The sequence below is a fragment of the Enhydra lutris genome, unplaced genomic scaffold (genome assembly GCF_002288905.1).
Source record: "Enhydra lutris kenyoni isolate GAN:26980312 unplaced genomic scaffold, ASM228890v2 scaffoldscaffold12, whole genome shotgun sequence".
NCBI classification, from domain to species: Eukaryota; Metazoa; Chordata; class Mammalia; order Carnivora; family Mustelidae; genus Enhydra; species Enhydra lutris.
In genome coordinates, this window is record NW_019154096.1 from 52,416,877 (window position 1) to 52,561,055 (window position 144,179).

Below are 144,179 nucleotides of genomic sequence, written 5' to 3' on the forward strand. Positions count from 1 at the left end.
TATTGTCACTTGCTTAGTATTCTACTTTATTGAAATAAGGCAATTTTTAAAAAAGATTTTATTTACTTATTTGACAGAGAGAGAGATCACAAGTAGGCAGGGAGGCAGGCAGAGAGAGAGAGGAGGAAGCAGGCTCTTCGCAGAGCAGAGAGACCCGATGTGGGGCTCGATCCCAGGACCCTGGGATCATGTCCTGAGCCGAAGGCAGAGGCTTTAACCCACTGAGCCACCCAGGCACCCAAAATAAGGGAATTTTAAAAACTCTTTTAAAATGAACACTCAAGAGATCTTCCCGTCTTTAAATATCACAAATATTGCTATGATGAATACTCTTATTTTGGGGGAGGTTCATGAAGGATAAATTCCCAGTAATGAAATGCTTTTTAAATTTTGTTTTGAATTTTGATGAATACTGCCACATTGCCTTCCACAGAGGCATTTTACAGTTTACAGATTAACATTCTCTGTATATATACTTGAGCTACCAAGAATAAATTTTCATGTAAGATGTGAGCTAGGGATATATACTATTTCCAACTCCCCCTGAATTTTCTGAACTCTATTGAATAATCCCTATTTTCCCTCTAGGTTACAAGGAAAAATGCTCCTTTATCATGTACTAAGCTTCCATATGGAATTGTTTATTTTTTATACTTTAATTGACCTGTTAAAGCTATAGTACTCAGCTTCAATAACTGTGATTTTAAGATTTTATTTGAGAGACAGAGTGAGCAGGGGGAGGAGCAGAGGGAGAGGAACAAGCAGACTCTGCACTGAGTGTGAAGATGGATGTGGGGCTTGGTCCCACAACTCTGAGATCACGACCTGAGAAGCAATCAGGAGTCGGACACTTAACCAACTGAGCCATCCAGGTGCCCCAGTAACTGTGACTTCATATTTTAACATTAGGTAGGTCTATTGTGACTATTCTTTTAAAACTTTCCCTATCAAGTTTGGGATGTTAGCTTAGTTCCAAAAACTACCTGGTTGATATTTTTACTGAAATTTCATAAATATGGAGATTGACTTTGGGATAACTGCTCTCTCTTCCTTCCCACAGAATAAGTCAATTTATTAAAAATTTTACATCCTCTCTTTAACAGTTTGAAGTTTTTTCTATAGATCTTGAAATTTCTTGCTTATTCCCAAGTATTTTATCCTGGCTTTTAATTAATAAAAACTGGACTTCATTATATTTTTTAAGTTTTATTTTATATAGGGTAGCAATTGTTTTAAAATAATAAATTTGTGGGGCACCTGGGTGGCTCAGTTGTTTAAGTGTCTGACTCTTGATTTCGGCTCAGGTCATGATCTCAGGGTCGTGAGATCGAGCCCCGTGGTGGTTGGGCTCCTTGCTCATCTTGGGGTCTACTTGAGATTCTCTCCTTCTCCTTCAGCCCCTCGCACTCATCCTGTCTCTAAAATAAATAAATAACATCTTAAATAAATTTGTACGTAACTACTGAATTCTATTTTTGCAATCATGTTTAGAAAATTTTCTTGTACTTTACAGGTACAATTGTATCATCTACAAATATGCCTCCTTTAAGATTTTATTTCATTCCCTTTTTCTAATTCTAGTAATGGTAGATAGACTTGTTTTATTCCTGATACTATGGTGATCCTTTTAGTCTTTCATCAATTAGCCTGATTTGAGAAATGTTTTCTCTGGCTAGGGAGGTATTCATCCATTCCCATTTTATTAAGGGTTTAAAAAATTAAAAAATGGATGTTAATTATCAAAGCCATTTTCTTTTTTTTTTTTTTTTTTAAAGATTTTATTTATTTATTTGACAGGGACAGATCACAAGTAGGCAGAGAGGCAGGCAGAGAGAGAGAGAGAGAGAGAGGGAAGCAGGCTCCCTGCTGAGCAGAGAGCCCGATGCGGGACTCGATCCCAGGACCCTGAGATCATGACCTGAGCCGAAGGCAGCGGCTTAACCCACTGAGCCACCCAGGTGCCCCAAAGCCATTTTCTATACAAACAAGACATCATGTGATTGCTCCTAAATTCTATTAACATGATGCTTTTTTATTTGTATTTTTTAGAGAGAGAGGGAGAGAGCTCGAGCACGTGTGAGCAAGGGCAAGGAGTGGCAGCGGGAGAGGGAGAACAAGAATCTTAAGCAGGCTCCATGCCCAGTGCAGAGCCCAAGAGTGGGCTCTTACAACCCTGAGATCATGACCGGAACCGAAATGAAGACTCAAACACTTAACTGACTGAGCCACACAGGCGCCCCTACATGGTTAATTTTACTAGATTTCCTAGTGTTAGACCATTCCTGTGTTACTGATTATCTTCATTTGGTGGTAGTATAGTATTTTTAATGTGATACTAGACTGTTAGTAGACTTTCGCACTGATATTTTTAAGACTGGTAGCTATTTCTCTTTTGTAGTATTTTGGTCAGGCTTGGCACCTTTTCCTCCCCTTCTATTCTTTAGAACTGTTTAAATGTAACACCCAACCCCTTAATCACTACAAAAAATTGACTACATCTTCAGTGCGCATGTAGATGTTTTGGTAAATGCAAAGTGCTCTAAGAATATTAACTGTTAGAAGCTCCAATATCCCAAATGTTGTGCTATGTGATGTCCTCGAAGAGAATTTGGGTTAAAGAAGGTTGATGCTTGGACTGATTACCTTAGAGCTACAATCACATTTTCTATCTCTTCTTCCTTTTTAAAATCCATCATGATAAAGATATCACGAGATCCTCATTACTGGAAATCATTGCCCCCTTTATACATCCTCTATGAGAGTGGGACGGGGCCTTGGAACCCTAGATCAGCCTCCCCCAGTTTAGGAAGACAAAAATGCACCCCAACAATCACCATGCAGAAATCATTATGCAAACTGCATAAAAATATGTTGCTGAACCCACTGAAGAGCCCCGTGAAGATGTAAACAAGTTCAGAGATGTTAGGTAACTTCCCATGGTTACAAATTAAGTCCTCACACAGATACTCTACCCTAATTTCTAGGTCTTTCTTTTTTCCCCACTATTCACTTTCCTGCATTTCACATTCATCCTTTTTTTCTTTTGTGCAACAAAACTGACACTGACCAACTCATATGGGCCAGGCATGAGCAACAGATACCAGCCCAAGAAAGAGCAGAATCACAGTCCCTGCCCCTAGAGAGCTGAACATTTGTGAAGAAAGACATCAAACAGGTAAAGTGACGTGTGTGAAATGTTCTAAGGCAGAAATGTGAAGTGCTGACCTCAGCCAACAGTTTAGTGTGACCTGTCTGAAGAAGTGAAGACTTATCAGGAGTTAGCAAAGGAAAGTTGGAGTTACAAGGGGAAAAAAATTAGCCAGGTTGACAGAGCACTATATTTAAAGGGACACAGAAAAGGAACATTCAAGGACTCAGGCTAGAGAGGTCTGTGGGGGCCAGATCACAAACAGCCTTCTATTGCACACATCTGGGACTTATCACCAAGCAACCAGAGATCACAACTTCTAATTCACAAAATTCCTCTTCCACGGCAATAGGCAGAAATCACTTAGCTCTAAATCACTTCATTTTAATACCCACCCAGACCTACTGGATAATTGGTTTGAATGAGTTAAATTTCCCTGGTCTGCAGCAGCAAACATAGAATACTATGGGGTTGGAGCCCACAGGAACCCAAGTAAAGGGCTCCTGTCCTCGAAACTCCCAATTACCAAGCCCCACTGCCCAACATCATTGTGGAATTATTTCCCAGAAAGGAAAGGTTGAGAGGTGTGTAGACGAGGTCCAGCCCTGGCTCTTGGACTAACATTTGAATTGGTGACAGTAGTTACATCATACCACTGCCAGTTATAATTTGTACCATTTGTCCTTCCTCTGCCTTAGTATAACTGCCCCACCTCCTCCCTTCTTAGACAGCCTCCGAAGGGCACGATGCTCCAGCCTCCCTCTTTCCTCTTCTGCTGCTGACCACATCCTGCCAAGAATCAGAACATTCCTAGTTAAATTCTGTGTCAGGAAGAGTGGAAACCCTGCTTTCAAAATTCTTATAGCTGGGAAGCAGTATTCTGAGAAGAGTATAAGAAACACCTCTACAGTTGAGTTAAACTAGTGAATAAACTGGCTACCTAGCCAAAATGGGCAAGAGAGCCTTAGGAATATGTTTGAGACAACAGAAAATAATGGGAGACATAAGGAAAAAATACAAATCACTGATAGTAAAATAATTTTATTTGGTTTCTTTTTTTTTGTTTGTTTAAAAAGGTAGCAATTCACATATAAATTTAGACTTCAAGATTACAGTGTATATTTGCCAAAAGGAACATCCCTGCAGGAGGGATAGACTTAGAGCCTGAGCGAGCACTGGGAAACACACTCCATGGAGAGTTTAAGTGGAAGTAGTTTCTTTACAACTTTGTAACACTAGTTCCCTGTTCCTCAACTCTGCCACCAGGGGGCTTGTAAGAAAACCCCCATCTATCACTTTGGGGCAACAGCTTTCAGCTCATGGGAATAGGAAACATCTCTAGGAATGAAAGCACAAAGGTCAATGACCCAAATTTCCCACAACAATCATTATCTATCTGCAGCAACAATACATGACAGGTGAAGAGTTTATTCTTATAGTTCAAAGGTTCTTTAAAGGAGGGCTAGAGAACACAAGATCCATTCATAAAGAGAGTGCATATAATAAGCAAAAATAAAAAAGGATTCTCTCCATTATTACAAATGCCTCTCTAGTATAAGGCCCAGGGAAAAGACCCACTCAAATTTGGGATTCCTTCCCCATAGAAAGTGTTTGGCACAACCCGCAAGCTGTCATGAGACTGACAGGACTGACAGCGGAAAGATTTCTGGAAAGTGGTCCCAAGACTTCTGTCTGGCTTAACCATAGTATACATGAAAGGTGTCTTAATAAGCTGCACAAATTCAGGCCTAACTATGGGGCACACTGTTTCAGGAAAGCTAATCCGAGGGGAAAAAAGGCCCAGATGAGATAGGTCTCCCATAGCCACAGGCTTACTCACAACTCAGTCTGTCACCCTCTCGTGGGAGATTAAATCCCCTGGCTGCCCAGTAAGTCAGTGGAATCCTGACTTCCTAGGAAGGGTGAAAGCTGGAGAACTTTGATTTCAGCATCTCGGGGCGGGGGGGGGAACAAAACAAAGATGACCAAAGATGCTAAGTTACTCTGTTCCATACTATGTAGGCTCCAGAAGAACAATATTGAGGAGAATCAGTGTGCTAGTAACCATGACAGCCCTAGGACATGGCCTTCAGGCAGAGGTACTGGGGCAAATAAATGTACCCCAAATCCAGTTTTAAAAATGAAAACTTCCTGCAGTTATGACACAATACTGTGCAGTGAACAGCTGGGAATTATATGCTGCCCTTAGTTCTGGTTAAAGCCCTGCCCTGCTCTTGGCCAGCCAGAGCGGAGAGGTGACATATAAGGAGTTGTCTGTGGCTAAAAACCAGGCACCTTAGTTATGAATGGCCTGGGGCAGTAATGCAGTCATCATCCAATGGAGGGGAATGCAGGGCCCCAGAGCTTTGGTTCAAAGCAAAGGTTTCATCTCACCCAGAACTTCAAGCCAAGCTCTCTCTATCTCCGAGGCTACTAATGCAATAACTGGTTATTAGGAATCCCTGGTTGGGTGGCAAGGTACATATATCCCAGCAGGCTAACTCAACTATAGGAAAATAAAAAGGTGCAAATAGTATCAAGTAAATTGTTGCTCAAGTGGAAGATCATTTCCTGGAGAACTTCAGCGGACTAGATGCTAATCACATGGATGAACGCTGGGACTGAACCCCACAGAGAGAGCCTGGGCCCCAGGTGTGATCGGTCTTCTTCACACTTACCGCATCCGGGCCATCTTCTCAGGCCTCCTATGTCTTGAATGGCTGAGCGCACGTTTCCCCGGGGACCAATGTAAACATTATTCAATAGATCTCAGCTTAGAAAAACACAGCTTGTTATATACTTAATGTCTAACATTCCAGTGCAGGCAGTATCTTAGCATCAGACTTTCCCTCATTCATGAGTATCAGTTCAGAAAGGAACACACACAGGATACTTGATAAAATTGTGGCTGAAAAGACATCCAGGTGCCAGACAACTGGCTCTATCCTGCAATCGGCTGATAAACCAGGGCTACCACAGGAGAGGCAGAACAGACGGAGCACAGGTTCTCTGTGAATCTGAAGTGTTGTATAACCATTGTTCCCACTTAACCCCTTGGGCCACATTCTGATATGGGAGTACATTTCCACCCCTTGCATCAACCTGTGCTCTCCTTGTTTTGGATGGGGCTCTCTCCAGGGGGTTCAAGAGCCTCCTTAGAGAGGAGAGAACTTTTTCTTCCAGTCCTAACATCTGAATATTTCGAAGCACAAGAGGAGTCCATGAACATGCTAGGGATGTTGCTGCCAAAGTAGATCTTACTGTTAGAAGCAATGGCCTGGTACCTTTTGAGCTCCAGATACTCCGGGGTCAATTTGTGCTGTGTGGGGGCAAACAAGAGCAAAGGAATCAGGACACTTTGGTCCAATAGTTGTTTCTCTCTTTCCTTACACGCATTTTCCCCACTGCTCTCCTGCATCACTACTCAACTCTGACTCATCGCCCGTGACCTTCTCTCAACTTTAACGTGTGGCTCTCACATTCACAGCTGTATTTTAGACTTAAAGTTCCTTAAACAAGCTCCTGTCCTAATACAGGAAGAAGCTGTTCATTTTTAATAAAAAAAAAAAAAGGATGGAGGAGGTGGGTTTTGGGAACAATGATAACTACTAATATTTCTATAGTGACTTAAAGCCTATAAAATGTTTTTGTATCTACTTTCTAATTTCATCTAGCTGAGTTCAACCTGGAATCAGCCTGGAATCTCTGCAGGTTCTCTTAAGTGGTAAACAGGTCAACAGATGAGAGTGGCAGAGCTTCAAAGGGGCTGGGCTCAGAACCTTATAATCAACCATCCATGATTCTGCTTTTCTTGACCACAATCTAAAAGTGGAAAAAGACCTCAAGAAATTACCTGGTCTGGCCTCATGCCCCTACTTAGAAGCTGGTTGTTAAAACTGACTGTGATGAACATGTTTGTCAATCAAACAGATCTTTCTCCCTATCACAGTTTTTAGTTTTTTAAATTTAAATCATGGTGCCATGATACATCCAACCAAAATCTCTCTGGGCTTAATCTAAACTTATTCCTAATATTCCCTGGAATATACTTTCCCCAAAGCCTATGGGAACCTTTCCTAGTAATCCTTTCCACATCTCAAATCCCCTGCCTATCCTCTAGACCCTTCATAGAACCCCCAACACCTTCCACTCCCTGGGTCTACACTCTCTCTGCTGAAATACTCATCAAATCCGGTCACAGCATAACCAAAGTACTTTCTAATGCCTTACTACTACAGGTCATTATCTGATAGCATTTTTCAAAATGGCATAAAACTGCTGTCCCTTTCAGCATAAGGCTAATCTCAGTGACAAAGTCTCGATACTTGTGTGCTTAGCCAGCTTCTCCTATGACAGATCTGAATTGCTAGTTTTATATACAAGTTTCTCACCTTGTCTCCATCTTGACCAAATTCCATTGTTTTGATAAAGTTGTTTCTCCTCCGATATGTTAAATTTACTTCTAAATTTATACCAGATTTCAAAGTATTGACAACTTCCATTCTATAAATCTATCATGTCTTATCATTTCATCTGAAACCACAGTATGTTATTCCTTTCTAAACTGAAAGAATTTAAGACCTGTCTATGCTTTCAATCTTGACTCTAATCCTTTAAACCACACCAAACACAATGGACCTCCTCCTCAACTCTTTCAATATTCTGATCTATTCTGCAATTAAAAACTTTATAAACTTTGGTCATATTCTTCCCTTCTCAGAATACCACAGGGCTTCTAGCTGCCTCTTCCTAATTCCTGCTAAGTAGGTCTACGTTCTCTAAACCTAGATTAACCCAAGTCCTTTTACAAAAACTGTTCACCTGTATCACACTCCTTTCTCAAATTATCACACATCAAGTTCCTCACAACTAGATTATTTTTAAGTCCAGTAAACAAGCAGTACTCAGGGGCATTTGAAAACGTATGTTGCAGGGAGTACTACTGATGCTTAGCAGGCAAGGGTCAGGGATGCAAAATAGCCCGTAATACCTAAGACAGTCTTCAACAATGAAAAAGTATCGCATCTCAAAATGCCAGGGAAGCTGCTGATGAGAAACACCACACTCAATAAGCTTAGCATTTATACAAAAAAGCTACCTTACCTGAAAAGCAACTCTAAATGGACTTTACTCTTCTCCTGTTACTCCTGTCATTCCATGAGAGGACCCTCACCTTTCATGGTTACTGAGCCCTGATACGGCAGTATGGATGGATGATTTATGGTATTTGACCTGTGTTTACATATCTGCCTGTCTTTGTCCTAGCTCCCCACTTTTACAAGGAACTATACAAAGTTCTCTCCCCAATGAGTGTGCAATATGTCTTGATAAATGATTGGCTGTTTTTAGAGAGTGTGATGGTAACTACCCTTCCTTGACACTGGACAGATCACCTCTATCACAATATAGTCTTCCCTCTCCCAAACCCCAGCCCCAAGGAAAAGCAAAATCCCAAATACTCTATTATTAGGAGAGGCAGAGAGCCAGTCACCTTATTTGAGGTGGCATATTTGTGTGCAGCATAATACTCAGCATCTGCCTTCGCCTTCTCTCGGGCCAGGAATGCAGCATCTAGCAAGCAAAATAGAATCAGGGTGTTTAAAACAAAGGAAAGTTGTAATCCATTTCCTCAGCTGGGTTGGAGTTCAGATTTTATGTTAAGTAGGGGTCTCTTTCTCTACTGCCTAATATTTTGATCACTTTATTTTTTTAAAGATTTTATTAAGTAATTTCTACACCCAGTATGGGGCTCGAACTTACAACCCCAAAATCAAGTCACATGCTCCACTGACTAGCCAGCCAGGTACTCCTTGATCACGTAAAGGCATTTATCAACAGCAACAGTTTTCAAATCCCACTCCCCTGACACGCTCTTCTCAAAGCGGAATACTCTTGTCAACGTCAAAGAACTCTCAGCTCATCAGAGCCTACTTCATTTTGTTCCTTCTTTCCTCTACCCTCATCACTCAAAAAGCCTCACATCCTACCCAGGCTCTAGGCTTCAAGTAAAATAATGAAGTCCAGATACGAAAGCTCTGCTCTATTTATTGCACCGTCCCCACCCCCTCCAAATTTGATCCAGAATCAGTTAATGCAGAATGACAGGAAGTAGTAGTATATAAGAAAAGAGGTTGAATGTCTGGTCTTCAAGACTGAGCTCAGAACATCAACATCTCACTATAGGAAATCAAGGAGTTTGAGAGCCTCTGTGAAAACTGGGGCTTATTTTTTCCTTAATTTTTTTGTTATTTTTGTTGTTGTTGTTGTTGCTAGGTAGAAAAGAAACTGGTAGTGGTGGGGTTTCTTATCTTATATGTTCTTTACAACTGGTTATAAGTAATTCTCATACTTTGCCTGAGAACAAAGTGGTAGCTAATAAGCCACAACTTAAGGACAAAAAATGAAAGGATGAGTTACCTAGAGTCACAAACCAAACCAAGAGCTGAACATGTATTAGTAATTTTTTATAAAAATTTGTCTAGGGTATAAGGGCAGCCACATCCTCCAGACCAGATTATTCTCTCTGGCCCTCCCGCCTACCACAATCAAGAGCCCAATCTCTGAGGCAGAGAAGTAGTTTGGGATAGTCAGAGCCTCTTTTTTCCCTGATGTACCTTCAATTTCAGAAATGCGCTTTTCAGTTTCTTTTTCCATCACCTTCTGCTGAAACCGAATTTTTGCCACCTGTGCAATCTTCTCTGCTTCTAAAATTATATACAAAAGAAGACACATTCAAAAATATTTCTCTAGTTCCAGAAATACTTAGAATAAGCAGCACATTGTCTTAACATTTATACAATTTTTATGGGCTGTTTCATTAAGTTTTATCCCCCCAGACTACAAACTACTAAACAGAAGAAAGGGAATTTATTTCCTATTTCACTGTTCTGTTGACAGAGCTAGTTTTGTGGGAAAGGGGAGTACAAAAGGTTTCATTCCTTCATGGTATACACAGCAACAGTCCACAAGCTAATGGGAAAAATGATACTTCATCAAAGTACTCAGAACAAAAAAAGAGCAACATAAATGCAATGCAACACAGAACAATCTTATAAAATGGCAGGAGAAAGAAAGAACAAGGAAAATAAGTTAAACCAAGAAAGGCCTTCTGGAAGAATTCCTAAAGAAAATAATGGACATGACCTAGGAGGTCATGGCAGAAGGCATGAAGAAAAGAAGAAAGTCACAATGAAAAGGTGATTATGGAGGCAGCTGACAAGGGAAGACAACAAATAATTAGAATAGAAAGAAGGCTAGATGACTCCCATCTTCAGCAATGGGCTAAAGAATTTTAATATACTCAGGATCAACTTGATTGATGGTTAAGTTACCATCAGGGAAATGACAAAATGAAAATAATATCAGAGAAGTATAATTCTGACTGCTGCTGAACATGAAAGAGAAAGCAGTCTAATTCATCTGACACTGTGAAAATAAGTGTTGGGGATGAACAAGTTAGCTGCAGCAGGAAAAAACCAAACATCCTCAAGTAAACTAGAGGCCTAACCAAAGGATCCAGGACCAGGGAGGAAAGATTCTAAATACACTTTCAATTCAATCACTGCAATTCTTAAAGAATAATTCTCAATTCTCCTTTTCAGCCAGAGGGTTAGTATTTTAACACATCTTATCTCTGGCCCTTGGGGGAAGTGCATAGCAGGAAAAAAATTTCCAAGTGGCTTCCTATTTCCAGAAGATCCAGTATCCTTTAGCCACAACTCCAGCACATACTTCCCTATTTCCTCATTAGCTTAAAATCAACCTGTATCACACCACCCTCCAAACAGACTACAATGTTCAACTGGACTAGAAACATACTTATAAGCAGAAACTCAAGATAAAACTTGAATTAACAAGTAAGGCATCTGGAGCCTACAGCTAGGACCCAGAGAATGGTGTAGCTAGGACCCAGAGAATGGTGTCTCAACACAGAGAAACTGTTGCAGTTATCCCATCTAACACTGCTCTCTCACATGCAGAGATAAATCAGTAAAGAGCATGAGCAGACTTAACAGTTCTAGAAAAATGGTGGAGTAGGCTTAGAAAACCCTTTAGGTAACAACACTTTTAAGTCCTAGACAAAATATAACAATCTTTTTTTTTAAATGCATGGTTAAGATCACAAGAAAGGAGGAGAGATCCTTAAGAAACATAAACAAAGGGAGAGCTGAGAGCCAGTAGAGTGGTGGCCTTGGTGGTGGTTATTAGACAAGTGAGGGAGAGGGACTATTGGACTATTGCTCATGCAGGGTCAGGAGATGAGGCCTTGAGATGTTAGAAATGGGGCTCCTTTATAAAATCGAGACCACTAGAGGGCTTCAACTCCAGAGAGGCTAAAACTCTACCCACCAGCCCAGTGATAAGTACACTTTCTCTACCTAGACACATCACAGTGAAATTGAAACACCCAAAGGCATAGAGAAAAATGGTAAAAGTAAAAAGAAGAGGAACCCAAACAAAAATGAAATACTACTGCCACAGTGACAAAGAAAAGTAAGTTTCATTAGGCTTAGAACTACAGGCTAGATTACCATTTAAGAATGAAACAAAACCATTTCAGACCAAAGAAGAATGATTAAGTAACTACTCTTTAGCCTTCACTGAAAAAAACAAATAACAACAACAAACTAGCAGAAAAAAAAATGAATTGCCAAAAACAATGGAGAGGGAAAAGTTAAGTAACACCTATAAATCAAAATAGATATTTACTGTTAAGAATTGATGATAATGACAATAGTTAACAGGGGAATAAAAAGAACATAAAACCAGAATATGAGCCAACAATATGTAAAACTGAAAACAGTGGTAAGAATTAAGGCATTCTAGTTTTATTTAAGAGGACAGAAAAAATGATTAGCTTTAGACTCTGTCAAATCAGGTATGCTTATTAACATTTTACAAGTATGACTAGTTATACATTCTAGAAACAGAATACAAATCTACTAATCAAGTAAAAGGAAGAAAAGAATAAAGAAAATCCAATCAATTCAATACCAATCAAAAAAGAGAGAAAAAAGCAGCAGAGGAAAAAAAAATGCGTGGTAAATAGCACAAAATTAAATGATACAAAACAAATCCAAATATAGCAGTAACCACAATAAATATAAAAAGACTAAACTCACCAGTTAAAAGACAGAGTCTCACATTGGATAAGATAACAAAATCCAGCTATATGCTGTTTACAAGAGACACACCTAAAACATAATGACACAGAAAAGTTGAAAGTAAAAGGATGGGAAAAGATACATCAAGAAAATAACTAACCAAGAGAAATCTGGCATAGCTTTAATATTAGACAAAATAGATCTTAAGCCAAAAAGTGTGTCTGGAATAATGAGGGTTATTACATAATAGGACCAATTCTCCAGGGAGATGTAACAATCCTGAATCTCTTAATGACAGAGCCCTAAAATATATAAAGAAAAAAAATTACAAGTCAACAAATCCACAGTCATAGTGGGATACTTTAATTTTAACACACCTCCCTCAGTAACTGACAGTTCAAGAAGGCAAAAATTAGAATACAGAAGATGTGAACAACACAATTTATAAGCCTGACCCTAATGGATAGATATAGAGAACACTGTATCCAACAAATAAAGAGAACACATTCAATCTTCTCAAGCACACACAGAACATTTACCAAAAAAGTACCATGTATTGACAGGCCACAAAGCAAATTTCAAAAAATATTTCAGAATCCATATAACAGATCATATTTTCTGACTATCATGCAATATTAGAAATCAATGGTAAAGTGGGAGCCTCCTGAAAACCCATCCAATAAAAACCTGAAAAAATACTTTTAAAACTTCCTAAGTGAAAGGAGAAATCATAATGGAAATGTTTTTTAAAAACTAAAACTGAACACCAATAAACTATATTTCAAAACCTGTGAGATGTACCCAAGGCAGAACTTAGAAGAAAATTTATCATCTTACATGTTTCCATCAGAAAAGACTGAAAACTAAAGAATTTAAGTAACTCAAGAAGATAGAAAAGAACCAATGAGAAAACTCCAAAAAGACAGGAGAGAATAATAAAGTAAGTGTAAATAATGTAATAAAAAAGTAAGTGATAATAGAATCAATGAAATAAAAATGCAGTTCTGTGAAAAGAAGAATGAAGTGTAACAGAACTCTGGCAAAACTGATCCAGGAAAAGAGAAGGCACAAAATAATACTAGGAATGAAAAGGGGGCATTCATATTTGGTAGAGGGTTTTAAAAATCAGCAGAAAATTCTGCAAATTTATGCTCCCAAATCTGAAGTTTCAGATGACAATTTGCTAGAAAAATATACTGCCCAAACTTAAAGAAACAAATACCTGAAACTGACCTATAGTTAGTACAGAAATTACTAGGCTAAATTGGCAGGCTAAATGCTACAACAAAAAACAAACAAGCAGACAAAAAAGCACAAACCCCAAGAGACCAAGATGGTTTTTACAAGTGAGTTCCACCAAACCTACAAAGAGATAACATATTTTATATAAAATGTTCCAGAACACAGAAAAAGAAGAAATGCTCTCTAACTCATTTTGAGGCTAGTGTAACCATGAAAAAACTGACAGTAAGCTGAAATTTATGAAATACAAGTAAAAAATGAAAATAAATAAAAGTAAAGAATTTAAAGACATTATCAGCAAAACATAAAGAGAAGTGTATTGGGTGACTCTCCTACATCATGATCAAGTGGGTCTGTCCCAGAAAGGCAAAATAATTCAGTAACAGAGAATATATTAATATAATTCACCACACTAACGGCTTCAAAAAGAAAAATTATATGGTCCTCTCAACAGATATAGAAAAATTTCTCAAAGTTTTAATAGCCATTCATGATAAAAACTCTCAGCAAGCAAGAAACAGGAAGAAACTTCATTAACCCAATAAAAATTATTTAGAGCAAACATCACTGGGAATATTTAAAGTTAGGAACAAGACAAGACTACTTGTTGCCATCCTTCTTTTCAACACTGCACTGTAAATCATAGCTTAAACCAGTAAGTTAAGAAGAATACAAAGATGTGGCACTACAAAGAAAAAATCAGAACTGTCCTGAAGACAATTTGACTGCTCACATGGGAAACTGAAGAGATTTTCAGCGAGACTGCTAAACAAATAAAAAAAATTAACAGCGTACCTCCACAAAAGCAAAAACCGGTTAGAAAATGTGCCTTCAAAAAAGAGCCTATTTGGTACACCTGGGTAGCTCAGTCAGTTGAGCATTTCACTCTTGGTTTTGGCTCAGCTTGGCTCAGGTCATGATCTTGTGATCTCTTGATCTCAGGGTCCTGGGGTTGAGCCCTGTTTGGGGATCTGCCTGTCCCTCTTCTTCCCTCTCTGCCCCTCTTCCTCCCTCTCTGCCCCTTGCTCTGCATTCGCATGCACACTTTCTCACTTTATCCTCCTCTGGAATAAATGAGTAAAATCTAAAAAAAAAAAAAAACAACCCCTATTTATAATAGTAAAAAACTCGAGGAATAAACAGGAATAAAACTCTAAGAAAGAACGCGCCAGAAATTTAAGAAGAAAATTATAACATCTTTTTGAAAGACCTTTCTCATAAATGGAGAGATATAAACAGATTTATAAGATTCAGTATCATAAATATTGTAATCCTCTCATATTGACATGTACAGGTAATGGAATTCTAATCAAAACCTCAGCACAGCATTTTACAGAACGTGAGGTCGTTCTAAAATTTATATGGAGGAATAAAAAGCCTCTGATAGTCCAGGACAATTTTAGGAATAATTAGGAATTGTTAAAAGGAATAATTAAGGAGAAACTTGCTCTCCCAGATAGTAAGACTTAACATAAAAAGTGACAGTAAGTGAAACAAGGTAATTCTGGAGAAGGACAGAGCAAGAAATTAAAACAAAACAGAGACCCTAGCAACAGAACAAATTATATACAGTATCTTGTTATAAGACAGATGTGGCATTAGAAATAAATAGAGGAAATAATGAACTTTTCAATAGTCTAAAATAATTGGCTTGCTATATGGAAAAAATAAACTGAATTCCAGTGTCAAACTAAACCCTAATATAATTTATAAAATTATACTATAAATTTATAAATTCCAGATGGATTCAATATCTAAATACAATGCAAACTGTAAAACTTTTAGAATAAAACTATTACTTTGGGGATGGGAAAGAATTCTTTAATGGGATAGGAAAAGCACAAATCAGAATGGAAAAGTCTGAAGAATATGAGTACATGAAATTTAAATATATAAGAATGTCAAAGACATCATAAAGTTCAAAGACAGGCCACAAAGTGAGAGAAGATATTTGCAATGCATAGATCTGGAAAAGGATTAATATCCAGAAGATATAAAGAACTACCAATCAGCTCAAAAAAACTAATCAGACAATGGGCTAACAGTTTAACAGACAACTCACATACAAAAAAAGAGAAACCTGAATGACCAATAAACAATATTCAACTTTCCTAGTAATCAGAGAAATACAAACTGAAATTATATGATATGTTTTCCACCATCACACTGACATAAATTTTAAAAGGTCTAATGACTCTAAGAATTGAGGAGGATATGCAGAAATGGGAATTCAATAAGGCAAACAAAGGAATGAATGGGAATTCAAACCCTGCTGAAAAGAAGGTAAAATGGTAGAATCACTTTGCAGAGCAATCTGGCAATACTGAATGTTATAAATTTGAAGATGTATGTACTCTGTGACCCAGCAATTCTACTTCGAGACATGTATTCCAGAGCAATGCTTCTCAAACTACCTATGGGAAAGCAACCTTCCCTCTTATTTGTATTTCAGCCTGTTGGGAAGCAGTATTTTATTTATTAGAATAAAAATTAATTATTAGGAAAACTATTAAAAACAAAAACACAGGCTCCAGTTTTTATTATTAGACTCAACAGACATAAAATGTGCAATACTGTTAAGAACTTCTAAGCACTCATTCTCAATTCTGAAGTCACCTCATTATGGATCAGAAACAAAAAGCTGGTGATACAGGGCACTGACCGACACTACATGTTGAGTAGCACTACCACAGAAAACTCTGAATGTGTGCACGAAAAGATATGGCTACTGCAGCACTGTTCATAATAAGGAAAAACTAGAAACTACCTAACTCTTCAACATTAATCTATTAGAATGAACGGAGGTTCACTCTCAGAATGAATGCACAGCAGTTAAAAATTAACTACATCTACATATATCAATATGAATAAAACTCAAACAATGTTGGTAAAATAAAGGCAAGTTGTGAAATAAAAGAGTTTGATATGTTTATGGTTTAAGACAATTCTATGAGTTGTTTATTGTTATATATTTACAGTTACAGATATTGTTATATATTTACAGTATAAAAATATGGACAGAAAGATCTGTATAAAAATTTTAAAATAGAACCTAATTAGAGAAGGGAAGTCAAGAAATAGGACCAGGTAAGGGTACACAGGAGGCTTCAAATGGATAAATTTATTCTTAAAAAAAATATGATCTGAAAGGATGTGGCAAATATTAAGCCTTCATTTTACTATTCTCTGTGCATTCCTGCATACTTGAAATTGTTAATGAAATACTTCTTAAACTTCCAGCATCCCAAAGAACAAACAACTGAGAGTCCAAGAGTGCAGTCTAATATATAGTATCCTGGAGTTAGAGAAGTTTCACTGTGATTCAAAATAAGCTGTAAGCAATCCTGCCCTTCTGTTGGAGAGGACAACATCTATCCATCCACATAAAACTCAGTGCTTGTCAACAGCAAGGATGCATATTATAATCCTGAGCTTTGGCCAAAAAACTTTCCTATTTTTAAACTATAGGAACAAAACTCTACTCCACAGAGGCTAGTGTTGCCCAAAAACCCTACCCACTTTCCTTGTCCTCGAAAAAGCAGTAGCAGCCAAAGACATGGTAGAGAGCCAAAGCACTTCATTAAGTACTGACACCATCTAGTTTTAAAGGCTGTGGGATATCTGAATATACAAAAGAGTTTCTAGAATTCTCCACTATGTATGATGCAATCTTATTTGATCCCATCAATATCCAGTGTCAGAATGACAAAGAACAGGACAAACTCATAAAACACAGACTTAAGACATCCATTTCAGAAAGAAATCCAAGTACCTATAACAGCCTTTTTCCTCTCTGTCTCAGCTTCTTTCTCCACAACCTTTTGTTTCTGTGCCGCTATAAGAAGTTTTGTCTTTTCAGCCTCCCTGTGAATCAAAATATTATTAAAAATTAGAAATGATGTGAAGTCACAGCCAATAAATCTGACTCTATAGTGGGTCAAAGAACCATTTGCAACACGAACTTTCTGATCCATTAAGGTGCTTAGAGAGGTGTTGCCCCATTTTACTTATAATAAATCTGAAGCCGAAAGGTTAAATGATTTGCCCGAAGTCACCCAGATACAGGAATCAATTTATACATTTGAATTTTAGTCTGACCTCTTCCTCTAATTGTATCATGGAAAGGCCTGTGATCTGCAAGTACCCAGAGTATATAAATGCTTCCTCTGTTGTTAGGCCTCCAGCTTGCCCATACAGTACCTCTGGGCCAATCAGCAAAATGCAACACCCTCTGGGCAGATGCAGTCCCTCAGGTCCATAGGCTGATAAATAGAATGGAGCTAGATTTCAGCCCCTCCTTAGGCTTACGCAGCTACCCTATTTATAATTAGATATTAGTTACTAAGTGGTGAACTGGGGCTCAATGTAAGAAGAATTTTCTAAGAATCTGAGCTTTCTAATAATGGAAATGGCTGGCCCATCATTAAGCATGTACAAGTGGTGACCAGGTGACCACAGAGCAGAAAAAGTATAAAAAAAGATTACTATTATGTGGGCGGTTAGACCTCAAGGTGGCTTTTAAATGTGGGATTGTAATAGTCTATAAAATTAGGAAAGATCCAGATTTATCTGAAAAGTAACTCCAACAGTTCCCCCAAAACATTTCCCCCCAAAGAGCTCCCTTTTCCTCCTGTCAAACTGATAAACACATAAAATGGCATTCTTGATACTAGGAGTTATCTGAGGGCAGAGAACATATAGTCTTCATGTTTCCATCACTAGAAGCTATCATACTGAAAACCTAAGACATCCTGAGCCTTCAGTCAAAAAAATTTTTAGGGCACCTGGGTGGCTCAGTCATTAAGTGTCTGCCTTTGGCTCAGGTAGTGATCCCAGGGTCCTCGGATCAAGTCCCGCCTGGGATCAAGTTGAGTCCTACATAGAGCTCTTTGCTCAGAAGAGGGGTCTGCTTCTCCCTCTCTCTCTGCCCTTCCCTCTGCCCATGCCTGCTCTCTCTCGCATGCTCTGTCAAATAAATAAATTTTAAAAGATCTAAAAAAAAATTTTTTTTTTTTTTTTTTATACCAATGGATCAGATCCATGATCTATCCAGCCTGGCAGTCTGTGCTTTATAGCTTTAAAAGAGGGAGTTCCTTTTCTACTAATGAAAAGGGAAAATAAAATTCTACATAACAGAAGATAGAGACTTGGAAACAGTAAGGACTCAGCAGTAAATCACCCCAGGAAGAAGAATTACTATTTCTTGAACCCTCTATACTTAGAGTTGTATTCCTGACTTTTGCGAAGTTATTTTTCCAGCATTTCATTATTTTTCCTCTTAAAATACTAGCCAAATTTCCTAAAGACTTTTGTTTCTTCTTTTCAGTACCTGTCATACAAAAATAATACTGCCATTTCAACCACAGTAGGTATTTCCCTAACACGAATATTCAGAACACTAAGAAATTAATTTCATATCAAGCAAATAACTTCTTATTCCCACTCAGCCCTGGACCCAAAAAAGAGAAGACTACCGGTAGCCAATTTAGGCAAAGCTTCCCAGAAGCAAATTATAAAGATCTAGGTGTACGTTTAGAGACACAATCACATATAATGGAAAACCAAACTTTGTAATGATAAGGTGTCTATTCTTACTATGGGCACTCTCTTCAACCTTACCAGCTAGGACTCTTTCCTAAATTCGTATTTAATTCAAGATATTCATGTCCAAATTATAACTCCTTAGCCTTTCAACAATAGTTCTAGAGCAAATTGCATCCTTTGCCACTAATGCTGCTCCTGAAATGTTCATGTATAAAGAAGAAAAAACTAAGAATACTCTAGTGAATTAAGACACAAGAATAGATAATATTATCAGAATTAAAGTATGGGAAATAGATATACACCCCACCACAGAGTGTAATATCTCACATATAAGTTTTCTCTACACTGGTATATTAATATTAGGCAGCCCTCAATAAATGTTTTGGGATCCCAAGCATATTACTCACATTAACTCAAAATTTCTTCTTATGGCTTCTGGGATTTTGGGTTTTGTAACACGCACAGCCTAAAAAATAAAAGTGAAAAGCCACAGTATATTTGAAAAATAAATCTTCAAACTACATCTTCTACAGAAAAGCTCCTCAAATGAAACTAATAAAACAATTAAGACATAACTGCCTACTAACATGTGTGGAGATTCCACTAGAAAATCTATTCTTCAGGCCATCACACCAAGAATCAAAGATAACATGGCTTCCTGTTTCCTTAAAAGATGTCTGCCTATGGGGGTGGGGGGAGATATCACTCTATCCACTACAGAAACAAACTCCTTTAGGGAAAAGGTTCTTCCTTAAAAGACCTCTACAAAGCTTTTCAGTTAGATACTTTCATTTCCTTTTCAAGTCTGCAAACCAAAGAAACAGAAGGAAGATAAAATTACAAGATTTAAATTGTGAAGGAGGAAACAGTAAAAACAAAAATAAAAACAAAAATAAATAAAAATAGAACAAAGTTCAGGTCAGTATATGCAACTTAATACAGTGAACAATAAATGTATTTACTATTTCCTAAACCTGCAATCACTCAGTACCAACTATAGATAAAGAGTCCAAAGTTGAAGGAAAACAAATACCAGTTAACAGCTTATGTTCTTTCTTCCTACAATCTCACTTAGAACAAAGTCTACTTGTCTTTGTAGATACCCTTTACTAGACACTGTGTTTCCCCAACCATCCTGTACTTTGACATTAATTAAGATTATTTACTTGGGAAGTACAGCCTTTTGAAGGCTGAGTTTTCTACATCAGGCAACTCTCTAAGTTTCTGATTAACTAGTTAAACATCACTCACCCCCACCCCATACTGCAAACACACACAAAATACTGCTGATCTGAAGAAAGTTTTAATTTCTCTTCGAAAATTGGCTAAACCTTTAAGCAACAAAGCCTTTAAGCACATAACCTTCTTTTTATTTAAATTCAATTAACATAAAGTATATTATTAGTTTCAGAGGCAGAGTTTAGCAATTCATTAGTCTTAAATAATACACAGTGCTCATGACATCACGCAATCACCCCAGCCTCCAGCCCCCTCCTCTTCAGCAACCCTCAGTTTGTTTAAGAATCTCTTATGGTTTGTCTCCCTCTCTGGTTTCGTCTTGCTTTATTTTTCCTTCCCTGCTCATGTTCTTTCTCAAGCCCATAACCTTCTTTTAAAAAGGCTTTTGAAAGAAGACTTTCAAGCAACACAGACTTCCCTACATGAAAGAGTAGAGTAAAATCTGTAAAGAATTTGAGAACTATCATAACCAAATACAAGGAGTAGTGAAATGGAATAAGAAGCTAGGGACTGTAGTGAAAAACTCATTATATGCTGAAATTGAGGCATGTGAGGACATAAGGACAACTCATGGAGATAGCTAGAAGACAAATAAAAATTTATAACCAGCATTTGTGAGATTCCAGATTTCACTATGTGACTATCAGAAATGCAGATGATTTCTAATATGTATTAATATGATTCAGAAGGAAGCACTGTCAATTTTTCATTTAATTAAGAGAATAGCTACATACCCTTCTAGTCTTATTTTTTATTTATTTTTTAAAGATTTTATTTTTTTGACAGAGAGAGACACAGCGAGAGAGGGAACACAAGCAGGGGGAGTGGGAGAGGGAGAAGCAGGCTCCCCACTGAACAAGGAGCCTGATGCGGGGCTCGATCCCAGGACCCTGGGATCATGACCTGAGCCAACGGCAGACACTTAACGACTGAGCCACCCAGGCACCCTTCTAGTCTTATTTTTTAAAAAGCATAAAACGTAACTGTTTTCTGAAGACATCTTGCTGTATGAGGCTGAAGAACATACTACATGCTTGCCAATCTTGGGAATCTCGGAATTCCCAAGTATGTGTAAAATAAGCACCTACTGTAACAGATAATGTAAGTTACATTATAACAGATTCAAAAAATAAAATGACAAGGTGCCTGGGTGGCTAAACGGCTGCCTTCAGCTCAGGTCATGATCTCAGAGTCCTGGGACTGAGCCCCACATCAGGCTCCCTACTCAGCAGGGAGCCTGCTTCTCCCTCTGCCTCTGCCCCCTGGTCATGCTCTTTCAAATAAATAAAATCTTAAAAAAATAAATAAATAAATGACAACATATCCAAAAACAATGGCCAAAATACACACACACAGGAGTGAAAAATGAATGTACTTGAAAGTGACTGCTGGCTTATAAACATATATTTTAAGTGGAAACCCAACATATAGTCACTCTCTTTAACAACATAGGGAAAAAACATCAAGGATGTATACTTTCACCACTCAATTTTGACACAGTAGTTGTTCAAGAAAAATGGAGTATAAATACAAAGAGCAAAATTAAAATACTGATTATTACAGAGAATGTTTATTCAACAAGTATTAATTGGGTGCCTCTGTGCCAAGCGCTGTTTGTTCTAGGCACTAAGGATACAGCAGTGAACAAGGCAAGACTGCTCTCATGGAATTGAAAATTTTAAAGGGAGAAAACACAACAGATAACAAAAAGCAAATAATGAATAAGAAACTTTCAGATAGTTATGAATGTTAGGTGAAGAATTTAAAGAAGGTGATTTGGATACTGGGAAATGGTTGTAGAGGGGAAAAATCAAGACTTTTTACTTTGGCATAATTATATAAATAAAAAATCTAAGGAAATTCATAAAGTTGCAAAAAGCAAGATAAATTAGCTCTAAAAGATCTATTGTATAACACTGCACCTACAGTCAATATTAATGCATTGTGCACCTAAAAATTTAAGAGGATAGATTTCATGTTAAATGTTTATACCACATATACAACAACAACAAATCCAAGGAAATTAACCAAAAAAATTTATTAGAAACAGCAAACTCAGCAAACCAGTAGTTACACAATAAAATTTACCAAGAATCATTTGCAATCCTCAATGATTATACAAAAAAACACTACATTTAATAGCATTAAAACTCAGTAAATCCATGAGTATTAATTTAATTTGAGATATGATTTTCTCACCTGGTCAAAAATTCTAAAGAAACAAATATGATATGATTAAGTAAAGCCATAAACATGTTCCCAATTTTAAACTTATGTGCCAGTTTAGGAACCTGACAGAGCTTGAAAATATCAATAATGAAAACTCAGCTGGAAGAATAAGCTCGCAGAAATATCAAAGGCCACTATTTTTAGAAAGATAATACATATTACCAGATTTTAAAAATGAATAAAAAGTTGATTATCACAAACATATAGTAATGTGTTAAAGAAGAAAGGCTGACAAATAGACTGGAAATTCTAAAAATGCATTCCAGTTCCTAAGAAACTTTTATGGCAAGACTAAAGCAAGCAAAACAATGGAGATCTTGATCTACCAGTTTAAAAACATGAAGTGATACTTTTTTCATTCGGTAATTCTTTTTATAAAAACAACATAAAATTATAACTAAATTAAAAGATCCTCCTCACTGCTATGCAGAAAATGATGTGGATAAAGGTAAAAGTCAAACAGGGACAATGTTGTAGGAGACAACTGTTTGAAGTCCAGGCAAGAGATGGTAGCTTGGCTTAGGAAGATAGCAGTAAAGATAGAAGAACACAGTTTTACATGGATTTTGGTGGTAAAATCAGCAGGGTATGGGGTCTGATTAGATGTTAAGGGTGAGAGGGTTGTTAGAGATGCCTCCCATATATCTAGATTTGTCAGAGGGAAGGAGGGGTCATTTACTAACAAGAAGGAAAAAATAAGAGAAGATTTGATGGGAAAAGACTAAGGGCTCAATAACTAATGAAGGAATAGGAAACAGATGAACAAAGTCCAAAAAAACTGTACTATATAATGGGATTTAGCATACACTAGAAATGGCATTTCAGATAAGGGAGATGGGGACATAAATTATTCTGTAATTCTTGTTACTACCAAGTTGGGGAAATGGGGAATTAGAGCCCTATCTCACAACTGACATCAAAATGGATTTCAGATGAATTAAAGATTCAAATCTAAAAAACACAACTATAAAGGGGTGCCTTGGTGGCACAGTCAGTTTAACATCCAACTCTTGGTTTCGGCTCAGGTCATGATCTCAGGGTCATGAGATCAAGCCCCAGGTTGGGCTCCACTCTCAGCATGCTCTGCTTAAGTTTCTTTCTCTCCTTCCCCCCACCATCCACCGCCATACCCACGTGCTCTTTCTCACTCTCTCTTTAAAATAAATAAAACAGAGAAAAAATGTTGTAATTTGAAAGTAGCTTAAAAAAAAAAAAGTAGCTTAAAACATGCCAACACTACAAAACACCACAAAGAAAAAAATACTAAAATTTCTACATAAGTTTAAAACTTCAGAATTGCCAGGAGGAAAAAGATATTAAGTAGTAAAGAAAAAAGTAGGAAAAAATACTTCCCATCCATTTTAGAGTTGTAATAATTAACATATTAAAAATAGGTTATTTATTTAAAAACAGCTTACTTAAATGAGAAAAAGATAAATTATTAAAAAATGAACAAACACAACAAACAATTCACAAATGAAATACAAATGGCCATTAAATATCCTAGGGCATTTAACTTCAATAATTAATACAAAATACCAAATTGATTTCTCTCATAGGATTAAGAGAGTCAGAACGCATCTATAAATTATCTGGGTACAATCACAAAATCAAATGTGTAGGAAACTACCTCACCAACACTGCCGATGAGAGAATAAGATGTTAAAATTTTTCTGAAAGGCCACATTTGGCAATATTTACCAAAAAGCCTCCAAACAGGGCATATACTTTGATTCCTCAATCCTACATTTAAGAATGTATTTTAAGGAAAGGATTTAAAAAGATGTACATATAAGCTTGTCATTGCAACATGTGTCGTAACAGTGAAAACTGGAAGCCGTAGATTAAATAAAAAACATTAAAAGTGATAATGTAGTGAATCTATATTTTTGACTTGAAAAGATGCTTATATATACTGTTAGTGAAAAAAGCAGCTATGGTACAATCCCACTTTAATTTAACATTATTTATACCTATAAACAAACACCTGTTCCTCTAGATTAAGAAGAGCCTGGAAAGATACAACAAACTCTTATCTCTGCATGGTACAATTACGGGTGAATTTCATCTTCTTATTCATCTTTTTCCCAATATCTAATTTGTAAAAAAACATACAGAACACACGTGTATATAAAAATATTCAGAATATACAAAATACTACTACAAATCAGTAAAAAAAGGCAAAACAACACAACAGAAAAGTGAGGAAAGAATATGAATAGGCAGTTGACAAAGTACAAAATGGCCGAAAAAAAAAAACCCACCAAAAAAATCCCCAAGATGCTCAACCCCATTAATAACCAAAGAAATGCAAATCAAAGAGAGATATAACATCATTCCATATGGCAAAAATCAGCATGTCTCATTGGTCAACTGCTGGAGAGGTTTATGGAGAAACCAGTACTCACATAAATTGCTGATAAAACTATAGATTTGTGCAGAGTTTTGAAAGATAATTTGTACATACAAGGAGATGTGCCAAAAAATTCCTACCCTATTGTTAACAGCAAAAAATTGGAAACAACAGAGAAATGATTATGTAAAATAAGGCAAAGGATTCCAGGCAGCTGTTAAGAATGAGCTACATCTCCCAAGTAACAACATGAGCAGAATCTAAAAATCTGTGACATTCACACTTATTATCTTTAACATAGAAAAGCAACTCCCACCACAACTGAATGGACAACCAGGTGGATTTTACAAAATTTGCACTGGACTTTTCAAATGACCCCTTAACTTTGGCAGCTTCCCCTCAGGCACCAGTCAGAGATGATGGCATGGCATGAGTAAGGACAGGGAAAACCCTCACCATCTCCAGTCTTGTTATGAGATCACACGTGGTCACTTACAGCGAATGCACATTCTCAACAGTGCAACACTTGAGACTCATGACACCAAAGTTTTTCTCTTTAGCTGCAGTAACCATTACCACAGCTGATCTCCTACAAACTCTAAGAAAGGGTACTAGAGAAGCCATATTACCACTTCTCAGGTAATCCAGACCTATAGCCATAGATACCTTTTAAATGTTACTATGACCACTGTAAGATCTGCATTTCATATTGACACCCAATATAAACATCTACACCACACTTAGAGAAAACAAGTTTTACAGAACAATACTTAAATTTAATACATGTCATGTGTTCTGATTTCTTTTCTTACTCAATTTTATTTAAAATGCTGTCATGATCTACTAAAACTGATTTTAGAATTACTCATGGATTTCAACCCAATCTGTAAAAACACTGACCCAAAAAAGCCGGCCTACAACCCCTCACCATTCTATCTCCCAATGCCGCTGCCACCGCCACCACCATCACCACCACCAAACTTATCTGCCACCTTCCTTTTATTCAGGCCATTCTACCCATCTGAAACACCTGCCTTACTTCTTCCCCACCATATAAATCCTGCTAATTCTTCCAGACCCACCTAAAATCCCAACTCCATTATAGTTGTTTCCAGGCAGACTCCCTTGAAATGTTCTTGAATTCTAAAGACTTACAGCAATAATCATCCCACCAGTTCATCTGGCAATTAATCATATGTGACATCTGTTTTGCTAGAATTATTGTTCAAATCTTATACTTGAAATCCTTGTTCATAATCTTACTGAGTCTAAAGCCTTACTCTTACACTGATTAATAACCATTACTGTATCTTAATAATGCCTCACAATTAGCAGTGAATGGATTTCATTTCCTTGTAAAAGCCTCAGCTTAATCAGCAGAAAATGCCATCCAGGGCAAGCTACAGAGTATTTTATTTTGGCAGAGACCTAAAGTCAAATTGAGAAAGCTATTCTATGAAATCCCATAGCATTTCAATTAAATAACTGCTGAATAAATAATGTCCAATGAAAGAACAATTCAATTCAAAGTTCTCAAAATTCCTAGAGAATTTCCCTAGGAAAAGGGCTTACCTGTATGGTGAGGCCTGGGGCCATGATGTTTAAATCTTTCTGGAGAGCTTGCTTCAGGTTTTCATCTATTTGATCTGTTTTTGAGGCCAAGAACAACATCTCTTATGATACTAAAAAAATTTTTTTTTCATTATATTAATACTGAAAAAAACCCAATCATTATTAGACCTAAAGTTTCTACGGTACTGCTCTATAGAGCTTAAACCACTTCACGTATATATGTGTATATATATACATACATATATGTATATATATACATACATACATATATGTATATATATACATACATACATATATGTATATATATACATACATACATAGAGCCCGATGCGGGACTCGATCCCAGGACCCTGAGATCATGACCTGAGCCGAAGGCAGCGGCTTAACCCACTGAGCCACCCAGGTGCCCCAAAGCCATTTTCTATACAAACAAGACATCATGTGATTGCTCCTAAATTCTATTAACATGATGCTTTTTTATTTGTATTTTTTAGAGAGAGAGGGAGAGAGCTCGAGCACGTGTGAGCAAGGGCAAGGAGTGGCAGCGGGAGAGGGAGAACAAGAATCTTAAGCAGGCTCCATGCCCAGTGCAGAGCCCAAGAGTGGGCTCTTACAACCCTGAGATCATGACCGGAACCGAAATGAAGACTCAAACACTTAACTGACTGAGCCACACAGGCGCCCCTACATGGTTAATTTTACTAGATTTCCTAGTGTTAGACCATTCCTGTGTTACTGATTATCTTCATTTGGTGGTAGTATAGTATTTTTAATGTGATACTAGACTGTTAGTAGACTTTCGCACTGATATTTTTAAGACTGGTAGCTATTTCTCTTTTGTAGTATTTTGGTCAGGCTTGGCACCTTTTCCTCCCCTTCTATTCTTTAGAACTGTTTAAATGTAACACCCAACCCCTTAATCACTACAAAAAATTGACTACATCTTCAGTGCGCATGTAGATGTTTTGGTAAATGCAAAGTGCTCTAAGAATATTAACTGTTAGAAGCTCCAATATCCCAAATGTTGTGCTATGTGATGTCCTCGAAGAGAATTTGGGTTAAAGAAGGTTGATGCTTGGACTGATTACCTTAGAGCTACAATCACATTTTCTATCTCTTCTTCCTTTTTAAAATCCATCATGATAAAGATATCACGAGATCCTCATTACTGGAAATCATTGCCCCCTTTATACATCCTCTATGAGAGTGGGACGGGGCCTTGGAACCCTAGATCAGCCTCCCCCAGTTTAGGAAGACAAAAATGCACCCCAACAATCACCATGCAGAAATCATTATGCAAACTGCATAAAAATATGTTGCTGAACCCACTGAAGAGCCCCGTGAAGATGTAAACAAGTTCAGAGATGTTAGGTAACTTCCCATGGTTACAAATTAAGTCCTCACACAGATACTCTACCCTAATTTCTAGGTCTTTCTTTTTTCCCCACTATTCACTTTCCTGCATTTCACATTCATCCTTTTTTTCTTTTGTGCAACAAAACTGACACTGACCAACTCATATGGGCCAGGCATGAGCAACAGATACCAGCCCAAGAAAGAGCAGAATCACAGTCCCTGCCCCTAGAGAGCTGAACATTTGTGAAGAAAGACATCAAACAGGTAAAGTGACGTGTGTGAAATGTTCTAAGGCAGAAATGTGAAGTGCTGACCTCAGCCAACAGTTTAGTGTGACCTGTCTGAAGAAGTGAAGACTTATCAGGAGTTAGCAAAGGAAAGTTGGAGTTACAAGGGGAAAAAAATTAGCCAGGTTGACAGAGCACTATATTTAAAGGGACACAGAAAAGGAACATTCAAGGACTCAGGCTAGAGAGGTCTGTGGGGGCCAGATCACAAACAGCCTTCTATTGCACACATCTGGGACTTATCACCAAGCAACCAGAGATCACAACTTCTAATTCACAAAATTCCTCTTCCACGGCAATAGGCAGAAATCACTTAGCTCTAAATCACTTCATTTTAATACCCACCCAGACCTACTGGATAATTGGTTTGAATGAGTTAAATTTCCCTGGTCTGCAGCAGCAAACATAGAATACTATGGGGTTGGAGCCCACAGGAACCCAAGTAAAGGGCTCCTGTCCTCGAAACTCCCAATTACCAAGCCCCACTGCCCAACATCATTGTGGAATTATTTCCCAGAAAGGAAAGGTTGAGAGGTGTGTAGACGAGGTCCAGCCCTGGCTCTTGGACTAACATTTGAATTGGTGACAGTAGTTACATCATACCACTGCCAGTTATAATTTGTACCATTTGTCCTTCCTCTGCCTTAGTATAACTGCCCCACCTCCTCCCTTCTTAGACAGCCTCCGAAGGGCACGATGCTCCAGCCTCCCTCTTTCCTCTTCTGCTGCTGACCACATCCTGCCAAGAATCAGAACATTCCTAGTTAAATTCTGTGTCAGGAAGAGTGGAAACCCTGCTTTCAAAATTCTTATAGCTGGGAAGCAGTATTCTGAGAAGAGTATAAGAAACACCTCTACAGTTGAGTTAAACTAGTGAATAAACTGGCTACCTAGCCAAAATGGGCAAGAGAGCCTTAGGAATATGTTTGAGACAACAGAAAATAATGGGAGACATAAGGAAAAAATACAAATCACTGATAGTAAAATAATTTTATTTGGTTTCTTTTTTTTTGTTTGTTTAAAAAGGTAGCAATTCACATATAAATTTAGACTTCAAGATTACAGTGTATATTTGCCAAAAGGAACATCCCTGCAGGAGGGATAGACTTAGAGCCTGAGCGAGCACTGGGAAACACACTCCATGGAGAGTTTAAGTGGAAGTAGTTTCTTTACAACTTTGTAACACTAGTTCCCTGTTCCTCAACTCTGCCACCAGGGGGCTTGTAAGAAAACCCCCATCTATCACTTTGGGGCAACAGCTTTCAGCTCATGGGAATAGGAAACATCTCTAGGAATGAAAGCACAAAGGTCAATGACCCAAATTTCCCACAACAATCATTATCTATCTGCAGCAACAATACATGACAGGTGAAGAGTTTATTCTTATAGTTCAAAGGTTCTTTAAAGGAGGGCTAGAGAACACAAGATCCATTCATAAAGAGAGTGCATATAATAAGCAAAAATAAAAAAGGATTCTCTCCATTATTACAAATGCCTCTCTAGTATAAGGCCCAGGGAAAAGACCCACTCAAATTTGGGATTCCTTCCCCATAGAAAGTGTTTGGCACAACCCGCAAGCTGTCATGAGACTGACAGGACTGACAGCGGAAAGATTTCTGGAAAGTGGTCCCAAGACTTCTGTCTGGCTTAACCATAGTATACATGAAAGGTGTCTTAATAAGCTGCACAAATTCAGGCCTAACTATGGGGCACACTGTTTCAGGAAAGCTAATCCGAGGGGAAAAAAGGCCCAGATGAGATAGGTCTCCCATAGCCACAGGCTTACTCACAACTCAGTCTGTCACCCTCTCGTGGGAGATTAAATCCCCTGGCTGCCCAGTAAGTCAGTGGAATCCTGACTTCCTAGGAAGGGTGAAAGCTGGAGAACTTTGATTTCAGCATCTCGGGGCGGGGGGGGGAACAAAACAAAGATGACCAAAGATGCTAAGTTACTCTGTTCCATACTATGTAGGCTCCAGAAGAACAATATTGAGGAGAATCAGTGTGCTAGTAACCATGACAGCCCTAGGACATGGCCTTCAGGCAGAGGTACTGGGGCAAATAAATGTACCCCAAATCCAGTTTTAAAAATGAAAACTTCCTGCAGTTATGACACAATACTGTGCAGTGAACAGCTGGGAATTATATGCTGCCCTTAGTTCTGGTTAAAGCCCTGCCCTGCTCTTGGCCAGCCAGAGCGGAGAGGTGACATATAAGGAGTTGTCTGTGGCTAAAAACCAGGCACCTTAGTTATGAATGGCCTGGGGCAGTAATGCAGTCATCATCCAATGGAGGGGAATGCAGGGCCCCAGAGCTTTGGTTCAAAGCAAAGGTTTCATCTCACCCAGAACTTCAAGCCAAGCTCTCTCTATCTCCGAGGCTACTAATGCAATAACTGGTTATTAGGAATCCCTGGTTGGGTGGCAAGGTACATATATCCCAGCAGGCTAACTCAACTATAGGAAAATAAAAAGGTGCAAATAGTATCAAGTAAATTGTTGCTCAAGTGGAAGATCATTTCCTGGAGAACTTCAGCGGACTAGATGCTAATCACATGGATGAACGCTGGGACTGAACCCCACAGAGAGAGCCTGGGCCCCAGGTGTGATCGGTCTTCTTCACACTTACCGCATCCGGGCCATCTTCTCAGGCCTCCTATGTCTTGAATGGCTGAGCGCACGTTTCCCCGGGGACCAATGTAAACATTATTCAATAGATCTCAGCTTAGAAAAACACAGCTTGTTATATACTTAATGTCTAACATTCCAGTGCAGGCAGTATCTTAGCATCAGACTTTCCCTCATTCATGAGTATCAGTTCAGAAAGGAACACACACAGGATACTTGATAAAATTGTGGCTGAAAAGACATCCAGGTGCCAGACAACTGGCTCTATCCTGCAATCGGCTGATAAACCAGGGCTACCACAGGAGAGGCAGAACAGACGGAGCACAGGTTCTCTGTGAATCTGAAGTGTTGTATAACCATTGTTCCCACTTAACCCCTTGGGCCACATTCTGATATGGGAGTACATTTCCACCCCTTGCATCAACCTGTGCTCTCCTTGTTTTGGATGGGGCTCTCTCCAGGGGGTTCAAGAGCCTCCTTAGAGAGGAGAGAACTTTTTCTTCCAGTCCTAACATCTGAATATTTCGAAGCACAAGAGGAGTCCATGAACATGCTAGGGATGTTGCTGCCAAAGTAGATCTTACTGTTAGAAGCAATGGCCTGGTACCTTTTGAGCTCCAGATACTCCGGGGTCAATTTGTGCTGTGTGGGGGCAAACAAGAGCAAAGGAATCAGGACACTTTGGTCCAATAGTTGTTTCTCTCTTTCCTTACACGCATTTTCCCCACTGCTCTCCTGCATCACTACTCAACTCTGACTCATCGCCCGTGACCTTCTCTCAACTTTAACGTGTGGCTCTCACATTCACAGCTGTATTTTAGACTTAAAGTTCCTTAAACAAGCTCCTGTCCTAATACAGGAAGAAGCTGTTCATTTTTAATAAAAAAAAAAAAGGATGGAGGAGGTGGGTTTTGGGAACAATGATAACTACTAATATTTCTATAGTGACTTAAAGCCTATAAAATGTTTTTGTATCTACTTTCTAATTTCATCTAGCTGAGTTCAACCTGGAATCAGCCTGGAATCTCTGCAGGTTCTCTTAAGTGGTAAACAGGTCAACAGATGAGAGTGGCAGAGCTTCAAAGGGGCTGGGCTCAGAACCTTATAATCAACCATCCATGATTCTGCTTTTCTTGACCACAATCTAAAAGTGGAAAAAGACCTCAAGAAATTACCTGGTCTGGCCTCATGCCCCTACTTAGAAGCTGGTTGTTAAAACTGACTGTGATGAACATGTTTGTCAATCAAACAGATCTTTCTCCCTATCACAGTTTTTAGTTTTTTAAATTTAAATCATGGTGCCATGATACATCCAACCAAAATCTCTCTGGGCTTAATCTAAACTTATTCCTAATATTCCCTGGAATATACTTTCCCCAAAGCCTATGGGAACCTTTCCTAGTAATCCTTTCCACATCTCAAATCCCCTGCCTATCCTCTAGACCCTTCATAGAACCCCCAACACCTTCCACTCCCTGGGTCTACACTCTCTCTGCTGAAATACTCATCAAATCCGGTCACAGCATAACCAAAGTACTTTCTAATGCCTTACTACTACAGGTCATTATCTGATAGCATTTTTCAAAATGGCATAAAACTGCTGTCCCTTTCAGCATAAGGCTAATCTCAGTGACAAAGTCTCGATACTTGTGTGCTTAGCCAGCTTCTCCTATGACAGATCTGAATTGCTAGTTTTATATACAAGTTTCTCACCTTGTCTCCATCTTGACCAAATTCCATTGTTTTGATAAAGTTGTTTCTCCTCCGATATGTTAAATTTACTTCTAAATTTATACCAGATTTCAAAGTATTGACAACTTCCATTCTATAAATCTATCATGTCTTATCATTTCATCTGAAACCACAGTATGTTATTCCTTTCTAAACTGAAAGAATTTAAGACCTGTCTATGCTTTCAATCTTGACTCTAATCCTTTAAACCACACCAAACACAATGGACCTCCTCCTCAACTCTTTCAATATTCTGATCTATTCTGCAATTAAAAACTTTATAAACTTTGGTCATATTCTTCCCTTCTCAGAATACCACAGGGCTTCTAGCTGCCTCTTCCTAATTCCTGCTAAGTAGGTCTACGTTCTCTAAACCTAGATTAACCCAAGTCCTTTTACAAAAACTGTTCACCTGTATCACACTCCTTTCTCAAATTATCACACATCAAGTTCCTCACAACTAGATTATTTTTAAGTCCAGTAAACAAGCAGTACTCAGGGGCATTTGAAAACGTATGTTGCAGGGAGTACTACTGATGCTTAGCAGGCAAGGGTCAGGGATGCAAAATAGCCCGTAATACCTAAGACAGTCTTCAACAATGAAAAAGTATCGCATCTCAAAATGCCAGGGAAGCTGCTGATGAGAAACACCACACTCAATAAGCTTAGCATTTATACAAAAAAGCTACCTTACCTGAAAAGCAACTCTAAATGGACTTTACTCTTCTCCTGTTACTCCTGTCATTCCATGAGAGGACCCTCACCTTTCATGGTTACTGAGCCCTGATACGGCAGTATGGATGGATGATTTATGGTATTTGACCTGTGTTTACATATCTGCCTGTCTTTGTCCTAGCTCCCCACTTTTACAAGGAACTATACAAAGTTCTCTCCCCAATGAGTGTGCAATATGTCTTGATAAATGATTGGCTGTTTTTAGAGAGTGTGATGGTAACTACCCTTCCTTGACACTGGACAGATCACCTCTATCACAATATAGTCTTCCCTCTCCCAAACCCCAGCCCCAAGGAAAAGCAAAATCCCAAATACTCTATTATTAGGAGAGGCAGAGAGCCAGTCACCTTATTTGAGGTGGCATATTTGTGTGCAGCATAATACTCAGCATCTGCCTTCGCCTTCTCTCGGGCCAGGAATGCAGCATCTAGCAAGCAAAATAGAATCAGGGTGTTTAAAACAAAGGAAAGTTGTAATCCATTTCCTCAGCTGGGTTGGAGTTCAGATTTTATGTTAAGTAGGGGTCTCTTTCTCTACTGCCTAATATTTTGATCACTTTATTTTTTTAAAGATTTTATTAAGTAATTTCTACACCCAGTATGGGGCTCGAACTTACAACCCCAAAATCAAGTCACATGCTCCACTGACTAGCCAGCCAGGTACTCCTTGATCACGTAAAGGCATTTATCAACAGCAACAGTTTTCAAATCCCACTCCCCTGACACGCTCTTCTCAAAGCGGAATACTCTTGTCAACGTCAAAGAACTCTCAGCTCATCAGAGCCTACTTCATTTTGTTCCTTCTTTCCTCTACCCTCATCACTCAAAAAGCCTCACATCCTACCCAGGCTCTAGGCTTCAAGTAAAATAATGAAGTCCAGATACGAAAGCTCTGCTCTATTTATTGCACCGTCCCCACCCCCTCCAAATTTGATCCAGAATCAGTTAATGCAGAATGACAGGAAGTAGTAGTATATAAGAAAAGAGGTTGAATGTCTGGTCTTCAAGACTGAGCTCAGAACATCAACATCTCACTATAGGAAATCAAGGAGTTTGAGAGCCTCTGTGAAAACTGGGGCTTATTTTTTCCTTAATTTTTTTGTTATTTTTGTTGTTGTTGTTGTTGCTAGGTAGAAAAGAAACTGGTAGTGGTGGGGTTTCTTATCTTATATGTTCTTTACAACTGGTTATAAGTAATTCTCATACTTTGCCTGAGAACAAAGTGGTAGCTAATAAGCCACAACTTAAGGACAAAAAATGAAAGGATGAGTTACCTAGAGTCACAAACCAAACCAAGAGCTGAACATGTATTAGTAATTTTTTATAAAAATTTGTCTAGGGTATAAGGGCAGCCACATCCTCCAGACCAGATTATTCTCTCTGGCCCTCCCGCCTACCACAATCAAGAGCCCAATCTCTGAGGCAGAGAAGTAGTTTGGGATAGTCAGAGCCTCTTTTTTCCCTGATGTACCTTCAATTTCAGAAATGCGCTTTTCAGTTTCTTTTTCCATCACCTTCTGCTGAAACCGAATTTTTGCCACCTGTGCAATCTTCTCTGCTTCTAAAATTATATACAAAAGAAGACACATTCAAAAATATTTCTCTAGTTCCAGAAATACTTAGAATAAGCAGCACATTGTCTTAACATTTATACAATTTTTATGGGCTGTTTCATTAAGTTTTATCCCCCCAGACTACAAACTACTAAACAGAAGAAAGGGAATTTATTTCCTATTTCACTGTTCTGTTGACAGAGCTAGTTTTGTGGGAAAGGGGAGTACAAAAGGTTTCATTCCTTCATGGTATACACAGCAACAGTCCACAAGCTAATGGGAAAAATGATACTTCATCAAAGTACTCAGAACAAAAAAAGAGCAACATAAATGCAATGCAACACAGAACAATCTTATAAAATGGCAGGAGAAAGAAAGAACAAGGAAAATAAGTTAAACCAAGAAAGGCCTTCTGGAAGAATTCCTAAAGAAAATAATGGACATGACCTAGGAGGTCATGGCAGAAGGCATGAAGAAAAGAAGAAAGTCACAATGAAAAGGTGATTATGGAGGCAGCTGACAAGGGAAGACAACAAATAATTAGAATAGAAAGAAGGCTAGATGACTCCCATCTTCAGCAATGGGCTAAAGAATTTTAATATACTCAGGATCAACTTGATTGATGGTTAAGTTACCATCAGGGAAATGACAAAATGAAAATAATATCAGAGAAGTATAATTCTGACTGCTGCTGAACATGAAAGAGAAAGCAGTCTAATTCATCTGACACTGTGAAAATAAGTGTTGGGGATGAACAAGTTAGCTGCAGCAGGAAAAAACCAAACATCCTCAAGTAAACTAGAGGCCTAACCAAAGGATCCAGGACCAGGGAGGAAAGATTCTAAATACACTTTCAATTCAATCACTGCAATTCTTAAAGAATAATTCTCAATTCTCCTTTTCAGCCAGAGGGTTAGTATTTTAACACATCTTATCTCTGGCCCTTGGGGGAAGTGCATAGCAGGAAAAAAATTTCCAAGTGGCTTCCTATTTCCAGAAGATCCAGTATCCTTTAGCCACAACTCCAGCACATACTTCCCTATTTCCTCATTAGCTTAAAATCAACCTGTATCACACCACCCTCCAAACAGACTACAATGTTCAACTGGACTAGAAACATACTTATAAGCAGAAACTCAAGATAAAACTTGAATTAACAAGTAAGGCATCTGGAGCCTACAGCTAGGACCCAGAGAATGGTGTAGCTAGGACCCAGAGAATGGTGTCTCAACACAGAGAAACTGTTGCAGTTATCCCATCTAACACTGCTCTCTCACATGCAGAGATAAATCAGTAAAGAGCATGAGCAGACTTAACAGTTCTAGAAAAATGGTGGAGTAGGCTTAGAAAACCCTTTAGGTAACAACACTTTTAAGTCCTAGACAAAATATAACAATCTTTTTTTTTAAATGCATGGTTAAGATCACAAGAAAGGAGGAGAGATCCTTAAGAAACATAAACAAAGGGAGAGCTGAGAGCCAGTAGAGTGGTGGCCTTGGTGGTGGTTATTAGACAAGTGAGGGAGAGGGACTATTGGACTATTGCTCATGCAGGGTCAGGAGATGAGGCCTTGAGATGTTAGAAATGGGGCTCCTTTATAAAATCGAGACCACTAGAGGGCTTCAACTCCAGAGAGGCTAAAACTCTACCCACCAGCCCAGTGATAAGTACACTTTCTCTACCTAGACACATCACAGTGAAATTGAAACACCCAAAGGCATAGAGAAAAATGGTAAAAGTAAAAAGAAGAGGAACCCAAACAAAAATGAAATACTACTGCCACAGTGACAAAGAAAAGTAAGTTTCATTAGGCTTAGAACTACAGGCTAGATTACCATTTAAGAATGAAACAAAACCATTTCAGACCAAAGAAGAATGATTAAGTAACTACTCTTTAGCCTTCACTGAAAAAAACAAATAACAACAACAAACTAGCAGAAAAAAAAATGAATTGCCAAAAACAATGGAGAGGGAAAAGTTAAGTAACACCTATAAATCAAAATAGATATTTACTGTTAAGAATTGATGATAATGACAATAGTTAACAGGGGAATAAAAAGAACATAAAACCAGAATATGAGCCAACAATATGTAAAACTGAAAACAGTGGTAAGAATTAAGGCATTCTAGTTTTATTTAAGAGGACAGAAAAAATGATTAGCTTTAGACTCTGTCAAATCAGGTATGCTTATTAACATTTTACAAGTATGACTAGTTATACATTCTAGAAACAGAATACAAATCTACTAATCAAGTAAAAGGAAGAAAAGAATAAAGAAAATCCAATCAATTCAATACCAATCAAAAAAGAGAGAAAAAAGCAGCAGAGGAAAAAAAAATGCGTGGTAAATAGCACAAAATTAAATGATACAAAACAAATCCAAATATAGCAGTAACCACAATAAATATAAAAAGACTAAACTCACCAGTTAAAAGACAGAGTCTCACATTGGATAAGATAACAAAATCCAGCTATATGCTGTTTACAAGAGACACACCTAAAACATAATGACACAGAAAAGTTGAAAGTAAAAGGATGGGAAAAGATACATCAAGAAAATAACTAACCAAGAGAAATCTGGCATAGCTTTAATATTAGACAAAATAGATCTTAAGCCAAAAAGTGTGTCTGGAATAATGAGGGTTATTACATAATAGGACCAATTCTCCAGGGAGATGTAACAATCCTGAATCTCTTAATGACAGAGCCCTAAAATATATAAAGAAAAAAAATTACAAGTCAACAAATCCACAGTCATAGTGGGATACTTTAATTTTAACACACCTCCCTCAGTAACTGACAGTTCAAGAAGGCAAAAATTAGAATACAGAAGATGTGAACAACACAATTTATAAGCCTGACCCTAATGGATAGATATAGAGAACACTGTATCCAACAAATAAAGAGAACACATTCAATCTTCTCAAGCACACACAGAACATTTACCAAAAAAGTACCATGTATTGACAGGCCACAAAGCAAATTTCAAAAAATATTTCAGAATCCATATAACAGATCATATTTTCTGACTATCATGCAATATTAGAAATCAATGGTAAAGTGGGAGCCTCCTGAAAACCCATCCAATAAAAACCTGAAAAAATACTTTTAAAACTTCCTAAGTGAAAGGAGAAATCATAATGGAAATGTTTTTTAAAAACTAAAACTGAACACCAATAAACTATATTTCAAAACCTGTGAGATGTACCCAAGGCAGAACTTAGAAGAAAATTTATCATCTTACATGTTTCCATCAGAAAAGACTGAAAACTAAAGAATTTAAGTAACTCAAGAAGATAGAAAAGAACCAATGAGAAAACTCCAAAAAGACAGGAGAGAATAATAAAGTAAGTGTAAATAATGTAATAAAAAAGTAAGTGATAATAGAATCAATGAAATAAAAATGCAGTTCTGTGAAAAGAAGAATGAAGTGTAACAGAACTCTGGCAAAACTGATCCAGGAAAAGAGAAGGCACAAAATAATACTAGGAATGAAAAGGGGGCATTCATATTTGGTAGAGGGTTTTAAAAATCAGCAGAAAATTCTGCAAATTTATGCTCCCAAATCTGAAGTTTCAGATGACAATTTGCTAGAAAAATATACTGCCCAAACTTAAAGAAACAAATACCTGAAACTGACCTATAGTTAGTACAGAAATTACTAGGCTAAATTGGCAGGCTAAATGCTACAACAAAAAACAAACAAGCAGACAAAAAAGCACAAACCCCAAGAGACCAAGATGGTTTTTACAAGTGAGTTCCACCAAACCTACAAAGAGATAACATATTTTATATAAAATGTTCCAGAACACAGAAAAAGAAGAAATGCTCTCTAACTCATTTTGAGGCTAGTGTAACCATGAAAAAACTGACAGTAAGCTGAAATTTATGAAATACAAGTAAAAAATGAAAATAAATAAAAGTAAAGAATTTAAAGACATTATCAGCAAAACATAAAGAGAAGTGTATTGGGTGACTCTCCTACATCATGATCAAGTGGGTCTGTCCCAGAAAGGCAAAATAATTCAGTAACAGAGAATATATTAATATAATTCACCACACTAACGGCTTCAAAAAGAAAAATTATATGGTCCTCTCAACAGATATAGAAAAATTTCTCAAAGTTTTAATAGCCATTCATGATAAAAACTCTCAGCAAGCAAGAAACAGGAAGAAACTTCATTAACCCAATAAAAATTATTTAGAGCAAACATCACTGGGAATATTTAAAGTTAGGAACAAGACAAGACTACTTGTTGCCATCCTTCTTTTCAACACTGCACTGTAAATCATAGCTTAAACCAGTAAGTTAAGAAGAATACAAAGATGTGGCACTACAAAGAAAAAATCAGAACTGTCCTGAAGACAATTTGACTGCTCACATGGGAAACTGAAGAGATTTTCAGCGAGACTGCTAAACAAATAAAAAAAATTAACAGCGTACCTCCACAAAAGCAAAAACCGGTTAGAAAATGTGCCTTCAAAAAAGAGCCTATTTGGTACACCTGGGTAGCTCAGTCAGTTGAGCATTTCACTCTTGGTTTTGGCTCAGCTTGGCTCAGGTCATGATCTTGTGATCTCTTGATCTCAGGGTCCTGGGGTTGAGCCCTGTTTGGGGATCTGCCTGTCCCTCTTCTTCCCTCTCTGCCCCTCTTCCTCCCTCTCTGCCCCTTGCTCTGCATTCGCATGCACACTTTCTCACTTTATCCTCCTCTGGAATAAATGAGTAAAATCTAAAAAAAAAAAAAACAACCCCTATTTATAATAGTAAAAAACTCGAGGAATAAACAGGAATAAAACTCTAAGAAAGAACGCGCCAGAAATTTAAGAAGAAAATTATAACATCTTTTTGAAAGACCTTTCTCATAAATGGAGAGATATAAACAGATTTATAAGATTCAGTATCATAAATATTGTAATCCTCTCATATTGACATGTACAGGTAATGGAATTCTAATCAAAACCTCAGCACAGCATTTTACAGAACGTGAGGTCGTTCTAAAATTTATATGGAGGAATAAAAAGCCTCTGATAGTCCAGGACAATTTTAGGAATAATTAGGAATTGTTAAAAGGAATAATTAAGGAGAAACTTGCTCTCCCAGATAGTAAGACTTAACATAAAAAGTGACAGTAAGTGAAACAAGGTAATTCTGGAGAAGGACAGAGCAAGAAATTAAAACAAAACAGAGACCCTAGCAACAGAACAAATTATATACAGTATCTTGTTATAAGACAGATGTGGCATTAGAAATAAATAGAGGAAATAATGAACTTTTCAATAGTCTAAAATAATTGGCTTGCTATATGGAAAAAATAAACTGAATTCCAGTGTCAAACTAAACCCTAATATAATTTATAAAATTATACTATAAATTTATAAATTCCAGATGGATTCAATATCTAAATACAATGCAAACTGTAAAACTTTTAGAATAAAACTATTACTTTGGGGATGGGAAAGAATTCTTTAATGGGATAGGAAAAGCACAAATCAGAATGGAAAAGTCTGAAGAATATGAGTACATGAAATTTAAATATATAAGAATGTCAAAGACATCATAAAGTTCAAAGACAGGCCACAAAGTGAGAGAAGATATTTGCAATGCATAGATCTGGAAAAGGATTAATATCCAGAAGATATAAAGAACTACCAATCAGCTCAAAAAAACTAATCAGACAATGGGCTAACAGTTTAACAGACAACTCACATACAAAAAAAGAGAAACCTGAATGACCAATAAACAATATTCAACTTTCCTAGTAATCAGAGAAATACAAACTGAAATTATATGATATGTTTTCCACCATCACACTGACATAAATTTTAAAAGGTCTAATGACTCTAAGAATTGAGGAGGATATGCAGAAATGGGAATTCAATAAGGCAAACAAAGGAATGAATGGGAATTCAAACCCTGCTGAAAAGAAGGTAAAATGGTAGAATCACTTTGCAGAGCAATCTGGCAATACTGAATGTTATAAATTTGAAGATGTATGTACTCTGTGACCCAGCAATTCTACTTCGAGACATGTATTCCAGAGCAATGCTTCTCAAACTACCTATGGGAAAGCAACCTTCCCTCTTATTTGTATTTCAGCCTGTTGGGAAGCAGTATTTTATTTATTAGAATAAAAATTAATTATTAGGAAAACTATTAAAAACAAAAACACAGGCTCCAGTTTTTATTATTAGACTCAACAGACATAAAATGTGCAATACTGTTAAGAACTTCTAAGCACTCATTCTCAATTCTGAAGTCACCTCATTATGGATCAGAAACAAAAAGCTGGTGATACAGGGCACTGACCGACACTACATGTTGAGTAGCACTACCACAGAAAACTCTGAATGTGTGCACGAAAAGATATGGCTACTGCAGCACTGTTCATAATAAGGAAAAACTAGAAACTACCTAACTCTTCAACATTAATCTATTAGAATGAACGGAGGTTCACTCTCAGAATGAATGCACAGCAGTTAAAAATTAACTACATCTACATATATCAATATGAATAAAACTCAAACAATGTTGGTAAAATAAAGGCAAGTTGTGAAATAAAAGAGTTTGATATGTTTATGGTTTAAGACAATTCTATGAGTTGTTTATTGTTATATATTTACAGTTACAGATATTGTTATATATTTACAGTATAAAAATATGGACAGAAAGATCTGTATAAAAATTTTAAAATAGAACCTAATTAGAGAAGGGAAGTCAAGAAATAGGACCAGGTAAGGGTACACAGGAGGCTTCAAATGGATAAATTTATTCTTAAAAAAAATATGATCTGAAAGGATGTGGCAAATATTAAGCCTTCATTTTACTATTCTCTGTGCATTCCTGCATACTTGAAATTGTTAATGAAATACTTCTTAAACTTCCAGCATCCCAAAGAACAAACAACTGAGAGTCCAAGAGTGCAGTCTAATATATAGTATCCTGGAGTTAGAGAAGTTTCACTGTGATTCAAAATAAGCTGTAAGCAATCCTGCCCTTCTGTTGGAGAGGACAACATCTATCCATCCACATAAAACTCAGTGCTTGTCAACAGCAAGGATGCATATTATAATCCTGAGCTTTGGCCAAAAAACTTTCCTATTTTTAAACTATAGGAACAAAACTCTACTCCACAGAGGCTAGTGTTGCCCAAAAACCCTACCCACTTTCCTTGTCCTCGAAAAAGCAGTAGCAGCCAAAGACATGGTAGAGAGCCAAAGCACTTCATTAAGTACTGACACCATCTAGTTTTAAAGGCTGTGGGATATCTGAATATACAAAAGAGTTTCTAGAATTCTCCACTATGTATGATGCAATCTTATTTGATCCCATCAATATCCAGTGTCAGAATGACAAAGAACAGGACAAACTCATAAAACACAGACTTAAGACATCCATTTCAGAAAGAAATCCAAGTACCTATAACAGCCTTTTTCCTCTCTGTCTCAGCTTCTTTCTCCACAACCTTTTGTTTCTGTGCCGCTATAAGAAGTTTTGTCTTTTCAGCCTCCCTGTGAATCAAAATATTATTAAAAATTAGAAATGATGTGAAGTCACAGCCAATAAATCTGACTCTATAGTGGGTCAAAGAACCATTTGCAACACGAACTTTCTGATCCATTAAGGTGCTTAGAGAGGTGTTGCCCCATTTTACTTATAATAAATCTGAAGCCGAAAGGTTAAATGATTTGCCCGAAGTCACCCAGATACAGGAATCAATTTATACATTTGAATTTTAGTCTGACCTCTTCCTCTAATTGTATCATGGAAAGGCCTGTGATCTGCAAGTACCCAGAGTATATAAATGCTTCCTCTGTTGTTAGGCCTCCAGCTTGCCCATACAGTACCTCTGGGCCAATCAGCAAAATGCAACACCCTCTGGGCAGATGCAGTCCCTCAGGTCCATAGGCTGATAAATAGAATGGAGCTAGATTTCAGCCCCTCCTTAGGCTTACGCAGCTACCCTATTTATAATTAGATATTAGTTACTAAGTGGTGAACTGGGGCTCAATGTAAGAAGAATTTTCTAAGAATCTGAGCTTTCTAATAATGGAAATGGCTGGCCCATCATTAAGCATGTACAAGTGGTGACCAGGTGACCACAGAGCAGAAAAAGTATAAAAAAAGATTACTATTATGTGGGCGGTTAGACCTCAAGGTGGCTTTTAAATGTGGGATTGTAATAGTCTATAAAATTAGGAAAGATCCAGATTTATCTGAAAAGTAACTCCAACAGTTCCCCCAAAACATTTCCCCCCAAAGAGCTCCCTTTTCCTCCTGTCAAACTGATAAACACATAAAATGGCATTCTTGATACTAGGAGTTATCTGAGGGCAGAGAACATATAGTCTTCATGTTTCCATCACTAGAAGCTATCATACTGAAAACCTAAGACATCCTGAGCCTTCAGTCAAAAAAATTTTTAGGGCACCTGGGTGGCTCAGTCATTAAGTGTCTGCCTTTGGCTCAGGTAGTGATCCCAGGGTCCTCGGATCAAGTCCCGCCTGGGATCAAGTTGAGTCCTACATAGAGCTCTTTGCTCAGAAGAGGGGTCTGCTTCTCCCTCTCTCTCTGCCCTTCCCTCTGCCCATGCCTGCTCTCTCTCGCATGCTCTGTCAAATAAATAAATTTTAAAAGATCTAAAAAAAAATTTTTTTTTTTTTTTTTTATACCAATGGATCAGATCCATGATCTATCCAGCCTGGCAGTCTGTGCTTTATAGCTTTAAAAGAGGGAGTTCCTTTTCTACTAATGAAAAGGGAAAATAAAATTCTACATAACAGAAGATAGAGACTTGGAAACAGTAAGGACTCAGCAGTAAATCACCCCAGGAAGAAGAATTACTATTTCTTGAACCCTCTATACTTAGAGTTGTATTCCTGACTTTTGCGAAGTTATTTTTCCAGCATTTCATTATTTTTCCTCTTAAAATACTAGCCAAATTTCCTAAAGACTTTTGTTTCTTCTTTTCAGTACCTGTCATACAAAAATAATACTGCCATTTCAACCACAGTAGGTATTTCCCTAACACGAATATTCAGAACACTAAGAAATTAATTTCATATCAAGCAAATAACTTCTTATTCCCACTCAGCCCTGGACCCAAAAAAGAGAAGACTACCGGTAGCCAATTTAGGCAAAGCTTCCCAGAAGCAAATTATAAAGATCTAGGTGTACGTTTAGAGACACAATCACATATAATGGAAAACCAAACTTTGTAATGATAAGGTGTCTATTCTTACTATGGGCACTCTCTTCAACCTTACCAGCTAGGACTCTTTCCTAAATTCGTATTTAATTCAAGATATTCATGTCCAAATTATAACTCCTTAGCCTTTCAACAATAGTTCTAGAGCAAATTGCATCCTTTGCCACTAATGCTGCTCCTGAAATGTTCATGTATAAAGAAGAAAAAACTAAGAATACTCTAGTGAATTAAGACACAAGAATAGATAATATTATCAGAATTAAAGTATGGGAAATAGATATACACCCCACCACAGAGTGTAATATCTCACATATAAGTTTTCTCTACACTGGTATATTAATATTAGGCAGCCCTCAATAAATGTTTTGGGATCCCAAGCATATTACTCACATTAACTCAAAATTTCTTCTTATGGCTTCTGGGATTTTGGGTTTTGTAACACGCACAGCCTAAAAAATAAAAGTGAAAAGCCACAGTATATTTGAAAAATAAATCTTCAAACTACATCTTCTACAGAAAAGCTCCTCAAATGAAACTAATAAAACAATTAAGACATAACTGCCTACTAACATGTGTGGAGATTCCACTAGAAAATCTATTCTTCAGGCCATCACACCAAGAATCAAAGATAACATGGCTTCCTGTTTCCTTAAAAGATGTCTGCCTATGGGGGTGGGGGGAGATATCACTCTATCCACTACAGAAACAAACTCCTTTAGGGAAAAGGTTCTTCCTTAAAAGACCTCTACAAAGCTTTTCAGTTAGATACTTTCATTTCCTTTTCAAGTCTGCAAACCAAAGAAACAGAAGGAAGATAAAATTACAAGATTTAAATTGTGAAGGAGGAAACAGTAAAAACAAAAATAAAAACAAAAATAAATAAAAATAGAACAAAGTTCAGGTCAGTATATGCAACTTAATACAGTGAACAATAAATGTATTTACTATTTCCTAAACCTGCAATCACTCAGTACCAACTATAGATAAAGAGTCCAAAGTTGAAGGAAAACAAATACCAGTTAACAGCTTATGTTCTTTCTTCCTACAATCTCACTTAGAACAAAGTCTACTTGTCTTTGTAGATACCCTTTACTAGACACTGTGTTTCCCCAACCATCCTGTACTTTGACATTAATTAAGATTATTTACTTGGGAAGTACAGCCTTTTGAAGGCTGAGTTTTCTACATCAGGCAACTCTCTAAGTTTCTGATTAACTAGTTAAACATCACTCACCCCCACCCCATACTGCAAACACACACAAAATACTGCTGATCTGAAGAAAGTTTTAATTTCTCTTCGAAAATTGGCTAAACCTTTAAGCAACAAAGCCTTTAAGCACATAACCTTCTTTTTATTTAAATTCAATTAACATAAAGTATATTATTAGTTTCAGAGGCAGAGTTTAGCAATTCATTAGTCTTAAATAATACACAGTGCTCATGACATCACGCAATCACCCCAGCCTCCAGCCCCCTCCTCTTCAGCAACCCTCAGTTTGTTTAAGAATCTCTTATGGTTTGTCTCCCTCTCTGGTTTCGTCTTGCTTTATTTTTCCTTCCCTGCTCATGTTCTTTCTCAAGCCCATAACCTTCTTTTAAAAAGGCTTTTGAAAGAAGACTTTCAAGCAACACAGACTTCCCTACATGAAAGAGTAGAGTAAAATCTGTAAAGAATTTGAGAACTATCATAACCAAATACAAGGAGTAGTGAAATGGAATAAGAAGCTAGGGACTGTAGTGAAAAACTCATTATATGCTGAAATTGAGGCATGTGAGGACATAAGGACAACTCATGGAGATAGCTAGAAGACAAATAAAAATTTATAACCAGCATTTGTGAGATTCCAGATTTCACTATGTGACTATCAGAAATGCAGATGATTTCTAATATGTATTAATATGATTCAGAAGGAAGCACTGTCAATTTTTCATTTAATTAAGAGAATAGCTACATACCCTTCTAGTCTTATTTTTTATTTATTTTTTAAAGATTTTATTTTTTTGACAGAGAGAGACACAGCGAGAGAGGGAACACAAGCAGGGGGAGTGGGAGAGGGAGAAGCAGGCTCCCCACTGAACAAGGAGCCTGATGCGGGGCTCGATCCCAGGACCCTGGGATCATGACCTGAGCCAACGGCAGACACTTAACGACTGAGCCACCCAGGCACCCTTCTAGTCTTATTTTTTAAAAAGCATAAAACGTAACTGTTTTCTGAAGACATCTTGCTGTATGAGGCTGAAGAACATACTACATGCTTGCCAATCTTGGGAATCTCGGAATTCCCAAGTATGTGTAAAATAAGCACCTACTGTAACAGATAATGTAAGTTACATTATAACAGATTCAAAAAATAAAATGACAAGGTGCCTGGGTGGCTAAACGGCTGCCTTCAGCTCAGGTCATGATCTCAGAGTCCTGGGACTGAGCCCCACATCAGGCTCCCTACTCAGCAGGGAGCCTGCTTCTCCCTCTGCCTCTGCCCCCTGGTCATGCTCTTTCAAATAAATAAAATCTTAAAAAAATAAATAAATAAATGACAACATATCCAAAAACAATGGCCAAAATACACACACACAGGAGTGAAAAATGAATGTACTTGAAAGTGACTGCTGGCTTATAAACATATATTTTAAGTGGAAACCCAACATATAGTCACTCTCTTTAACAACATAGGGAAAAAACATCAAGGATGTATACTTTCACCACTCAATTTTGACACAGTAGTTGTTCAAGAAAAATGGAGTATAAATACAAAGAGCAAAATTAAAATACTGATTATTACAGAGAATGTTTATTCAACAAGTATTAATTGGGTGCCTCTGTGCCAAGCGCTGTTTGTTCTAGGCACTAAGGATACAGCAGTGAACAAGGCAAGACTGCTCTCATGGAATTGAAAATTTTAAAGGGAGAAAACACAACAGATAACAAAAAGCAAATAATGAATAAGAAACTTTCAGATAGTTATGAATGTTAGGTGAAGAATTTAAAGAAGGTGATTTGGATACTGGGAAATGGTTGTAGAGGGGAAAAATCAAGACTTTTTACTTTGGCATAATTATATAAATAAAAAATCTAAGGAAATTCATAAAGTTGCAAAAAGCAAGATAAATTAGCTCTAAAAGATCTATTGTATAACACTGCACCTACAGTCAATATTAATGCATTGTGCACCTAAAAATTTAAGAGGATAGATTTCATGTTAAATGTTTATACCACATATACAACAACAACAAATCCAAGGAAATTAACCAAAAAAATTTATTAGAAACAGCAAACTCAGCAAACCAGTAGTTACACAATAAAATTTACCAAGAATCATTTGCAATCCTCAATGATTATACAAAAAAACACTACATTTAATAGCATTAAAACTCAGTAAATCCATGAGTATTAATTTAATTTGAGATATGATTTTCTCACCTGGTCAAAAATTCTAAAGAAACAAATATGATATGATTAAGTAAAGCCATAAACATGTTCCCAATTTTAAACTTATGTGCCAGTTTAGGAACCTGACAGAGCTTGAAAATATCAATAATGAAAACTCAGCTGGAAGAATAAGCTCGCAGAAATATCAAAGGCCACTATTTTTAGAAAGATAATACATATTACCAGATTTTAAAAATGAATAAAAAGTTGATTATCACAAACATATAGTAATGTGTTAAAGAAGAAAGGCTGACAAATAGACTGGAAATTCTAAAAATGCATTCCAGTTCCTAAGAAACTTTTATGGCAAGACTAAAGCAAGCAAAACAATGGAGATCTTGATCTACCAGTTTAAAAACATGAAGTGATACTTTTTTCATTCGGTAATTCTTTTTATAAAAACAACATAAAATTATAACTAAATTAAAAGATCCTCCTCACTGCTATGCAGAAAATGATGTGGATAAAGGTAAAAGTCAAACAGGGACAATGTTGTAGGAGACAACTGTTTGAAGTCCAGGCAAGAGATGGTAGCTTGGCTTAGGAAGATAGCAGTAAAGATAGAAGAACACAGTTTTACATGGATTTTGGTGGTAAAATCAGCAGGGTATGGGGTCTGATTAGATGTTAAGGGTGAGAGGGTTGTTAGAGATGCCTCCCATATATCTAGATTTGTCAGAGGGAAGGAGGGGTCATTTACTAACAAGAAGGAAAAAATAAGAGAAGATTTGATGGGAAAAGACTAAGGGCTCAATAACTAATGAAGGAATAGGAAACAGATGAACAAAGTCCAAAAAAACTGTACTATATAATGGGATTTAGCATACACTAGAAATGGCATTTCAGATAAGGGAGATGGGGACATAAATTATTCTGTAATTCTTGTTACTACCAAGTTGGGGAAATGGGGAATTAGAGCCCTATCTCACAACTGACATCAAAATGGATTTCAGATGAATTAAAGATTCAAATCTAAAAAACACAACTATAAAGGGGTGCCTTGGTGGCACAGTCAGTTTAACATCCAACTCTTGGTTTCGGCTCAGGTCATGATCTCAGGGTCATGAGATCAAGCCCCAGGTTGGGCTCCACTCTCAGCATGCTCTGCTTAAGTTTCTTTCTCTCCTTCCCCCCACCATCCACCGCCATACCCACGTGCTCTTTCTCACTCTCTCTTTAAAATAAATAAAACAGAGAAAAAATGTTGTAATTTGAAAGTAGCTTAAAAAAAAAAAAGTAGCTTAAAACATGCCAACACTACAAAACACCACAAAGAAAAAAATACTAAAATTTCTACATAAGTTTAAAACTTCAGAATTGCCAGGAGGAAAAAGATATTAAGTAGTAAAGAAAAAAGTAGGAAAAAATACTTCCCATCCATTTTAGAGTTGTAATAATTAACATATTAAAAATAGGTTATTTATTTAAAAACAGCTTACTTAAATGAGAAAAAGATAAATTATTAAAAAATGAACAAACACAACAAACAATTCACAAATGAAATACAAATGGCCATTAAATATCCTAGGGCATTTAACTTCAATAATTAATACAAAATACCAAATTGATTTCTCTCATAGGATTAAGAGAGTCAGAACGCATCTATAAATTATCTGGGTACAATCACAAAATCAAATGTGTAGGAAACTACCTCACCAACACTGCCGATGAGAGAATAAGATGTTAAAATTTTTCTGAAAGGCCACATTTGGCAATATTTACCAAAAAGCCTCCAAACAGGGCATATACTTTGATTCCTCAATCCTACATTTAAGAATGTATTTTAAGGAAAGGATTTAAAAAGATGTACATATAAGCTTGTCATTGCAACATGTGTCGTAACAGTGAAAACTGGAAGCCGTAGATTAAATAAAAAACATTAAAAGTGATAATGTAGTGAATCTATATTTTTGACTTGAAAAGATGCTTATATATACTGTTAGTGAAAAAAGCAGCTATGGTACAATCCCACTTTAATTTAACATTATTTATACCTATAAACAAACACCTGTTCCTCTAGATTAAGAAGAGCCTGGAAAGATACAACAAACTCTTATCTCTGCATGGTACAATTACGGGTGAATTTCATCTTCTTATTCATCTTTTTCCCAATATCTAATTTGTAAAAAAACATACAGAACACACGTGTATATAAAAATATTCAGAATATACAAAATACTACTACAAATCAGTAAAAAAAGGCAAAACAACACAACAGAAAAGTGAGGAAAGAATATGAATAGGCAGTTGACAAAGTACAAAATGGCCGAAAAAAAAAAACCCACCAAAAAAATCCCCAAGATGCTCAACCCCATTAATAACCAAAGAAATGCAAATCAAAGAGAGATATAACATCATTCCATATGGCAAAAATCAGCATGTCTCATTGGTCAACTGCTGGAGAGGTTTATGGAGAAACCAGTACTCACATAAATTGCTGATAAAACTATAGATTTGTGCAGAGTTTTGAAAGATAATTTGTACATACAAGGAGATGTGCCAAAAAATTCCTACCCTATTGTTAACAGCAAAAAATTGGAAACAACAGAGAAATGATTATGTAAAATAAGGCAAAGGATTCCAGGCAGCTGTTAAGAATGAGCTACATCTCCCAAGTAACAACATGAGCAGAATCTAAAAATCTGTGACATTCACACTTATTATCTTTAACATAGAAAAGCAACTCCCACCACAACTGAATGGACAACCAGGTGGATTTTACAAAATTTGCACTGGACTTTTCAAATGACCCCTTAACTTTGGCAGCTTCCCCTCAGGCACCAGTCAGAGATGATGGCATGGCATGAGTAAGGACAGGGAAAACCCTCACCATCTCCAGTCTTGTTATGAGATCACACGTGGTCACTTACAGCGAATGCACATTCTCAACAGTGCAACACTTGAGACTCATGACACCAAAGTTTTTCTCTTTAGCTGCAGTAACCATTACCACAGCTGATCTCCTACAAACTCTAAGAAAGGGTACTAGAGAAGCCATATTACCACTTCTCAGGTAATCCAGACCTATAGCCATAGATACCTTTTAAATGTTACTATGACCACTGTAAGATCTGCATTTCATATTGACACCCAATATAAACATCTACACCACACTTAGAGAAAACAAGTTTTACAGAACAATACTTAAATTTAATACATGTCATGTGTTCTGATTTCTTTTCTTACTCAATTTTATTTAAAATGCTGTCATGATCTACTAAAACTGATTTTAGAATTACTCATGGATTTCAACCCAATCTGTAAAAACACTGACCCAAAAAAGCCGGCCTACAACCCCTCACCATTCTATCTCCCAATGCCGCTGCCACCGCCACCACCATCACCACCACCAAACTTATCTGCCACCTTCCTTTTATTCAGGCCATTCTACCCATCTGAAACACCTGCCTTACTTCTTCCCCACCATATAAATCCTGCTAATTCTTCCAGACCCACCTAAAATCCCAACTCCATTATAGTTGTTTCCAGGCAGACTCCCTTGAAATGTTCTTGAATTCTAAAGACTTACAGCAATAATCATCCCACCAGTTCATCTGGCAATTAATCATATGTGACATCTGTTTTGCTAGAATTATTGTTCAAATCTTATACTTGAAATCCTTGTTCATAATCTTACTGAGTCTAAAGCCTTACTCTTACACTGATTAATAACCATTACTGTATCTTAATAATGCCTCACAATTAGCAGTGAATGGATTTCATTTCCTTGTAAAAGCCTCAGCTTAATCAGCAGAAAATGCCATCCAGGGCAAGCTACAGAGTATTTTATTTTGGCAGAGACCTAAAGTCAAATTGAGAAAGCTATTCTATGAAATCCCATAGCATTTCAATTAAATAACTGCTGAATAAATAATGTCCAATGAAAGAACAATTCAATTCAAAGTTCTCAAAATTCCTAGAGAATTTCCCTAGGAAAAGGGCTTACCTGTATGGTGAGGCCTGGGGCCATGATGTTTAAATCTTTCTGGAGAGCTTGCTTCAGGTTTTCATCTATTTGATCTGTTTTTGAGGCCAAGAACAACATCTCTTATGATACTAAAAAAATTTTTTTTTCATTATATTAATACTGAAAAAAACCCAATCATTATTAGACCTAAAGTTTCTACGGTACTGCTCTATAGAGCTTAAACCACTTCACGTATATATGTGTATATATATACATACATATATGTATATATATACATACATACATATATGTATATATATACATACATACATATATGTATATATATACATACATACATACCATATACATGTATATATATAAAAAACTAACTATATATTATAAATATAGAAGTTATTATATATACACTAAAAATGCATATTTAGTTTTCCCTCTGTATGGGAGAAAGTGTGAAGAACTGTCAAACAAAGACTATATATAAGGAAGAAAGATGAAAAGTAGGTTGTTTATCCAATAAATGAAGATTCTAGGTCTCTAATATCTTAATTCAGTGTGATTACTGAATATGTGTCCTGATTCTCCAAATTCCCATTTTCAGTCTTTTTTTAAAGGTTTATTCATTTTCTAAGATTTTATGTATTTGAGATAGAGCTAGAGAGAGAGTACAAATAGGATGGAGAAGCAGACTCCCCGCTCAGCATAGAGACCGATGCAGGGCTCGATCCCAGAGCCCAGAGATCATGATCTAAGCTGAGGGCAGATGCCTAACCGACTGAGCCACCTAGATGCCCCTAAGATTTATTTATTTGAAAGAGAGTGAGTGAAGGCGACACGTGTACACACGAGCAAATCAGTGGGGAGAGGGAAAAAGAATCCTCAAACAGATTCCCCACAGTTTTGGAGCCCTATCCAGAGCTTGATCCCAGGACCCTGAGATCATGAACTGAGTCGAAATTAAGAGTTGGCCGCTTAACCAACTGAGACACCTGTGTGCCCCTCAGTCAGTCTTTAGCCCAAATTTCCAAATAACTAAATTTCATCTCCATGGATCTCTGCTAGTATTTTGGATTTAAGAGGTGGGTGGAGGGTACGACTGGGTGGCTAAGTCAGTTGAGCATCTGACTCTTGATTTCTGCTCAGGTCATGATCTCGGGAGTTGTGAGATCGGCCCTATGGCAGGTTCTGCGCTGAGCATGGAGCCTGCTTGGGATTCTTTTCCTCTCTCTCTCTCTGCCCCTCCCACCCCTCGCTCATGTACACACTCACTCTCTCTTTAAAAAAACTTAAAATTTAAAAAAAGGAAGGGGGCAGGCTCACAGAAAGGTCTTTGAAGTACACAAGAAAGGACGATAAAGCTATCACTTTACTTGGCCTTGTAACTCATGAATTTTCTATCCACCTCAATGTATTTTCACCATTATTAAAATGACTGGTGATGTGAGAAATGAGGACAGTTTTCTCATACACCCAGTAGTTGTCAATCATCAATGAGGACTCAATTGGTAGATCTCCAAAAGGATCAGCCAACCCTATGCCTGCCTGTAAGAAATTCACTAAGTTACTGGGGGGAGAAGTAAGCAACCAAGAGCAACAACTCTATCATAGGTCATAGCTTTCACTATCACAAATGAAAAGTAATTTGTGCAGAAAAGAGTTAACACAGCAGGCCTGAAGCTATGATCCTCAGAAAGGCCTGTTTGCAAGTTGGCTGTTAGCTGACACCCAGAATATGGATCTGGAAAGGATTCCCACTATTCCCAGAACTTGTAATGACTCACTCTACCTAACCTGTTATACAAACAATGTGGTTTACGCAACATGTGCCTTTCTTCTGGAACTATGGAATTTTGGTATTTGCTAAAGGCAGAAGATGCCTCTATGTTAGCCCCCAGTAAAAATTCTGGGCAGCAGGGCTTGTGGGTGGTTCAGTGGGTTAAGTGTCCGACTCTTGATCTTGGCTCAGTTCATGATCTCAGGGTTATAAGTTCAAGCCCCGTATCAGGCTCTGCACGGGGTGTGGAGCCTGCTCAAGATTCTTGCTCTACTGCTCCCTCTGCCCCTCCCACATAAAAAAATTCTGGGCAATCTCTAATGAGGTTCCCTAGCAGACAACATTTCACATGTGTTGTCACACTTTAATACTGAAGTAAGTGTATCCTGTATGCCTCCAATGGGAGAAAATTCTTGGAAACTTTGTCTGGCTTCTTCCAGGTTTTACTTTGTATCCTTTTGTATCCTAGCTATGAGTAGAACATATATTGAGTCCTGTCAGTCTTCCTAGCAAATCATCAAACACGGAGATGGGTCTTGGGAAACTAAGAAAAGACTTCTAAATTTCCCCCAATATTCTATTAAAATAGCAACAAAGCTAATTTTCATTAAGTTATCATAGTAAAAACAGAATATAGCCTGCAAATAATCTTTTTCCAATCTCTATTAAGTTACATATAATAGATTTCAGAAAATTATCATTCTTAAAAGATATTTTAAGTATTCACTTAATCATAAGAAATTTTAAACTTAAGAGAAATATTTTAAAGACAAATGTTTTATTATAAATTCAGAAGAAATGCTTAAATAGGATAATGTTTACTAATATTATCGAGTCCATAGAGTTGACTAAGATTTCCAACTGGTTATTCACATATTTAATTTATAATGAATAAGATACTCACCAAACAATTCAATGTAAACTTCTTGAAGAGTGTGGGCACTACAAAACTGGTTCAGTTCATGGTGGATTTTATTGAAGATTAAGGTCTTGTCATAATCTGCAGTGTAGTTCCTCACAATATCAAACACTGAAGGAAAGGTAAAATCCATTTTTATTCATGTATCCTCTAATTCAGCCAAGGTAAAAGTTACAATATACATGAGGAAAAGTGAGAAAAAAATAGTGGAAAAATGAAATGAAACAGCTCACAAACCTTGATGCATTCCTTGTGCTCAATTTTCCAAATATTACTGCATTTGCAATTCTAATGGGCAAATTCTGAGTTCCATACTAAGGAGAGTATACATTATCTTGGAGATAATAAGGAACCGTCAAATGTTCAAGCAAGGGTATGACACAATCACATTTGTACTGTGGCAGCAGTGTGAAGATGAACTGTGAGGCAGGAAAATGTAAGGCAATTACTGCAAAGCAGAAGTTTAGCAAGAATGTAAAGAGGCCTGAATTAATTGAAGAACACTGGAAATAAAAGAAGGAAGGAGCTGCTAAAGACCATTTTTGAAAAGGTAGTTTTTAAAGACTATAAAAAAGGATGCCTGAGTGGCTCAGTCAGTTAAGTATCTGCCTTCCACTCAGGTCATGATCCCAGGGTCCTGGGATGGAGTCCTTCCTCGGGGGCTCCTTGCTCAGCAGGAAGTCTGCTTCTCCCTCTGCCTGCCACCCCCCTGCTTGTGTGCTCTCTCTCTGACAAATAAATAAAATCTTAAAATAAATAAAGGCTGTAAAAAGACACCAATCTAGAAGGAAAAGAAGTGAACCTTTACTGGCCCAAGCTTTATATCAGGAAATTTACATACACTAATCACTTAATTTTCACAAAAATATTTCCTAATTTTGCACAATAGGAAACAGAAACCAAGAATTTCAGAAATGTTCCTAAGGGCACATACTAGACCACATCAGAATCTGCTCTACCTACTAAAACATGTTGTTTTCTTCCTTCAGGCCCAAGGACTTGTTCTACTGGCTTTCCCATGGAAGATTTCAGATGTAACTGGATTCTAGATCACAAATGATGGTCAGGCCATCAATAAATACTTGCTGACGAACTCACCTGCCTGGTCATTTCCAAGTGAATTGGTGATCCAACAGTTTCCTTGTCTGTGGCTATAGAACCAGCAATATCTTCCTTTTGTCTATTTTCCCAATCATAATCCATTCCACTGATTTATAACCAGGGAAGGTAGATGAGAAAAAGACAAAATAATCACAGGAAAATATAATCCAAATCCATATGGCAGTAATACAACTTGCCCTCTACTCTGAAATCCTTTTGCTTTTTGTGCCTGTATCAGTGCCATGAAATTTAGCATGAACTTACATTCCTATATACATATATATAAGTGTGTGTATACACACACACACACACACACACACACACACATACATGTATATATATTTTAACAATAAATACATACACTTTTTTTTTTAGGTTGGCATCATGTCTTCCGATATAAAATATAAAACCCCTTAGGGAAAAGGGTCTAATTTCACCTTTTTAAATTGGTTTTGCCAAACACAGTATCTCGTACATATTAAGCATGCCAATTTTAATAGTAAGGATAGAATGGCGGCAGGATCTCAAACAGATCCACATACACCCATGTTCATAGCAGCATTAATCGTAATAGCTAAAATGTGGAAGCAACCCAAGCTTCCATCAATGGATAAATGACCAAACAAAATGTGGTATATTTATACAACGGAATATTACTCAGCCATAGAAAAAAAGGAAATTCTAACACATGCTACAACATGGATGAATCTTGAGGACATTACGCTAAGTCAAAGAAGTCAGTCACAAAAAGATAAATACTATGATTCCAATTACACAAGGTACTTTAGACAAAATCACAGAGACAGAAAATAGAATGGCAGTTGCTAGGGGCTGGGGAGAGAGGGAATTGGGGAGTTAAATGTTTAATGGGGATAGTTTCATTCTTGCTAGATAAAAAAAGATATGGAGATGGATGGTAGTAATGGTTGTACAACAATGTCAATTTTTTTTTAAGATTTTAAGTAAACTACATATGGGGCTCAAATTTACAACCTCTAGATCAAGAGTCACATGCTCTACCAACTGAGTCAGTTAGGCACACCGTGAATGTATCTAATACCGCTGAACTGTATACTTAAAAATACTTAAGGTGGTAAGTTTTAAGTTATGTGTATTTTACCACAATAAAAAAAAGGGGAGAAATAAAACATTAAAAAAAAAAGCAACTCTTTCTTCAGAACTTCTAGATAAGTTTTTTTTAAATAATTTTTTATTTTTTATTAACATATAATGTATTATTAGCCCCAGGGGTACAAGTCTGCGAATCGCCAGGTTCTAGATAAGTTTTTGATTTGAATGGAAACCATGCCATCTCTCTGGATTTTCATCTTTTACCAAGGAAATGTTTTCCCCACACAGATTTTTCAGATCACTTTCCAAGTTATAGCAAATCTCAACTAGAACAGAGTTTTCTATGATCATCAGTCAGTCTGGCTAAGGAACTGATGAGTTATAGGTTTTTAGCATGAAAGGAAATGCTCTCTCACGAAATGCTACTTCCTACAAACTCTAGAAATAATCAATGATTATCTCGCTCTTAGAAAAACTATGATGAGAGAAGAGTAACATATACAGTTGCAGAAAGTCAACTCTGTTCAGGACTTGTGACCTATTTCTGCCACTATTCCCCAGAAGTATAAAAGATTCCAGTGATCATTTTTTATATATATCAGAAATGAATGAAGTCATAAAACTTTAAAAGTACTTTTTTATTCCTTAAGAAATCTCTTCAGTTATAAATACTCTAACCAAAAAAACAACAGAATAAGGGCTCCTGGGTAGCTCAGTCAGTTAAGCACCCAACTTTTTTTTTTTTTAACTTAAATTTTAGTTAGTGAACATACACTGCAATATTGGTTCTAGAGTACAATTCAGTGGTTCATCATTTACACATAACACCCAGTGCTCATCAAAAGTGCCCTCCTTAATACCCATTCCCCCATCTAGCCTATCCCCACCCACCTCCTTCCATCAATCCTCAGTCTGTTCTTTATTTTTAGGAGCCTCTTATGGCTTGTTTTCCTCTCTCCTTTCTTTCTTTTCCCCCTTCCCATATGCTCATCTGTTTTCTTTCTTAAATTCCATATCTCAGTGAGATCATATGGTATTTCTCTTCCTCTGACTTATTTTACTTAGCATAATATGCTCTAGCTCCATCCATGTTACTGCAAATGACAAGATTGCATTCTTTTTGATGGCTGAGTAATATTCCAGTGTGTGTGTGTGTGTGCACGTGTGCATGCACACACGTGCGCACACACATATACACCATCTCTTTATCCATTCATCAGTCGATGGATACTTTGGCTCTCTCCATAGTTTGGCTACTTTTTAAAAAGATTTTATTTATTTATATGCCAGAGAGAAAGAGTATATAAGCAGGGGGAGAAGCAGACTTCCTTATGAGCAAGGAGCCTGATGTGGGACTCCATCCCAGGACTCTGGGATCATGACCTGAGCTGAAGGCAGCTGCTTAACCAACTGAGCCACCAGGTGTCCCCACAGTTTGGCTATTGTTGATAATGCTGCTATAAACATCAGGGTACATGTACCTCTTCGAATCTGTATTCTTCTATCTTTTGAGTAAACTTTTGAGTATTGCAATTGCTGGATCATAAAGTAGTTCTATTTTTAACTTATTTTTAAATTTTTTAATTTAATTTTATTTATTTATTTGACAGAGAGATCACAAGTAGGCAGAGAGGCAGGGAGAGAGGGGGAAGCAGGCTACCCCTAAGCAGAGAACCGGATGCGGGGCTCGATTTCAGGACCCTGGGTTCATGACCTGAGCCAAAGGCAGAGGCTTAACCCACTGAGCCACCGAGGTGCCCCTATTTTTAACTTTTCGAAGAAACTCCACACTGTTCTTCAGAGTGGCTGTAGCATTTGCATTCCCACCAACAGTGTGAGAGGGTTCCCCTTTCTCGACATCCCTGACAACATCTGTTGTTTCTTGTGTTAATTTTAGCCATTCTGACAGGTGTGAGGTGATATCTCATCATGGTTTTGATTTGTATTTCCCCAATGATGAATGATGTTAAGCATCTTTTTATCTGTCTTTAGCCATCTGGATGTCTTCTTTGGAAAAATATCTATTCATATCTTCTGCCCATTTATTAAAGTGGATTATTTGGTTTTTTGGTGGTTGAGTTTGATAAGTTCTTTTTTGTTTTTTGGGGTTTTTTTTTAAAGATTTTATTTATTTGACAGACAGAGATCACAAGTAGGCAGAGAGGCAGGCAGAGAGAGAGGGAAAGCAGGCTCCCCGCTGAGCAGAGAGCCCGATGCGGGGCTCGATCCCAGGACCCTAAGACCATGACCTGAGCTGAAGGCAGAGGCTTTAACCCACTGAGCCACCTAGGTGCCCCGAGTTTGATAAGTTTTTACAAATTTTGGACAATAACCCTTTATCAGATATTTTATTTGCAAACATCTTCTCCCATTCCATAAGTTGCCTTTTAGTTCTATTGATTTATCTCCTTCACTGTCCATAAGCTTTTTTTTTTCTTTTCATTTCATTTTTGCTTCTGGTTCCCTAAAATACTCTAATTGTAAATATAAAAACAACAGAATAGGGGCGCCTGGATGGCTCAGTCAGTTAAGCATCCAGCTCTTTATCTCAGCTCAGGTCTTTATCTCAGAGTCATGAGTTCAAGCCCCGTGTTGAGCTCCAGACTGGGCATGGAGCCTACTTAAAAACAAAAAACAAAACCAAAACAGAAATATATGGGTACCATACCTGCACAAGGGGCCAACATATTAACCACTTCTATTCGGTCAATATAGATCATGACTCCACCACTAAAAACAATGAAATGGAAAAAGTGTGAGCCAAATAAGATTACAATCCCAGATTCCCACATCATCAAACATATCCCACATGACATAAATTTAGAGGAAAATCTAAGGACATAACTCACTTATCACTCAGATGTCCCTACACACAGGGCTCACCTCTGTAAATGCTGTAATCAAAACAGTTCACATGAAGACTAAACCTATAACCGAGGGCTACTTAGCACTTTGCCTTTATTAACTGAAGCCAACAACTAAAGCAGTGCCCTTCTCAAACTTTTCTGTTGAAGAACGAAGTAAAATGGTTCCCCAAGAGGTATGAAAAACAGCCATGGTCTGACATTTTTCTTGGTTTCCTGACTTATCTGAGCAATTCATAAAGAGTTTTAATCTACTTTTTAATCTGTATTTACTCTAATATGAAAAAAAGAGTTTCCTCCTAAACCCTCAAGTAAAACTGACACTTCAGAAAGACAGGTCTTGTTAATTAATAGCTTCCTATACTTCCTGGCCTATCTGCACAGACCTAAGGCACATGTGAATCTCAATTTAAGATACATGAAGTTAGAGATTTTGAAACTAAACAACTAAGTCTTCCTAACAAGTTATGGTGACATTTTTCCTGATAAAAAAGGCTAATAACCTGCTCACAGAAAAAAATCTGAGAAAATACGGGAAGCGTGAAGATCAAATTTACCCCAAGTCCCATAAGTTACCAATTCTGAGTCCTCTCTAAAGGGATTCCATAGAAGAGAGTTACAGAAATACCTAGGGAGAACTTAGTATCAAATATGTAAACTTAAAACAGAGGGAGATTCTCCCTTTTTAAAACCATTCTGTCCTTTCACAGATGTCCAAGCTTCTTTTACAGAATTGTAAATACTGATATCTTAGTCATTTAAAATAGAGCATTTAAAAAAATACCTTGAATTTTACATTCTCCTTTTGACACAATTCAACATACTGATTATATTCTGGAAATAACTTGGACTTTGCTTGCCATTCTGCCCCTAAAACTCTTCATAGCAGAGACTTTCAAAGTAAGGTCCTCAGACCAGCAGCAGGAGCATCACCTAGAAACTTCTGCTAGAGATGCAAATTCTTTTTGCCTTATTTTTTTTTTTTAAAGATTTTACTTATTTATTTGAGAAAAAGAGAGAGGGGGAGAGCAATGAGGGAGAGTGAAAGGGAGAAGCAGACTCCCCACTGAGCAGGGAGCCCTACGTGTGACTCAATCCAGGACCCTGAGATCATGACCTAAGCCAAAGGAAGAGGTTTAATTGACTGAGCCATCCAGGTGCCCTAGGAATGCAAATTCTTGAGCTTAATTCCAGACCTACTGAACCAGAAACTCTAATTAGATGGCATTTAGGAGATGTCTGGGTGGCTCAGTAGTTTAAGTGTCTGACTCTTGGTTTCGTCTCAGGTCATGATCTCAGGGGTGTGAGATCGAACCTTGCATTGGTGTCTGCGCTCAGCATGGAGTCTGCTTGAGATTCTCTCTCCCTCTCTCTCTGCTCCTCCCCCTGCTCACTCACTATCTCTGAAATAAGTAAATAAATAAAATCTTTTTAAAAAAAAATCTTTGTCAGATGGCATTTAGTACTATAGATGACAAGAAGGTGAGATGGTTTCATTCAAACTGTTTGTTATTGAGTACCTATTCTTAGTCAAGTGCTGGGTTAGGCACTTTACGAATACTAATCTTAATCTTCACAGTAACTCTTCAAGACAGGTCTCATTACCTGATTTTTACAAACAAGGAAAACTAAGCTTAACAAAGTCAATAAACACATGTATGGGGACAAAGAATATATGGGAACTCTCTGTCCTTTTGCTTAGCATGAACCTGTAAGTGCTCTAAAAACTAAAATCTATGAAAAAAACAAAGTCAATAAAGCAGATGTGGCAGTGCTGATACATGAAGTTAGGTCTGCCAGCTCTGAAACTACTTTTCTCAAGACCCATGTAGCTTCTAAAATGGAAAGCTCGGAGACAGAGATTTACTCAAAGAATGCTCAGAAAAGAAATCTCCCTTGGTTACTATCATGTCTATGTATCTGAAAGATGTTTAAGTAACAAGAGTTTATGAACAGAAACTCTATCCTGAACTAAAGGCAGGTTGGTAAGCAAGGAGAAAGCTTACCTTGTTCCACAAGGCACGTTTTTAACTTCATCAGTTTGTAGTGTTGTCTGGGAAAAAAAATACTTAATGAATACTCAAGACACATATCATCAAAGAACTACTGGTCCCAGAGGAAAATCTCCAGAGAACTGCTAAGAGGTAAGTACAGAAGAGCTCCATTACAATTTCAGTCCCCAAAGATTAGCTGTCAGAGTAATTTCTTTTCGTATCCTAGTAGACGTGAAAAACAAGACAAAATATTTTATAACTAATGTTCCAATCAAGACGCACTTGCACAACCTAGAGTGGAGAGGTTGATTGGGGGTGGGAGAGGCAAAGAAAAAAAAGTACACTTGGAAAGTTTCAATGTTCAATCTGAAAGTTTCAATGTTCAGTCTTTCAGAGTCCCTTATTTTCACAGAGCTGGCCTGAGACTGGAAACTACATGGCTTACCCACAAGGATACTACCATTAGGACTTATGCTCTGAACTTTAATTCCACTGCATATTCTGGACACACTGAAACCTTATTAGAATACAGCAAAATCTTACTTTATGGAATATAAACAAAAAAGGAAACATGGTCCTTGTCTCTAAAAAGCTCACAATCCAACATAGGAGATAAAACCCTCATAAAACAATCTATAATGAGTATAAAATAACAGAGTATGAGCTAAATTGTTAGGTTAAGTGATAAAGCGTAAAATAATAGTTTGAAAAGCTCTCTGCAGTGAAGTGTTTATAAGCCAGGTCTAGAGCGGGAGAAATGAGAAAGATGAGGCAGAGACACATCTTAGGTTCAATGATCCTTCATGCCAGGAGCTCCTTCAGGCCTACACATATAGACTGTACATTATGAAGAATGCATAGAAAGACTTTGTGACTGTCACTTGTTTCTTTTCTTTTTTCAAGTATTTTATTTATTTGAAAGAGACAGAGAGAGAACACGAGTGGAGGCAGGAAGAGGGGGGACAAGCAGAATTCTCCAGGGAGGCTGGCATGGGGCTCAATCCCAGAACCCTGAGATCATGACCTGAGTCAAAGACAGATGCTTAACCAACTGAGCCACAACTGCTTTTTCCTTTTTCTGCACTTTGGCAACAAGTGTTGGCAAATGAGACTTTCTCCTGGTCCCTGCCCACTGGGGACCAACTGGTTTTCCTTCCAGTCTAAACCATCCATCTTTCCCTTGCCTGAGGAAGGGAGGCAGGTCAGGCAGAGGACAGAACTGGAGACAGTCCATCTAGGAAATGGCATCATGAGGCCACACATGTAGAACATCTGGACTGTTATTCTGCAGCTTTTATTTTTGGTGTGTTTATTGCACAACTGTTTGAAATGTTTAATAAAGCTTTATAAACTTAAAAAAAAAAAAGGATCTATCCTAGTAAACATACGAAGTTGATGACAAACTGCATGTACAGATGACAGGAAGTGAGCTGGCTTGCCTGGAGAAAAAGAGACAATAAGGAGGAGGGCAAATTCTGATAAAAGAATGTGGTATTAGAGGGCCCAGGATGTTTGCTGGGGAGCTTGGGCTCTCCCTAGTCCATCTTACACTGTGTCACAAAATGGACCTTTCAAAAATTTTTTTCCCTTAATTCCTGTACATCCATATGATACGGTTCTCATTATCCATCTTATCTAGAGGCAAGAAAAACAGTTGGGAAGCTAAAGTATTAATTTATTTAGATTAATTTAGTAAAAGGCCATGGAAATTGAAGGCTGTCAGTTCAGGAGAAGTAAAAGGAAGGATGCAGTTAAGTAGTTACATATAACATTCCATGAGGGAAAAGAAAAGAAGATAACTCTAGGGTTGAGAGATTAGGGGGATGGTAAACATTAATGACAGGTTTTAGACAGAGTAAGGGGAGTTGATGAAGAGATGAGTTCAATTTATTTCCTTCAAAATATTAATCAAATTCAATTTCCATATACCGTATCAGTATATTTAATATATATTCCTATTCAACCTAGAGGATGTCACTTAGCCAAGAACTAGCAAAGAGTTCAAATGTTAAATCCTCTACTTAATATCCTATCTTCAAGTAATTTTATAGTTCTTTTCTATCATCCCCAAAATTATCTTCCCAATATAAACATTTATTTTAAAAGTAAGCCTTTGGTTATGTTATATAGGCTTTAAAGGGTGAAAGTTTTCGTATTTCTCTAAGCATAGGTTTTTTTAAAAAATATCATATGCAGGATCTCACATTTTCCAAGATGCTGCTTATATATTCCTTTCAACTGCCAAGTTTAAGCCATTTGTTTGCACAGATTGTGTTATCATGTGTTCCAAAAATTCCTAAAAATAAATTTATGTCTCATTCTTATAAGAACAATTTCTTAAGAGTTTTATTAATGTATTTCTTTCCTAGAATGTCATTGTGTCATGTATAAAGAACATTCCTATTTAGCCACATTAGCTCTAGCCTTTAATATTTTGTAGATATGAAGTATTATTAGTTTACACTAAAATCTTTTTACTAGTTTCATGTCTTATAAGTATGACAATTTATATATATTTACACACACACACACGGTAGGTCTATCACATGCTGTTAACTTCTACATCTGTTTTAATGTTTACTGACTATATCTCTTTTATATACCTCTGCATTAGTATGACTCAATAAGCTCCAAGAAGGCAGAAACAGATCTGCCTGGCTTTGAAAGATTTTTAAAAAGCTCTTTATCTCTAAGTGTTTGAGCATGCCATTCATAACATCATTACCAACTGTTTGGGCTATTGGTGAGGTCATGTAATTAAAACCCCTTCTTTTCATGGAGGAATAACTTAGGTTTACAATGATTAAACGTTCTGCAAAGTCATTTAATCAGTCAGTGGCAGAGCCAGAGCCAGAACCTAAATCTCCAGGTTTCTGGCCTCACATTCACTACACCTCATTGCTTCCTAAGAAATCAGCTCAATTTAACAACTTTCACCACAAGCAGAAAGCTCAGAAATATAAATGTGTTACAACCCCTGCCTTCAGGAAGTCGGGAGACTTTGCGGAAAGAAAATACACAAAGAAACCTAGAGAATACAAACAACATTATTAAAGGAAACATGACAAGAGCCAAAATTTACCATACAGACTTTAGGAGCTATAGATTAGAAGAGGGATTTGCAAATGAGACTTTAAAAGCCTGGCAAGATTGCGATAGGAGAGCAGTAATGAAGGGAGAGATAGAGAAGAGGTGACAACATGAACCAAGGCAAGAGTGAAAAAATAAACATGGGAAAACAATACAGAAATCAATCTGACTAGGGAAATGTCTAACTACATTTCACTTTGACAGACACAATTCTTGCCCAAAGCCAACTAAAAGAGAACTGGAAGGAAATCTGGAGGATTTAAGTATTCATAATGAAACTCTCACTAGCACGGAGCCTAGATTTAAATTACAAGAGATTAAATACACTGAATTTTCCCAAGTCCTGGAAAAATCAGCAGCAGATAGGACACAAACTTCTGAATCCAAAGATTTATGACCACACTGAGCTTGCAAAAGCAGTCAGGATCTGATCCTGTTTTGTCATCTTGTTGTATCAAAAGGTATTTACTAAGTGTCTCTCAAGGCCAAGATACTGTTTTCAATGAACAGATGCTTATTTCGATTCCTTTGGGATGCTGTCAAAATAGAATATTCACTAAGGTTCCACATAAAGTTGTACTTAATGTCCCAGGCAAAAATGTGAGGCAGAAAAGCTGTGTATAAAAATTTAGATCTTCCATATTAACAGTAGTCCAGGAACTGGCTTCTATGGAAACCAAACATAATTTTAAATGAAGTAATCAACGGTTTGTATTTCTAGTTGTGTTTCAAAGTCCTGCTTTTATTTTGACAGCAGGAACAAAAACCCCACTGTGTAGCACTATATAGATGGGGAAAGCCCTTAGTCCTTCCAAGTTGCCTGGCTTCTAATATACTTCAAGAGAGTGAGGTAGTTCAAAATTGTAACTTGTGCTGTGACAATTGTACTCTGAACTTTGTAACTCCTGTATTTAAGCAAATACCACCATTTGCGTAAGGAATAAAGAAACCCAACTCCACCCACAAATGTGGTTAACTGTTCCTGTCACACCTGTCTATCCAGTGTGGGGGCTTCCCTAGGAATCACTCACCTGCACAGATCTGAACGTAGTAATGAAAGGCAACATGATATGATAGCCTGGTCCACTGGGGCTAGTTAGTAAAGCTCCTCCCCTGCAAAAAGATGTTTCAATTTGACAAGATTATAAAGAGAGAAATCCTCTTTTTAAATCTAAAGTGCTCTAATAAACATTAACTCTTACTCATGCTACTGACCTACTAAGGCCTTACTAATATGAGTTATTATGAACAACTACCAGTCGCTAAAATATCTGCAAAGGTGGAAAAAAGATTAAACTGCCAGTGTTACACCTTGTTTCATAAGCTCAACAACGATACCTCTGGGTCTCCAGCACTGCCCTCACGTACAAAGGATTCTCCTTGGTCTTTAAGCTTCTGAGAACTAATTGTGAAAAAGAAAATTCTAATTCTGGCTCTCAGCTGCTGTAATTTAATTGTACACAACACATACCAAATGAAAACTGAATACATTTAGCCACCAGGTTCAAAAAAGAAGATAACACAAAGTTTCAAAGAATGAGAAAATTTCTGACGCTCAAGACTCTTACTCTACCTGCCTATATTAAAATAGTGGAGGACTAAAGTCTCTATTAAAAATAAGAAAAACTTAGCATGGAAAGATGAAGGCTTAGGGGATAAGACTATAAAAAGTAGTATGTAACTGTGGACTTGTTCACCAGATTCTGGAATGTGAGAAATATGAAAGTACATCTTAAAAATTCCACAAAGGAGGCATTTTGGGGGCAAGTATAAAAAAGAAGTCCTATTTTACACAGTGAATAATAAATTTATAGGACTTACTTTCTTATCTTGAACACATAAATAAGTTTCAAAGAATTCATAACAAATAACTAAGAAAAGATGAACTGAGGTCCATCCCTAATTCTTCTGAGAGCCTTACCTTGAAATGTTCTGTCCTCGGTTTTACTGTCAGAAAGACAACGCTGAACTAGGTGGAAATACAGACTAATCTGTCATTTGTTATGCTAGATCTCCATCTGCTAAGACCTATCACTAAAATTGTATTTGAAACTAACACTTCACAGGGAAGACCCTTTCTAAGATTCAGGATGGACGTGAAAGTAGAAATATCAGTTTTGGAGGATAACAAAAACAAGCAGGAAGTTGAAGCTCTTTCAAATACATTATAAACGGAATTTCTCCAAAATGTCCTCTGCCTACATCAAAAGGAACTGGTTGGAACTATGCTGAAGGAAAAACTATTCCATCTCACCTAGAGAGCAACAAATCCCATACTATTCCTTTCCTCAACTTGAAAAGAAAGGGTAAGGTGGGAGAAGGGTGGCCCATCAATGCTCTATTTGTCTCTCAAGGTCCAGGGATATAACAATTGTCATGGTCATCGTGGCCTCCTAAGCCAAAACCGGTCACTACTTCCACTATTAGAGGGGAAAAAAAGTCTAAGGAACAACCACAAACAAGACCAGAGTTTCTAAATGACATCTCTAACTACAAACTAAAAGCCTGTACAACGGTATGGAATGTAACAATGATTTATCCTCTTCAGTTACAGTGGAGTGACTACTGCCCTTTCTTCCTTCTTCGTTTATCCCACAAGTAATTGAGTTTTCGGTCTACTAGGAAGACTTCTCTGGAGGACGTCTTAACGTCTGCACAAAATGCACAGAGCATCAGAACCAATACCTAGAGAGTGCTCGGCTCCCATATTCCTCCAGGGCTAGAACGAAAACGACTTCCTAAGACTGGAAGAGTTCCCCGATGCAGCAAGAGAGTACAACTTCGTAGACTCAGTCTAAGGGAAGTCTCCTTTCTACCTACTTTAGACCTGAGCTGACTGCACACGCCGCTCACCTGTAGTACACAGCCAGGTGTCCTTCCTCAATCTTGTGGATGGAGGCGTAGAGGAGGACAACCACCAGACTCACCACTGCGGCCACCAGAACTCGGGCTTGAGTCATATTCATCCTTGTTCCTCCTAGATGAGGGCGGAAAGGATCCCCAGCCCCCTGAGTGACAGGCCCACCCCCTCCAGTTTCCACCCTCCCTCGGGAAAGCTGCCGTCCTTCCGCAGGCCGAGCCGGAGAGTCCTGTGGCCCTTGTCTCGCATTCTCCCCTCCTCAAACAGCCTACTCCCCGCCCACAGCGAACCCCTCAGCCACAAGCGGGCCGTGGGCCGCCCATACCAGGTGAGCGTCCTGACATCCCCCTCTCTCAACGGGCGCTCCCCCACCTTCCCACCCACCCAAACCCGGCGGAGGGCACTAACTGGGAAGGGGCCAGCCGCAGACTCCACAGGGAGGCCGACCCTAAGGCCGCGCCTCAAGGATCAGTGACGCATCGCCCCCGCCCGCACGTGCAGCCACCTCCCGGGCCGCTCCAACCGCCGCCAGCAGCCGGCCCCGCCCACTCGCCCGGCACTGCGGCTGCGCAGCCACGCACACCGACGCAGCGCTCACCGCGCCACTAGGAGACGGGGAGCGCGCGGGACAAAATTCTCCCGGCCGCCCGCCTTTGGAGGTACGCGCGCTTATGTCTGCGCAGTGCTGTTTTCCTGCTCTGGGAGAGAAGGGAAATCGACCGTCTGGAGTAAGCAGGGATGTAGAGAAAAGGAGATGGCGCCTGGAACGAGGGACTGGTCAGTTTGTTCCTGTGCAGAAACCCACTTCTGCACTCTCAGCGTGGTAGCTGTTTATACCGTGCTTCAGGCACGGATCCTGTGCGAATTCAGGAGCGATAGACCTATTGCAAGAAAAGTATTGTGGAAGTTCAGAAGAGAAAAATACTCAATTTGACCACGTCGCTCAGTTATCGGGTATTTTTCTGAGCACCGATTAAAGTGCCATAATATTGATCCAGAGAGGGCTTCATAAAGGTCATCCCAAATAGGAACAGAAGGAGTTAAGCACGTAAAAGTTGGGGGTGGGGGGTGTTGGGGCGGAGTGCCTCCAGGTAGGCTCCAAAAACATTGCAACTTCCTTGAAGCCCATGTAATGGAAAGGAATCGAATAGGCTACGCCAGACCCAGACTCTAAAAGGCTTGCATGCTTGTTTTCCGTAGAGAGAGGGAGCTGGATGACTAGAGAACAGACTTTTTTAACCTGAGTCTTAAGGTTAAGTTACAGATTTTGTGCATACATTACCAAGACCTAAATGGACAGAGTTAAAGAGCAGAGATGGGAATGAGATGGATAAATACAAGGGAAATAAAGGCAGTGTATTTAGAGTAGGTTGGGCAGTAATCCTTTAAACCTTGAAAGGCTAGTGGAACCACAGCTGGACAAGGGAGGGCATGGCAGGACTCTGTAACCTTGAGCAGGGAAGTATGGGAAAACAGTACCTTCGGGCTGGTGAGTCTGCAAAATAGCTTAGAGTGGAAACAGGTTGGAGGCAGAGAAGCCAAGTAGTTAGGAAATGCAGGCCCAAGGTTACTAAGGTAGTAACTGTGGAAATGAGAAGTCCTAAATAGGATTTCAGATCTTCATTAAAGCAAGCCCTCCCAGACCACTCTGCCCTCTCCCTTCAATAAATGCACTTACCTGTATTGTTCATAGGACTTTTATTACCTACAATTATCTGAGACCTTGTCTGTTCCGGATAAATGATATTAGCAAAACTTAGCTATTTTACTTCCAGAAAGTAAGACGAACAAAAAACAACTTATTCCAGCTCATTTTCTGGATGGATTTTCTTCATTTTTCAAATACTGCTGGAATTACAGAATGAAATGTATATTCACAATTGCCATTCAACTCTGAAGAGGTGTGACCCAATAAAAAATAAGAGTACAGAAACAAGTCTTAGGTGATCTCTCACTATAACCTGTTCTGACTCAACAGTACCTGCCCATATGACCCCAGCCACACCCTACAGCAGATCTTTCATCAGTTATTACAGTGATATTTAGAAAATATGCAGTCATCTAAACAGTAAATTCTTTAAACAATTATTCCAATGTTTGGATGGTTTACCATGTTCAGACTCCCAGATAAGCATTCTTCTTGTACTGCCTTTGTTAACTGTTTCTAATCTTGCCATCTAGCTCACTGTCTTCCAAGCAACAGGTACCCAGTATGTGTTTTGTTGATTAAAACCTTCTAGAACTAAAGAAGCAAGAGAGAGACTGCCTAAGCAGGAGGCCTGCTTCTCCCACTCCCACTCCCCTGCTAGTGTTCCCTCTCTCGCTGTCTCTGTCAAATAAATAAAATCTTTAAAAATGCAATAGTTGACAGTCAGAATTTCCATATTTAGAGAAACAACAGTACCAGATAACTAAAAGGTTAGGAGGAGACAGCCCCAAGATTTCAAACTGGATTTCCATGATGGAAAATGACACTGCTAGCAAAATGGGGGCGCGGTGACTAAGACCTCAGTTTATAGAGCAAGATGTGAGCATGGTTTTTAGACATGGAAAGTGGTGATAGGACATCTCAAGAGAAAAGGCTATATTAAAATTAGCTGCCCAATGCTGTTTTTACTGTTAAGTCCTATTTAATTCCTAAGGAATTAAGTTATACTGTTAAGTCCTATTTAATTCCTAAGGCCCATTAAGTTATACTGTGTTCCAGTTCCATTTCATGGAACCGTTTCCTAAACCATATTCAAACATTCTATCATAATCTGATTATAATGAATAGAGATTCATTCCAAAAGTAATTTAAAAATCATTTAATACACAAAGTGGAAAAAAGTATCTAGAATATAAAAGCATTTCACATTTTTTTAAAAAACACGTAATACCTTCTAAATTATTTAACAGATGACAGATCCACAGTCCTTTATCTGAAACCCTTAGGGCAAGATGTTTCAGAATTACGAAATTTTCAGATTTTAGAAAGGTAATTCAGTGCATATACCGTACTACATAAACACCCAGCACGGTCTGCAGCAGCCCCACACCCCCCAGTAATCAAATATGTTAATATTTCCACAGCAAAATGAATATTCACACTAAATGGGAGATGTCAATTCAGGGTAGATTTGGAAGCAAATGAGTTTGTTACCAAGCTTTTGAAAGACCTTGCTTTCAGAGCTTTTTAGATTTTTGGAATTACAGATAAGGGAGTGCAGATCTTTATAAATTTGTACAAGACTTGAAAAATTCATTAAACAAGACCCATTTTTACAAGTGAAAAAATAACAGTCTTTAAACACATTATAAATTAATAGGCATCTTCTTGATATTATTAAATGTACATCTTAAATACATATACACATAGCACATTTAATAAGATTTGTGAGAATCAACTGGTATTAAAGGCACAGATACATAATTCCTTCTCTAGGAAAGGGATACTGTCAAATGTGCAGTTGGGTTAGACCAACTCCTTATGTTGCCAGGAAGAGCACTTCTAAATGCAACACAAGGAGGTACAGTGTAGTCTTGAGAGGAGACTCTCTCACAGAAATGGGCAAACAACTTTTACTTAGAACACATACATTAGCTGAAGTTTTGTGTTCCACGTATAGATATTACTTTTGGTCTTATGGCCAAAAGTTAAATGATAAGTTGTTTTTAGTCAGTTAGCTGTTGTATCACGTTTAAAGACAAATGGATTGCCATGATGTGCTTAAGTAGCTATCATTTAAACAAGGTCACTGACATAAAATTCTATCTGTTCAGACCTCGGAATTTCCTAAAGTCAAAGTATTGTGCTTGTAAAATCATGCATATTTTCTGTTCATAGCCATTTCTTCAATGCTGGTGTCTGAAGAATGATCTCATGGGAGAAAAGCAAATTTCCAACACGTGCACCAACAACTTCCATATGTTTGGGGGCAGTGAATAAGTAGCAAGTCATTCTGTTAACCAACTCCAATCAAGATTCTAAAATTAGGCATGAAAAAGTTACAGTTAGATGTTGACTATAAGCAGTAGGTTTAGGGGTGTTACTTTTTGCAAGTTTTCTGTGTGTTTGGACATTTTATAATCAAAAGTTGAAAAATCCAAAGTATAAGTTACAATTAGAGAATTTAGTTTTACCTTCTTTCCTGGTGATTAATAAAATATTTCAAAGAGTTTTCATAAATATTTGAAGTAAATAATTAGTGAAAGGAAATTCAAACAGTTGACCTTGAGACTAACTGTAGTAAAGTTAATTCAGTAAACATTTTATTGTGGTTTCTCCAAGTTTTAACAAATCAGTAATTGACAGTAACCAAATCTTAATACTTCTATTAATTACAACTGTATTAACATTCATTTTGCATACAGTAGTTACTAGATTTGAATTACAGTACAAATCCTGTCCCATCTTATTGGAGAAAATTGATTGCTGAACCAAAAAAGTACAAACCATTCAATTTCAGTGGTTGCACTGCAAAAAAAGTTCACCTTTCATTTAATTTGACCAAATACGCTACTGTTGAAGACTATCGATGACATAATCCCAGTATATCCGTGAGTAAGAAACGATAGGAATTTGAGGTCGAGGATATCACTCAAATGTTCTTTGGCTTTCTTCTGAGTTCTTCTCTTCCCCATATGCATCCCAAATGCCAGATGAGGCTAGCATGGAAAGTTAAAAACCTTTGTACCCAACAAACCTAAAACTCCCATACCATATAAAACTTACCATCATTCTACTGCCCTGTTCCTCATTTGCTTCATGAATAATAGTGCTTAAATGGCCAAGACAGTTCAAATTTTCTTCTATCATTTGTGCTATAGTCTCCCTGTATGATGAAAAAACAAAACCTTTTCAAATGCAGCAAAGGGGATTATGAATTTACTCTATCTTCTGGTCTTCAGGGTCAGAATGATCACTGCCCTTCCCACAGCGCTGCAAGCCAGCACCCCCGTGCAGCTGATTCCTAGGGTCTTCAAGTTTCCTCTTCCCTCCCACCCAGAGGCAGAGTCCTACTTGTTACCCCAAACTATTGCCTCTACCCAGCTCAAATGATAAGAAGTCCACTAGAAGTACAAACTCACTTTCCTCTGAAATGTAAGTGGCACGTACATACATTTCCCCCACTGAAAATGCTTGCTGGGAGGTGGGGGAGATAACTGTAGCACAGAGACATGAAAAATCTCTTTGTTTCTGGACTATTTCTCTTTCCTTCTAAGTAGTAGCAACATCAGTATGTTTACTTCAGAGACAGAAATGTAGGGGTAAAGATAAAAAAGTATAATCTGGTCTGCAAAGATGAGGGAAGGTGAAAACTCTGGTTGGAAACTATAGATGATAGCCATGAAAAAGAAAACAAGCAAGCTGATTCCTGAGGACAGCAGAAGAAAATAGCATCACAGGGGAGCTGCCCAGAACCAACAAGTATCCCTGGAAGTTTATATTTGAAGGAAATTCTGATTCTTGTTTCCACCTTCCCCACTTCCCTCTGCCTAATGGCCTCTATCCTTTACCTTTTTCCAATCCTCTGTCTCTACCTTACTAGGCCATGAATGGTAGCCACTATAAGCTCAGAACTAAATTCTAATTTAGCTCATATTCAAAAGATGGAAAAATTGAGGCCAACAGATTCTAATCCTTGGTGGTTAAGTACTATGTGTACATTATCATCAAAATCAATTTTTTACTTCATAATGTATTCCTACTGGAAAAATATTTAAAATTTCTATATGACATGCTTTTGCTAACAACCGCAACCTCAAATTAGAAATTACCTGTATAGAGATGACATTTGCAACCATTAGCATCCCCTAACAAACCTAAATGCCTTTAATAAAAGCAAAAAGGTTAGTAATGTATTGAATTGTATTTGCTTCAATTCTGATTAGTGGAATATTTCCTAAAGTCAATTGAATTACAGCCTGTGCTGTATCTGTGGGTGTATTACATTGGGCCAAATCTCTAATGATCTCAAGATATACCTTACAACTTGCTTTCTTTAAAAAAAACAAACAAACAAAAAAAAAAAAACACCCTAATATCAGCTTTCCTTCCTGCCATGTGCGTTTCTCTCATAAAACTAGAGTATAGAATGTGCAGCCGCATGACCTCCTGAGCAGTGATGTACATGGCTGATGCTGCACATGCAAAACTAATTATGGGCAGAGCGTCTAGGTAATGCTGGTGCTGCTGCAGAGGTCTCCATGAGTTGTGAAAAAAGCGACAATACACAAACTAGCACAGAGCCACTGGCTCTGGATACAGCACATCTTATGCTGAGAAAAATAACAGAAATGGATAGTCATTCAGCTTTTAGCAGAAGAGTAGGAATTAATAAAAGAAAATATAGAGCTTCAAACTTGAGTTCTTTGCAAAACTGATTTAAGGCATTGAAAAAAGTCTGATTTTAGAGATACTAAGTTATAAAATGAGTAGAATAAACTCAATAATTCATTAGAGGGGTGATGGTAAAGGACAACAAAATGATAAATGCAAAAGAGCATAATTTCTGAGATAAATGGTTATGGAAGAAATAGTTGAGAAAGAACTCAGAACTAGGATTAGGTGATTTAGCTAAATAAAAAACATTTGTTGATATTTACTTCCCAAGCACTTCACATACAACATCTAATTGAATTTTCACAGCCATTCCCATTTAACAGGTGAAGAAATGTGAACATTAAAAGAATCAAGTTAATTTGCACAAGGTTATTACAAAGGGACAGTCAGGATTCAACCCTGGTCTATAAGGCACCAAAGACTATGTCTTAACTTACTACGCTTACTACGCTCTACTCTACCTCATTCCTACCACTACTCTTGAAAACAACTATCTATTGTTGCAAAGTGAACCCACCCATCTTGAGGAGTTACCACACATGACAGAGGATGTTCACGTTCTGTTGAAGCTGGGGGAAGCCATGCTGATGCCTGAGGGGTTACTGCACCTTCTAGACTAGATACTACAAGGGACCGGGCAGAACTCTGTGTCTAAAGGGGAAAAAAGTAAATAAAAAGATTACAGGCAAGCATCACCATTGATTCATACAATTCCTGCAATATCCCCAAGATTTACACTTCTACTACTTCTCATATACACAACCAAAATATTTCTATACAAAACTATCCCCATCTTTATGTAAAGATTTCTGTACAACTGTCCTCTCCTGGACCCCTTTCTTGACTAAAACAAAATGTATCTGCCCTTCACATTCCACTTTAGTTGAAGGAAAAAAAAAACCATTGAACAAGGGGTTAGTTTCATTAACTCGTCAAGCACATCTACCCCCAAATTGGGTTGGGATACCACAGCGGTCTAGGGCTGGAAGGAGCGGATAAACATGAGACTAGAGAGGAGAGAAATAATGAAGGATGATCAGGAAGTCCTGCATCTGAATTGCTAGTGAAACACCAAGCAAAGAACATGAGCATCAACCTGACACAAAATGCACACATCTTTAAAAGGACCTAGGTCATGCTGAATCCCTTTTCCAGGGAATACCAGCAAATCAATGTCACATTAAATAATTCATTAAAAGTTGGGGCGACTGGGTGGCTCAGTCGGTTAAGCATCTGCCTTCAGCTCAGGTCGTGATCCCGGTTCTAGGATTAAGTGCTTTGTGGGGCTCCCTGCTCAGTGGGGAGCCTGCTTCTCCCTCTCCCTCTGCCACTCCCCTTGCTCGTGCTCTCTTTCTCTGTCCAATAAATAAAATCTCCAAATTGAAAAAAATAATAATTCATTAAAAGTTACTTACACAGGCAATTTTAAGGAGATGCCATATTTCTTTCTGTCTCTTTCCCTGCATGAACATGACAGTATTGTCAGCTTCTTTGATGTTACTAAGGGCCATTTCCACCTTGGGCAGGAGATCAATAATCTTCTGTTTACAGCCCAATAACTTGCTGGAGAGATGAAATCAGCGTCAGATAATTATACATCCCCCCCAAGACTGTACACCATACTCCCACCCCCAGCTGGGAAAATGAACCACAATCAGCACCAGATTTAGTGACTGATCTCCACAGTGATGTACACAAATGAGACACAACTGGGGTCAAACCACCCAAAGAATTGCCAGGTATCTTCCTAGGTCTAATATATTTACCAAAAAGGAATATTACTCTTTGAAAGGAAAATGATAAAAGTACCCTGGCTTTTCCATAGGAAATAAAACAACTTTTCTACCTCAGATGACCAAACAGCTCCTTGAGAACCCGGTCCTGACTCTGAACAGTATGCACAATGATCTTCACCATTTCCGTGCTGTCGCTGTAGTATTGATCTATAAAAGATCTCAGTCAGTGGGTATAACCTGTCTTCTGAATAAATACATTAGCCTCCAAATAAAAAAATTCCTAAAAATCTGGAGCTAGTTTTAATTAATAAGCATCTCCATTTAAATTTAAAACTGGATTAAAAATTTAAGATTATATAATATATGAACAATTATATATCTAAAAACAAAGCATGTTTGTCTGTGTATAATGCATATTTAAATTTATCACTGTTATCTTCACAGAACTTAGTTGCCTGTTTTGAGAAGAATATGTTTACCCATCTTTAACCCATATTAACCCAAATCCCAGATACATATGCAGCTTTCTGGCTGAAAGATCAATTTCCCTTGGATGATTGACATCATTTACTTAAAAATAGCAGGACAGGGGTGACTGGATGGCTCAGTCAATAAAGCATCTGCCTTCAGCTCAGGTCATGATTCTGAGTCCTGGGATCAAGCTCCACACTGGGCTCCCTACTCAGCTAGGAACCTGCTTCTCCCTCTCTCTCTGCCACTCCTCCTACTTGTGCGTGATCTCTCTCTCTCTCTCTCTGTCAAATAAATAAAATCTTTAAAAAAAACGAACAAAAAAAAATAGGACAATTCATCAAACTTCCACTGGTTCAAAAGAAGGAGGCCCTTCCCCCATCTACGTTGCTTGGGATTTTATGTTTATCCATCTGTTTACAGCCCATGAAAACTTTGAAAAAAAAAACTGACGACGTGAGGCAAATCTGATGCACTAATAAAAGGACCTGCAGATGCTGAAAGTTCAGTTTGAGGACAGTATGATAATGTAAACTGGAAGATGACAAATGTCCTCAAATAGGTTGGCTGTGTGGAAACCGTGAGTGAGTTCTACAGTTTATAGGAGACGTAACTCAATTAAAAAACAAAACAAAACAACAACAACAACCAAAAAAACCAGGGTGCCTGGGTGGCTCAGTTGGTGATTTCGCTTAGGTCATGATCTCAGGGTCATGACACTGAGCCCTATGTCAGGCTCCACACTCATTCTCTCCCTTTCCCTTTGTCCAGGCTGTGCTATCTCCCTCTCTCTCAAACAAACAAAAACAAAAAAGCATTGTTATATTTCAGAAAGTGGTATTCAAGTTTTTAAAACTGGAAGACTGTTCATAGATCATGCTGGTTATTTCCTTGGACAATAATTAATCTCAATGCAAAAATATTATTTGCTATTACATACTTAACACTTCCCATTTAACCCTCATAGGAGTCCTGTAATATGGCTACTGTTATTACCCACATTTTACTATGAAAGGGGAATCCCAAAAGGTTTTTAGAAAGTTCAGGATCCTTTGTTATCACTGCAAAGACCTCTCCCTCATAGCCCAAATTTATTCCCTACACCTGTCCCTCTTTGTCTCTCCCTTACTAACACTGAAATACAGAGGTTCCAAACAGGATCCTCTCCCAACAGCACTCCTTCCTAAATCCCACAGACCAGAAAAGCTTCCCCATATAGTTAGCTTGTTTAGATGGTCAGAGACCTCAGAACATTCACCTTCTCCAGCATACAAAAATGAAGAAAGTTGTTTTTCTCCATTTTTAGCTTAACAAGAGTCTCAAGTCAACTCTAAGCTAGAAAAGACATCAGAGACCATGTATCAAGTATGATTACATAAGCTCCAACCATAGATGAAACTTCTTGTTACAACTAATTTGTCACTCAAGATAATGATCAGTTCAAAGAAGCTACCCAGATAGCAAATTTATTTCTAGGCTCTATGATATGCTAGTATGCTGACAGGGCTACTGCAAAGTTTTTATAAAAATAATCCAGGGGTGCCTGGCTGGCTCAGTCGGTGGAGTGTGCGACTGATCTCAGTTTTATGAATTTGAGCTCCACACTGGGTGTAGAGATTACTTAAAATCCTTAATAATAATAATAACAATAGTAACAACAACAACAAGTCAAACAAATGCTATCACTGACTACAGGAATTTGACTGACCCAATGGATGGAATTTTATATCTCTTTATCTGCAATATACCCAATTCACTGGCCAGAAGACTCGGAGTACTACTAATTAAAGGGAAAAAAGAATTAGACTTGCTCTATTGAAATCTTAAGTTTCAATTATTTTATTCTAACCATAACTTCTATTACTTATATCACTTTCTGTCAATACCTTGAACTTTTTTGTCTTCTATGAGCAAAATCCTAAGCCTGGATCAGTCTAACCGTCTGCTCCATCAGTTTCTGCAGGCAAGCCACTAAACACCACCAACAAAAAAATTATACTACCGGGGCGCCTGGGTGGCTCAGTGGGTTAGGCCGCTGCCTTCGGCTCAGGTCATGGTCTCAGAGTCCTGGGATCGAGCCCCGCATTGGGCTCTCTGCTCTCTAGGGGAGCCTGCTTCCTCCTCTTTCTCTGCCTGCCTCTCTGCCTGCTTGTGATCTCTCTGTCAAATAAATAAATAAAATCTTTAAAAAAAAAAAAAATTATACTACCATTTCCTCTGTCATTACTACTAATTCACAGGTCTTCACTTCTGCTCTGGATTCTTTATTTTTTTTTTTTTTTAAGATTTTATTTATTTACTTGAGAGAGAGTATGAGAGGGAAGAGGGACCGAGGGAAAAGCAAGACTCCCCACTGAGCAGGGAGCCTGATGCAGGACTCGATCCTGGCACTCCAGGATCATGACCTGAGCTGAAGGTGGTCACTTAACCAACTGAGCCACCCAGGCACCCCTCTGCTCTGGATTCTTAATAAATGTTCTGGATCAGCAACATCTTCCACTGCATACACCAGCTTTTAAAAATCTTTAGCATACTCTTTAAATCTAGGTAATCATCACTTCCTCTGTTAATCCCATCATCTCTTCTGTTAACAGTTAACTCCACTTCTTACTTCAGGATGGGTGGCCACAAGACAGTAAGATCCCGACCTTCCAACCCCTACACCCACAGAAGTGTCAGTATCTGCACTGAAAATCCCTCTAATATCAGTGGAAGCAAGCCTAATTGAGTCAGCCTCTCAAGCTTGTTTAGGGACCTCCCTTTCCACAGGCTTTTGGGCCCAAGCACTTAAATATGCTCAAGTCTACCTTCTGAAGACTGACCTCCCGGAATCTATCTCTCTTGGCTCCTCACCTCTTCTTTCCTTAACAGCAAAGCTTCTGAAAAGAATAGCCTAGATAAGCAGTTCTAAAACTTACTGGTCTCAGGACCCCTGTACACTCAAAAATTCTTAAGAACCCGAAGGTGTTTTTTGGGAATTAAACTGAGAAGTTTAAAAATATTTACTTATTTACTTAAAAATAACAAAAAACTCTTTACCTGTGAAACATATTTTTATTAAAAATAACTATTTTCCGAAATCTGTTAGTGAGAATACTAGCCCTGTTTTACATTTTTTGCAAGTCTTTTTAGTATCACCACTGGTCTCATCAAAAATAGTTTAGGTACTGAAAAGCTGACGAATTTCAGTTGATGGATACAAGTTTTCCTAAATTCTATTTTTTTGCTTGAAATATGGAATTTTATCATTGCCAACTAACGTTGTTTTTTTCCCTTAAAATGACAGTCATGCTTCATTAACTTTTGAGAAGACACGTGCCACAGTGGCTTTCCTGAGAAAAACAGCAGACTTCAGGATGGAGCAGAAGTGCTCTAGGGGCGCTTCCCCTTTCATCACACAGAATATTGAAAAGACATGTACCCAAAGGTTGAGATTTAAGTAGAATTCTTACTACTTATCAAGTACATACTTAAATGAACCTTTTTTTTTTTTAACTGTGATTGCATAATGGCGAAAAGTATGACTACTTATATAGTTTGGTACTAGTGCCATGATCCATGCTAAGTGAGGTATAAGCTGTTTACCTACCAATGCTTTTCACAGCATCAGTGAAAATGTCAACATAGTGAAAAAGGCAAATGTCTTAGTGTTATGAAATAGTTTTGTCCTCATCGATCCTCTGGGGTTCATGAACCACGATTTGGGAATTGCTGGTCTAGACTGACTTCTCTATTTCTTCCTGTCTCATTCCTCCCTCAGCCTCCCATAACCTGAGTTCTGTTCCCAAAAGGCCATATTTTTGCCAAGATCAACAATGATGTCCAAACTGCTAAGTTGAATGTATGTTTACCTCACATTTTTATTACCCACACCTCTGCAGCATTTCACCCCACTGATCACTTTCTTCTTGAAACTCTCTCTGTCCTGTTCCTATCATATCATTCCTTCTATATATTGCGGTCATTTCCCAATCTTCTCTGGCAGCTCTTCTGCTTCTAGCCATTTCCTGAATACTGGTATTCTTTGGGATTCCATCTTTGGCTTTCTTACTCAACTTACTTTTTCAAGATGGTCACTTTAGTCCTATGGTTGATCATTCTCAAATAGCTAAATATCTAGCCCCAACTTTTCTACTAATTCCATATACATATGTACATGTATGTATATGTGTACTTATGTATACATACATACATATACATACCTACATATATATATATAAAATACTGCTTATTAGACATCTCTACTTTAATATCCCACTGACTCCCTAACATCAACATGTACAAAAATGAATTCATCTTCTTTTTCCATCAGGTCTGCCATCCTTTCTATACTTGCCTTTATGGTGAGTAGTCCTACTGACCATGCACCCAGCTGCCATAGCCAGAATCTTGGGAGGCATCCCTACTCCAGCTTCAGTCATCCATATTCAATCCATCACCCAACACCATCAGTTCTACCTCCTAAATGTCTCTCTTGCCTTTACCTTCCTCTCACCCAGTCTCCACAGTTCAGGCTCTCTGCCTTAGCTCGTGGCCCACCCTATACTGAGTTATGATTATTTCAACAGCCTCATAACCAATGCCTGTCTTCAGTCTAGCCACACTATGTGCAATGTTACCAAAGCCGTACTTCTGAAATGCTCATCTGGTCATGCCATTCCCCTGCTTAAAACATGTTAAAGTTTCTCTTTGCTATCATGATGAAATCCAAACTCTTTACCATAACAGACCAGATCCTTTATGATCCAGTCACATCTGATCCAGCCTCTCCCCCGAAACTCTACAATCCAGTCACTGCATTTCCTCAAACATGCTAAGTGTACACATATGTGTCTTTACTCACTATACTTGTACATCCAAGAACCCAGCTCCTTTCCCTACTACTTACCCTTTAAGGCTTATCTCAGATGTCATCTCCTGCAATAAACTCCTCTAACCATCCCTGACCCCAGGCAGCACTGGGTGCCTATCTTATCTATACCTCATAAATGTCTATAGGAATAAACTGAATGAATTCCCCTCCAATAAAAACCAATGTAGAGGAGATCACATTATTTGTTAAGATAGAATTTCATATGGATGGATATTAATTTGCACATTTGTAAATTTTAAAGTATAAAACATGTCTTTTATTTTACTTATTTATTGGTAATTTAGGTACATATAGCAAATTAAGGCACAGGCTTAGCCTTTTATTTCTTCTATAACCCATCAAAACAAATCGATTTTTAACAGAGGATAGTATCTCGCAGATACATAATACTTTATACTTCTCAAGGCATTTTCACAAAACACCTCCCAAATACATTGCTACACACACTCACTGAATTAGGAAAGCGAGGTTTCAGCCCCATTTTACAGAAGAGGAAAATTAGATACAAGAAAATTAGAGGGGTGCCTGGGTGGCTCAGTGGGTTAAAACCTCTGCCTTCGGCTCAGGTCATGAAGCCAGGGTCCTGGGATCGAGCCCCACATCGGGCTCTCTGCTCAGCAAGGAGCCTGCTTCCCTTCCTCTCTCTCTGCCTACTTGTGACCTCTGTCTGTCAAACAAATAAATAAATAATCTGTAAAAAAGAAAGAAAGAAAGAAAGAAAATTAGGTACTTGGTCAGTAAGCTGCCCAGTCAAGAATCCAAGCTCCAATGCTCTTGGCAACAGACCATGTTCTTTATTCCATGTTCTGTATTCAGCACACGTTTGACAGGAATTGTTTTGCCAATGAAATAAGCAGTGACCAGATGCAGATGAAGGCATCACTTTCAAGGTATGCTGCTTTGGCCTAGAACATGGGCCTTCCCTCTAATTACTCCACACCTGAACTCACTGTACCAAATTCTTTTCAACTTCTCTAATTTTTTTTTGTTTGTTTTAGATTTTTTATTTATTTATTTGACAGACAGAGACCACATGTACGCAGAGAGGCAGGCAGAGAGAGAGAGAGAGAGAGAGAGAGAGGAGGAAGCAGGCTCTCCACTGAGCAGAGAGCCCAATGCGGGGCTCGATCCCAGGACCCTGAGATCATGACCTGAGCCGAAGGCAGAGGCCCTAACCCACTGAGCCACCCAGGCGCCCCTCAACTTCTCTAATCTTAAGCAGCACTTATTTTTTCCATCTTTCCTCACATTTTCTTGCTTCCTCTTCCCTTTCTTTGAGTTCCTTTTTTCTCTTTCATTCCTTCCTTTCACTTCCCTTTAGAAAGTTTTCTATCTCAATTTTCTTGTTACTTTGCCTTCCTAATCTCTCAAATTCTCACCAACTTAAAAGCTGTTTTACCATAAACAGCTCTATGGCAATACCAAAACTGGAATTTATTCTGCAGCTTTTTAAAAAATCCAATCCCCTGGATTTGTTAAGTTTGTGATAGTTTCCTAAAATGCCTTTGTGTACAGTGATTAAGTGTCTTACCTGAAGGTCTGTGCTTTAACTGCTTATACAGATCAATGGCACGTTGTTCCCTACGAAAGAGAAAACATGCTTCCAAAAGTGAAGATAACTCAATGACTAATAATCAACAACTTGAAATGAACAATATTATTTGAATAGAGTATAAACCTATTTTAAAGCAAATACATATTGCCAACAAACATTTTACACAGCATTTCACTGGGTAATAAGCAAGATCTAAAAATGCAAAGTTCAGGTGCACCTGGCTGGCTCAGTCAGTAAAGCATGCAGCTCTTGCTCTTGGTGTCATGAGTTCAAGCCCCACAGTGGGGGATAGAAATTACTTAAAAGTAAAATATTTTTATAAAAATTTTAAAAATTAATAAAAACACAAAGTTTTAATATACTTCATATTTGCCCTGATCCACCATCACATATACAACATCTCTGCATCAGAAACACTTAAATGGGGGCGCCTGGGTGGCTCAGTGGGTTGAAGCCTCTGCCTTCGGCTCAGGTCATGGTCCCAGTGTCCTGGGATCGAGCCCCACATCGGGCTCTCTGCTCAGCAGGGAACCTGCCTCCTCCTCTCTCTCTCTGCCTGCCTCTCTGCCTACTTGTGATCTCTATCTGTCAAATAAATAAATAAAATCTTTAAAAAAAAAAAAGAAAAACTTAAATGGGCAAAAATGAAGGCCTGTGATTAGGGTAAAATTTTCAAATTTCTATCTAGACACTTAGGAAGTCAACCTCATTTAGGGCATTTAACAGACAATAACTTGGGCTAGAACTATGGTAAGTAGGGCAACAGTTTGTAACTTAGAATACTTGAAAACCTCTTAACACTCACATGAAATGATGCTTTGATTAAAAAAGCAAAGGTCGGGGCACCTGGGTGGCTCAGTGAGTTAAAGCCTCTGCCTTTGGCTCAGGACATGATCCCAGGGTCCTGGGATCGAGCCCCACATCAGGCTCTCTGCTCAGCGGGGAGCCTGCTTCCCCCTCCCGCCTCTGCCTGCCTCTCTGCCTACTTGTGATCTCTATCAAATCAATAAATAAAATCTTTAAAAAAAAAAAAAAAAGCAAAGGTCATCCCTCAAGTTATTTCCAAAATTTCTGTGACTAAGAAAAACTTCCTTTTAAAATATTATGGCAATGGGGCACTTGGGTGGCTCAGTTATTAAGCGTCTGCCTTCAGATCAGGTCATGATACTAGCTAGAGTCCTGGGATCAAGCCCTGCGCTGGGCTCCCTGCTCTGCGGAAAGCCTGCTTCTCCTTCTCCCACTTCCCCTGCTTGCATTCCCCCTCTCGCTGTCTCTCTCTGTGTCAAATAAATAAATAAAATCTTTAAAATAAATATAAATAAATAAATAAATAAATAAAATTATGGCAATATATTTGGAGAAAGAAAATCTATGGAAAAGGAAAAATATAGGCTTTATCTGCCAGATACACGCAGAAAGTACCACATGAGACAAAAAAAATTACAGACATCCATACCGGCAACACAAGACTTCCTTACTTACAGAGATTCCATTAAGTCTCCCTGACGTCTTCCATAAGGGCTCTTTTGCAGCTCCATGATTTCAGTGTGTAGAGACATGATCTGATCCTCCAGGTAACCAATGACACCCACCTAAAATATGATGAAACATAAAAGAAATTACAGGCTCATCACCACACAAAAGAGAAAGAACTCAGAGAATGATTTGCTGCAACAGCAGGAGAACTAAATGATTTAACATGAAACACTGACTTTGTTCAAGCTTTTTTATCTTTCAGATTCTGAAAATCTTTCATACAAGGACAGACTTAATACCTATGCTTCTCTCGTTTCTCTTCTGACAACAGTAAATTACTAGCATTTGCTTTCTCCTCCTGAGAAGCAGAAAGACAGAGGTGTCACTAATAAGACAGAGAAAAAGTGACTGCCAAAACTGCTGTTATCTCAGCTTTATGATCTTCACTGCCTCTTGTGCCCAACTGCCTTGAATAAGAGTGCAGAAAGATAAAGATAACGGGTTTCCTACCCAAGGATATCAACTGCCTTACCCATGTCCTTCAGGTAGTACTGGCATTTAGGAGAGTAACAATTTAGTGGGACCATGGACAGATTTAACAGCTGAGGAAGGAATATGCCTCCTAGAGAATGAACTATAACCAGCATGACCACATATAGAATTTATTGTCCAAACAAGCATAATTTTTAGAGTAAAAGGGAGTAATTATGGCAAGGCAGGTATAAACTGGGACCATTTCAGGTAACCAGGATGTATAGCTATCCTATCTAAACCACTCAAATTGAGTCCCTTGTAGACAGCATACAGATGGGTCCTGTCTTTTTATTCAACCTCAACCCTGTGCTGTTTCGTGGGAGCATTTAGGCCGTTCACGTTGAGAGTGATTACTGAAAGATATGATTTTATTGTCATTATGTCACCTGTGAAGTCCTTGTTTCTATAGATTGTCTCTGTAAATTTCTGTTCTGTATCACTTCGGGGGTCTTTCTCCTTTTACAGAGCCCCTCTTAGTATTTCTTGCAGGGTTAGCTTAGTGGCCATATATTCTTTCAGTTTCTGCCAGTCCTGGACACTCTGTATCTCTTCATCCGTTCTAAATGGCAGCCTTGCCAGATAAAGTATTCTTGGCTGCATGTTCTTCTCATTTAGTACCCTGAGTATGTCTTGCTAGCCCCTTCTGGCTTGCTAGGTCTTTGTGGACAGGTCTGACGTTATTCTGTATGTAAGGAATCTCTACCCCTTAATTGCCCTTAAGATGGTTTCCTTGAGGGGTGCCTGGGTGGCTCAGTGGGTTAAAGCCTCTGCCTTTGGCTCGGGTCATGATCCCAGGGTCCTGGGATCGAGCCCCGCATCGGGCTCTCTGCTCAGCAGGGAGCCTGCTCCGCCCCCCCGCCCTGCCTGCCTCTCTGCCTACTTGTGATCTCTGTCAAATTAAAAAAAAAAAAAAAAATGGTTTCCTTGATTCTGAGATTTGTTGAGTTTTACTATTACATGCCAGGGCACTGGTCTGTTCTTCTTGATCTTGGGAGGTGTCCTCTCTGCCTCTAGGACACAAATGCTTGTTTCATTCCCCAGATTAGGGAAGTTCTCAGCTAAAATTTGCTCAAATATATCTACTAGTCCTCTTTCTCTCCCCATTCCCCGCTCAGGGATCCCAATAATTCTGACATTGGAACATTTCATGGCATCGCTCTAATTCTGTTTTCATGGATTTTAAGGTGTTTGTTCCAGGACTCCTGTTCCTTCCTTTCTATCAGTTTGTCTTCTACATCACTAATTCTTTCTTCTACCTCATTTACCCTAGCTGTTAGAGTATCTAGTTTAGATTGCATCTCATTCATAGCATTTTTAAGTTCAGCCTGATTACCTATCATTTCTGCCCTTGAAGAATCTATGTTGCCTTTAATGGTTTTCCCCAACCTAGCTATTGTCTTCATAACTGTAACCCTGAAATCTACTTCTGACATCTTGCTTATATCCATATCCATTTAGGTCCATGGGAGAAGCCACTGTCTCTGATTCTTTTCTTTGTTGGGAGTTCCTCCTCCTGGTCATTCTGTTGAGGGGTGGTTGAGTGAATATACAGAGTTGAAAATATCAACCACCTTCCAGGCAAGATGCACCCTTGGAAAATCTGGAGTGATTGGAAGCCACCACACCAAGAAAACCAGCCAAAATGAAATCCAAGAATAAGATTTATAAAGTTAGGGGAAAAAGTGGGGAGTGAGGGGAGGGAGAAATCAGACTCTCTCTTCACAGATGATATGATATTTTCTGTGGAAAACCCAAAAGAATCCACCGCGAAATTACTAGAACTCATACAGCAATTCAGTAATGTGGCAGTATACAAAATCAATGCACAGAAATCAGCTGCTTTCCTATACACTAACAATATAACTGTAGAAAGAAAAATTAGGGAATTGATTCCATTTACAATAGCACCAAAAACCATAAGATACCTTAGAATAAACCTAACCAAAGAGGTGAAGGATCTGTACTCCACAAACTATAGAACACTTATGAAAGAAATTGAAGAAGACACAAAACGATGGAAAAATATTCCCTGCTCATGGATTGGAAGAATAAACATTGTTAAAATGTCTATGCTGCCCAGAGCAATCTATACTTTCAACACCATTTTGATCAAAATACCAATGGCATTTTTCAAAGTGCTGGAACAAACAATCCTAAAAATTGTATGGAACCAAAGAAAACCCCAAATCACCAAGGAACTGTTGAAAAAGAAAAACAAACCTAGGGGCCTGATTTCAAGCTATATTACAAAGCTGTGATCCCCAAGATAACATGGTATTGGCACAAAAACAAACACATAGATTAGTGAAACAGAATAAAAAACCCAGATATGGACCCTCAACTCTATGGTCAGTTAATCTTCAACAAAGCAGGAAAAAATATCCAATGGAGAAAAAACAGTCTCTTCAATAAACAGTGCTGGGAAAATTGGACAGCTATATACAGAAGAATGAAACTTGACCATTTGCTTACACCATACACAAAGATAAACTCTAAATGGATGAAACACCTCAATGTGAGACAGGGATCCATCAAAGTCCTAGAGGAGAATATAGGCAGTAACCTCTTCGACACTGACCACAGCAACTTCTTTCAAGACATGTCTCCAAAGGCAAGGGAAACAAAAGTGAAAATGAACTTTAGGGCTTCATCAAGATAAAAAGCTTCTGCACAGCAAAAGAAACTGTCAACAACACAGAGGCAACCCATGGAATGGGAGAAGATATTTGCAAATGACACTACAGACAAAAAGCTGATATCCAAGATCTATAAAGAATTTCTCAAATTCAACACCCAAAAAACAAATAATCAAGTCAAAAATGGGCAGAAGACACGAATAGATACTTCTCCAAAGAAGACGTACAAATGGCTAACAGACACATGAAAAAATGTTCACCTTCATTAGCCATCAGGGAAATTCAAATCAAAACCATACTAAGATACTACCTTACAGCAGTCAGAATGGCAAAAATCGACAAGGCAAGAAACAATAAATGTTGGAGAGGTTGTGGAGAAAGGGGAACCCTATTAAACTGTTGGTGGGAATGCAAGGTAGTATAGCCACTTTGGAAACCAGTGTGGAGGTACCTCAGAAAGTTAAAACTAGAGCTACCCTATGACTAGCAATTGTACTACTGGGTGTTTACCCCAAAGATACATATGTAATGAAAAGAAGGGCCACATGCACTCCAATGTTCATAGCAGCAATGTCCACCACAGCCAAACCGTGGAAAGAGCTGAAATGCCCTTCAACAGATGAATGGATAAAAAAGATGTGGTCCATATATAAAATAGAATATTACTCAGCCATCAGAAAGGATGAATCCCCAACTTTTGCATCAACATGGATGGAACTAGAGGAAATTATACTAAGTGAAATAAGTCAAAGCAGAGAAAGTCAATTATCATATAGTTTCACTTATTTTTGGAACATAAGGAACAGCATGGAGGACATTAGGAAAAGGAAGGGAAAAATGAAGTGGCGGAAATCGGAGGGGGAGATGAACCATAACAGACTATGGACTTCAGGAAACAAACCGAGGATTTTAGAGGGAATGGGGGCAGGGCGATGGGTTAGCCCAGTGATGAGTATTAAGGAGGGCACATATTGCACAGAGCACTGGGTGTTATATGCAAACAATGAATCATGGAACATTACATCAAAACCTAATGATGTACTGTATGGTCACTGACATGATGTAATAAAAAATTAAAATTAAAAAAAAAAAAAACCACTCATAAAAATAACAGCAATAACTACCATTTATTATGTACTCCCACTTAATCTGCATAAACCTACTAAAAAGTCCACATAATATAATATGGAAACTGAAGTTTAGTGAGGTTTCAGTTTTATCTCATTTGCCCAAAGCCCTTTTTTTTTTTTTTAATCAACTATGGTACTTCTCTCTACATACACAAAGCATCTACTAGATTTTTGTCTGATATTCAGGAATAACATGAAAAATATTCTACATACCAAAACCAAAGACAATTTCTAAGAGGGACCTCAGGAATTAATAAGCGTATAGAATGAACTAGTGAGGGCGCCTGGATGGCTCAGTGGTTAAGCCACTGCCTTCGGCTCAGGTCATGATCTCAGGGTCCTGAGATCGAGTGCCACATTGGGCTCTCTGCTCAGCAGGGAGCCTGCTTCCCTCTCTCTCTCTGCCTCTCTGTCTACTTGTGATCTCTGTCAAATAAATAAATAAAATCTTAAAAAAAAAAAAAAAAAAAAGGATGAACTAGTGATCTTACCTCAGCATAATGGATAGCTTTTTCTTCCATTTCCTTCCATGCTTTTAACATTTTTTCTGAGGCTAAAAAAAAAGTCTTAATTGATTATCTCAGAAATAGCCATACCTTTAATTACTGACCTATCTACTTTCTTGCCATATCAACATCAGAAATGACATTATAGGTTGAACTGTCCCCCAAAAAGATATGCTGAAGTCCTAATTCAGAACCTCAGAATGTGAGTTTATTTGGAAACAGGGTCACTACAGATGCAATTAGCCAAATTAAGATGAGGTCATCTTGGATAGGGTTGATTAGTCCAGTATGACTAATATCCTTATAAGAAGAGAAGAGATACAGAGACCCAGACATAAGAAGGGAGAGCTCTACGTTGATAACAGAGGCAGAGATTACTGTGAGATAGCTGTAATCCAAGGAGCCAAGGACTGTTGGCAAACCACGAGAAGCTAGGAAGAAGCAAGGAAGTATTCTTCCCCATAGCTCTCAAGGGGCTCATGACCCTGCCAAAACCTTGATTTTGGATTTTCAGCCTTTGGAACTGTGAGACAGTAAATTTCTGTGGTTTTAAGCCAGCCAATTTATAGTAACTTGTTATGGCACCCCTAAGAAACCAATATAAATAGTTTTCTCTTAAAAATGAAAAAAAAAAAAAAAAAAGCAATACATGAACATGATTTTTTTTAAAAATCAAACACTATAAAAGGATATACAAAGAAAAGTCTCTCTTCCTCCTCTCCACTCTAAGGATCTTACATTAATCTTTTGTTACATAGACACATACCCTTTTCCCTCACAAGTGAAACTATCTCTACATGCTTTTCTTTCTTTGATTTTTTTTTTTCCCCAACTTAAAACATCATTGCCATTAAAGACCTAAGTGATCTTTTAATATCGGTACACAGGTCTATGTCATTCTTTTTTAACCCTTGTATAAGATACACAATTGACTAGTCAGAGGTAATCTGGGAAAAAATTATAGTGTTTTGTCACTCACCAGAATACTTATTATACACAAATAGAAATAAAACATCAATCATAGAACCAGCTCTAGTGGGTAAACTGATTCACTCAATTGGACACTGCTGATCATTTATTCTGAGATACACATACCTTGCTCAAGACAAGTATATGGACAGGATTTGTTTCCCAAAGAAAGAATATGTTTTATGACAGAAAACAGAAATATTGGCGGTGGCCCCTTCAGCATCTTACATTTCCTTAATACATATGAAGGGAGAGAGCTTAGAGTCAAATATTGAAAAACTAGAGGCTGTGTACTATATTAAAAAAAGGGGGGGGGGACTTGACAATAGGTGGTTTTAAAGAAAAACCCCTAGAATTATTTGTGTTATTATTTACAGAAAGATAAGTAGTTTAAAGGGGAGCCTGGATGGCTCAGTGGGTTAAAGCCTCTGCCTTCGGCTCAGGTCATGACCCCAGGGTCCTGGGATCGAGCCCTGAATCAGGCTCTCTGCTCAGTGGGGAGCCTGCTTCCCCCTCTCTCACTCTGCCTGACTCTCTGCTTACTTGTGATCTCTGTCAAATAAACAAATAAAATCTTTTAAAAAAAAAAAAAGATAAGTAGTTTAAGATTTCCCTGGTTAAGGAGTCACCTCAATACAGACCTTGTATCTATTTTTTTTTTAATATTTATTTATTTATTTATTTATTTATTTGAGAGCGAGAAAGAGAACGCACGGGACGGGGGAGAGGGGATGAAGGAGAGGGAGACAGAGTCTTCAGCAGACTCCATGCTGAGCATGAAGCTCACTATGGGGCTCAATCTCAGGACCCTGAGATCATAACCTGAGCCAAAACCAAGAGTTGGACACTTAACCAATAATGCCACCCAGGCACCCCAAGACATTTTATCTATTTTAAAAATGAGGCCTGGGGCGCCTGGGTGGCTCAGTGGGTTAAGCCACTGCCTTCGGCTCAGGTCATGATCTCAGGGTCCTGGGATCGAGCCCCGCATCGGGCTCTCTGCTCAGCAGGGAGCCTGCTTCCTCCTCTCTCTCTGCCTGCCTCTCTGCCTACTTGTGATCTCTCTCTGTCAAATAAATAAATAAAATTAAAAAAAAAAAAATGAGGCCTGAAAATCAAAAGTTCTTAAATTGCTTTGAATTTTTCTGGAGCTAAACAATTTAAGTCCCACTACAGTCCAACTGCGGGGAAGTAAAGTTGCTAATCTAAAGGTTAAAAGGAGCTACTATTTAATACAAACACTGTTTATGATGACTTGAGGCAACCTGTCTCTTGTTCTAACCTGAGTGTAAGTGAAACAATGGGCTATGAGGCAAGAAGGCAACATAGTAGACAGCAGATAGCAACATTTCTTTCAAACATGTTACCCAAACACTTACATATCCCATAAGTCATCTGCTCACTGTATCTTTCCAAGTCAAGCTGAATGCTTTTGTGGAAAAACTCCAATTTAGCTTTCAGTTGCTGAGATGCTGAGATCAAAGTGTTCTTCATTTTTGTCAAGTTAGCATTGTACCTAAGAAGACTTAACCTAAACCATAACAGAAAAAAAAAATCAGTATTTCAGAAACAGTGGACAAAAATTTAATAGCTTAACTTGCTGTAAGTCAAAAGCCTACATTTCTATTATCAATCCGTGAGAATTAGTTAATCTCTAGAATCTAGTCTCTAAAAACTCCCTGTGTATGATATTCTAAGATAAAACAATCTTCTTATACTAGGACCTTTCAGAACTACCCTCAAGCTATTGCGATTGGATGGTTTCAGACTATTAGTAAGAATTCTTAAAAAGTCTGGTCAGAATATTACAATTACACTTCAGATTAGCCCAATATTTCAGTATTGCATGAATACTGTTTAATGAAAACAGCAAGATTAATTATTGAGCATTAATGCACATGACACTGCTCCTATAAATAACAGAATCCACTTACATTGCTGCTCTTTGTCCCTGAAAGAGCCTGCTGTAGTCTTCTTTTAGCCCAGACACATAGTGTACTGCTTCAGCCCATACTTTACGCAGCTGTATAATTGGAAGCTGTATTTTGCTGTCCCGTACTTTATATAACAAGATGGGGAAAAAGAGAAGGGAAGTTACTTTTAAAATTTTAGAGTTTATCCATCTTTCTTTCTGATTTCCTGTCCATACAAATATCATTCCTCTAGGTTCTAGAAACTGATGCTAGAAAGAATCAATTGTTACCGTTTCATTCAGTTCAACATACATTTACTGACCTGCAATACACAAACCCCATTCCAGGTATGAGGGGAAATAAAAATAAATAATCACTACATAATCACAAAGCTTGCAATTATTCCTATATCTTTTTTTTTTCTTGCATTTAACGGGGAATACTCCCTTTTTTCTCCATTAATCGAAATTCTTTATTTCTTTCAAGTTTTCTTTTTTTTAATATTTTATTTATTCATTTGAGAGGGAGAGCTAGAGAGAGCAGGAGCAAGGGGAGCAGCAGAGGCAGAGGGAGAGGGAGAGGCAGATTCCCCGCTGGGCAGAGAGCCCAATGTGGGGCTCGATCTCAGGACCCTGAGATGGTGACCCGAACCAAAGGCATACGCTTAACCATCTGAGCCACCCAGGTGCCCCTATTTCTTTCAAGTTCTAAATGAAGTCCTGTGTCCTCCACAATCTTTCCATGGTCTTTCCTGCCTCTGAATAATAAATTTCATCTCCTGGACTACCAACCCAACTTCAGGAAAACATACAGGGTAACCAGCAGTTTAGTAAAATATGCCTTCTTCTGAGGCGCCTGGGTGGCTCAGTGGGTTAAGCCTCTGCCTTCAGCTCAGGTCATGATCTCAGGATCCTGGGATCGAGTCCCACATTGGGCTCTCTGCTAGGCAGTGAGCCTGCTTCCTCCCCTCTCTCTCTCTCTCTCTACTTGTGATCTCTCTCTGTCAAATAAATAAAATCTTAAAAAAAAAAAAATAAGCTTCTGCCTTCGGCTCAGGTCATGATCCCAGGGTCCTGGGATCGAGCCCCACTTTGGGCTCTCTGCTCAGCAGGGAGCCTGCTTCCTCCTCTCTCTCTCTCTCTCTGCCTGCCTCTCAGCCTACTTGTGATCTCTATCTGTCAAATAAATAAATAAAATCTTTAAAAAATATATGCCTTCTTCAATGCCAGATATATAAAATTATTTATTGATGGTTATCTCTTGCCCTTAGTAAAGGGAATGCTACTTTCTAAAACCATGGCAGGGGCACCTGGGTGACTCAGTCGGTTGGGTGTCTGCCTTTGGCTTAGGTCATGATCTGAGAGTCCGAAGACTGAGCTCCCTACTCAGCAAGGAGTCTGCTATTCCCCCTGCCCCTCCCCCTGCTCATGCTCTCTCCCTCTCACTTTCAAATTAATTAATTCATTAATTAAAAAAATAAAACTATGGCAGATATATGTTAAGTACAATGAAATTGCACTTTAACATTCTGAAATTCTCCAAGGCTGAAAGAGATTCATCCTATACTTTAAGGTGGCAATTATAGTCTCCATTATGCTTTTCCAATGAAAACATTCAGAGAAATGATACTACACTGAGTTAATACTGAAAAACCACAATATCTGAAGCAGCCTTAAAAAATATAAAACTATATATATCTGGAAAAAATCTTTGCCTCCCCTAATAATTAATAGTCTCAAATAACCTTTCTTCTATTCTTATATACCCATTCTTACTCCTGAGACTTCCTACAACAGACAAAACAAACAAACCAAACGAAATAACCCGAACACTTTAAAGAAAAAGAGTCTAGGTGAGGGGAGTCTTTCTCCCACACAAACAACTCATATATTTTAAAAAAATAAAAAGGTCTAAGAAATGATACTCCAGTAGCAAAAAGCACTCCTGGTGTCCAGATTTTGGGTTCTAACACTATTCTCCAATTAAAGGAACCAGGGCTCCTTGAAGAAATGGCTGATCCTAGGACTGGGACAAGAAATACACAAGACAGACATGGAACCTGTTTTGGTGTCAGAAAAAAAGTGCTTAAAAAAAAAGAAATCAAAAAACCCTAATTGATGGCACAAGTGAAAGAGGGAGAGAAAGCCAAATGAAATAGCTCCTAGGGACCAAAAATGCAGCAATTTGAAGAACAAAATTAGTTAGTCTTGGGTTATAATCCAAAGTATAAGACAAATATCCATGTATCCATATTGATAGAATAAATGACAATAAATTAATAAATGGGAGAGAAGAGACAAATCTCATATGCAAAAGAATTCCAAATAAATTATGTATTATATCCTTAAAGAAAGGGAAGCATAATTCCTTGGGTTCTACAGAGTGACCTCCTTCACAGTATGGAAGGGGTCAGAGGGGAGACTAAACTTTAAGGTGGAAAAATCTGAAACACTACGTTAGCCAGGTGACCCAAGGTCATCACCAAGAGTCATAAATCACATTCAAAGTATATACTCTTCATAAAATTTGATGAAAATGACACTATTTCTGTGATGTCTCAAAAGCCTAACCCTATTCTAATCATGAGGGGAAAAAAAAAATCAGACAAACTGCAACAGAGGTGTATCCTAAAAAATACTTGACCAGTATTTCTCAAAGCTGTCAAGGTCATCAAAAACAAGGAAACGTCTGAGAAACTGTCATGGCCAAGAAAAGCCCAAGGAGATAAGACCACTAAATGTAATGTGGTATCCTGGGTGAGATCCTGGAACAGAATAAGGACACCAGATAAAAACTAAGGAAAAAATGAAAAAAGTACGGGCCTTTGATAATAATTATATATTATTGGTTCTTTATGCATAACGAATGTACTATACAATATAAGATGTTAACAACTGGGGAAATGAAATGTGTTGGAAAGGGGAATAACATGAGAACTTTGTACTATCTACTCAAATAACATGAAAACTTTGTACTATTACTCAATTTTCTGTAAATTTAAAGCTATTGTTAAAAAAACTAATAAAAAGGTAACACGGAGGAAAGATTACATAATTTTAGCCCTATGCCCAGTCTTGTTCTTGATTTTATAATATTATGCTTGATTTTAGTTTTGGGTATACAGAAATGTATCATTTCTTCCAAAGAAAAGAATAATTTTCACAGGATAAATGAAATCATTTGAACATTAAGCAGTATTCATATGATAAAACAAAATACTTGAACATGCTTAAGGAACAACTAGAAAGTAGGCTTAATTAATAGTGGAGACTCATTCTTCTATGAGAACCCTATCCTGTGGAAAGTAAGTCTTCTTCCAAATGAGGGGATCTAGAAGTGACTTGAAATCTACAATTTCACCTTCCAAACTATATAAATTCATTTTTTACCACACTTATGAACCCAAAGTATAAGATATAGAACAGAAACACCAAAAGACCATTTCTATTAACCATACTGAGTCAAAATTATAGTACTTCAGCTTTAAACCTCGGTCAGTATATGAGCTATACTTACCAATATAATTTACACAGTCAGATAAACTTCTGGAAGCAAATGGTCCTTCATATACAGTCTTACTTTTATCAAACAAATACACCATATAGCTATCACAGCCTCTCTGAAAAAGAAACAAAAAACATCCTTGAAAAGACTAGGTTCTCTAAGTACTTAAACACCACATTTCCTATGAAATTCATTGTGAAATGCAAATGAGTAACATTAATGTTTATTAGCATACACCTTACAAATTTAAGGTCTAGATTACTACTTAGGAAAAATAAATAACTGTAGAATGGGCTAAAGTGAAAAACAATCATAAGACCCAAAAGGACAAAAGCAAAAAGTCTTAACAACATATATCCATACAATGGGAATACTATTTAGTAATCAAAAGGAATGAAGTTCTTATATATGCTAGGACATAAATGAACCTTCAAAACACAATACTAAGTTAAAGAAGTCAGACATAAGAGGCTATAGACTGTATGATTCCACTTATATGAAGTATTTGGAAAAGGCAAATTACTGAGATAGAAAGTAAATTAGTGGATGCCTGAAGTGAACAGAATGGAGATTAAGAGTTAGTGGACATCAAGGATCTTATTGATATGGAAATCTTAAAACAAATTTATAGTGATGGCTGCACAATTAGGCAAATTTACTTAAAAAAAAAAGCACTGAATTGTACACATGAAATGGGTAAATCACACGATATATAAAATTTGCCTCAAAAAGGTAACAACAACAACAACAAAAGAGTCATGAGCACAATATTTTACCATCCATCTATCCTCTGGCAGGATCTATGAGACTGCTGGTCTAATTTCAAGGTTCTAGGCTTTAAGTACAAAAGAGGGAAACAAAGAGGGGGGAGAAAACTGGCACCAAAGAGAAAGTCATACAAAGTTTAAAATGTATTTTGTTCACTTTGCAAAGCAATGATAAGAGTAATGAGTAGGATAAAATTAAAATAAGAATTGTAAGGTACATCCCACCCGCCCCCCAAGGAGATTCCAACTATGCATCAAAAAAATGCAGGGCATGCAATCTCTCTATGCTAACAGATTTCTTATACTCTAGGTATATCAGAATTCTCTTACGACTCCATCTAGAACACATTGAGAGGCTGGTTTCCGAGGATCCAGAGAAATTCCCGTCTCTGAAAGAAGCTCTTGAGAACCAGTATTTATTCCAGTTTCACGCTCAATACGAGACTGCAGTGAATGAAGACTTTCATCAGGTGGTAACAAAAAAGAAATTATCTTTGCAGAAGTCATATTTAGGATGTGTACTATCTGTATAAATGAGAAAAAATGATTTATTTTTAAAGATTTTTACTTATTTGACAGACAGAGATCACAAGCATGCAGAGAGGCAGGCAGAGAGAGAGGAGGAAGCTGGCTTCCCACCAAGCAGAGAGCCCAATGTGGGGCTCGATCCCAAGACCCTGGAATCGACCTGAGCCGAAGGCAGAGGCTTTAACTCACTGAGCTACCCAGGCACCCAAAAAAATGATTGCTGATCATTTATTACATAAAAGATTCACTGCTAGATATTAAAGGAATATGAGCAAAAGACATTATCTCTATACTAAACAAGGTTCTATCATTTTCTAAAGTGAGATCTCCTTCCATAATTATGAAATGACATTCTGAAAACTGAACAGTAGAGTTTACTTTCCTATAGCAGATGTTAGATCCAAAGAATAAAGTTTCAAAATTATAGGGATGTACAAAATCTAGAAACAAAAACCCCAATCCTAAAAGTCAACACTTAGGGGTGCTTAGGTGCCTCAGTCAGTTAATCATCCAACTTTTGATTTCAGCTCAGGTCATGATCTCGGGTTGTGAGATCAAGCCCCATCTCGGGCTACACTCTAAGCATGGAGCCTGCTTGGGATTCTCTCTCCCTCTTTAAAAAAATTAATTAATTACTTTTTAAAAATTAAAAAAATTAAAAGTAAAAAGGCAACCCTTATTTATTCTCAGAAACTTACTGTAGACCTGGAAGGAAATATTCCCATTTATGAAGTCCCTAATAAATGCCAACCACAGAGTTAAGTGTTTTCATATAACATCCTGTTAATTAGATCTTCTAAGCTCTATTTTGTCTTTTTTTTTTTTAAGATTTTTATTTATTTGACAGAGAGAGATCACAAGTAGGCAGAGAGGCAGGCAGAGAGAGAGAGGAAGGGAAGCAGTCTCCCTGCCAAGCAGAGAGCCCGATGTGGGACTCGATCCCAGGACCCTGGGATCACGACCTTCGCCGAAGGCAGAGGCTCAACCCACTGAGCCACCCAGGCGCCCCCTAAGCTCCATTTTGGCAGAGAGGAACCAGAACCCTGAGAAGTCTTTTGAAAACAACATGATTTTAAATCCTCTTCCTTCTACTGTTCTTAGATAAGTCATACAAAGTTAATACCTATGTTTCTCCAGTGTGTTACGCTGACTAGTATATGCAAATGATTAAAATTACTTTTTCTTTAAATTCAATTAATATACAGTATATTATTAGATTAAAATTATTTCTGCTAGAAATGCTTATTACCAAAGTAAAACATTAACTTTCCTTTTATAATGATTTTCATGTTTGAAAAAGGTGAGAGGAAGAGGAGGGTCAAAGTTGACATGGATTTACAAAACAAGTATCCCAACTGAGACCTTCCACTCCTTCCCATTCTAAGCAGATCTTATAATACAACAACTACCGCTAATGGCAACAGCAGAAACATAGGATGAATATTCTAAGGTGGATATATACTTTTACACATGGTTTATGTCAAACTAGGTAAGTAATCATAGAATCCCACAACCAAAGCTGAACAATAAGACAGCAAAAGAAAGAGAGAGGAAATACAACTTACATTTATCCTTTTGTCCCTCAAGTATTTAATAAGTGACTACTGTGGTAAATATTATTAAGTGCATTGTGATGGTAGCAGATATGCAAATTGAGTAACTTATGATCCTTGCCCTCCACAGGATAATGGCCAAATAGAAAATATTAAACATGAAGAGAACTAAAATACAAGGCAAAATACTGTATGTACTATAATATTATTAAGTATTGTGCAGATTCCAAAGGAGTTTACTTCATGGAAGGAAAGGGACGCTTTATAAAAGAGGCACTATGAGCTAAACTTAGGAAAAGGAAGGAAGATTAGAACAAGGAAAGATTGAAAGAAGAAAGGCTCTAGGTAGAAAACAAGGTAGGCAGAGGCAGAGAGGTAGAAATGGATGAGAATAATCAAAGATTATAAATAATCCAGGGGCACCTGGATGTCTCAGTCAGTTGAGCACCCATCTCTTGATTCTGGCTCAGGTCATGATCTCAGGGTCCTGAGATGAGAGCCGCGTTGGGGCTCCACGCTCAGCAGGGAATCTGCTGGAAATTCTCTCTCTCTGCCCCTCCCCCCACTCGCTCTCTGAAATAAATAAATCTTTTTAAAAATAAGTATAAATAATAATAAGTATAAATAATCCAAAAAAATAAGTATAAAAAAATAAGTATAAATCCAAATGATGCCCCCTTAGGGTATAATAGGAGATAAGGCTGCAAGTATAGAATGAAAGGAGACCAAGACAAATACTGAATACTAAATGTACGGGTTTGGACTTTATTCAATAAGCAAAGAGAAACAATGGAAGAAGTCTTTTTAAATTGAGAACTTGACAAGCTCAGAATTGTTAAAACATTCAAAAGATAAATCTGGATACGCAACTGATGAGAAGGAACAGTCAGACAAGCCATGCCACCTAGGTCGCTGGAAAGATGACAGTGGCAAGAAGCATAGGAAAAGCTATAGGAGAGATTTAATGGAGCAAAGGTGTTCAGTTTTTAATAAATTAAGTTTTGGGTGTCAGTGAGACCACCAAGTATAGTTATTTAGCAGTTACAAACACTCTGTAGAAAAATCACAACTGAGGAAATAAATTTGGAAGTTGTCCATATTCAGTTTATAGATAAAGTTCTACAACTAAAGAGATGACAAAGGAAAGAAAGAAAAAGTAATATTGAAAAAGAGAAAACCAACGAGAGACACTTAGGATACACTTATACTTAGGAGCATGAAAAGGGAGGCAAAGAAGGAATAATCAAATACTTCTGTTTTACCATTATCTTCAGTGGAAAGTTCTGTATACTTTTTTCAACTTTCCTATTTAAAGTTCTTCATAATACACAGTTGGAAAATCATGCAATCTTTTTAAAAAGAAAGAAGTATTCTAGTAACCGTTTTGTTGATTTCCTTTTTTTTTTTTTTTAAAGATTTTATTTATTTGACAGAGAGAGAGAGAGATCACAAGTAGGCAGAGAGGCAGGCAGAGAGAGAGAGGGGAGGAAGCAGGCTCCCTGCGGAGCAGAGAGCCCAACGTGGGGCTCGATCCCAGGACCCTGGGATCATGACCTGAGCCGAAGGCAGAGGCTTTAACCCACTGAGCCACCCAGGTGCCCCTTGTTGATTTCCTTTTTAAATGAAAATCAAACAGACATCATTCCTTCTTTGAACAATATAATAAGCACCTTAGAAAATGTCCTACAATGCAAACTGTTTTGTAGTTCATGTTCCTGTATTACTGATATTCCCCTGTCTGTAAGTCATTCTCCCTGCGCATTCCCCTGATTAATTCTTACTCATCTTTCAAAATCCAGTTCTATTATCATGTCTCAGAAGCATCTCCCCATTACTATGAATAGTATCCTACACATACCTTATCCTGCACAATCTCACAATTTTGAGTCTTTAAAGAAGATATTACTGTACCTGAGCTGAAGATAGATAGATAGATAGATAGATAAAGTAAGTAAGTATTTGCCCCAGTTTCACAGACAGGTAAATGGTGGTTCTGCAAACTGAAGTCTACAGACCACAAAACATGTAAGGAGGACTCTTTCCCCGTGTTCAATAAGAAGCACATGTTCACATACACCTCAGAGTGGAAATGATGCTACAATCACATGACAAGTCTGAAAAAAATCTGGGATAAAAGACAAAAATTTTCAGGAGGACCAAAGAACTAAAAGATGTCACCAAGTGCTGCTGGGCTAACACACTAAGGAATAATTTATTCCTTGGCATAACAGAAGAAAACCAAATCAAGAAGCCAGATAATTTTTCAGCATTAGCCAAGAATGACATCAACGTGGCCCCTAAGTTCCTATTTAATAAGTCATGCCAATATTATAGTAAAACCTTACATGATTATAACTTCTCATTTCAATTTTTTTTTTCTGGAAAATAAAATTTAGCCCCACCCCCAACTATCCTCCTCCTGCCTCCAAGATGGCCTTGGATGCTCACCACTGAGCCCTCACCACAGATTCTTCCAACTTTAGAAACCCTTATCTACTACTACCAAATCAATAACTATAGAAAGACTGCAGATGAGGGTTGTTTCTGGGTATAGAGCATAACAGAGCCTCTCATTCATACCAATGAATATTTACTGAGAACCTGATACATGGCTTTTGTACAGAACACAGGGGTAGGGATAGCATGATGGTAGGGTGAGTGACTGTTAATAAAAGTAGTAAGAATAATCCCAGCATTAAAGAAGAAGATAACCTATATGGAGAGGCATGAGTGGAAGAGAGAAACAATTAGAAAATACAGTAAATATGATTTAAATGACAAAATATGTGACAGAGACCATTCAGAGAAAAGGAGAGTTGAATCTGTGCCAGTGTAGCTGAGAAGATACACAGAGACAGAGATCATTCTGGGCAGGAGAGCGTGTCAAAGCACAAAAATGGATAATGTGCTTGATGGCATAAGGAGCAGTGACAAGCTGGACCTAGCAAAGTAAAAGGTAAGAGAAGCATGGCCACGGCAAGCACTTGGTTGGGGAGGACCTGCATGAAGAAAGCTCCAAAAAGCAAGCAGATCAGTTTAGACTTGACTTGATAGGCAAGAAGAACTATGTTGGTTTCTTGGACAGGAGAATAAAAAGCATTTTCAGAAGAAGAGAAGGGTAGTTCTTGCTGCATGAACTGTAGGACAGAGAGGAAGTATAGAGGCATTAAAGTCAAGCAGGAAACTTCCTCACCAAACCAAATACAGTGTGACTGCACCCAAATGAATGAGGTCTAATGGCACCAACAGAAGGAAAAGGAAAATCCAAAAGATGTTTCATAAAAGCAATCAACAAAGACCACTTAGAAATAAAACTGAGAAGGCTTACTAAAGAAGTAAAAACATATCAGCTCTAAAACTGTAATTTTCTTTTCAAATAAGCATCAGAAAAGATTATTAAAATGTTTATGCTCATTTTCCAAGTAAATTTGTTGACTTCAATGCAAGTCTTATGAAGTAGACCACATTCAAACTAACCTTCAAACTCAGAATGTGATCCATTAATACAAAACATCTTGGCTGCTTCAAAGTAAGGTCAACAGGTCCTCCTCTTTGATGAGGATCCCAATTCAGCATCAACTGAAGCCAGTTTTCCATGGGTTCTACTATTAAACTAGAGAGCATACAAAAATAGGGTGAAAAATCATTATGTTCCAGTTTCCCTTTAGTATTGTGAAAAAAGGTAATCTGATAAGTTGTCCTGTCCTTTCTCATTACCCATCTGTATCCTTTTGTATCTTACTTTCAAGTAATTCATGAAATGACAGGGAACAAATTTTTTTCCATAAAAAAACAACCCAAAACCTACACATGTAAGTACTTGAAACTTCAACAGGTAAGTCCATTCCTTTCTCCAAGGAACCCATTTACTTCAGTATCCCAAGAATCTTCTTATAGCAGGAGATCTTATTTCTACTAGACCTGTGCTGTCCAAAATGGTAGCCTCTAGTCACAAGTGGTTATTTGCATTTACACTTACATTAATTAAAATTAAATAAAATTTAAAATTGAGTTCTTCTGTCACACTACAACCTTTCAAGTGCTCAACAGTCTAATGGGGCCATCACAGATATAAAACTGTTTTATAGTTTTACTGCAGAAAGTTTTACTGCACAGTACTACTTCAAACAGACAACAATTCTACTGTTTTTTTTTAATAACCCTAAAGAAACTAAGGTGAACTTCCTCAACTAAAATATACTTACCTACAAAGGCTATTTGGTTGAGGTAAATGACTACTAAACCGAACTTCTCCTGTCATCTCTTCACATGCAAATATACACTTTGGATCCTTCTTCTTAATCTTCTCATGCCTATAAAACAAGTTACCTCAATTGACAACTGATTCTCACACTCTATAATTTTTTGACATTTATTTTTATTCAATTATTTATTTAAAAGGCAATTACGCCATATGAGGGGAGTGGAAGGAAAAAGAGCAGGTTAACTGAAAATTTCTATTCCCATCAAACACACCAAAGTTCTCCTCCATTTCTTACCAGGTAAATGGCTGTAGATGATGCAAAAAAGGCCTGTATCCAGCAATACATTCAAAGACCATGGTCCCAAAGCTCCAATAATCAACAGTAGCTGAGTAAGGCTTATTCTCAAAGAGTTCTGGGGCCTTAAAAAGAGAAACAAAAATGGTTTAAACATCAACACTGTAAGAGAAAAGCTACTTTATTTGTGAACTACTATATTTGACCTTCAGAAATAAGAACATGAATCCCATACACTTGAATTCAAAGAAACAATCCATGTCTCACCAGATATTGCAGTGTTCCCACAAAAGATGTACACAGACTTCCTTGATCAACATCTTTGGCATATCCCAGATCAATTATTTTATGCATAATCTGCAATACAATAAGTATTAAATGATTGAGAACTCTGGAAGGGAGAGCCAACAATGTTCTTATTAAGGCTCTGGAGAGGGTGGTGGGGAAGAGCTTGGGCTCTGGAATACCACAAACGTATTTCAAGCCTGAGCTCCACTGCTTATGTGACCTTGATCAAGTTACTTCTCTGTTTCCTAAATGATGGTATTACCAACAATCCTTACTTCACAGAATTATTATTAGGATCAATGAAATAACGAAACAAAAGAATCTAACACAGTACCTGATACATGATAAAAAATGCTTAAAAATTAAGTATAGACTATTAATTTTTATTTTGGTATATTCAGAATAAGCTTGATCCATTAAACCAGAAGGGAAAGGTAAAGATGATTCCAAACTTGAAAAAGCATCATACCACTGAGCGAGTCTAACTCCAAGAATATCCTGAAGTCTTTGGATACAAAAAACAAAACAAAACAAAAAAACCAGCAACAGTTGCTGCCAATCGTACATGAAAGTCTCCTAAGGGAAGAGGCACCATCAAGGTTTCATCACCTTCAACTGACCACCACCATCACCAACTAAAGACCACACAATCCAATTCAAAATTCAGACTCTTGGTTTTACATCTTTATTGGAGTAGAACCTGAGTGCTAGTCACAAGAAAACTGTTTAAATTATTCTGATAAATATAAGTATTCCAGGAATCAATGCATAATCTCTGGTTCTCCTCAAGATGACTCATTTAAGAATCTGAGAAATCAAGATTTTGAATTTTACTTAAATATAGAACTTAGGACTTTTGGGGAGGAGGATGAGTCTGTTCTTTCTTAAATAAGAAACATAGTTAAATAAACATACTTAACTAAATCCAGGATGTGTGTTGGATGTGCTTTGTAAGGGATTAACAAACTATTTTTACTCACTGCCTATTATCTCTACTAGATACTATATTAGAAAACAGAAGTGAGCAAGATAGGCACAGTTCCTTCTCTAATGGAACCACTGTGTTAGCAGAGGAGACAAACATCTAAACACAAAACCACAGTTCAGTATAATGAGGGCTGGGATAGAAAAAGTATAAAATGCTATGGAACGACAACAGACTTCAAAGACTACACCAGGGAGACTGTATTCAATTGGCATGTAACATTTCTTCAGGTTTCACCTACCTTTCCACCAACATCCTGAAGAACTATGTTTTCAGGTTTTAGATCACGATGTATAATTTTGTTTTCATGCAAATATCGGATCCCAGACCCTAAATAAAGTTTAAAATGTATTTTGAGGTAACAGAAATTTATTAAAAATAAATCCATCTCACATTTTATACAGACCTACTCTGACAGTCGAACTTGTTTTCTAAATTTTGTTTATTTAAGCAATCTCTACACCCAACGTGGGGTTTGAACTCACAACCCTGAAATCAAGCACTGCATGCTCCTCTGACTGAGCCAGCTAGGCACCCCTCTGATGCTCATATTTATAAGGACCATCATAACTATATGATTAATGATATTATACCAGTAAAGATTCTCACCACAGAAAATCCAATTAACATTAAAATAAAAATACTGCAGAATTATATAAATCCCCCTAGTTTTCCCTCCCACCTAAATCATCTTCTTCAACTAGACTTGACCTCCACGACCTAGGAATAGAAGCAAAATCAAAATATATAAGGAAACATATTCTTGGCTTCTGACCTTCTTCCAAGGACCTAAGTGCACGTAATTTTAGGTATTTTTCAGGAATAATTATTATTAAAAAGAGATTTCATCCTAAGAGTTGACTTGAGGACCAATAACCATGAGATGCAATGCCACTGGTAAATAAAATTACTATGTTAGGCAGAGAGGGATGGAGGGAGAGTAAAATTGAATAAGGTCATTTCACACCATTTTTTGTCAGCAACTGGAACATCTACTAGTGAAAAGTGGACTCCCAGCAAAAAAAAACAAAAAATAACAAAATATCCTAGTTTTAGCATCAACAGCAACAGTTAAATTTTTCTGATAATTTCTTATAGATGTAGCAGTGCATGCTTTGTATAGTACATCAAAAATTCTCCTTAATGTCCAAGTAGCATATAGATCCTTTTATAAACCAAAGGGGCATTAAATTATGATAGTATTTTCAAATTGATTACATACCTATATCACTCAGTAAAGAAAGTATCTGGCTTTCTTTAAGTCCACAGCAATTTTCTGGTTTGTTGAGTAACTGAGGAAAAAAAAAAAAAAGAAGTCTAAAAATGTATACTGCCAATACTGCTGGGCAGTAGTAGCAATACATTAATCACTATACACTAACAGAATATTCAAATAAGAAAACAAGTCACAATTAAGAAAATGTAAGAAGGGAAAAATTACTAAAACCATACTGAGGACAATTAATTTCATGACAAGACTTATACAAGTAAAGATAAAGGGGGAAAGTATGTGAAATTGAAAAAGGTTGAAAAAAACCTCACATATTTAATAATAGTCATATGGCAGATTTAAAATGAGATGAGAAAGATCTAAAATAGAAAAAAAAAACTTTTTTTTTTAACACAACTTCTTTAGAAACACCTTAGATATTGATATTTTGGTCTAACACAATCAATCCACTCCCACCCTGCAAACTCTACCACCTACAAAAAAATGCATGTTCTCAATCAGGCATTAGCAGATGTTCCCAGTAAAGAACTATAAAGTAAATATCTTCGTCTTTGCAGGCTACAGGTCTCTGTCACAATTACTCAACTCTGATGTTGTAGTAAAAAAGCAACCACAAAAGCAGGTAACAGGCCATAGTTTACTGACTATTAGTCTAGATTATCATATTAAATAGGATTTAAGCATTGCTAAGGTTAGTGATTTACTATCTCATCATCTCAAAACATCCACACTACCTTCCGGAGATCTCCTCCAGAACAGTATTCCATTGCTAGAAGAGGCACATCATTAATTAAAAAATTCAATTCCTCAGGTACATCACAGGCCTTTACAACATTGGCGTGGTTCAACCTAACAAGAAGGGGAAAACATAATCAAAATTTTTTTTTCCAGTGAAAAGAGACTGGGTTTGAAATGGTAGTTAATTGGGGGGCAGTGGAAGAAAGGTTGGCATTATTTATAATATTCTAATTTCTTATTTGTATAATGAAGAATTAATAATTTTCAAAATAAAATAAGATGGGGAACCTGGGAGGCTTGATGAGTTAAGCCTCTGACTCTTGATTTTGGCTTAGGTCATGATCTCAGGGTCGTAGGATCAAGCCCCGTGTCAGGCTCAGCAGAGAGTCTGCTTGGGATTCTCTCTCCCTCAGCCCACCCCCTCTAAAATAAATAAATAAATCTTTAAAAATAAATAAAATACAGAAAAAAAAAATTCTACCACAGTCACTACTATTACATTTCTATGTGCCAAACAGTACCCACTTTACATACTTTAACTCATTTACTTGTCACAATAATCCTACTATAGGTAGACTTATTAATAGTCTCATCACACAGGAGAAAACAGAAGCACAAATTGGTTAAATAATATAGGATCACACAGCAAGGAGGTGGTCAAGTAAGGATTCAAGTCTGTCAGTCTGGCTCCAAAGTCTTTATCATATTGGTTCTCCCACAATCACTTATGTTACCCATAGGTAATATATTAAAATTTTGGCATATTTCCTTCTAGCTTCAATCTGTACATAAACATGTTTTTAAATAAATGCTAAATCTCACTATATGTTGTTTTCTAACATCTTTTTTTTTAACTTAACAATGTATCATCCCAGCCATCATCATCATCATCATCATCATCATCATCAATGCAATGGATCTCAAAACTGGAATAGATTACCAGGTCCTAGAGACCTAAGAAAACAGATTCTCCATGTGCAGGGCCTAAGAATTTTTACTGTTAACAAGGTTTCCTGGTGATTCTGCCACATAGCCAAGTCTGAGAACTTTAATAGTGAACTAAGCAAAGACACTGGAGTCAGAAAGTACTTATTTCAAATCCAGATTCTATTAGCTATCAGTTATATGACTCTATGAGCTTCAACTTCCTAATTTTTTTTTTTTTTTAAACCCTTCTCTGGGGCGCCTGGGTGGCTCAGCGGGTTAAAGCCTCTGCCTTCAGCTCAGGTCATGATCCCAGGGTCCTGGGATCGAGCCCCACATCGGTCTCTCCGCTCGGCGGGGAGCCTCCTTCCCCCTCTCTCTCTGCCTGTCTCTCTGCCTACTTGTGATCTCTGTCTGTCAAATAAATAAATAAAATCTTTAAAAAAAAAATAAAATAAAATAAAAATAAAAATTAAAAAATTAAAAAAAATAAAAACCCTTCTCTTCTTTTTATTTATTTATTTATTTATTTGACAGACAGAGCTCACAAGTAGGCAGAGAGAGAGGAGGAAGCAGGCTCCCCACAGAGCAGAGAGCCCGATGTGGGGCTTGATCCCACGACCCTGGGATCATGACCTGAGCCGAAGGCAGAGGCTTTAACCCACTGAGCCACCCAGGTGCCCCTCAACTTCCTCATCTTAAAACAGGGATAACACCTAAAAATAAGGTTGCTGTGATGAGTAGAATTATTTGTAAAGCACTTAGCACACTACCTGTGCAGATTTTATTTTATTATTATTATTTTTTAAAGATTTTATTTATTTGACAGACAGAGATCACAAGTAGGCAGAGAGGCAGGCAGAGAGAGAGGGGGAAGCAGGCTCCCCGCTGAGCAGAGAGCCCGATGCGGGGCTCGATCCCAGGACCCTGGGATCATGACCTGAGCCAAAGGCAGAGGCTTTAACCCACTGAGCCACCCAGGCGCCCCAACCTGTGCAGATTTTAAAATATGCCCACTTATCCCTTTAAGAGCTTAATTTTTCTCCTCCCCTTGAGTGTAGGCTATACCTAGTGACTCATTTCTAACAAACAGAATGTGGTAGAAAAGATATTACTTCCAAGGAAAGATCATAAAAGATACGTGAGCTTTCACTTTGTTCTTTCTCCTCAGATCATTCACTTTGGGGAAAGCTAGCTGCCATGTCATGAAAATATTCAAGCTTCCCTATGCAGAGGCCCATATGATGAGCAACTGATACCTCTAGCCAACAGCCATATAAATGAGCTTGGAAGTGGATACTGCAGCTCCACTCAACATTTTACGATGTTTCAGGAGGGATCTCCTGAGTCAGAGTCACTAAGCTAAGTCACTCCCAAATTCCTAAACCACAGAAACTGTGAGATATTAAATGTTTGTTGGAATTTCTTTTTTAAATTTATTTAAGTAATTTCTACACCCAATGTGGAGCTTGAACTGATGACCCTGAGATCAAGAGTCACATGCTCTTCCAACTAAGCCAGCCAAGTGCCCCCAAATGGTTGGTGTTTTAAGCCACTACATTTTGGGGTAATTTTGTATGAAGCAAAAGAAGCACTATTCAACAAAAGTAGGTAAGAGTAAAGAAATGAGAGTAGTGATCATATTTAATGAGAAAGTATAGTGGATAAACATTGTCCAATATCCAGAAGAAAAAGATTCTGCCCACAGAGAATGGAGTCTGATAATTCCTAGCTGACTTTTTTTTTTTTTTTAAGATTTATTCGAGAGAAAAAGTGAGCACGAGCTGGGGGAGAGGGGCAGAGGAAGAAGCAGACTCCCACTGAGCAGGGAATCTAACCCAGGGCTCCATCCCAGGACCCTGAGATCATGACCTGTGCCAAAGGCAGCTACTGTTCAAATGAGCCACCCAAGCGCCCCCTCAGCTGATTTTTAAAACTAAACCTACTTAATCATAATGTGATACTATTATTTGAAATAGGACATATATATTTGATGAGGAAAAAAGACACATTCTCTAAAAGATCCTGAGAAGAACAGATTCTTATCCTCCTTCCCTATGATGACATCTTCCTAGGCTGCAGAGCTGGGGAAATACAAGTCACCAAATATACTTACTTCTTCATGATCTGGATTTCATGGCACCACCGTTCTCTGTTTTTGGTACTTAGCTCTAGGCGACATGACTTAATTGCTATTTTGACATCAAGTTCCTGTCAAAATAGAAAATCAACAGAGAAAAATACATTAATTAGGTTCTTGTGTAGATTTACTTGCTATCAAAGAAATGCTAACCTGGGAAAACAAAATTCTTTAGTTTTACTAATTAAACAGACTTATCTATAGCTTTCTTAAGTCAATGCCTTTTTAGGTAAACCATGAGACAATTAAAGCAATGCTTCAAAACTAACCTTCACCCCGGCCTCCATAAAATGAAAAACCCATAGCGAACGTCATATACAATGGGGAAAAACTGAGAACTTTTCCCCAAGGTCAGGAACAAGACAAAGATGTCCATGCTCACCACTTTTATTCAACATAGTACTGGAAGTCCTAGCCACAGCAATCAGACCACAAAAAGAAATAAAAAGCATCCAAATTAGTAAGGAAGAAGTAAAATTTTCACTATTTGCAGATGACATGATACTATACACAGAAAACCGTAAGTAAAGATTCCACAAAAAAGGACCTTGAATAGCCAAAGCAATCTTGAAAAAAGAGAAATAAAACTGGAGATATCACAATTCCAGACTTAAAATTGTTTTCAAAGCTGTAGTAATCAAAAACAGTACGGTGACACAAAAATAGACAAAAGAGATCAACAGAACAGAACTGAGAGCCCAGAAATAAACCCACCATTATGTGCTCAATTAATCATGACAAAGGAGGCAAGAATATGCAATGGGAAAAAGATAGTCTCTTCAACAAATGGCGCTGGAAAACTGGACCACTACATGCAAAAGAGTAAAACTGGACCACTTTCTTACATTATACACAAAGATACACTCAAAATGGATTAAAAACGGGTGCCAGGGTGCCTCAGTCAGTTAAGCATATGGTTCTTGAATTTGCGTCATGGCCTTGATCTCAGGGTTGTAAGACTGAGCCCTGTGTTGGGCTCCAGGGTGGACATGAAGCCTGTTCAGGATTCTCTTTCTCCCTCTCCCTCTGTCTTCCCACCATCCCTCCCCTTGCTCGCACATGTGTACACTCTAAATAAATAAATAAACAAATAAATAAAGGATTCAAGACATAAATATGAGACCTGAAACCATAAAAATCCTAGAAAAGAACACAGGGGTTAATTTCTCTGACATCAGCCATAGCAACATTTTTCTAGATATGTCTTCTAAGGAAAGGGAAATAAAGGCAAAAATACACTATTGGGACTATATCAAATAAAAAGCTTCCACACAGCAAAGGAAACAATCAACCAAAGTAAAAGGCAACCACTGAATGGGAGAAGATATTTGCAAATGACATATCTGGTAAGGGATAGTATCCAAAATATGTAAAAACTGATATAACTCAACACCCAAAAAACAAATCAGCCAACTAAAAATGGGCAGAAGACAGGAATAGACAGTTCCCCAAAGAAGATAAACAGCCAACAGATACATGAAAAGATGCTCAACATCACTCATCATCAGGGTAATGCAAGTCAAAACTACAATGAGCTATCATCTCATACCCGTCAGAATGGCTAAAATAAAAAATACAAGAAACAACAAGTGTTGGTGAGGATGTGGAGAAAAAACCTCATGCACTGTCGATGGGAATACAAACTGGTGCAGCCACTGTGGAAAACCTTGGAAAGTTAAAAATACAACTACCCTATGATGGTAATTGTACTGGGTATGTACCCCAAAACTACAAAAACACTAATTCAAAGGGATACAGGCACCCCTATGTTTACTGCAGCACTATTTACAATAGCCAATTTATGGAAGCAGCCCAAGTGTCTACCAACAGATGAATGAATGAAGATGTAGTAAGTATTAAATGGAATATTATTCAGCCATAAAGAGGAATGAAATCTTGCCATTTGCAACAACATGAATGGAGCTACAGAATATAATGCTAAATGAAATACCAGTCAGAGAAAGACAAATACCCATGATTTCACACATATGTGGAATTTAAGAAACAAGCAAAGAAAGAGACAGACAACCAAGAAATAGACTCTTAGTTACAGTGAACAAACGGATAGTTACCAGAAGGGGAGGTAGGTGGGGAATGGGTGAAATAGGTGATGGGGATTAAAGAGTACACTTACACTAATGAGCACTGAGTAAGGTACAAACTGTTCAATCACTATATTGTACATCTGAAACTTATATCACACCATATACTTAATGGAATTAAAATAAAAAGCAACAAAAAAAGAAAAAAGAAAGAGAAGGGAGAAAAATCTTGACAGCTCAAATGCCCAAGAAGATCAGACAGATACATTTTTTTTTCCTCTCAGAGGAAAAAAAATAAAAGACCTCTTGTACTAACACACTTAGAACTGAGTTCTAACAGAACAGTTCTAACATACTTAGTTCTAACATACTTAGAACTGAGCATTTTAATAATAATTAAACAAATACTTCTTTATAGAATGAACCAAATCTCTTTTACTTTTCTTAGTGATTTAAAAAAAAGTCACACTTGTCACCCAGGTTCTTAGGGAACTAACAATTTTTGTTTAGAAATACTCAGAAAAGATAAAAGTTATGAAGAGTGAGACTCTGAGGTTCTGAAGTGGCTTGAGAAGAAACAATCAATCAAACTTCAAACATATCAAAGCACAGAAGCAAAAAATGACTGAGTCTGATCCCATTACAGGTCTCTTCAGAACACCATCTCCTATACACAACTAGAAAAATACAAAGATTTGTCTCCCCAACAAACCCCTTTTTGAGCTTAGTCAAGACAGCTAACAAGGGCCCCAGCCTTCAGCATAATTAGAATAAAGACGATAATTCAGAGCTACTTGGCCTCAGCAGCAATAAATAGTTTCAATATAACCAAATCTAAACTAAAAAACCCTCCAAAATTTGTTCCTAACCTTTACATTTCAAACGACATTTTAAAAATCCTAACAATAGCTATGACTAGTAATTTAGCCAATTCTGACTGAAATTAAACCCAACCTGATGCACATTACAGGAAATAGTCAGACCTCATTACATTCCGACAACAGTAATAATGCAGCCCAGGAACAGCAGTCAGGACCAAACAGGAAGAAAAAAAAAAAAAAAAATATATATATATATATATGTGTGTGTGTGTGTGTGTGTGTGTGTGTGTGTGTGTGTGTGTGTATAGTATATAGAAGAGGAAGCAAGACATTAACTTGTATGGGATATTCTAAATGGGGGCAGAAGAATGGTGAAGGGAAGAAGCTAGATATAAGATAGGCCATGTACAGAGAAAAAAGAAAGGAGTTAGGATACACTACAATCTAGCTTAAATACAGACCTCACTCCTTTCAACCTTTCTTTTGTTTTGAGCAGGTACCTGGCTGTAGCCAGGTCCCACGTAAGCTTTTACCACCATGGAAACAATTTAGTATAACCATGAACAACATTAAGCCCTAAAACATGAGAATATTTCAGAGACAGACAGCAGTGATTGCTGCACAATATGAATGTACTTAATGCCACAGAACTGTAAAAACGATAAATGTTATCTATTTTACCACAATAAAAAAACTGGAAAATACAAAGTTAAATTAGTTTCTTTACTAAAGTGCTTCTCAGAGCTTTTAATATACTAATGTGGATTATGACTCTCCAAGTGAAACAATGTTATACACAGCATTTACCCAATGTATTTGACCACAGTATTCTTTTTTCAAAGCATTTCACATGATTAATTTTCCCAAACACATAAGCACTTTGAAAAGTGCTACCTTATTCCCTAGGAAGAATTCTTCGGTTATTTTCGCCAAGCTTCCACACTACTTCATAAATACCTTTGTTATATAGGTTACCACATTGTCTGCCTCTCCCACTAGACTTGAAATCTCCCTGAGAGCAGAAAAATATTTTTGTTGACTTGGGTACCATCAGCACCCAGTATAATAATCAGATAATAAACTATCTCACATCCTTTTCTCTTCCTCACTGTGATTTGAGAGATGTAGATAAAATACTAGGACAAGGCTTCCACCCAAACACAAAGTTATTTAAAGCTATTAAGGGAAAATGCAAAGTCAGGCTTAGAAAAGTAATGATGCTGTTTCCAATTCTTAGGACAGAGTATTTCTTCTCTTTTCACTACAGGCCCAGTTGTCAAATGTCCCAGTTTAGGGGATGAGCAGTCTAGATACCTGGAAAAGTTCCTGAGAGATTTCTAGGATTCTAAGGAACCCAAATCTCTTCCATTTAAAAAGTAATGAATTCCAGGGGTGCCTGGGTGGCTCAGTCGTTAACCCTCCACCTTGGGCTCAGGTCATGATCCCAGGGTCCTGGGTTCGAGCCCCGCATTGGGCTCCCTGCTCAGCAAGAAGACTGCTTCTCCCTCTCTCACTCTCCCTGCTTGTGCTCCCTCTCATGCTGTGTCTCTCTCTGCCAAATAAATAAACAATATCTTAAGAAAAAAGTAATGAATTTCATAGAGACAGAAAGTAAAAGTGTGGTTGCGGGGAGGCAGGGACAATGTGGAGTTATTGGGAGTTATCATTTAATGATTACAGAGTTTCAGTTCAGTAAGATTAAAACGTTCTGGAAATAGATGGCGGTAATGGTTGCATACTTAATGTACTTAATGCCACCGTACTGTACACTTAAAAATGGTTAAAATGGTAAACTTTATATATACTTTACTATAATTCTTTTTAAAAAGTGATGTGTTGATCTATCTATCCCCAGTCAGGGACCAAGAAAAACAAGGATTTTTTTTTCTTATGACCAAGCTGATGGGCAGGCTTAGAAAACAAGGCCATAGGTAACATTCCACTAGAAATACCTGGCTCCCTCTTTTCTCTTTGAGTGCCTTTTGTCCTCTCTGATTATGAGAATTATTAAATTTACTACTTGTCTAGCTGTCAACGCACTCAACACCTTAGTCCTTCACTTCCCATTCTCCCTCTCTCCAAGATGTCTTCCTATGATCTATCTAGAAAGCTGCATCACAAAATTTCCTCAGTTCGGTGACATGTGTCATTCTGACTGCCACAGAAACATGCCTATTCCTCCCAGGTATATTCTAATGTTCCCTACCTCGCACCCTATATTACAGGCTCTCTACCTATACCCCCTATTTCTTAAGATAGCAAATCCTGAATTTATTTCTCCATTCACAGATCAATTGCAAACACTTTAATAATATTATAACTGTTCATCTTACCCCATGCTTTTCACTCAGATTTATCTTTTACAAAACAATCTCTCAAAGACAGCAATTTTATCTTGACATTTCCTTTTTTTTTTTTTAAAGATTTTATTTATTTATTTGACAGAAAGAGATCACAAGTAGGCAGAGAGGCAGGCAGAGAGAGAGAGGGGGAAGCAGGCTCCCCGCTAAGCAGAGAGACCGATGCGGGGCTCGATCCCAGGACCCTGGGATCATGACCTGAGCTGAAGGCAGAGGCTTTAACCCACTGAGCCACCCAGGCGCCCGACATTTCCTTTTTTTAAAGTCAATTAATAATGGTAAAGATGATGAAAACAGCAACAATACAGCAGGAGCAGGAGCCAACATTTGAGGGCTAAACTTAGGCCAGGTACTGTACTTAGCTTTACACATACTATCTTATTTAAGTCTCAAACAGACCCAGGATGTAAATAATTATTTTAACTCTTCTACGGATGACAAAATAAAGGCTGTACTGCAAGGAATATTAGTCAAGGATCTATACCTCTAAAAGGTTTGTGAATGTCCTTCAGGAGAGCATGACCCCCCTCAAATGGCAATGCATAAGGTGGTGGGGATGTGCAACTGTGCATTTTGCTAGGGAAAGGGTTCGTAGCTTTTATTGGTATGCTGAACGATGCATAGCTCAAACATGATTATTAACTGCTGCTAAATGGTTAAACATTTTCAATTAAAGCAAAATTCCTGAGTCTGAAGTTAGACACCTACTTAGACTGTTAGGTGTCTAAGAGCACCTTACACCCAATCTACTTCCTTCCCTTAGGAAGCCATGATCACTTCACCAGCTGATCCTCACACTATTCCCTACCCAGAACCCATCCCCAAATCTGAAGCCTACCCAATGCCTCCAAATGCTTAACTGTGGACCCCATGAAACCTTTCGTGTCTATTCCAGCCCCTACAGATACGACATAGCCTCCAAGCACACACAGGAACACGCACATTCCACCAGTCAACCTCCTTCTTCAGTCCCATTTTCTCACCCATTCATGCTCGCAATACGCACTTTAATGTGCATCTGCCTCGCACACCCCAAAACTCTGCATTCGGAGACATACGCAGTGTCCCACTCAGTAAACAGTTTGTCACAACTTGACAATCATACCCGAAGTTCCCCCAAGAGCTCTATCTCACACACACTGACCCTGGCCCTCAGAGACAACCTCGGACTCAGTCACCAGACTCACAAGCACAGTTTCACACACTCACTTACTCACAGGCGGCTCACTGGCCCACAGTACTGCCCAAAGTCTCACCGACAATCTCTCACATATTGACAATCGCGGTGTTCCACAAACGCTGACAAACACCCACCGCCGCTCCCTCTCCCGCCCCACCTCACCCGATGCTGATACAGGCAGACGTTCCCAAAGCCGCCGGTGCCCAGCCGCTCCCGCATCTCCCAGGGCCCGCCCGCGCCCGGCCGCAGCCCCGGGGGCCGCTCCATGGGGCGGGAGGGCAAGCGGCCTCACGTTCCGCCACTGTTCCCAGACCGGTTCCGGCCGCCGAGGCTCGCGCTTCTTTCTTCTCGCGAGATATATGCGTCACTTCCGGTAACCGCCACGGGAAACGCCCTGCCCCAGGTACTCCCCACACCTGCGGGAGCCCAGCCAGCGAAAGGATTGCAAAGAGTGGAGCTCGCCTTCAGTTCGCTAAGTCCCTTTTTTTAATTCCTGGCTGAGAGAACCAACATATGTTTTCCCAGACTTCAAAACTATAACTCTCCATTCCTTTCAAGTCATTTTCAAGTTATCGTCTCCACCCCGTCTACATTTCTCCTTTCTTCAGACCTCTGCCATCTGTCATCCAACTCCACCACCCGCTGAACTGGCACTGGCAAAAGCCACCAATGATTCAAATATTGTGGAATCTAAAAACTAGAAAGACTCCTGCGCTAACAGGTCTACTGATGCATTAAATTTTACAGTCTATTTTTTTAAAAACGATTAATCATCTACCGTAAAGTCAGGCTCAGCTCTTCTTTTGCTTGACTTCTTGTACACCTGTTCCAGGATCTCCCCTGTAATCACAAAAGACTCAAGGATGTGATGCTGTTACAAAGTAAAGAATATTCCTCTTGATTTCGGGAGCTTTCCCCCTGAATGCCTTACGGAGCTTGCAGTCCAGTGGTCTCCCATTTACGGATTTGCCAGTGCAGTAGTGCCTTACTGCGGGGGATGGTTTCTGATGCTTGGTGCAGGGCTGCAGAGGCAAGTTTCAGGAATACTGTTGGTGCAACAAGAAATGCTTCCCAGGGCCGCCTGGATGGCTCAGTCGGTTAAGCGTCTGCCTTCGGCTCCGGTCATGATCCCAGTCTTGGGATCGAGCCCCACATCAGGCTCTCTGCTCAGCGGGGAGCCTGCTTCCCCTTCCCTCTCTCTGCCTCTCTGCAACTTGTGATCTCTGTCTCTCTCTGTCAAATAAATAAATAAAATCTTAAAAAAAAAAAAAAAAGAAGAAGAAAGAAAGAAAGAAAAGAAAAATGCTTCCCAGTGGTGGATAGCCTTAGCATGGAAGAACCAGTTTTCCGTTTTCACTTTGAGTTGGTTATATGTCTCAGCCTCACAGACCTTGTGGATCTAGTCAGTCATTCTGGGTATAAAAATAACTGTGGCATCCAATTCTCTGAAGAAATGTTATCAGTTGCATTAAGTGGTCATTGGAGCACCCTTTGAGATCATGTGTGCTTGAACCATCGTTTGCACAGTCCCACCTATGGTGATCTCAGTACTCAAATTCCAACTTACATTTCATGACCCACAAACAGATGTAGCATGCTGAGATGCCTAAAGGTGGATACAGCATGTGCACCACAGCAGTGTTGCTGCTCTGAAAGTGCTGAACTGGCTTCTGGCAGAACACATGGATCTGTTGATTCAGAATCCCTGAATGGTGCAACCAGAATGTTGAGTACTTGAGTACAAGCCAAGTTACAGTGCTGGGCCTCAGTAATGTGTGGTAACAGATTCTGGATTCCCGCATGTGCTTAGCTGCCATGGAGCTGGAGTTGGAGGTGAGGGCAAATGGTACCTCCCAAACATATCTGTGAGAGTTGGGCAGACTGCTCAGAGGATTGTGGTACTGATTGCCCCTAACAGTATAAAGCCCTTTGTCTGCTAGGTGTACTACATAGCACAGCACTGAAGTGTGTCTGATCTCCATGGGGGGTAAGCAGAGCCCAAAGTCTTGTAACTCTCACTTGCAAGAGCTAAGGAGGAATGCTGAGGACCTGGGGATACTGATGAGTGGGCTGACCCTAAGGTGGCCATCTTTGCAGAAACCAGGTTGTTTCCCATAGTTCATAGTACATCCCCATTCTCAGGGATGCTGCATAGCTTGTTTTTAAATTCCAGGATGGTCAACCTCAGGCTTCACAATCTTCAAGTTTGAGTCTGTTTTTTTTTCATGTATAAAATGGAGGCAATAATACCTCACAGACATTTTGTGAGAATTAAGTGAAACATTGGGCCATAAGTGCCCAATATAAAGGAGCAATTAGTTTTCTTTTGGCTTCTAAGATACAGCATTCTCCTGTGATCTTTCCCTCTCTCTTTTCCATATACTTGTGGATCACTCTATTTCCAAGGACTCCTTAAATATTGATACTTCTTAGGTATTTATCTTTAGCTTAGGACTGTATTCATCCTATCTTCTTTTCATCCATTCTCATAATTTCAACTATGGCTTATACCCTGATAATCCCCCAAACCAGGTCTCCATGAGTTTGGAACTACCCAAATAGTTGCACACTGCAACTATCCTAAGCAGAACTCCTCTTCCTTCTCTTAAAATCTGCCCCTTCTCTTCCCAATTAGACTGTAAACTGGGATAACTGGGCCATGTTGGGACATGGCCATACTCCTGGAGTCTGGAAAAATACCTGGCACATAGGAGTTAAGTATTTGCTGAAGGGCTGAAAGAGCTCTTTTATATCAATAAGATGAATACTGAATGCTGTAAGAGAAAAATGGCAAAGGCCTTATGTCCCTTCTCTACCCTAGAATGTTCAGGGAGAAGCCACCTGTGAGATCCTGGAATAATAGTGGAGTCTAAAGCCCTGGACACCCTATTAACACACACACACACACACACACACACACACACACATTAACACACACACACACACACACACACACACACACACACACACTAAACTTCATTTAATGGTATAGGTAACATGACATAACTTCCCAACCATGGAAAAGCATTTGGATTTTATTTGATTAATGTTTTCTAAAATATTGATTAACATAAGCTGTACTTGAAGCTGGATGACAGACATGCTTATTTTAACGGGCTTTTCATCCTAGAAATATTTTCAAAAAAAATACTCAATCTTGGGCCTCTTGCTGCAGGCAGGTTCCATGGGAATGCACAAAAAAGAGGCAGATAAACAGTCCCCATGGGAGACTGTACTTCCTTTAAAAAACAGGCTACTACTTCCTGTCAAGTTCATAAAGTGCCTTTTCCTTTGCTTAGTCATCCAGAGTGAAGTCAAAGGGCTCAAAGTCTTTCCGGAAGCGGCGAGCCAGCATCTCCTCCTCTTCCTTGCTGACCTGACATTGCCTCCAGTCAGACCTGTCAGGAATATTAAGGATGGCTTCACTGGCCAGCACCTCCCTGCAGAAAAAAGTAAAAATGGACAGTATCAGCCTGAAGTCCCTCCTCTCTATTCCTCTTCAGCTGGAGAGCTCTTCTCAGTGTCACCCAAAAAGGTATGCAAATTCCTCTAACTTTGTTCATACCATTTTCTCTTGCCCAGAGTGCCATCTCTGCCGTTCTATCAAAAATCATATTCAAGGGGTGCCTGGGTGGCTTAGTGGGTTAAAGCCTCTGCCTTCAGCTCAGGTCATGATCCCACAGTCCTGGGATCAAGCCCCACATCGGGCTCTCTGCTCAGCAGGGAGCCTGCTTTCCCACTTCTCTCTCTGCCTGCCTCTCTGCCTACTTGTGATCAAATAAATAATAAAAATAAAATCTTTTTTAAAAAATCATATTCAAGTTAAGTGACCAGCTCAGGTCCTATCTCTTTTCTAAACCTTCAAACCCTATTTCCTTTTCTCTCTTGGAACAAGCTGGAATATTACTGGTACTTATAGAAGCAACACTGACGTAGTACAAAGACACTGCGCCCTGGTCAGAAAGATCAGAGCTTGGGGCAGGCATCCAGTTCCTGGTCTCAGTTCAGGTCACAATCTCAGCGTCATGAGATTGAGCCCTGGTCAGGTTCCGTGCTCAAAGCGGGGAGTCTGCTTGAGATTCTCTCCCTCTCTCCATCTGCCCACACACGTACGCATGCGCGCGCTCTCTCTTTCTCTCTCTCTTTCAAACAAATAAATAAAACCTTTTTAAAAAGAAAGATCAGGGGCTTAATTCCATTCCTAGTTCAACCACTTGCTGTCTCTGACTTGAACATGACTTCATCGCTAAGTCTTGATTTCCTCGCCTATGAAATGCAGTAAGGGTTTTTGTGAAGTATGGAAATAACACAATCCAAGCACCAAACCAGCTATAAATACATCTTGCCTTGAACTCTAGTTTTGTCATCCCAATTAGACCATGACTTTGCTGAGGGCATGGTGCAGATCAGGCCTAGTATCATACGCCACTGACTTTATGTCTCTCCTAGAGGACTCACACCTAGGCACAACAGCACAGGCTCAGTATCAGTAAAATAACTTATCTTGGCTCTCAGGACTAAAAAATATATCCTGATACACACACACACAGAGGCTACCTTCTGATGATCACTGCTTTACATTTTTATTTATTTTTACACTCATTTTGATATATTAGAAATATCTCTACTTGGGACACCTGGCTGGCTCAGTCAGTAGAGCATGCAACTCTTGATCTTGGGGTTGTGAGTTCAGCATCACACTGGGTATAGAGATTACTTTAAAAAAAAAAAAAACATTTTTTTTTTTTTTTTTAAAGAAAGAACTCTATTTGTCCATCTGTATGGTTCATTTTTCACTTTAAACTACAATAAACAGAAGAGTTGAAAACAAAATCACATGAGTTTTCTAAAAGTCACAGGATCTGAGCTCTAGCTCCCTCGGCAAGCCTTGAGCCTACTTCTTCATCTATAAAATGTAGACAGAACCACTTTTCTTGTACAGTGGTGGAAAAAAAATATTTTCAAATATTTTGTTAACTATAAAATGCTATGTAACTGTACATTAGTATTTTGAGAAACAGTTAACATTGAAAATACAACAAACTATCATGAGCACAAAACCATTCAGAGAACCTCTCTTGTGGGCTTATGTGCCTGTCTGTGTATCTGCAATTATGTGCCTAAGTCATCAGTGTCCACATCTGCATCTGTTGCTAAGTCAACAACAAAAAGATAACATCAGATGTTTGTAGTCCCTAATCACACCTATTCTCACTTATCAATTATCTTTTTGAAAATGTAGACAACCATAATTCCTAGACTTATCCAATGGTAGCAATCTCTTGGAAGTTTCCCAAATTAGTCCAAGAAGGGTGCAAAGTTGACTCAAAGCTCAGTTCTAGCCAGGAAAAAAAAATGCAAATCAGACATGAGTATTATCTAATCGGTTCTGCACATCTTATACTGCTCTCCCTCTATACTCTATTTCTTACTGCCAACAACTTCCTATTTTCAGTCTGCCTAGTTGATAACACTCTCTACATGGTTTTACAATCATGTTCTGTCTGATATGAGGAGCATAAACGACACCTCATCTAGGCCTAAGGATACTACACAATAATGAGGTTAAAATCTCATGTTTTGGAGTTCAACTTACCTGGGTTTGAACCTACCGAGTGTGCTCATGGACAAGCTATCTAACCCCTCCAAGGCCATGCTGTCCATTAACAGGAGCCACTAGCCAGATCTAGCTATTTAAATTTTAATCCTAGGGACACCTGGGTGGCTCAGTTGGTTGAGTGGCTGCCTTCGGCTTGGGTCATGATCCCAGAGTCCTGGGATCGAGCCCTGCATCACACTCCCTACTCAGCAGAGAGCCTGCTTCTCCCTCTCCCACTGCCTGCTGCTCTGCCTACTTGTGCTCTATCTCTCTCAAATAAAGAAAATCTTAAAAAAAAAATCTTAGTTCCTCAGTCATGTTAGCCACATTTTAAGTGCTCAGGAGCCACATAGGGCTAGTGATTACTGTATAGGACAGTGCAGATTTATAAACATTTCCAACATCATGGAAAGTTCCACTGGGCACATCTCTGAAGCCTCACTTTCTGCTTTGGTAAATTGGGATGACAGTACCTATCTTACAGAATTGGGAAGATTAGATGAAGCAATGCATGTAAAGCTCTTGGCACAGTGCCTGGCAAACAGCATACACTCAATTAATGGTAGCACTTCACTCCTTTCGGCTAGAAGGCCCACACCCTAATATTTGCCTTATGACTCTATCTCTCGGGCTCAATGTCAACCTCTTCTTGAAGCCTTTCACAAAGCAGAAATAAGCTCTCCCTTTTCTGAATTTCTGAAGTCCACTATTCCTTCAAACTTTTTTATGGTGCTTTTCACATTCTGCATTACATTACTGTCACATATGCAAATATCTGACTTGCCCTAAGACTATAAGTTCTTTGGGGCAAATACTGTTTCCTACCTGGCTTTTTATTCAATCGTCTATGCAGCCCACTACTCTGTTCATAGTAGGCCTAGTGATACATTTAAAATAAGAAAAATATACAAACCTTCCAAACTGTAAAGGAAAATTCTTTTTAATTCTATGGAAAAGCTTCTCTCCCGTGTCAAGTTCAACATAAAAATACGCTGCTCCTGGCTGTGCAATCTAAAGTAAACAGAGTTGTATGAGGACATATCATAATGCTTTAAAAATCTAAAACCTAGCTCATCTCTTATAAACTTTTATTTGGCAAAGAACTCAGTCTAGAAGCATAAGAGAAAGAATGTGAGCAGTACAGATCCAAGCCACTTAATGGAATACAGTTTAAAAAGCTGAACTACCAGATATTACAAAGATCCTCCCAGTGGCACCCAACCTTCAAAGTTCCTGCCTTAGGAAATTTCACATTTTTTGCTCTTCCCAGGAATGCACCGAGGCATTGCTGTAATGTCATCCTCATCTCCAGTCCAATCAGTACCCCATGCTTTAGGTCCAAACGGTCCATCTGCCTATTTAACATTTTTGGGATGCCCTCAGACAGTAGAGCATGCCCTCAGACTCAACATGTCAGAAACCACATTTTTACTTCTCATCCTTTACTTTACATCCTTCCCCTCCTATTTCACCTGCTTGATGTCAGAGTGCTCTGGGATTTCCAACAGCTCAATCTGTTGCTGCTCGGCCTGGGTGATGAAGGCATCTTTAATGTCATCTGTGGTGCAGGAGCTGAGTGGCACAGGAATGACCTGAGGGGTGTGGGGGGAGAGGCGGACAGATGGAAGATATTCTTCATACAGGTCCCTGAGAGGTCAGGCCTCCTGCACAAGTCCCTGAGAAGTAGCAAATCCATCACAGGGGTGGAGAAATACCCCTCAGCAGAGATTCTCCTCAGGCCAGCCAGGCTTGTGTCAGCCTGTCTGTAAGGACTTAAACTTACGAGATAGCTTGCCACATGTGGGAGCCAATGCCTGATGCAGGAAAGGCTGGAGAAAGATCTCTCTGTCATCAAGCCCTTGCCGGCTCCTAGGTAATATGTGTGGCAGAGTCAGGCCCATTTGAAAATTTAACAAATGTGCCAGAAAGAAAACCACCACAGCTACAAACCAATTATCCATAAACAATCCCCCAGTTTCTGAACTGATAGCTCTATCAAGGCTCTGGGACTACTTCGCACCTCTAAGACTTCACTCATGCTGCTGAAATAATACCCACTCACATAAATACCCACTCTCTTCCACCTCTACCTCTATCAAGGCCCCAGTCTTTCTTGAAACCTTCCTCAAGTACCCATTCCTTTTCTAAACAAGGCACTTACTACCTGTGCTGGCCCATTCATACCGACCACGCACTTCCCTGTGATTTCTCTGGATTTATCATTCTTTAATGAACACTATTTTAAATGAACACTATTTTTAAATAGTGTTTTTTAAATGAACACTTTTAAACGAACACTATTCAAATGATAATATGAAAATATGTATTAAGTATTTTAAATATTAAAAATGTAAATATTTGATTTTAGATTAAATTATATATTGAAATATTAATTGATCTTATTTAAATACTTGTCAGTATTCAGGTCCCCACAGGGTCCTTGCAAGTTCTGGAAGGTCTCTGGGTGGAGACCACCTACCTGCAGCTGGAGATGATGGCTCTTATAATTTCTCTCAAATAAAACACACCGTTTCCCTCGACTCTTAAAGAACCGCCTCAGTGTCACCTTATACTTCTCCACCTCTTCTACCACCTCTGCAGAAAGCTCCACCACCGACTGGTAGTGCCCAATAGGTAGGATGAGGACATGGTCATCAGATAAGCCTCCTTTGGCCAGGGCAAGGTAGCACTACAGAGGAAGCACACAGAATCAAGACATCAATGCCACATATAAGATTCTTCAGGGAAAGAAAGCCAATATAAAGAGTGAGCATGGGGCGCCTGGGTGGCTCAGTGGGTCAAAGCCTCTGCCTTCAGCTCAGGTCATGATTCCAGGGTCCTGGGATCGAGCCCCCCATCGGGCTCTTTGCTCAGCAGGGAGCCTGCTTCCTCCTCTCTCTCTGCCTGCCTCTCTGCCTACTTGTGATCTCTGTCTGTCAAATAAATAAATAAAATCTTTTTAAAAAATAAATAAATAAATAAAGAGTGAGCATGAAGGTGTTGACAAAGTGCTTGAGAGGCTGTAAGAGAAATTCTCTGACTTAAAAAAAAAAACCTGATTTTAGAGGTTATAACAGGAACCTGGTGAAGAATAAAATTAGATGCAACAAATTTCTATCCAACTATCAAATGAACTGGCACACCATCAAGCTTTTGGCTTCAAACACACCAAAGCTAAAGGAGACATGGACAGCAAATAGTTAGCTTTTTCCCTCCCGGGCTCCAAACCTGAAAACCATTTCTCAGTTATTATTGCCTTCAGCCACAGAAAGATACCACTCGATTTCAAAATGACCACTTTCCCTATGATAACATCAAATTCCACACCCCATCCTCTGGACTCACAAAAAAGGCAAAGCTGTCTTGATTAGCATCCAGCGTCCCCACAGCCTTAAACTGCTGCCTAACCCATACAGAATGAAAGCAAACATATAACCTGATGGGAGAAAAGAAGGAGAAACCTCAAACTCAGACACATCCAAAGAAGTAGAAAACTATGGTTCCTAACAGTGGATGTCAGCAGCTAAACAGCAACTAAAAATATTTCTGTCAAAACCAAAACATGCAAGACTGCTCTACCCTCAGACACTCTTTGAAGGGAAAACACTGAGTAGAGAAATGGCCAGTGAATATCACCACTGGCAAATGAAGGTACTAAAGCTTTAGAAAAAGCAATCCAGCATTTCCTTTTAGTGTCATGAGTTCAAAGTTAAGACTGAAGGAAGGAGTCATTTATCATTAATACCGAGATAATCCGACAGAATGACAGAAGAGGTATCCGAAACAATCTAAAGCATGTCATCCTTGATTTACTTGGCATAGAGGATAGAACATATTACAAATTTAATCTTCCAGATGACTGAAGTTCATCGAAACCTTATAAACACTAAAATATTTTCCTAACCTTTACAATAACTATTTTTGATTATATGGGGTTTTTTTTAAGATTTTTTAATTTATTTATTTGACAGAGACACAGTGAGAGAGGGAACACATGCTGGTGGAGTGGGAGAGGGAAAAGTAGGCTTCCCGCTGAGCAGGGACTCCAATATGGGGCTCGATCCTAGGACGCTGGGATCATGACCTGAGCTGAAGGCAGACGCTTAATGACTGAGCCACCCAGGTGCCCCAATGATTTTATGTTTTTAAAGATTACTCTTGAAGCCTGAATCTTCTAACCTTTTCTTCATGTCAAAGGGTCACTGCCATGAACATCAGTTTTTATATTGTAATGTGCAGTGAAGCTATTGAAGGTTTCTATTCCAGACTAAAGGGCACCCCTCACTCTCAGAGCTTTATCTCCCAGTTCTTGTGAACAGTTTCACACTTGCCCAATCTCCTCCCTTTCCTTTCAATTTCTCACCTTCAGTCCTATACTTGAATTATTTCTGAAAATGTATAAATAGGACCTGAATGAATGTTTCTGCCATAAATTAAAAAATGCATGAATTCTGCAACAATTATTCTGGACTCTTAGCAGCCTTTCCCTCCTTTTACCAGTTTGTGACCATGGGCCATTAACATAGTTCCATGTATATCCCTTGAAGAAGGCATGACAAAGACCAAGCCAAGACAAAAAAAAGTAGTGAGAGGAGATCAAGAGGAATGGTTGCAGGGAGGGGATTCTAAACCCTCTGCCAGATACCTAAAGGTCCCAGAGATTCCCAAGAAGTTTCTGTCAGACAGAGGACAATACAGGTAAGTATAGACTTGAATACTAGTAGGCTCTAGGCTAAAATTTTCATGTGGCCTCCTACTTGGGGTGCTGGGCTGGGCTACAAACAAGATCGGAGACATTTTTTGCCCCTGTAGCTTCAGGCCTAGGTGAGAAGGAAACAGGTTTCCTTGCTCATCCCCTAGTCTCATCTCTGGGCTATATAATCCTGGGCAATTCAAAGGTGAATGGAAAGGAAAGGTCATTTCTCCCTGAGGCCTAGAGCAGCCCTGAGCTAAGTGACTTGTTCCAGATCTGTATTCCCCTGTGCGCTATTTTGAACTACTGAAGCTTCCCAAACAGAAGGCAATCCAAAGCCTACCTACCATAAAAGCTGTGTGGAAGAGAAAAATGGCATCAACTAATCCAAAGAAGAAAACAAGGTCCAAGAGAGAATCCAAAAAGGGCATTCCTGTAAAACCAAAAACTTTTCAAGTCTGCTCTTCTTCCTACTGAAGAGTTCATCATAGACTTCATGGCCAATGAGGCCCCAGGCCTTGACCCTATAATGCTCCCCCTACAGATAGGAGTGTGCCAATAATCAAAATATAAAATTTAAATGTAGACGACTGGGACTCTTCAGTCTGGAAGTATAAAGGCAGAGAGGGATATGACTTAAAAAGGGTACAATGATGGGGGCGCCTGGGTGGCTCAGTGGGTTAAGCCGCTGCCTTCGGCTCAGGTCATGATCTCAGGGTCCTGGGATCGAGTCCCGCATCGGGCTCTCTGCTCAGCAGGGAGCCTGCTTCCCTCTCTCTCTCTCTCTCTGCCTGCCTCTGCCTACTTGTGATCTCTCTCTGTCAAATAAATAAATAAAATCTTTAAAAAAAAAAAAAGGGTACAATGATGAAAATGAGACTCTGCTCAGTCTACAGGAGGCCACAATAAAGGCTCTCAGATTGTGAGGGTAAACTGAGGAAATGCTCACCCTCAGAAACCAAAATTAGAAAAAAATCAATGAAAGAAGAGATGAAAGTATCTATTTGCAGAAGCACTACACTGACTGAGAAACGGTCTATAAATAATTCCATCAAGAGCCATGGGAAACAGCCAATTCTAGTCACAGGTGACTAGGGTGCAACTATAATCCTGAAAATTAAGCTTTCTTCATTCTAAGTGAATGAAAAAGAAGGATAATGGTCTATACAGATGCCAGGAAAATAAGGGTCAAAGACCAGTATTAGTCGATACCTAAACAAGTACTGCCCAAGGAAAAGTATCTGAAGTCTGAAACGGGACAACTTTACTGTGAGATACACAATTCATCAGTTGCGCACAGCCTGAGTAAAATCTTCCTCGGGATCATCCAGTTCTGTGACTCAGTGCTTACCAAGCAACCTTTTCATTATTATCTTGGGATGATGACACAACGACCCACACTATGAATGTAGATATGGCTATTCCTGTCTAGGGATGCTATACCCTCTATTACTAGGCAAAACTCGGGAATTTATCACTTTAGTCTTTCATGTAATGATTTAGCATGACTCTGTTCCCAGTGTTAAGTAATTATAGATAAAAATTAATAAACTCAGCCTTCTGAATCTGAAGACAGGGAAAAAAAAGTATCAACAGTTTTCATCCAAATGTGTATATAGGCGACAGAGGACTCCCTTTTTAGGATAAAGAAAATCCTCTTTTAAATACTGAGTAATTAATGAAAGCAACTCATCACCTCTAATTTGTATGGACAAGAAGTATATGAAGGCCTCACCCTAGGATTCATGTATTTGTCAGAGAGGGAGAAAGGGAGGGGGCACGCTTGTAAAACCACAAGAGAATTACAATAATCAAAAACACAGACAATAACAAATGTAGGAAAAATAGGAACACTCACACATTGCTGATGGGGATATAAGACGGTATAGTCGTTTGGGAAAACAGTTTAGCGGTTTAATTAAAAAATTAAATATAAATTTACCAGCTCCAAAAATCCATTCCTAGGTTTCTATCCAAAAGAAATGAGAACATATGTCCACATAAAGACATGCATGCAAATGTTTGTAGCAGCATCATTCCTAATAGCCATGGAAACAACCCAAAAGCCCATCAACTGATATAAAGAATACATAAAAAGGACCACAAAAAGGAAGTACTGACACATGCTACAACATAGACAAGCCCCAAGAATATTATGCTGAATTTAAAAAGTCAGACACAGGGGTGGCTGGGTGGCTCAGTGGGTAAAAGCCTCTGCCTTCAGCTCGGGTCATGATCCCAGGATCCTGGGATCAAGTCCCACATCTGGCTCTCTGCTCAGCAGGGAGCCTGCTTCCCCCCCTCTCTCTGCCTACTTGTGATCTCTCTCTCTCTCTGTCAAATAAATAAATAAATGAAATCTTAAAAAAAAAAAGTCAGACACAAAGACCACATGTTGTATGACTCCATTTATATGAAACGTGCAGAAAAGGCAAACCCATGGAGACAGAAAATAGACCAGTGGTTGCCTGGGGCTGAGGATGGGAATGGGGATTAACTGTAAATGGTCACGAGTGAAGGACATGTTTTGAAACCATGCTATGTGATAGTTGTACAACTTGGTAAGCTGACTACAAACGGGTGAGTTATACACTTTATTCAAGTGGGTAAACTTTATGAAATGCAAATTATAACTTTATTAAGTTAATAAAAAACAAATAAGGGTGTCCTTCTCTGTAAAAGGTCCTGGGAAGTAACTCACATGTGTGCCGATGTTGACCACCAAATGCTTTTCCACTTCAGGGCTGGCAAGGCAAAACCAGCAGGGTCCTGGAGGCTGAGCTTCATATGGAAGAGAGAAGATGTTATGATGGTCCAAGCACTCCAGCATATACATAATCACCCTATAGAACTCAGCCTTCTTTGATCTTCACGCCCACAAAGACTGGAATACAGCACTACCACGAAGGGCCGGCCCTGCTATGCTTCTACTGTGTCCTCCCACGCCCCATCACCATTATCAGTAAAACTGACCCCTATAAGAAAAGCTCTGAATTTGCAACCAATTAACAGGTCAATAACCACAAGTGGATGACCACATACTGACTGAAGTAGCATCTAATTGGCAACAGCTGCAGCGAAAGAACACTGAACTGGAGGTCAAGGGTCCCAACTCCAGCCCCAGCTATGCCACTAGCCAGCCATGACTCTGGTAAGTTTACGCCACCAAGGTCCGCTTCTCCAACTTTGAAACAAGGGCTAGAGAAAGTGGACTTCAATGAAATAACCTTAAATTCCTTTTTACGAGTTTGATTATTCTATTATTTTATGAACCACATTGGTTTTGTAGGCTCTTTACCTCATATTTTACAGACATGAGGGAAGGGAAGGAAAGGAGGATTCTCCATAGTTCTTTCAGGAATAGCCTCAGATACCCTCAAAATCAGGCCATCTCAGTATTATTTTATTTTTGGTCTTAATGACTAACTATACGGTTTTCCTTCTCCAGAAGAGGCTCCCTTAGCAAAGCCATGTCCCACACAAGACCTGAAATAAGTTATTGGTCACAGAGGAGACCTCAGGAACCAAGGTACTTACGAGGTTTGCGAGTCTGCTTTGGGTGAGGAGAAGACTTGCTATCTCTGCCTGTAGATGAACGCTTCCTTCCCTGCTTTTCATTTAAATCAAAGAAAAACTGACAGGCTGATTCTTCCTGGAATGGACAAAGGCAAAAGAGAAAATGTAATTAAACATATTGAGGCAAGGAGCAACCATTCACATACAAGGGATCATTCCTGCCACGTCATATTTATCTTTCCTTCCAGTCCATTCTGTCTATTCTAGGTAAGAAAAATATCTTCCTAATCCTGATGCCTGGACTGTCACTCATACTTCTCAACACTTAGCCAAAATACCACCAAATCCATCTTTTTGTAAAAGCAAGTTAAAATGTAAGTTATAGAGCAATTCTTGGCTAAAACAGAACAATATGAACCCACCCAAATGCCTTTTCCTTTCACTCTCAGTAGGGCCTTAGTGTAGTCCTATAATTCCACAGGTCAAACAAGTCTAACTGAACTTTAATTAAAAAGATGAGGAAGTTGTTCAAGAAGGAAAAAAGTCTATGAAAGTAAACCATGCACACTGGTAATGGAACCTGACATTCCTTATTTTAATGAGGGAAAATTAGTTTCAGAAAAGTCTGCTATTAAGAAATTTCTTCACAATGAGTCCTAGTTACTTGCTAGCACTCGTTATTAAACCACAAATTACATTGCTAACAAGCAGTTGGATCCTTGCCTGAAAAGTTGAAAATAGGGGTACCTGGGTCGCTCAGTTGATTGAGTGTCTGACTCTTAATTTAGGCTCATTTCATGATCTCAGGGTCCTTGGATCGAACCCTGCATCAGACTCTGAGCTCAGCAGGAAGTCTGCTTGAGATTCCCTCTTTCTCTCTCCCTCTGCCCCTTCCCCTGCTTATTCTCTCTCTTTCCATCTGTCTCTCTAAAATAAATAAATTTTTTTTAAGTTAAAAATAAAGACTCAACTTTAGACAAAGAAAGACTTAACATGTGTAGCTCCAGCACATGAACCCAGTTTAGACAAAGAAAGAGTTAAAATATGAAACTGTTAACCTCAAACTACAATAAAATACACTGAGCTTACTTGAAATCTGCTTAGTCTTTCTAAACACCATCATGATTTCCAAAGGGAAAAAAAAAGACTTAAGTTCTAGGGATTAAACTGGTCTTATGGGTGAAAGTACAGCCAGGAAAAGTATATGCGTAATGGGCAATCCAGCCCAGAAAATGCCACCTCTCAAACAGAACACACCTCAGGGGCAGGAATTTGCTTTCCCGTGGATGCTTCCTTCCCAGATTTCCTGTAAGGGTTTTCAGTAACATCTGGAGGCTGTTTTACGAGTTCTGCTGCGTCCATTAGTTTCATGGGAACAATACTGAATGCATAAAGATACTATGGAGAAAAAAAACAAACATAACATTCGGGGGAATCCTGTTTATCCAAAAGTCATCAACATATTTTATTCACAGAAACGGAGTAAAAGAACAGCAACTGGCCTGTTTATGGCTCAGAGAATACACAGTAAATCAATATCAATTTAGTGATCTCTGTAGGGGCTAACCAAGGGCTGATCAAGTCACAAGCAACGAATCAAAGCCCTAGCCGTTACAAAAATCAGCTCTTACACAAAACTGTCACTACAAGGCCCAAGAGAGACTTGTTCCATAACCCTTGAAGACAAACTGCTTCTTTGTGTACTTTGTCAACAGAATTGTGGCACTGCCATTCTTTTATTCTAATGAAAACTAAATTGGACATCTTAATGTTTCCCTCTGATATTATACAATTTCTGCTGCATATGCTGATGAGTCTTCTTAGGGGCTAGGAGCAAAAATATAAATATTCATACAGATATCTAGACTCTTACACTAATAGCAGAGATATTGAAAACTTTAGATGAGCTAGGAATAAATATTTAACCTCACTACTGATCAGGGAAATGCAACTAATGAAGAGTGATACACTATCTTTCATCCATCACATTGGCAAAAACCTTAATAAAAATTTGACACTACACGGGATGCCTGGGTGGCTCAGTCCTTTAAGCAGCTGCTTTAGCACAGGTCATGATCCCTGCATCCTGTGATCAAGTCCCGCATTGGGCTCCTTGTTCAGCAGGGAGCCTGCTTCTCTCTCTGCCTCTGCCTGCCACTCTGCCTGCTTGTGCTCTCTCTAACAAATAAATAAATAAAATCTTAAAAAAAAAAAAACACAAAAAACTGACACTACCCTGTAAGAATGTGGGCAGAAAAAAAAAAACCAAACTCACACACTGTTGCTGGGGGTATAAACTGGAACAAAATTTTGAGATGAATTTAGTAACGCTTGCCAAAATTAAAAATGTCCATACTTTTTGACTGTAGTATGAGTTGCGCAGAACTGAGGCTAAGATGCCCCTGAGAGTAAAGCAATAGTAAAATACTGCTACAGTGAAAATACTGTGAGTGCTACAGGGTCTTGAAAAGGGCAGTAAAAAAAAAAAAAAAAAAAAAAAAAATCACAACTCTAAACTTGCTAAGAACACACTGGGCTGAAAAGCTTAAGATACAATGGAAAATTCAGAATATATATTTGTTTATGTTTTCATGTTTTTTCATATCTTTTCATGACCTGTTTAACATGTCATGTTTATGACATGTTACAGAATAATCCTCACGTAATTCACCTGTCTATCCTTCCTTTGCCTGACTGTTCTGACTGTAGCTGTCTCCATCCACAACATCCTGCTTTTGGCCCTGGAGAATCAGAAATGCTGACTTCTGGAAGTGAGAAAAATAACATACTTTTCTGGTATATTCTTTCATTCACCTCTACTGTTTTCCAGTACAAAGATACATTCCAGATATCACTAAGATTTCCCAAAGCCAAGGAGGGGTTATATAAATCCTATCAAGGCTATTATTTCTGCTGAATGAAGGTGCCAAAAGAAGCAAAGCAAGAGTACCATCCGAGGGCAAACTCATGAATACTTACAAAGTCAACCACACGGATGTGGGAAGAAAGGGATATCATTCATTGGACAGTCTGCCTTGGTTTCACTGGGCTCATTTTCCCAAACCCGTCTTTAAAATCCCCTACAAAAGACTCAAGGAAACCTGACCTTTCATTACTCTATCTTCACAAAGGAGTCACTGAAGTGCTGGAACCTTGCAATTGGAAAGAAGAAAGATCTGAATGCTGAACTGGCAGGAGGAACATTTATCAGGCAGAAAGTGAATATTAACCTATGACCAAACACTCAAATCTTTACCTTTTTCTTTTCTGGATTTCCAACATTCGCCAGAGCTATGAACCTGGTGGCATGCTGTGCATTTTCCTGTAGAACGACGTGGTTTCTACAATACATTTAACAGACAACAGGTCACCAAAAACTTTAATTTTGATTTACAATTATAAAATATGTACTCAGTGGGACCAAGAGAGAGCACAGATCCTAAATCCATCACCACCAGTAACATAATCTCAGATGTCACCTATAAATCCAGTAGGATAGTCATCCCTAACTCAACAAGGATATTTGTAGAAGAAAACGAGATCACTTATTTGAAAAGCACAAAAACTCCAATATTTGGTTTTAAAAGAGTTGTAAAATTGGCAAAATGATAATTGCTCAAGTTGGGTGATGAGTACAGGAGAGTTCGCTATACTATTTTTTTTTTTTTTTTTGTGCATAATAAAAAGCTATGAGAGAGGATATAATAGGATGGCTCAGTCAGTTAAGTGTAGGACTCTTGATTTCAGCTCAGGTCATGATCACTGGGCATGGAGCCTGCTTAAGAGTCTCTCTCCCTCCCTTTATCCCCAGCCCCTTTTCCATGTTTTCTCTTCTCAAAAAAACAAAAACAAAAACAAAAACTAACCAAATAAAGGCTATAATAATGAAAGCCAAATAGAAAAAAGTTTTAAGAGAAGAAAATATGCTTCAAACAGTAATTTATAGTAAGATTTCACTTGTCTAGGAAAAATATAAAAACACATGAGTATCTATATAATTTTACAGAAAAAATATAACTGAATACACCAAAACACTTTATTGAGCTTTTCTGTTTTACAAGTATTGTACACTGAGCAACTATTATTTAAAAATTAAAAGAAAAAAGTTACTGGGGCGCCTGGGTGGCTCAGTGGGTTGAGCCTCTGCCTTCGGCTCAGGTCATGATCTCAGGGTCCTGGGATCAGGTCCCACATCAGACTCTCTGCTTGGCAGGGAGCCTGCTTCCTCCTCTCTCTCTCTCTGCTTGCCTCTCTGACTACTTGTGATCTCTGTCAAATAAATAAATAAAATCTTTAAAAAAATAAGAAAAAAGTTACAGCATTATATATATTTTTTAATTTTAGTGAGTTGACTGTTAATACAAATACCAACCCTTAGAGTACTTTCCTTTCCTCATGTTACAGAAATTTCCTGAGTCTGTCAAAAAATATAATTTCTTTTTTAAAAATCTAGCATAATACCATTGTATATAAACAAATACAAATACTTGTTTTAAATTCACATTACTAAAAGGAAATAAGCCAAAATACAGTTTGTCTGCTATAACTCATTTCTTTAAAGAGAGGAAATAGATTCATAGTTGGTAAATGGGACTGATGTCAGTATTAAGGTGAAAGTCATGCTGCTTCATATGAAACTTTTAAAATGACTGAAACAAGTTTACTCATAATTAAATAGAAGCTTTAATAGTACATGAAGACATTAAGGGAAAACAGCTGAATGTCCTATGGAAGTGTCTTTCTTTACTGCAAGTAGTGACTAGGGCAATGGCCTCAAGAACTGCTAATACTTCCCACTGTTAGGCTACCCAGATGTGACAGGCAAAACACTAGCTCCCCAAAGATGTTCATGTCCTAATCCCCATAACCTGTGAATGTGAGCTTATACAGCAAAGAGGAATAAGGTGAAAGATGGAATTAATCGGTTGCTAATCTGCTACCCTTAAGAGAGGGAGATGATCCTGGATTGCCTGGGTAGAACTGACATAACCTGGCTAACACTTTGATTTTAGCCCAGTGATGCCCATGTCCAACTTCTGAGCTACAAAACTCTGAGATAATAAATAGGATTATTTTCGTCACAAAGTTTATGTAATTTGTACAATAGCAATAGAAAACTAGTACTACAGGGAAACTGCAAGTACCCACAAAAAGCCATGAAGATGTTTCTCTCATTTATTTTAAAATAAAAATGACTGATGAAGGATACTACCCCTTTTGAGATTTGTTTGTTTATTTGAAACAGAGAGTGAGCGCGCACGTGTGCATGAGTCAGGGGAGGGAGAGAATCTCAAGCAGACTCCCCACTGAGCACGGAGCCTGACCAGGGGCTGGACCCCATCACCTATGAGATCCTGACCTGAGCGGAAATCACGAGTCAGACAATTAACCAACTGAGCCACCCAGCCACATGGTGTTTTTAAAACGCTCCTCAAAGGAAGGAAAAACACAGTAACGCTCAAAATATAGGAAAGCAAAGCATGGACTATAATTCGAAGTACAAATGTTAGTGGAAATTTACCTACATTTAGTATTTTTAATATGCTGGGTATGGGTTTTTGTTACAGCTCTGGCTGAAAAGTTGCACAGGTTTCTTTGTCGTGTTTTTTTAACAGTTTTTAATTTTATTTTTTTCAGTGTTCCAAGATTCATTGTTTATGCACCTCACCCAGTGCTCCATGCAATACGTGCCCTCCTTAATACCCACCACTAGGCTCACCTAACCCCCCACCCCCCCTCCCCTCCAAAACCCTCAGTTTGTTCCTCAGGGTCCACAGTCTCTCATGATTTGTCTCCCCCTCCAATTTCCCCCAATTCACTTTTCCTTTCCTTCTCCTAATGTCCTCTGTGTTATTCCTTATGCTCCACAAGTAAGTGAAACCATATGATAATTGACTCTCTCTGCTTGACTTATTTCACTCAGCATAATCTCTTCCAGTCCCATCCATGTTGATACAAAAGTTGGGTATTCATCCTTTCTGATGGAGGCATAATATTCCATTGTGTATATATGGAACATATCTTAAGCTCTAATTCAAATACTATACAATTCACCCATCCAAAGTACCCAATTCAATACTTTTTAGCATATTCACAGAGCTGTGCAACCACCACCAAAATTTAATTTTAGAACATTGTTATCACCAGAGAAAGAAACTCTGTACCAATTAGCAATCACTCCCCACTTCCCCTCCAACTAGCCCTGTACATATCTCTATGTATTTGCCTATTCTGGACATTTCATATAGAAAGAAAAACATATATACATATATACAAAAAAAAGGGTAAATACGATGAAGGGATGGAATATGACTGTAAAGATGAAAATTTAAAAAGATTTTAAAATAGGAATTGATAAGAAGTTTGTTGAAAAAAGAAAGGAAAAAATATTTAAAAAAAAAAAGGGGGGAGACAATGTGATCAGGTGGGAGACTAGAACAAAGCCATACACTAGATCTGAGGCATATTTTGGTCTGTTAGAAGAAAGTGTACCCCAAAATTTTAAAGAAAGAAAAACATATATATACAAAAAATAAGGTTAAATGCAATGAAGGGGTAGAATATGACTGTAAAAACGAAAATTAAAAAAGATTTAAAAAAAAGGAATTGATAAGATATTGGTTGCAAAAGGAAAGAAGAAAAAATTTTTAATATATAAGAAAAAAAATAAAGAAAATTTTAAAAACTAACTTTGAAAGACTAAAGAATCATGGAGGAAAAAGCCATGCATTCTCTGTGCTGTATTCCCCTAGTGCTAGAGTTTTGCAGTTCTCATTGATCAGTAAACTTGGTCTTGGCTGGATGTTGTTGCTGATCTTCTGGGAGAGGGACCTCTTGCAGTGATTCTCAAATGTCTTTGCCTGAGGCAGAATTGCACTGCCCTTGCCAGGGGCCAGGCTAAATAATCTGCTCCGGTTTATTCTCCGTAGTTTTTATTCCCAGAAGGCTTTCCATACAGCTTCAAAGGATGGGAATGAAAATGGCGGCCTCCCAGTCCCTATCCCCCCCACCTTCCCCACCCCTGCCCCCTGCGCCCTCAGAGAAAAGCAGTCAATCACTCCTACCTCCCTGGTCTCTAGACGCACTCCGTGCTCACCCGGCCTGTGACAGAGTGTCTCTATCTCTGGCTCATGGCCCTGTTTGCAGTCTCCAAACCCAGCAGATTCCTGCAGTGCACTCCTGGCTGCTCCTCCCAGGGGAGGAAGGGGGGGTCTCCTCAGATCTGCCGCTGGCTGGGCCTCTGCTGTGCCGCAGATCATGGTTTATGGCAACTCCAAGCTGAGAGCCCACTCCTCAGCTCCGTCTTTGCAGCTGGCTTCCCCGCTCCAATACTTGGGAGCTCTGCCACCCTCACACCCCCACCCAGTCTTTCTGTGACCCCAAGGGTCTTGAGATCACACTGTCCCACCTACTGTTCTGCCCCGGTTAGTCCCTAGAGCAATGTCCCTCAGTAGAGCATGACAACCATGAGGGCAAAAAACAAATATACTGAGGGTGGAGGGAACAAGACAGGAAAATCCTGATTCCTAGATGTTTGAACATATTGCTGAGTCATTGTACCAACCTACAAGTACCTCCATACTCCTCATGTTTCAAAAACTTCCCTGTCTACTGCCCAGGCTACCATTAATCACGCTTTCTGTTCCTGGAAGCCAGAAACATTCCTAACTAATACGAGCTGTTAGCTCAGAGATGTGTGGTTTAGTGTGTGTCCATTTGAAGCATGGACTTTTGAGCTAACAAAGCCAACAAAAAAAATAAATTCTGACTCTTAGAAGCCATATATCCCACATATGTGGAGCCCTATTTCAAGATATCTAAAAGTTCTGATTTTGGGCTCCACTGTTCTATCCCTTCCGGGGAGCCGGCTGACAGAGGCTCCCTTTCCCCGCAGTCTATCTTCCCAAATATTGCCTCAGATTCACTTCTCTGCACCTCTTACCTTCCAGATAGCGGGTGGCTTTCTGTTCACAGAATTGCTGGTATTCTCTTCAATCTCCTGTTGAGTTTGTTGGTGTTTAGAATGGTTTGATAACTATCTAGCTGAATTCCTAGAACCAGACGAAATTTAGGTCTCCTACTCCACCACCTTGTCCCCCCCCAACCCTGGACATTTTATATAAATGGAAGCATACATGTGGTCTCTTGTGCCTGGCTTCTTTGATGTGGCATGTTTTCAAGGTTCACCCATGAAGCACCTATCAGTACTCCATTCCTTTTTCTTGAACAACATTCCAAGGTACGGATATATCACTTTTTCTTTACCTATTCATCAGATGATAGATATCGGGGTTGTTTCCGCTTTTTGTCTATCATGAATAATGCTGTTATGATCATTTGTGTACAAGTTTTTGCATGGGTCAACGTTTTCACTTCACTTGGAACAAAAGTGAAATTGCTGGGTCAGATAGTAGCTCTGTAACTCTGAGGAACTGCCAACGGTTTGGCAAAGCATCTCCACCTTCTTACATCGCCACCAACAACACACGAGGATTCGAATTCCTCCACATCCTCACTACCTTATTATTTGCCTTTTTGACCGTAGCCATCTTAGTGGATGTCAGGTGATCTCTCATTGTGGGCTGGACTTAAATTACCCTAATTGCTAAGGCTGGAACATCTTTTCATGTGCCTACTGTCCACTGGTATATATTCTCCGGGGAAATGTGTATTCAGATCCTTAAAAGCTAGGTAAGTTAAAAAAAAAAAAAAAAAAAAAAAGTTCGACAGGTTTTGGCAGGTTTGTTTCCATAACCTCTGCTTTTAGTGCAGGGTTTTAGAGAACAATATGCTTTTCTAGAAGGCATATATTAAGATAAAACAGAAAAAGCTGTAATATTTATGATTATATCTTGGGCTTTGGGATTACGGAGGAAGGATAGGGTTTTGGTTTTTTTCTTCCCTTGCTTGCCTGTATTTTTGAACTTTCAAACAACACTCTTTGGGGAAAAAAAAAAGTTTCTACAGATTATTTTCAAAATTATCCATGCTCTTTACCAGTGAAGATAATTTAGAGTTAACTTAATTCTATCACTTACAAAACACTGGTTTTATTGTCTCTACAAGACATGCTTTAAAAACTCTACTAACTTCCAAACTCAAAACTATGAAAAAAGGGGGAAAAAATTGATACAAGTTCTTGATTCTCAAGTTGAAATACTTCTTATTAGGCTGAGACATGAATTTTCAAGACTATATAAAATGTACCTATTTGACCTGATCAAAAAAGGACACACTGTGTGTTACATGAAGCTATGAGGATTTAACAGTATTGTTACTTCAGACCTGCACACCTTTAAGGGGTTGTATACAGTCCAGTCACTTGTATTGCAAATTAGGAAATAAACTGAGAAGAGCTAAGTAATTTAAGAGCTACTCACTTTAGTGCCTGAATAAGTACAATGAATGAAGATGTTACATGACTAAGATGGGCATGAGAAGGTCTCACCGAAGATCCAAGGCAAATTCTTTAAAAAGCCAAAATAATTCAATGCCACTCACCGATAAGGAAGCCTCTCATAATAGGTCTTTTCCAAAGCAGCAAAATGGTATCTTGGTTTCAAGTCTGTGGCCAGACTGGACACCAAAGCAGAGCCACATTTTTTGGTATCCACTTCTCCCTGGTAAACAGAAATTCAGTCATCATAATGGACCTAAAAGTCACCAAGAAAAGCAGGCAAATAACAAGACACTTTAAAATGACTTTAAAATTTTTAATGTCGATACATGTGTAGGCAGTAGGATTCAGATAATGAATTGCATATTTGTGGCAATCAGAGAAATCTCAAACATATTAAGAGGAACTGGGCTATTATAAATGTAGAGATAGGAACAACTGCTTGAAGCCAGGAGTTAAAGGTAAGATAACCTCTCCATATAATACCCAAAGTAGGATTTATTAGGGTCTTTTTTTGGAAACTGATTTCTCTCCCTGGAGCCCACATATTTCGCTTCTATAATTTGCTTTGTTGTGCACCTGTAGTTCCAACAATGCAGACAGTCCTAGTCAATGCAAAATATAAAAATTAAAAGTTAGCTTTCAGGGCCCCTGGGATCCACAGATTATTCAGATTATTTGGAATGGAATATTCAAGGACTTCATGACGTAAGCATGTAATCCTTTATTTTGCTTCAGTCAAGAAAGGTGTGGTTTGTGGAAGGACACAACCATGCCCTTGTTAAAGTCTGTAACATAAAGTCTATCAAAAATATTAGGCTTGGGGTACCTGGGTGGATCAGTGGGTTAAGTCTCTGCCTTCAGCTCAGGTCATGGTCTCAGGGTCCTGGGATTGAGCCCCGCATTGGGCTCTCTGCTCAGTGGGAAGCCTGCTTCCCCCTCTCTCTGCCTGCCTCTCTGCCTACTTGTGATCTCTCTCTCTGTCAAATAAATAAAATCTAAAAAAAGAAAAATATTAGGCTTTTTCCTACATATCCCTAGCTTTCATTAACAATAAATTGTGAGATCTCTCATCCATAATATTATTTTGGAACTTAAGAGAAGGTACTATCTGGAAATAAAGAAATTACCAAAATTAGTTTTCCACTAAGTAAAGCAAGAATTTCTTCCTTATGTGCTATGCTTGCTTCCTTCGGGTTTCTGCTTAAGTGCAGGAATCAGCCTTGAGGTGAGTTGTAGTATCTTAGAGACTGGTAAACTAAATTATTTTATCCCCTATTAAGATCTTACGTAGTCATTTATAAACTTTAATCAAAATCCTTGTTAGCACCCCAAAATGAAGGGTTCTCATTTTTCTCATCTTTCTTTCTCCCTTCCACCAGCAACTCAGACCTCGTTCTCTGCACCTTCCCTAGCTTCGCCATATCTTCTCACTGCAGCCAGCACTGCCCCTTGAATTGAGGTAAAGAAGAGTCATGGATTTATAGAAGGGGAGGAGAGCACTGTCCCTTTTCCTTTCAACATCCCGCCTGACAATGTCTGGTATCTTGTTGGCCTTTTTGCTCACAGACACGTGGCGCTGAAGTTGACAGAAGACCCTTTTCGGGATCATTACTGATACCTCTGCATCCATTAATTGGTATTTGTCTCTAAATGCATTCTTCCTTCACTGAAACTCAGATGCCTTCTGTCCTCACATATAACCTTTCAAGATCTTCCTTAGGCTTATTTCCACCAATGTGATCACTCACCAACCTTGTATATATCCTCTTCTAGATTATTTAAAAAAATATTAAGATCAAATGTAAGAGTGAGCTACAAGGCATCCCAACATTAAAGCTTTCACATCAGAGAAATATCAAGTTTTCAACATCTCATTTCCCATCTTGAGATCACTACGCCTTATCCCATAATGACTCCATTAAAAGATATTTTGAAAGCTAAATACTACAATGTGGAACAGAAGGTAAGAAAAATACAACTGCAGAGCTGCCACTATAAATTTTTTCACTAAAAATTAGTGAACCCTCAAAACGTGTTTTTTTTTTAAAGATTTTATTCATTTATTTGACAGAGAGAGCAGGAGCACACAAGCAGGGAGAGCCGCAGAGGGTGAAGGAGAAGCAGGCTTCCTGCTCTGCAGTGAGCCTGACCCAGGGCTCAATCCCAGGACCCTGGGATCATGACCTGCACCGAAGGCAGTCGCTTAATCAACTGAGCCACCCAGGTGCTCCTGAACCCTCAAAACATATTAAGGGGAAGCCTGAAAGAAGCCACTTGAAGCAGAAAATATAAAGAATCATTCATTTATAATTAAGATTTAGCAATTTCATCTGTGAACTGTGCTTTCGTAACATCAACCAGTTTCCAAGTTTTTGCTTTGGTTAGTTGATAGAGTTTGAAGTATCCTGAAATAATTTACAAAAAATTCCTATTGAAAGGTACTAAGAGCTGAAATACTCAATATAAAGAACAAAAAGAGGCACATGGGTGGTTCAGTCAGTTAAGTGTCTGCGTTCAGCTCAGGTCATGATTCCAGCATCTGGGATCGAGCCCCACATTGGGCTCCTGCTCAATGGGGAGTCGGCTTCTCCCTCTGCCCCTCCCCGTGTTCATGCTCATGCACGCACTCTCTCTCTCGCTCTCTCTCTCTATGCTATCAAATAAATAAGTAAAATTAAAAAAAAAAAAAAAAAAAAAAGGAGGAAAAAGCCCCAATTAAGCCAATGCAATTTGCTTATAGAAATTCCAACTGAACAAGCACTACTCACAGAAGAATTCCCAAAGTTCCCCACATACTTGGGCCATGGGGATGTGAGCAAGATATCAACACCCTTAAACTGGGATGTTGAACACAGCATTGTCCTCAGGGAAGACACATCCTTGGGACTAAAACTGTAACCTGGGACTGGTTCATTCAAGGACTCCGTCCCACTGAGGTACACAATCTGCAGTCCCGAGCTTCCAGTGAAGATGCCTTTACGCCCTATGTTCAAAGAAAAAGAGACAAGTTTTAGTCAAAACTGCAGAATGAAATATTATTATGATGAATCTCTCTCCCCATGCCACGAGCCCCGTACCTCCCTGCCATTCAGCGGGTCTGAACAAGCACAGACTTCTAGAGCCCCTTTCTGGCTGCAGGGTCTCAGGGGTGGATGGCTACAACCACGATCCCATTCAGGGAGAGCAGCCCTTCTGCGGGTTTATCCCAGGGGCCTTATGAATGAAAAAAGCTGGGAAGCACTGAGTAAGAAAAAGCCTTCCTGCCTTCTAGAGGAGACTCTACATGGCTAAAAGAAACCCAGACACCTGGACCCAGGGAGAGGCAGTAAAAGAATCAAGCAGCAGTTCTGAGGAAAGTACAGTCTAGAATGCGTACGCTCGTCACACAGGCAGCAGTGTCTGACAGAATGTGGAAACAGCAACTGGGAAAAACTAAAGACTCTACTCCCTTTTAACTTTATTCCTGGTGTGGGCCTTTGACTCCATTTCTTCCTGTTGCCTTCAAGACCCTCCTCCAACAACTTTCACCTTCCTTTCACTTACTGAATCTCTTCTCAGCTGGCTCTCTCCCCTCAGAAAAGAGAGTACTAAAGACTCTAAGGGACATACTAATTAATAAAGGACCACGACAATAATACATATGTGACCTGATAAAGGAACACAGACCAAAAAAGAAACCTAAGAAAGGAACACACACACTAACTGAAAAAGAAACTTCCTTGTCTTCTGTTTCCAATTTCTCAAAAGAGCAGTCCATGCTCTCTAAGTGCTTTACCTCTTGGTTCCTAAACGCACTGCACTCTGGTTTCCCTCTCCCACCATTCTCTTACAGGTCATGAATCACCCTGTAACTAACTGCCAATGGCCTCTCCTGGTCTCGGGAACCAGTCTCTCTTCATTTAGAGTCTACGAACTTGATATCTTTACCTCTCCCAACACTGTTCTAATCATTTTCAGCTCTCTTTGCCTATTCCCTCAATGAAGATATTTGCCCACACCACAGAGTGGTGCTTCCCTTCTCATTATATTTCCTCTGAAACAATTTGATCCTACTCAGCTTTGTTTTTCATGTTTATGGGACCAACTCCCCAAAGCCTACTCCTCCACATTGACCTTGAAAGATACACTCTAGAAAGATCACTTCCAACTATATGTTGGACGGTCTGCCAACACTTCAAGCTCACTATCACATGTTCACTATCAAGTTCATTGTTGGCTCCTCCTACTGGATCTCAAAAAAATACCTTTTACAGAAATAACCCAAATACCTCCACGGTCTCTCCACTACTGGCACTAAATTCATATGGCAAAACAGCTACCATAAATATCCACAGCAGCGATCTTAATCCAAATCTAATAACTACTACAAGAACTGCCACAAGTCAGACCTTTGTTAAGATATACAACAGAAGGATTTCAAAAGATGTATCTCGCAACAATGGTTAAAAACAACAAACAAAAATCTGTCCATCAATTTTTTGCCTAAATGTGCCCTGTGTGATTGAAGCAAGATGAGTAAGATTGCTTACATAAGAGTCCCAGCCAGATGCAGAGACTAAAGGCCAAGATGGACTATGGTGGGGAAGGATGGGGAGGACACAGACAGCAAAGAATTGTAGAGGCTTTCAGGAGAAGTAAGAGACCAAGAAAGAGGAAATGGGAAGAGCACTGGACTCATTTTAGACAAAAATAAGAAGCCATAGACTGACAGCCCATGAGGGGAAAACAAAAACAAAATCTGACAGTGCTTTTTTAAATGGGCAGACATTAAAAAGAACCACTAAAAGAGATTCAGGGGGCTAAAGAGGGAACAACTTTAACCTGAAATTAAAAAGTGGACCAGGAACCTAAGAAAGGACAAAGGGAGGGAAAAATGTGAGGATCAGCACTGAATACTTGAATTTCCAAAAGCTTAGTGAGACACACAGTTATAGCTAGTTAGGATTCTAACAAACAAGCTGTATATATCTAGCAATGTTACATGGTGAGACCACATACACGGAATTTTTTTACAAAATTTATACCTTAAGTACTCCCTATACTATAGTCAAATAGTTGATTCCTCTGGTTGGCTGCAGGAGTATATACTGGGTCATGGGAGTGCAAGGAGATTGGGGAAAGTTGGGAAAGACTACAAAGGAAAAAAATGCCAGAGTCTTAAGGGTATAGACAAAGACTTTGGGAAAGAACCCCATTCTCTCAACAGTAATGGCAGAAGAATCGAGCCACAAATTTCCCAGGAGGCTGATTCCTGGGACACTTTATTATGTGAATTTCAAACACAAAAAATACAAACTTACCCAGATACGTAATGTTTTCAGCTAACTCACACCCATCAGCATCTTGGAAGTATTTTACTGTTTCCTGGTTATTAGCACCCAGTACATACGTCTGAATAGGAACTGGTGAGAGAAACAGACATGACAACATACAGTTACCAGATCTGCTTTGGAATTTAAGAAATATTTCCCCATAGGAAAAATAATCATAGCAAAAGTAATGAATCTGCAATCCTATTTGTGGAATGTGCTCACCACTTAGGATATCCTACCCCACCCATGGCCTGACTATTTAATATTATCACTAGTTGATGAAATGACATCTAAGAGGATGGTTAATGTATAGTAAGGAAAACAGAGACCATAAAGAACTTCATTAAAAAAAACCACTCAAACTGGAAAAAGGAAAGGATACATGTGGTTGAATTTCTTCAATTCCTGCCTACTTAGAAGAGAATTTTTTTTTTAAGATTTATTTATTTATTTGAAGGAGAGAGAGAGTGTGTGCACATGAGCATGAGTGAGGGGAAAGGCAGAGAGAGAGACAGAGAAGCCTCAAGTAGACTCCCCATTGAGCACAGAGCTCAAAGCAGGGCTTGATCTCACAACCCTGAGATCATGACCCAAGTTTAAATCAAGAGTTGGACGCTCAACTGACTTAGCCACCCAGGCACCCTGAGAATTCTTTTCCTAAACCAATCCAACCAAATTCGAAATGTGAACATTTAGATGCACAGGCATCCTTCCCAGCTCAATGAGGAGCTCCAAGGGAAATTCTTAAATAACTAGTATGTGTGAAAAGAACCCAGCAAGAATTATGTAACCTTGCAACTTTGTTAGAAATCATTTGTTAAATAAAAATAATTTCTATACCTTTCTTGATGCCAGTTTTATACTCCTCCCATTCAGCATCTGGAGTGGAGCCAAAGAAATTTCCTACACACAACAGCAGCTAAAATGAGTTTTTTAAACAGATATATGAGATTTTTTTTTATCAAATAGTACATAATAGATAGTAACATAATTCAGCTAATTATTCTACTTAATGGCCTCA

General features: G+C 38.4%; 4 protein-coding genes across 9 annotated transcripts in view; all 4 read right to left on the reverse strand.

Moving 5' to 3' along the window:
- Positions 1 to 4,179: 4,179 nt before the first annotated feature.
- On the reverse strand, positions 4,180 to 26,500 carry LOC111144890 (erlin-1-like). The gene is made up of 6 exons (XM_022499474.1): positions 26,432 to 26,500; positions 19,446 to 19,504; positions 17,267 to 17,358; positions 9,763 to 9,852; positions 8,640 to 8,719; positions 4,180 to 6,467 (listed from the first exon to the last, which is right to left on the reverse strand). Exons 1-6 carry the CDS (start codon positions 26,453 to 26,455, stop codon positions 6,246 to 6,248), a joined length of 567 nt encoding a protein of 188 aa, XP_022355182.1. The 5' UTR covers positions 26,456 to 26,500; the 3' UTR covers positions 4,180 to 6,245.
- A 2,549-nt stretch (positions 26,501 to 29,049) lies between these two features.
- LOC111144828 (erlin-1) lies at positions 29,050 to 67,491 on the reverse strand. Its single transcript, XM_022499335.1, has 12 exons — positions 67,363 to 67,491; positions 66,948 to 67,071; positions 65,126 to 65,207; positions 61,017 to 61,063; positions 58,815 to 58,876; positions 53,960 to 54,085; positions 51,306 to 51,379; positions 44,320 to 44,378; positions 42,141 to 42,232; positions 34,638 to 34,727; positions 33,515 to 33,594; positions 29,050 to 31,343 (listed from the first exon to the last, which is right to left on the reverse strand). The coding sequence occupies exons 2-12, from the start codon at positions 67,058 to 67,060 to the stop codon at positions 31,122 to 31,124; spliced, it is 1,047 nt and encodes a 348-aa protein (XP_022355043.1). The 5' UTR covers positions 67,061 to 67,071; positions 67,363 to 67,491; the 3' UTR covers positions 29,050 to 31,121.
- A 2,255-nt stretch (positions 67,492 to 69,746) lies between these two features.
- LOC111144921 (conserved helix-loop-helix ubiquitous kinase) lies at positions 69,747 to 114,905 on the reverse strand. Of its 2 annotated transcripts, XM_022499529.1 has the most exons (21): positions 114,801 to 114,905; positions 108,212 to 108,306; positions 105,168 to 105,282; positions 104,425 to 104,494; positions 103,444 to 103,532; positions 102,197 to 102,286; positions 101,930 to 102,054; positions 101,636 to 101,743; positions 100,908 to 101,043; positions 95,680 to 95,874; positions 94,595 to 94,697; positions 91,100 to 91,223; positions 90,545 to 90,696; positions 88,182 to 88,243; positions 83,397 to 83,506; positions 81,891 to 81,940; positions 75,126 to 75,222; positions 74,695 to 74,842; positions 73,797 to 73,930; positions 71,669 to 71,768; positions 69,747 to 70,920 (listed from the first exon to the last, which is right to left on the reverse strand). In XM_022499529.1, the coding sequence occupies exons 1-21, from the start codon at positions 114,903 to 114,905 to the stop codon at positions 70,891 to 70,893; spliced, it is 2,238 nt and encodes a 745-aa protein (XP_022355237.1). In that variant the 3' UTR covers positions 69,747 to 70,890. The 2 variants fall into 2 exon arrangements, with proteins under 2 accessions (XP_022355237.1, XP_022355238.1); XM_022499530.1 differs by lacking the exon at positions 73,797 to 73,930 and having other exon boundaries at positions 114,801 to 114,835.
- A 2,750-nt stretch (positions 114,906 to 117,655) lies between these two features.
- The window catches only part of LOC111145204 (CWF19 like 1, cell cycle control (S. pombe)), a 30,553-nt gene continuing 4,029 nt past the window's right edge, over positions 117,656 to 144,179 (reverse strand). For 2 of the 5 annotated variants that reach the window (XM_022499933.1, XM_022499936.1), the window contains exons 3-14: positions 143,999 to 144,077; positions 143,147 to 143,248; positions 140,615 to 140,829; positions 137,948 to 138,066; positions 131,703 to 131,787; positions 129,704 to 129,844; positions 128,468 to 128,582; positions 127,632 to 127,711; positions 122,717 to 122,926; positions 121,710 to 121,829; positions 121,151 to 121,248; positions 117,656 to 118,078 (exon numbers count right to left, since the gene is read on the reverse strand). In XM_022499933.1, coding sequence (XP_022355641.1) covers positions 117,934 to 118,078; positions 121,151 to 121,248; positions 121,710 to 121,829; positions 122,717 to 122,926; positions 127,632 to 127,711; positions 128,468 to 128,582; positions 129,704 to 129,844; positions 131,703 to 131,787; positions 137,948 to 138,066; positions 140,615 to 140,829; positions 143,147 to 143,248; positions 143,999 to 144,077 — 1,509 coding nt within the window. In that variant the 3' untranslated portion in view covers positions 117,656 to 117,933. Of the gene's footprint in view, positions 118,079 to 121,150; positions 121,249 to 121,709; positions 121,830 to 122,716; positions 122,927 to 127,631; positions 127,712 to 128,467; positions 128,583 to 129,703; positions 129,845 to 131,702; positions 131,788 to 136,388; positions 136,424 to 137,947; positions 138,067 to 140,614; positions 140,830 to 143,146; positions 143,249 to 143,998; positions 144,078 to 144,179 lie in introns of those variants that run through there. The other 3 variants (XM_022499934.1, XM_022499935.1, XM_022499937.1) reach the window with 3 other exon arrangements.

What these genes read in the sequence shown, in the direction of transcription:
- LOC111144921 (XM_022499529.1), bottom strand. Translation starts at nt 114,905, where the DNA reads ATGGAGCGGCCCCCGGGGCTGCGGCCGGGCGCGGGCGGGCCCTGGGAG. An exon ending in GGAGACTTAATGGAATCTCT is followed by an intron (nt 81,941 to 83,396) that starts GTAAGTAAGGAA and finishes TCTCTTTCGTAG; the next exon opens with GGAACAACGTGCCATTGATC. An exon ending in GAGCTGTTTGGTCATCTGAG is followed by an intron (nt 74,843 to 75,125) that starts GTAGAAAAGTTG and finishes TCATCTCTCCAG; the next exon opens with CAAGTTATTGGGCTGTAAAC.
- LOC111144890 (XM_022499474.1), bottom strand. Translation starts at nt 26,455, where the DNA reads ATGGCCCCAGGCCTCACCATACAG. An exon ending in GAGGAAAAAGGCTGTTATAG is followed by an intron (nt 9,853 to 17,266) that starts GTACTTGGATTT and finishes ATATAATTTTAG; the next exon opens with AAGCAGAGAAGATTGCACAG. An exon ending in AATATGCCACCTCAAATAAG is followed by an intron (nt 6,468 to 8,639) that starts GTGACTGGCTCT and finishes GCCCCCACACAG; the next exon opens with CACAAATTGACCCCGGAGTA.
- LOC111144828 (XM_022499335.1), bottom strand. Translation starts at nt 67,060, where the DNA reads ATGAATATGACTCAAGCCCGAGTTCTGGTGGCCGCAGTGGTGAGTCTG. An exon ending in CTACGTTCAGATCTGTGCAG is followed by an intron (nt 61,064 to 65,125) that starts GTGAGTGATTCC and finishes TTTTTTTCCCAG; the next exon opens with ACAACACTACAAACTGATGA. An exon ending in AACGTGCCTTGTGGAACAAG is followed by an intron (nt 58,877 to 61,016) that starts GTAAGCTTTCTC and finishes CATTGTTTTTAG; the next exon opens with TGGTGGAGTCATGATCTATA.